Genomic DNA, 105030 nt, shown 5'->3' with positions numbered 1-105030 from the left:
ATCTCACTAAGTTCTTCTTCATGACTAAATAGGAGCTGTGTTCTCACCCTCTCTAATTCATTCAGTTCACTTTCTTGTTTAGCTATTATCATTATAGCTCTCTGAATTTGGTCCCTTAAAAAGTTCAATTGTTCAAAAAGGTCATCACGTTGTCTCTGCAGAGTAGATTTTTCTCCTGAAACTATTCCTAGTTCTTCTTGGAGTTTTTGAGCATTAGTATCTTGTAATTTCATATTCAGTTCATTTGTTGCCACGATCATTAACTTTATTTGATCTTCATTAATTGTAATATTTAAATGTGATTTTAAAACACTCTCAATTTCTTCCTTATGTTGTGCTTTAAGTTCCTCTTCCTTATGTTGTGCTTTAAGTTCCTCTATCTGTGACATGTGTTGCTTTATTAACTCTTGTTTCATCAACTCTTGTTTCATCTGTACTATCTGTTGCCCATACATTTCATCCACCTGTGCTCGGAGTTGTTCTAATCTTTTCTGCATTTCTTCTTCCACCATTCTCTGTACCACATCAGATTCAAACTGGCTATCTTCATCTTGTTTCTTTAGAAAGAAAAGAAAATGAAAATATAAGAATGACATTTTTAGCTTCTGGCAACTTCTTATGGGTATCTCCTTTTTATATAATTCTATAAAAAGCAACTGTTGGGCCGGCCCCCCATTTTTCCCAGTACAAGGAGACCTAGGACTTATCTACCTGACAGTACATATGAGCAAACAATATAACAGTTTTACCCTTCTTGGGAAGAAATTTCTCTTATATTGTGCTGTGATTAAATATTTAAATTTAAAAATGCAATCTAATTTGCCAGGCATGTGTAAGGCCTTGGGTTTGATCTCTAGCACCACCAAAAAAGCAAAACAAAACAAAAACCAGTCTGACTAAAATATCTATATAAACCATCACATTTTCATTTTTCTTATTAACTGGTCAACATTCTAAATATTAAGTATCTCTGATGGCTAGTTATAGTACTACATACTCTCTAGACACTCTCAGAAGACACAAAAAAATAAAAACCGGTCCTCCCCTGGATTCTCAGAAGAAACAAAAAATAAATAAATACCGGTCCTCCCCTGGATTCTAATGATTTGAAGGTATTTCATGGACAAGTGCTATAAAATGAGAAAAACAACAAGAACTAAAGTGGATTCCTTTAAGTCTTCCTTAACTTCATTCCTGGGGTTTTAAGTGAATCAGAAATTTAGGGATATGCAATGCTTAAGTGACTAAACATCAAGTGACACCTAAGACCACTACTGTATATTTACGGCATACCAACTTGGGCTTAGACTCACAGTTCAAACAAATATAAAAGACCATCAGATAATTTTCCCCAGTTCCTATCTGGGGACTCAATTTTGGAACTGGAGATTAGGCTAAGACAAGACATATTAACGCATATTCATTAAACAGTTAAGAGCTGTATTCCCAAAGCCAAGGAAATAAGTGAAATCTATATAACTGATGAAAATATGGGTAAGGAAGTAAAGTTATCTTAAGGAGACACGAGTCCTTGCCAAACAGGACTTCTAGGCGCCTTGAATGAATGTACTAAGAAAATGTAGGCATTGATCAATTGAGTATAGTTCTTGGAAGAAGACCAACGCACTGTCAACCTTTGAGAAGTCTGATCCCTCTCGAAAAGCCATACTTAATGCAGAAAACAATGTTGGGAGTTACAGCAAGGAGCATTTAAGAAGTTTAGTCTACAGACATGAACATTACAACTCTGAGATGGATGTAACAGGTTATCTCAACCTCATGCCACTGAAGATCTGATTCCTCCAACACCCTTTCATCTAATACTTAATAAACAACTTTTTAAATTATTACCTGGCTTTTAAAATTCATCTGTCCATAGAAAGAAAATAAAATCCAATGAGCTTAAAATCTGAAGTTTGTGATAATTATTTCTCATTGTAAATTCACAGTCTTATATTTAGACTTAAACATTAACCTCTTGAACTAATTCACCTCTGATATAGCTCAAGAAAAAAAAAAGACTTCTGAGCCTAACAAATAAAGGCCAAATTTTGCACTACATAAACCAAGGTTATCTTGTGCAGCCTCTTGAGTGAGACTATGAGCTGTTGTCTTAGTGTCACATATTCCTTTTCCAATTACCTTACTTTTATTTTTCGTTTTCTGCCAATTGCTGAGGAGAGGATATTGAAATCTCTAAATGTAATCAATAGGATTCATCATTTTCCTCATAATTCTATCAATTTTTATACTTCATGTATTTTGAAGGTCTAATATTAAAAGTACAAGCATTTAGGCTTATTATACAATCTTGATTGATTCGTTTATCATTAGGAAATAACTTTCTTTAGTCCTGATGATATATTTTGCCCCACAACCTCTTTTGGTTTAATGTAGCTACTCCAGATTTCCTTTGACTAGTGTTTAACATGAGATACCTTTTTCAATCATTTTAATTTTGACTTCTTTGTGTCTTTCTATTTACAGTGTTATTCCCTTAGACATTTATTTGGGTCTTGCTTCTTTAGGCAATATGACAATCTCTGCTGTGCATAGGTGTAAGTTTAATATAATCTTCTATTTGTTCTTTCTGTTCTTTGTTCTTTTTCTTTTCTTTCTGTCTTCTTTTGCAGAAATACCACTATCGGTATTTTTAGTGATTCCTCTATTGGCTTATTAAGCTATAACTCTGTTTTCTAATCTTAGTGCTTCATGGTTTAGAATATACATCTTTAATTTGTCACAATCTACCTTCAGATGATACTATATTACTTCACATATTCAATAAGAACGTTACAACAGTTACTACCCTTCCGAGATTTATACTGTTGTCATGTATTTTACTTTACATGTTTTCTAAGTCCCATACTACACTGATATTTGTCTTTAAACAGTCAATGACTTTTTAAAATGTTCAAATAAGAAAAATCATTTTAAATATTTATGCACACAGTCACCATTTTCAGTGTTCTTTACTCCTTTATTCCATTATTTCCATCTGCTGTCTTGGTGCAAGTGTAGGGTGAATTCTTTCAGCTTGTGTGTCAGTACAAGTCTTCATTTTAGAAAGATATTTCAATGGGCATGATATTATCGGCCAACATTATTACTCTTCAAATATATTAAAGGTATCACTCCACTATATTCTCTTATGCCTAATTTCTGACAAGAAATCTGATGTCATCCTTAGTTCTTCTCTACATAAATGTCTTCTCTAACTGCTAAGATTGCTCTTTATCACTGGTTTTGAGCAATTTATTTATGATATAATATACCTTGATATAGCTTTATTCATGCTTTTTGTACTCTAGTTCCATTTAATATCTTGGATCTGCAGGTGTACAGTTTTCACAAATTTTTGAAAATTTTTGGCCATCATTTCTTAAAATATTTTTCTGAATACCTCTCATCGCTCAACTTGAAACTGTCCCACAGCTCACTGATGCTCTGGTTCACTTTTCTTTAACAGAAGAAATTTTCCCTGTGTTTCATTTGGGGTACTTCTCCTGCTATGTCCTCAAGTTCACTAACAATTTCATCACAATGCTTATTCTGGCATTAATCCCATCCCCTGTGTTTATCATATATTTTCAACTCTAGAAGTCTGATTTTCTTAAAATATAACTTCTATATCTCTTTTTACCTTTTTAACACACGAAATATAGTAGTAATAACTTTTAAAAAAATGCCATTACCTCATTCTAACATCTCCACCAGTTCTCAGTTGGCTTTGATTGGATGATTCTTCTCCTCATCATTGTGGATTATATTTTTCTTCCTTCTTTGCATGCCTGGTAAGCTTTGATTCGATGCCATACATTACGAATTACTATTCTTAATATTTCGTATACAATTAAATTACTGGAAACAATTTGATTCTCTTGGGTCTGAATATTTGTTAGGTATGACATAAATTGTAATAGTCAGTCCGAGGTAACACCCTTCTGATTATTCTACCCAACTTCCTTAGATAGTTTTTTTCCAGGTGCTATTCTGGTCCCTGTGTTAGGACCTGTTCCTTCTAATCACTTAAGATTGTTTCTCTGACTTGCTAAGCAGTTTCATCACACTTATGTGCAGATCAATACCCTGCTGAACACTCAGAGAGCCTTTCACAGATTTCCAGAATTGTCTCTCAATGTAGCAACCTTCTTTTGGTACTCCACCCTGTGAATTCTAGTCACTTTGGTTTTCCTGGAATCTCAGCACCATCTCTCAATTCATGGTATCCTCTGGTTCTGCCTGACTTCCCCTTCTTTGTCATGGCTTGGGAATCTCTTAACATAGTAAAAGCTGGGACAACTAAAGAGCTCACAGCATTTGTTCCTTATGTTTCCAGAATCATTCTTTGTTGCTTGATCTTCAATGTTGCTGGATCTTCAAATTTTATCTGTTTGTGGGGTTTTTTCATATTTATTTTAGTTGTTTCAGTTGGGAAGGTGAAGCCAGTACCTATATAAAGCTATCATGGCTAGATGTAAAAATCATTTGCTTTTCTTTTTCTTTTTATGGTGCTGGGGATTGAACACATGGCCTCATGTATGGTAGGCAAGTGCTCTACCACTGAGCTACATATCCCTTTTCTCATTTGCTTATTTTTTTTAATAGCAGAATACATATATAAAAGAGAGTAACATCAGGGTAGACAGAACTGGGACAAAAGCTAGAGTTCTTTCAAAATCAGGCAGGAGAATCACAAGTTCAAAGCTAGCCTCAGCAACTTAGCAAGTCCCTACGCAACTTAGTGAGAACTATCTCTAAATAAAAAATAAAGAGGCTAGGTATGTGGCTCAGTGGATAGGAGCCCTGGGTTCAATCACCAGTACCAGAAAACAGAAACAACTTATTTTTACAAATTAACTTTGGCTCCTCTAAATATTTAAATAATTGTAAAATAAACAAAAAAATCTTTAAAAAGTAACACCTAAATATTGAAAGCAAAAATGAAACAACCTGTGATATCATGTTGGTGACAAACCACAGAAATGAATTATTTCAAACATACCTTAGTGGGATATAGCTTAAAGACAAGAGAATTTCATTTCATTTCAGGAATACATTCCTGAAAGTATTTTAAATAACATAAATATAGTCGTGTGTTGCTTAATGATGGGAATAAATTCTGAGAAACACATCTTAGGCAATTTTAGTGTGTAAACATCATTGAGTATACTTATACAAACCTAGAAAATATAGCCATTTCCACACGTAGGTATTCATATATGGTATATCATCGCTTTGGGGATAAAAACCTATAAGATATTATTATACTGAATTCTGTAGACAATTGTAACATTGTAAATGTTTATATATCTAAACATATCAAAACACAAAAAAGATATTAAAAATACTAGGTGACAAGAATTTTTTAGCTCCATTATTATGCACTAATGAACAAAATGTCATTAAGTGGCACAAGACTGTAAACAATTATATTGATGTCATTGAAAACTGGAACTCCAACATCAGAGAAAGAAAACACAAATCTAAGATAGATGAAGTGAAGTAAAATCTCTCTAGCATCCTGAATTTTCATGGGAATTATCTAAATGACACGATGAAAAATCCCCATATATTTCTGAGCTTTGTTCACTAAAAAGGCCTACAAATGACAGTCAATTTGAGCAATAAGCAATCTTAGTACTTGGAATGTAGCCTCTAAATATCATTTCCTATTGAAAGGAACCAAAGTTCTTTTAGAGAAATAGTTCCTTCAAGGTCTGGACAGGGAATGTTTAAGATGAACTTGGAACATCTCTCATAGTTCAAAAGCAAGGGAAATAGGTAACAATGACCACTAGGTGGTGGCAAAGGGTCCCAGGAGCCAAGATAAAGAGGCTTCTACAAGGCAAAAGGGGGAGAAATTGAGCATCAGGTAAGAACAATTACTATTCCTAACTAGATTAAACACACCAAATATTTTTAAATGCATGACATCATACTGACTCTTAAATAAAAGTTAAAAAGATTTCAAAAGCCCCTTTGGGTATCATTTGATAATGCTAGAATAATACCTTACTATTCTGAAAAGTGTTTAAATGAAGAAAAGGAATCAAATGTTTATCTCCTGCCTTAACTATACAAACCAAATATCTGTGTAAAGAATAATCAATCATAGCCAGGCGCCGTGGCACACACTTGTAATCCCAGTAGCTTGGGAGGCTGAGGAGGGAAGATAGCAAGTTCAAAGTCAGCCTCAGCAAAAGCGAATTGCTAAGCAACTCAGTGAGACCCTGTATATAAATAAAATACAAAATAGGGCTGGGGATATGGCTCACTAGCCAAGTGCCCCTGAGTTTAATCCCCAGTACCAAAAAAAAAAAAAAAAAGAAAGAGAGAATAATCAATCATAAATTTTTATTTGTATAGGCATCCCAGCCTTTAAATGAAGAAAGAAAAATCCCAGCAACTCAGACCATTGCTATTTTGCAACCTGTAATATATTAGCAAATCTCACCAAGGTCACTGTTGACTAGTAGTCAACATCAAAGGAGAGGACATGCAGATGTCAATGCAATATTTCCTATTAAGTTTTCATAAGAAACAGAATTGAACCTAAACCTGACTACCAATTTCCAAGAAATATAAAGCAACAGAGAGAGGCTGAGGTTGTTAGCTCAGCACTTGCCTAGAATGCATGGAGCCCGAGGTTCAATCCCCAGCACCACCAAAAAAAAAAAAAGGCAATAGAGAAAACAGGTTAAATTGTTATACCAGGGGGATGTCATTTATTCACCCAAACTACAATATAACCTAGAAGTCCCACAAACATTTTTTTCAATTATTGCAAAAAGTTACAACAAAAGGAGAAATCAATAGAGAGTAACTTATATGAGACTTGTTCTCCCACTGAAAGCAACCAGAAAGTTGGAATATATATATATATTTTTTTGGTACCAGGGATTGAACTCAGGAGCACTTGATCACTGAGCCACATCCCCAGTCTCAGCCCCATTTTGTATTTTATTTAGAGACAGGGTCTCACTGAGTTACTTAGCACCTCACTTTTGGCTTTGAACTCGTGATCCTCCTGTCTCAGCCTCCCGAGCCACTAGGATTAAGGCATGTGCCACCATGACAGTCAAAATATATTTTTAAAAAGCTATTTTTCAGATAGAAAGCCACAAGGGACATGCAACTGTCACCCCTAAGAGCAGGAGAACAAATAGGTGAGCATTCTACCTGGAGGCACCCTCTAGACCTCAGTTTGGCGAAGGGGAACCCAAATGGGGCATAACAGTCTCACTGAGGAGAGAGAGACCAGAGTTCCAGGAGATTAAGCAGCCAAAAATATGTAGAGAAAACTACCAGAAAGATGGGAGCCACAAAGAAAAAGAGTTCCAGAAATCTGCATGGAGGTGGTCTTCAGTTTGGGGCTACATTCTAAGCAGGACCTGCGAGGGCCAAGAACAACTATAAGCTAACCAATCCCACAGTTGGCACTGAGCTGGGAGAAGTCTGGATTCCAGCTAGCCAGAGAGAGTTGACATACAAAAACAGTATGGTCAACAAGCTCATTAAGAAGTATTTGATCCAGGCATCATGGCACATGTCTGTAATCCCAGCAACTCAGAAGGTTGAGGCAGGAGGATCCCAAGTTTGAGGCTGGCAACTTATCAAGGGCCTAAGCAAGTTAGTGAGACCCTATGTCAAAAGAAAAAAAAAGTTCACTCAATATCATTAATTATCAGGAAATAAACTCACAAAGACATACCCACTAGAATGGCCCAAGTGCTAGTGAAGATGAAGTCAAGTGGAAGTCTCCTAAATTGCTGGTGGAAGTATAAAATGATTGTGGTCATTTTTTAGCATGGCTTGACAGTATCACATAAGATAAAAACATACATTAAACATAGGAGGCAATTGCACTCCCAGATATGAGTCCACTTATAGTGGCATATATATGAAATAGTACTGTAGGAAAAATGAATCTATAGTCTAAAAAAAAAAAGTTATCAGTGGTTGCCTGGAACAGGTGGTGAAGGAACTCACTGGGAAGGATCCCAAGGAAACCCCTTTTCTAGTGAAAAAACTGTTCTATATCTTGATTATGGTAGTTTTTACATGGGTATCTACATTTGTTAAAACTCAGAGTGTGCTTGCTTTGGCAGCACATATACTAAAATTGGAACAATACAGAAAAATTAGCATGGTACCTGAGCAAGGATGACACCCACATTTGTAAAGCATTCCATAGTTTTGTGGAACCAACCCTTCAGCAGATGAATGGATAAAGAAACTGTGGTACATATATGAAATGGAATATTACTTATAGCATTAAAAGAGAAAAAAATTATGGCATCTGCGGGTGAATGGGAATATCAGGTTAAGGGAAGTAAGCCAATCCCCAAAACCAAAAGCTGTATGTTCTCTCTGAAAGTGGATGCTGACCCATAATGGGGGTGAGGTGGGTGGTAAGGGGCATGGAAAGAATGGAGGAACTTTGACTGGGCAAAGGGGAGGTAGGACAGGTGAGGGGGCATAGGGATAGGAAAGATGGTGGAATGAGATGAACCTCATTACCCGAGGTACATGTAGGACTACACATGTGTTGTGTACAACTAGGAAAGGTTTTGTTCCATTTATATACAATGAATCGAAATGCATTCTGCTATCATGTATAACTAATTAGAACAAATTTAAAAAAAAACTCACTGATATTGGCTATCAAGGAATTACTGTTAAGTTGGGTGATGGCCCATGGGTTCATTATACTATTCTCTATGCTTTTCTTTAAAGCTTTAAAATTTATTTTTTAACTAGTACATAGAAACAAACATTATAATTATTGAAGTAGGTAACATGACATTTTGATGCATGTATACACTATGTAACATTTAAATCAGTTAAATATATCTACCTCCTCAAACATCATTTCTCTATGGTAAAACTTTCACACTCTTTTTTTCTAGTATTCTAAAATATACAGTATGTTATGGTTACCTATAGTCCCCTACTATTCTCTCTGCTCTTATTTGAAAGTTTCCATGATAAAAATACTAAAAATAATTTTTAAATTAAGATATAACTTCAAATATTTAAAGGATTTCTATGTAGAAAAGAATTCAATTTTATAGAGGAAATCATGTGGAGAAAAATTTGGAGTCAATACAAGGATGAACTAGACAACAGAAGAACATATAGTCTTGTAAGAGAGTGACTCATGCTAGGAAATACTGGTGTACAGGCCTCATAACTACTCGTCAGGGCCACAGTAAAGAAAATAACTAGCAATGAGTGAGAAACAGCCTTCCAAGGTTTCTTCTAACACTAAGATTCTACTAAGATTCCATTGATCAATGAATCTGATTGGTGCACATCTCCCAAACACATCAGAGCCTATTACTCTCCAGTCCTATCAGATATCATACTACTTGCTTATAATTTTTGCATATATTTGTTAAGTCCTTTTCTTAAGGCTTTCAAAAATCACAATCATGCCTTACACCTGTTAGACTCTTTTAGTCCTCGAACAATGTCCTGTATATACTGGGCCATCAAAATGCCTTTTTGAAATCTCCTTTCAAATCAGTCTCCTAACATTGTGCCTCCTCTTTGCCACTCACGTCTATGTCTTACCTATCACCGTACAATCACTGACCATACCTGCACCACATTCGTGTCCCCCGACCTAGACCTAGAGGAGGGCTCTGTGCATACCTAAAAATATGAATAAAGAAATCCTTCCCATATCGTGAGGCTGTTAACTTTCCAAGTGATGCTGATTCATTCTGATAATCAAATTATGACTGTGGAAGACTGCTTTAATCACTGGAAATATCATTATTCTAACTGCCTGGCTTGTACATACCCCTTACCCAGGTGGCTGCCACCATCATGAACAAACATGGAGCCAACTGAAAAATGATTTGTTTCTCCCCACCACATCTTTTCCACCCTGGTGGTCTTTCCTCCGCAGGTATTCATTGTCTTTATACCACCTTTTGACTGCCTACATGAGAATTAGGGGGTGCGTGGGGGTAAAACCCTTCAAAATGCCAGACACCTCACCAGACATTTTACCTTGTCAAATCATTTAATTCTTATTATTGGAGTAAGCATTATCTACATTGTTCAGATGAGGAAAACTTTTTTCAAAAGTTTAGTTATTTGCCCAAACTTCTAAATAATAACCTTGGGATTTCAAACCAGATCTACCTGGCTTCAAAATCTATACATTTTACAAGGAAAACAAGAACATCTTTCTTACACAAGCCTTGAAATAACACAACCTACAGACAACAACTTCAGTTGAGGAGGATTACTGTCACAATGGCCCTAGGACCATCTTATCCTACAACCTCTAAAAGCTTTCTCATTACTATAATTAAACTCTAAAAGTCCAATATCAATAAATACCAATGGGGGGGAGGTAAGTCCTAAAATGCTTAGATAAGCTTCTAGACAGATTAAATGTCTTGTTTGGATCATGATTTTCTTTAGAAAGATCAGCCTTAAGGGACTCTTTCTAAGAAACAGATCTAACCTAATTCCTTTCATTCTTAAAACTTTCTAAGGATCCCCACTATTAATGGTCTAATGCTACTTTGGCTCATGACTTCCTTTAAGTTTTGCTGACCTCTCCAACAGGCCCATCCCCCTCCAACTTCACACTTTACAACACCAACTATTCACATTCTCCTGCCCTCCCCAAATATCCTTTTCTTCATGTTTCCATTTCTCTGAACACATTTCTTCTGACTGCCAGCTTCCCCCACCACCCTCCACCCCAGCCTGTCTAATCAACAACAAACCACATGTCAGACTCCTGTTTGCCCTTTGCCTGTGTTTCAAACACATCTCAACTACTTTCTGACCTTATTGATCACCCTTCCAACCATAATAAATGCATTTATGGACAATAATGTTCTACCATCGAATAAATACCTCTCTTTCTGCCATTATCTTACTGTGCTTCAAGTGAATGCTGTTATCTCCCTGCCAGAATGAAAGGTTCTGAGGGGAAGAACCAAGTTTTTACAGGTGTGCAAATGTCCAGCCTTGGTAGACAGCAAATCTTCCTCATGTGCTAAACCAAGTAGCCATTAAAGCCACACCCCTATGGCTTTTGTTTCAGGAGCTATCTACTCAAAGGGTCAGGAGTCATTTTCATAAAGACATTTTAAGTTCTTCACTTCATGACCAGAAGCCACTTAAAAACTAATAAATAATCAACATTCTAATTGAAGAAACTATGTCAAACTTACCATCTTAGACAAATAAAGCAAGAATGAATATAACAAGAAAAGTTTGTTGTCCAAAAGGGTGGCATTTGCTGGCTCTTCCACCTTTATCTCTAGTTGGTTTTCTGTATCAGCATCAACAGGAGTACCTTCTGTTATAAATAGCTCTAAAATTGAAAGGGGAAATGGCTATTTTATTTTATGCTATAGAATAAGAATTGTCTCTCTTCAGTTTCAATATTCATCGAGTGTTTCACTAAATATATGAGTCACAGTGCCTGGAATATGTGGCTCTCCTAAAGACAATTAACACAGAGAAGAAAACTTCAAAATCCTAATTAGAGCTTTCAGACCCTTCAATTATAAAATGAACAATCTCCAGTCTACTCTCCACTACTTCCATGGCCATACAACTGCTACCAGAACAATATTTACTCAAGGAAAAATTTTAAAACCAGAGATATATAAACAGGGTCACATTCAACAAACATGGATTTAGTGCCGGTGAAACTTTGTGTTTAAAATTTTAAAGAGAGGGAGTCTTGGTTTGTAGATTTGCAGGTGGAATGAGCCAAGGCTTAACACAGTATCTGGCACCTGGCAGAGATACTCAACAATTATTTATTGAATGGACAGATGACAGCTATTTAAAAAGAACACAGTAATACCAAGAGAGACTAAAGGGAATTGGGTACAGACCTGCATTGAGGCTCTGTGAATGAGGTAGAATTCCAGTTAGACCTGAGAGCTTGTAGGGGTGGAATTTCAGTATGAGTTACATGAGCCTGGGGTATGTTTGATTAAACAGCAGGAGTCCAACATGCAGTTATTAAGAAGTTGGACCAGTTGCCTCTAAGGTCTTTCTCAACCCTGAGATTCCATTCACTACTATTTTTTTAAGCTTTTGCCTAATTTTTTTTTTTTTTTAGTTTTTGATGGACCTTTATTTTATTTATTTGTATGCAGTGCTGAGAATCAAACCCAGTGCCTCACATGTTAGACAAGCACTCTACCACTGAGCTACAACCCCAGGCCCTCCATTCACTATTGGTCTATGAATTTGACTGCTGGTGAAGTCTGCCCCATTGGCTCAGCATCTCAGCACCTGAGACACATTAAATGACATTTGGGAAGATTTTACCTATAAAGGTCATTGACATCATTTTGTGGTGGAACCTAAAAGGCCAGGGAAATAATTCATTCTTAATTTTGTAAGCCAAGTTTTCCCTAATCTTGAAAGTTTTGGAGCATGAAAATAACAAATCTTAATGGTGCGTGATTCATTTTCAGAACCTTATGGAGTTAAAGACAGTCCAGAAGTCAGTAGTGTTCATATATGGATGCAATGTCTTCTGGAAAATGGGAGAACTGATATGTTATTCCTTCTCAAATTAACTGAATCCCCCCCCCCTTGCTATGAGTTCTCCTACACTCTGTGTGTGCAGATGGTGGGGGGGGGTTCAGATCAGTGCTGCCAAGCCCTTCACTGGTGCAGGATAATGCTATAGCTATGCTTACAGACCAGAACCTTTAAAAACACAAAATACAGTAATTACGGCTTTATAGCACCATACTGGATGGATAAAATAAAACAATTAGTCATCATCTAATTTACTGATAAAATGAGAGTGAGCAACACAAAAGTAGAATGCTGTTGCTGCCATCATTGGGGATTTTTTTGAAAAATTGTTTCTCATCTCCCACTGGATACTGTGCACTATGATGAAGTATCCATAAATGTCAGTCTAAAATGGATTGCAGTTCTGTACTGTTTCCTGTAAGTATATAGTATAAAGATCTGGACCATTGACTGCATTTGAAGAAGTTTAATTACCATGTCCAGGAAACAAGTCAAAACAGGACTTGAGCTATATTACATTCCATTTAGAAGAAAAGGGAAAAAACACAGAATCTATGAGACTATGAACAGTGATTATTCAAGCTAACTTGTACCAGGCCAGACTTTTCTGGAAGGCCTGCTAAACACAGATTGTGGGTCCCACCGCCAGAGTTTCTGGTGCTATTGGTCTGGTTGAAAACTACAGTTTTAGAGCATAAGGCCTTTGAAGAATAATATTTTAGTTGTAAATGGTTTACACAAGCTAGTCATAGCTAAACATTTGCTTTTAGGTGAGTTACAGTCTCTGGCCTATTTTTGATTTCTAGTCATCTTTATTCTTGCTTTTCTCTCACTTAAGAGATTTTTTTTTAACTCACATGTACCTATATCACTCTCTGCTCTATTTCGTACCTTTGACAACAAATATCCTTGAAAGCCTTCATTATGATAATGCCTCTACTTTGTAGAGAAAAATTGGCAAGCTTTACCTGGGTCTACTTTCTCAGTATTTGGGATCTGAGACACTTCTGAGACACCCATGTCCTCAGTCACAGGTTGACTCAAGAGGCTGGGCTCTTCATGAAGATTTCTATTAAGATGATTTGTGTTCTCTTTAGGAAAATCATCTTCATGGGGTGGCTGCATCTCTACAAGGGAGAAGAATGCATTGAGCCAGATGGATGATACTATCTACCCCCACTTAAGCCCAATGATCAGCACTCCCCCTCAGCACACAGCTCCAGATACCTCAACACTGCCCTCCATGTCCTGGCATGCGCCCATGAGAACAACTGGGCAAGGATACGGGAGGGTTAATTGTTTTCATCCCATTTAAAGGATGACTGAACTATACAGTCAAATTTATAAAGAAGCCTTTAATCCAAAGTATTTCATAAACAAATACATTTATGATAGAGGCTTCAATAACTTACCTTCCCTTGGCAAACCAACATACACCCACATGAATAAATGTGCAGAAGAGAATTCTGGTCCAGAACAAAAATGTGAAGTGTCTATTCTGCTCAGAAATAACAGGAACTCTGTCATCTAAAAGTGTGCTGGTCTCAACGAGCCAGTATAAAGAAGGGAATTCCATAAGTCTAGCTTGCTTAATGTGCCTTTCAAATATGTTCAAAGTAACCTAGGAGCCAAATGGTGAACCTATCTCCTTCCTGAGCTCAGGACATAGACCAATAGGATCCAGAGCAAAGATTATCTCTTTACAGCTTAATATTCTACCCTGAACATTCACTTGCACTTTGCATTCTTATCCAAAATATATCTGCTCTGATTAAATGTACAACTGTTTTCTTTCCCCAATTATAAGGTAAAATTAGCAATCTTGGGAAGTAAATTTTCCAAAGGCTTTATGTCCTTCTGGAATTCTTATCATATACTCTCAGTTGAAATATTTCATTTTGAAAAACAATGGATAGAGATGATCAAATATGAAACCAGGAAACAGAAAGCTTTTATCAGGATATTGGCTCATTGTCAGTTTGACAAATATTTAATTGAAAGGCTTCTATGTGTCAAGCACTATGTTACAAGGCTTGTCATCCTGGTTCCATCCTTGATTAATATGAATGCAAGGACCTTAGAACCCAGTGGAGTAAATCCAGAATAAGTGACCTCTCCCCCAAGAGACTGGAAATAGCATGGTATCCACAAAAGATAAATGCTGGGGAGGGGAATTCAGGCAAGCCATCCATTAAAAGTTATTCTAGGGCTAGGGTTGAGTGGTAGAGCACTTGCCTAGTGCAGGTGAGGCACTGGGTTTGATCCTCAGCACCACATAAAAAGAGATTAAATTCTAAAAAAAAAAAAGGTTATGCTAGTCACTCCACACCCACATGATCTAGTACAGGTATTTTATGATTAAGAAATTATGTTTAATAAAGCCCTTTTATAATTTTAACATAAAATGTGTACTGTTAACAGGTCTACTTTTGTGCATTAGTTTCTCATTTATATCTTTCCCAACCCCGCCTCAGACAGTAGAGAAACATAAAATGCTGGCAACAAGTGGGAGTCGAAGCCCCCCGCAACCCGAGCGGGCTGGCCGGGGCTCCGGCAGAGCCGGAGGGGACACACGCAGGGTCCCGAGGCTCTGTCACTCCTGCACCCCACGCGTCATCCTGCGACACCCTAGCCCAGCCCGCGGGGCTGGGGACCAGGGGATAGGAGCCCCATATGGCCCCAAAGAGCCACCGCGGAGACCCCGGGCCGCCCGCCCGCCCGCCTGCGCACTCACTGCTGCATTCGTCGTCTGCACAGAGTTTGTGCTTCCGGTACGGATGGCCCAGCACTCGCCAGGTAGGACAGAGCACGAACAGCCAGAAGAGCAGCCCCCGCGCCGCAGCCATGTTGTGGTCACCTCGGGAGCTGGTGACGCGGTGGAGTAGGCTGGGGTGGAGTAGGCAGGCGGCGCCGGAGGCGGGGCTCAGGGGGCGGGTGGGTAGCAAAGCGCGGAGGGGTGGCGCCCGGGAAGGCTTAAGCCTTTCCAGGGTGACACGTCAGCAGGGATATCTGGGGGTCGATCAACAGACTCTACTGGAGAACGCAAGGAGCCAGAGCTCCATCCTTCTCTAGTGGAGACTTCTCCTCAACTGAAGACCTTCTCCTCTAGTCGCTGCCTTGGCAACTAGGACTCTCCTTCTCGTCCAATCACCTGCCTTTGCTTCTGTGACCTCACAAGCGACCCTCCGTGTGAGTCACCCACCCATCCCCCCCCCCCCCACTCCGCCAACCGGTCCCTTTCTGGCTTTCCTCAACATCTCATTTCTGGTCCATCCTGAACTAGCCCACTCCACCATCACTCCCATCCCCCATTCCTGGTCTGGTACCTCCTTTTCTGAACTACCAAATCCCACCCCTGACTTGTCATAGCTAGTCTATGGTTCCAGGCTCCCTCCCCTTCAAACTCCTAAAGGTTCCTTGAAGCCCCACCCCAAGATCCCTCTGATTAGGAAAGGGGAAGGTGAATGGAACTGTGAGTGAGGGTGTAAACTGGAGACAGTGGCCTGCTTTATTTTTTAAGGCGGGGACAGGTGGGGGCAGAGAGATGGACATTAGTCTTTGGGCTAAGATCTTGAGATTCTTATCTTTATCCATAAGGGAAGAAATCATTTAATTCAACAGCATATTTTTAACTTTCATTTTGTGCTACCATTCATGCCAGACGCTGGACAAAGCCCTAGCATGGTGTGGGAGTGGATGAAAATCAAAAGACAAGATATCTGGTCCTGGTCCGAAAAAGTCCACAACTTAGTGGGAACCAACAGACAAAACCTATTGTCAGAGAAGAAAGCTAGTAGCTAACATTTCTTGAACGCTTTCTTTATGTCCAGTTGTTATTCTGAAGGTTTTATACATATCAATTCATTTAATCTTCAGAACAATAGTACCTTACAGTAGTAGTAGGTCCTATTCCAATCCTTATTTTAGAGTAAATTGAGGCAGTCACAGGTCCAGTGAGTAATGGAGCTAAGTTTCAAGCCCAAGGACTAGACTCCTTTTTATCACAACCTATCAACTAACAAGCAATTGTACTTTCTGACAAGAGGAACAAAATATGATTTAAATCATAGCTGAATTACTGATATGTACAGTTAAGGGTGGGGGGGAAGGCACAAGCTAGCCAACCCAAGGAAGAGTGTCTGCAATGCTCCCATCCTGGGTGGAGCCATTCTCATTTGTCTGTGACCAAGGGCTTGTTACTATAGTCTCTGCTAAGGTTATTCATCAACCTCCAACAATGAACCCATCAGTTGTTTCCCCAAATTAACTGAATCTTTAAAACTTAGAGAAAAGAATGTAATCCATCATGTTCATAATGTTAAATAAAGAAAACGATGGAAAAAAGGTGTGCACAAACATTTGTCTACAGGGGCCATGAGAGGTCCCCGTTGGTCCAGTGTACTTCTGCGCTTTCTGGAGAACCAGTGGATCATACAGAGAAACTGTCTATCTGAGTCACTCTTCATTTCTTTTCTACCATGTATTTATTATGTTATAAAATGTATCTAGTAGGCATCTCTAACAACATGTTGAAAACTGAACTCATTTTTCTCTCAAAATCTGCTCCTTTCAGTCTTCCCTATCTCAGAAATAAGAATGACAATTTAATTCCCATTATCCAGGTGCTCAAAGCCCAAAACTTACAAACCATCTTTGATCTCTTTTCTCTCACATTCCAACTCCAGTCCATTAGACAATATTATGTCTTTATTTTTATAATTTTATTGAGATATAGTTGACCTACAATAAATTGCACGTTTAAGGTGTACGATTTGATAAGTTTTGACATGAATATACCCATGAGACTATCACCAAAATCAAAAGAGTATTTCATCCTTCTTTGTAATCCCTCCCCTCTCCTTTTCTGGGCTGTCTCCAAACATCTCCTGTCATTATACATTGTTTTGCATTTTCTAGAATTTGATATAAATTATACAGCATTTTATTTATTTATTTTTCTGACTTCCTTCTTTCCAAATAAGCATTTGAAACATGCCCAGAATCTGACCACTCCTCTGCATCTGCTAAGCCAATATACAGGCCAAACCCACATCATAAGTCACCTGAATGATTCCCATAGCCTTCTTCTGTCCTTGCTTCTGCCCTCATTTTCCCCAATATCTATTGTCCTGATGGCAACTAGAGTGATATTCTTAAATATAAATTTGATTGTGTCTCTCTGCTCAAAATCTTCCTATAACTTCCCATTTCCAAATAAAAGGCAATGACTTTAGCCAGGCCTGGTGGTACTCATCTGTAATCCCAGCAGCTCAGGAGGCTGTCAGGAGGATCCTGAGTTCAAAGCCAGCCTCAGAAATGTAGTGAGTCCCTAAGCAACTCAGTGAGACCCTATCTCTAAATAAAATATTTTAAAAAGGACTGTGGGTGTTGCTCAGTGTTTAAGTGCCCCTGGGGGTTCAATCTCTGGTATCAGGAAAAAAAGCCATGACTTTATTATGAACTGCCCTGCCTAAGGACTGTTCTTATTCAATGTGACTCCCCTCATCCTTTTCTCCCCATTTCCTAACATTCTTCTCTTGTCTGTTAGTTCCATTTAAATACACCAAGCCCACCCCTGCTTCAGAGCATTTACACTTGCAACTTTGCCTCAACCTTAACTCCCCAAATCATCTGACTCGCTAACTGCCCCCTCACTTTATCATGTCTCTGTAACAGTGGCATTTCATGTGATAAAGGCCTTCCCTGGCCATCCTACATAAAATAGAGCCTCTTGCCATGACTATCAAGCCCATTACCCTGCCTTTCTTTCTCTTCAGACTTGCCTTACCACTTGCCTTACATTTGTTTATCTACTTGACTGCTCTGACCCAACCTCAAACACAATTTCCAACACGAGCAGGAAATTAGTTGTTTTGTTCACTACTGTTACATCAGTGACTAGGGAAATGCCTAGAATGTATGAGAGAGTTAACAAATGATTTGTTGGATAAACTCATGGTTCCAATAATATTATAAATATACTACACTATTAACCTAAACACATATATTAACTATTAAGCCCCCATATATAAATAGTACTGAGAGGAAATAAGCTATGAGAACAAGGCATTTAAGGTCCACCTCTCAGCAGCATGCATCCTCAACTCCAGGAATGTACCCCTGAATGTGTTTGTTGTTGAATGAAAACATACTTGTGTGGAGAGTAGTTGTTTGGTTACATGATACTGGAATATTTAAGTAGATCTTTTAAAACTAGTTTTAATTTTTTCTTATTTTTCTTATTATAGAATATGGTATGTTGTAGAATTTTTCTTATTGTAGAATAAATTAATGATAATTCATTGGTGGAAAAATCAGAATAGCAAAATGATCTAATTGCATATTACCTTCTTGATATTTACTTTGACTCATAATCAGATATACTTTTATATGCATAGTCAGTGCTTCCAGTTACTGAAGAACTAGCTGCTTAGTTTGTAGAGTTTTCAATATTTTGATTTATCAGTATTAGCTTTTAAACTTATTGCCTTAAAGACATATTAACTAGTCTGGTGGATAATGAGAAGAAAATTTCTCAACTGGCCACAATAAGGTAGTGGTAGTTCTTTCTACCAGGATACATACAATTAGTGGATGAATCGGCATTCACTTTTACTCATAGCATTTAAATATGTGGCATTGATGTTTAACATGATGTTTAATATAAGGTTATATTAAAAACCTTCAGAAAAGGAACAGGATAGAATGTGGTGGTGATTGTTGGCCTGGAGATAAATAATCTCAAGTGCATTATTCTTTAATACCTCAAAGGGAATTCTTACGGGGTAAGGGTTGAGTAATTGTTAAAGGTAAATGTGACCAGTTTGGGTGGCAGGGACATAAAATTCTAAGATATGAAGTGTTCCTAATGTCAGAGTACAATCTAAATGAGACAAGAAAAACATATCTGAAACAAATAATTGGCAGCATAACAACATATACCATTGGAAATTTGTGAAGGCACTTGCCTAGGAGCATTCGGTAGGCCTAATGCTGCTGTTACCAGGAAGAACCTCATCTATTGTAAATGATGTGCCAGAGAATAGTGTTAAACATTTATGGAAGACTAAATCTCTCCAAGAGGGGCAACAGATTTACCCTCGCATATGAAACATTGGAAAAAAAGTGGACAAAATACAAACAACAGTTCTCAGATATTAGATAATAAGCAGCATAAGAGTGACCTCTAAGATAAAGTTAAGCATGAGAGATGAGTGCTAGGATTATCCCAATTTACTCCCTGGAAAGAATTTTTCAGGCCACATCCAGAGAAGGGAAACTCAAATAGAAAAACTCAAATAGAAACATAGTCAGTAAAAGGGAAAAATTAGCCCAAGATTGAAGGTAACCCCTGTCTAGCAGAATCTTAAAAAGATAAAAATGTTTCCAAGATAGTTCAGAGAAAAAGCTGTACACAGCTCAAGAATATTTAAAAGAATACAAAATATCCAGTATTCAACAAGGTAAATTCACAATGTTTGGAATCCAATAAAAATGTATGAGGCATGCAAAGAGGTAGGAAAATATAACCCATGTTGAAAAGAAAATTAATAGAAATGATCATTAATTGCACTGTGATAGAGTTATTATACAAGGACATTAATACAGTTGTATACCATATGTTCAAGATGCTATGGAAAAGCATAAGCATGTAAAGGAGAAAAAAGAAGATATAAAAATGTCTGAATTAGATGAAACAGATAAAATTAGATAAAATCAGATAAAACAATGGCTAAGGTGAAAATTACACTGAATGAGATTAACAGCAGATTCGACATTGAAGAAGTCAATATCAGCAAACTGAATATGCAGTGATAAAGACTCCAAAATCAAACGCGGAGAAAGAGACTTAACTGAACAAAGCATCAGTATGCACAGCTTCAACCAGTCCAATATATATGTTATGGTAGTTCCTAAAAGAGGTGGGAAAAACACATTTGAAGAAATAATAAATAAAAATATTCTATATCTGATGAACACTCAGATTCAAAAAGCTCAATAAATAAGAAAAATGATAAAGATGACACAAATATACACTGAATGCTTAAAACCAGTGCTAAGAAAAAAATTGAAAAGCATCTACAGAAAAGAGATACTATTATGTACAAAGGAGTGAAAGTAAAATGTCAAAATTCATTCAAGAACCATGCAAACCAGAAAACAGTACATCAACATTTTCAAGTTCTGAAAGAAAAAAACACTGACATCCTAGAATTGCATTCCAAATGAAAATATATTTCAAAATGATGTAGTCTTTAATGCAAAAGAATTAAGTTAAACCCTACCCCACATAAAAATCACCTCAAAATGGACCACAGACATAAATGTAAGAACTCAAAATGGACAACACATATATATGTAAGAACCAAAACTAAATGTAAGAAAGGTAAATCTTGGAGTAGACAATGACTTTGTAGTTAAGACACCAAAGGCCCAAGCACCAAAAGAAAAAAATAATAAAGTAATGAACTTCATAAAATTTAAAACTTTTAAAGGCTACCATCGAAGAAAGTGAAAACACAATCATAGAAGAAAATATTTACAATTCATGTAGTTAGAATATAACTACCTAGAATATACAAGCAATTCTTATTGTTCAATATGAAAAGACAAATGGCACGAAATTAGAATAGACATTTCTCCAAAGAAAATATGCAAAAGCAAATAAGCAAATGAAAGGATACCCAGCACCATTAGGGAAATGTACAACCTCAGTGAGATACTACTTCACATCTATTAAGATGGTTATAATCAAAAAGATAATAATAAGTTGGCAAGGATGTGGATCAATGGGAGCCCTCACACACTACTGGTAGGAATAGACTACAGACCTAAATGTAGCAGCTAAACCTATACAGCTTCTGGAAGAAAATATAAAAAGCTGCTTGGCAGAGACTTTTAAAACTAACTAGCTCTCTCTGCCTCATGCTCTCTTTTTTCTCTCTCTCATCTCAGAAATAAATCAGACTTAAAAACTTTGTCTCATGCTGGGCGTGGTGGTGCATACCTGTAATACCAGTGGCTCAAGAGGCTGAGGCAGGGGGATGGCAAGTTCAAAGCCAGCCTCAGCAAAAGTGAGGCACTAAGCAACTCAGTGAGACCCAGTCTCTAAATAAAATACTAAATAGGTCTGGGGATGTGGCTCAGTGGTGGTATGACCCTGAGTTCAATCCCCAGTACCAAAAACAACAACAACAACAAACTTTATCTATTCTATATTCATTGTTACGGAAGTGGAAAGGTAAGCTGACAGACTAGGACAAAGTATTGGCAAAACATATATCTCTCAAGAGAATGATATCTAGGATATACAAATGATTCTTACAACTTATTAGTAAGAAAAATCACCCAATTTGAAAAGATGGGCAGAAGATTTTTTTTCTTCACCAAAGTAGATACAAATATGGTGAATGTGCACATGAAAGGATATCCAACGTAAGTTGAAATGTAAATCAAAATTGCAATGTTATTACACATACAGTAGGATGGAAAAAATTTAAGACTCATCATAACAAATGTTGACAAAGATGAAGACTATTGTATCTCTCTTAGAACTGCAGACTATAACATGTAGTATAAACAATGGCACAAACTGTTAGAAAACTGTTTGGCAGTTGCTTTAAAAATTAAATCACATCTGTCGAGATATTTACTCCAGAGAAATAAAAGCATACATCCACACTGAGGCTATTCATGGTGGTTTTATTTGTAATGATCAAAAAATCCCCAATGTTGGACTGTGGGAACATGTCTGTCTTACATGCCTCAGAACCCTTATACTCATATTAACCATATAGTAGGCATTTGATTATTAACTATTACATGAATGTAGAGATTGATTTTTTTACTGTTAATAGAGCTTCTCTTTTATTAAATATAACAGACAAAAGAAAATCACGTATAGCACAATGAATTATCACAAAGTAAACATATCCACTGAACACTAACCCAGGTCAAGAAATTGGACATCAAATGCACCTTCATGAGCCCTTTCTCATTGCTCCCCTAATTATTCCCTCCGCTCCCCCAGAGTTAGGCACTATTTTAACTTCTAATAACAAGGATTAGTTTTGCCTGTTTTGTTACTTTATACAGTGTAATCATACACATGTGTTCTTTGGAATGTGGCTTTTTTTAGCTCCATATGTATTTTTATAAGATTTATCCAAGTTGTTGAATGTGAATGTACTTCTTATTTTCATTGCTTAATAATTTTCCACTGTATAAATATAACCTGGTTTACTTAAAAAAATCCCCAATGTATATCAATAGGAAAATAGATAATAAATTTTGAAAACATACTTAGCAAGAATAAAGAACTATTGATAATAGCAAAAACAGGGAGATTCTGAATGAAATAAACTAGACAAAAAGTAATATGCATTGAAAATTCTTTTTTTTTTTGGTACTCCCTAGTACAAATATCCAGGGGTGCTCTACTGCTGAGCTACATACATCCCCAGCCCTTTTTTATTTTATTTATTCATTTATTATTAATTTTTTTTTGCTATCAGAGATGGAACTCTTGGGAACTCAACCACTGAGCCACATTCCCAGGCCCCTTTTGTATTTTATTTAGAGATAGGTCCCACTGAGTTACTCAGGGCCTCGTTAAGTTGCTAAGGTTGGCTTTGAAATCCCAATTCTCCTGTTTCACCATTCTGAGCCGCTGGGATTACAGGTGTGTGCCAACATGCCCAGTTTAGTTTTTATTTTGAAACAGAGTCTGGCTTAGTTCCCCAAGTTTACCTCAAACTTGCGATCCTCCAGCCTCAGCCTCCTGAATATCTGGGATTACAGATTCTGCCACCACCTTCCAGCAGATTCAGTTATATTTAAAGGTAGAAAGTTATAAACCAGGTGAATCCTAGTAAAGGTCTTAGTAAAAAAATAATAAAAATAAAAGCACTATGCTTGGTCACAATATGGTAAGTCAGAAAATGACAACAAATTGATCAGAACAGTATCATTTCTCAATGGATTTCAAAGGGTCTCCTTCCTTCTTTCCCTTCCTTCCTTCCTTCCTTCCTCCCTCCCTCCCTTCCTGAGTTTTGGCGTGTGTGTATGTGTGTGTGTGTGTATGTGTGTGTGTGTACATCATCTTCTGTGCCAGTGTAAGAGGTTTAGGCAATGGATCAACCTTTACACCTGTGCCGAAGGACCCCAAGCTTAGATCTATCTCCAAGGGTGGAGGTGACTCTAGATCCTCATTATAATCCCGAGAGTGGGAACTCCTAAAAAATAACAGGTCTTTCTTGGTAACACCAGTTTCCTCCTTGGTAAAAGTTAGTGTAGTGGGAGGGTGGCAAGGGCCCTACCCTGCCACAAAATAAATGCTAAAACGTTATTTTGGTACAAATTGTAAACACTAAAGAGTTAAACGTAAGAGATGAGTCTTGGGATTTGAGCTAGACCTGGATAAGTACATAGGATTCAGATTCTAAAAAGAGAATAAAAGGCAAGTGAATTAAACAGCATAAGAAAGACTCAGCAGAAAGAAGTATGTTTAAAGGACAGTAAAGACATCTCATTTTGCTAAGAGGAAAGGATTCTATAAAGGATGACATATTTGTGTGCTTAGGTCAGATTATGAATTTCCTTGAAAATCAAGCATAAGGATTTAGACTTAATAGAATAAAAATGCATAAAATATTGACTTTAAGTAAAGGGATCATATAACTTAAGTGGAATTTAAACAAGTATCTTGTCCTTAAATCCAGGGAAGATGGAGGTTTAGGCTGGGCATGACCAGTAGGGCTGAGGCACTCCCCACAATTAAAAAGTCATATCGAAGTGTACTATACTAATGGAAGTGAGTCATATACAAGGCAAGGTCTTCTGCCAGCATCTACTGTTTGTCTAGCCCTGACAAATATTATTCCACTTTCAACTGTACAAAGAAAGAAACTCAAACATCTGAAATTGCCACTAATATATGGCATGTATATGAGTTCCTGTTTCTGGTTCTGCCTAATTTACCTTGGCATTCTTTTCACGGAGGTCAAACATTTGGTGTGTTGAAATAAACACAGAACAGATATTGGGGACTTGTGGCCTGCACATCTCAATTTCCACAGTGCACTGTTGGGCTTTATCCATTTAGTTTTCAGAAATATAAATTACTTCCTTACCAGAACAACAGCAGAAGTAAGGAATATAGCCAAAAGGATTGTAGTAAGAGTCAGAAGTCTAATTGTGTGACTATAGGCAAATCATTAACTTTTCTGAGTCTCAGATATTTCATCTATACAAATATGGGTCAAAGTTAAAATTGTATAATTCATTTTTAAAGAAGAAATAGAGATAATATATGGAAGATTGCCCATTTATGTGGTTTAAATAATTAAACAGCAAAATCCTGGCGGTTACAGCCAATATAGACAATTGACAAAGCAACAAAAGTCTTGGCAATAAATGCTTTCATCACTAAGGAGACATTTTTAGATAGTTCCTACTCTGGAAACTGTTCTCTTCTCACTGAAACAAAGTAAGGCTGATAACATCCTCCCAAAGTGTGCTTGGAAGATCACAAGCACCTCTTGGAGGAGACACGGAGAGTGGAGGAGAAAATATGTTCTTCGGGATAACATATAGTCTACCAGAGCATACACTGAAGCAAAGCAAACCCTCCTCAATCTTCAGCATTTTAACTGATGCATGCAGTATAAAATTAGAAACAGGACCATAAACACTATTATGAAGACTATACTCAGTAGGGGACACTGAACAAACATAAACGGGAAAGTAAGTTCTCTGCAATTAGTATGAAAGCTCAGTCTTACCCAAATCCACATGAAATTTGAAATGGTTTGGAATACATAAGAGGATCAGTGAATGACATCAAACCCAAATGATGAAATAGAGAATCTGAACATGATCTTTCTCTTATTTCTCACTGATCCCTTAGAACCACCAATAGAAATATAATATTAACTCTACATGTAAATTAAATTTTCTAGAAGTCATATTTTAAAAACTAAGACAGATGAGCTTCATTTAATAATACATTTTACATAATTCAATATATTCAAAATGTCATCCTTTTAACTTGTAATCAAAATAAAAATATAACTGTTATTTTACATTCTTCATAATACGTCTTTGATATCTGACTTATGGCACATCTCAGTTCAAACTGGGCACATTTAAAGACAGTCGCAGCATAAGAAAGTAGGGATTGTAAATTAATACTAGGCCATATCATATACTTGCACTTATTTTAAAGAAAAGCCAAGTTTAATAGTATGTTTTAGGTTTTAAAATATTTTTAGCCAACCTCTCTTGGTACTTACGCAGAAGTGAGAAAAGATGATTGAAGGTATCTCAACATCCCTCTTTTTTTTTACTCAGAGGTTAAGATTTCTGTTGCAATAGCTAGGGATTGCATTGTCATTTCAGATGAATCTCAAGTCTGTAATCAAAAAGTGTAAGTCATCATTAGGTTCCTACACTTGTCATTCTTTTATTATTTTTCATTGTTATCTTAAATATATTTACTTCTTGACAAATAAAGAAATAAAGAATTATATTTAAATGGATAATAAAACAATTTGACTGCATAAAATCCCTTTTCATTTTAGGTAGACCTACTGGTACAAGCAAGTCACCTGGGTGGTCTATTTTTCTTTGGTAACAGGGATTGAACTCAAGGGCTCTAGACCACTGAGTCACATCTCCAGCCCTATTTTGTATTTTATTTAGAGATAAGGTCTCACTGAATTGTTTAGGGCCTTACTTTTGCTGAGGCTGGCTTTGAACTCACGATCCTCCTGCCTCAGCCTCCAGAGCCACTGGGATTACAGGCATGCAGCACTGCACCCAGCACCTGCTCTGTTCTCTTACTTAACTGCAACTGTGTTTTCCTTGGTAGATTACTTCTTTGCACCAGGGTTTCTTGATAGAACTCTATTGGTACTTTGGTTTGGACTATTCCTACTAGCTGAAGGTTATATACTATCTATGGGCCTGGCCAAAAAAAGTTAGTAGTTTCCTCAGTCATGGTGAAACAACAACAAAATGCCCCCAGGCATTTCTAAACTTCTCTTGATAAGACTAGTATCACTCTCCCAGTTTGAGAGTCACTGCTTGAAACGTCAGTTAAACTCTGATAATTTAACAAAGCAACTTTAGTTGTAAGTATCCTATATTTTGTAGTTTGCAAGTATTCTGTATTTTGTAATTTCTCTTATCAGCTAAAAACAAAGGATTATAAAATCAACATTTAAGGCCGGGCTTCATGATGTACACTGTAATCCCAGTGGCTCTGGAGGCTGAGGCAGGAGGATCTTGAGTTCAAAGTCACCCTCAGCAATTTAGCAAGGCCTTAAGTAATTTATGGATTTCCTATCTCAAAAAAAAAATGTTAAAAAAGGGCTGGTGATGTGGATCAGTGGTTAAGCACCTAGATTCAATCCCCTGTGCCCATCCTCCACAAATCAACATTTTAAAAACCAGAATCACTAAAACATCAAACAAACTCAAAGGCCCTTGTAAACACAACTGACTTTGCTTCAAAGGTTTTTTGCTTTTTGTTTTCCACTTCAAGTTAACTTTAAAAAAAATCACATTTTTGAATTTCTTTTTTCTGACCTCTAGGAGGTATCTTACATTTTTCTACTTCCCTTTCCAAGACTATTTCCTCTTTTGCACTGTGTAATCTTAAATTTAAATCAGAATTAGTTGCATTGATTTTCCCTTGTGTTAATAGTCAAATTATGATACAATTTGAATTATTGAAATGCATATGGAGGGGTTTTTTTTCTTATTTTTAATGAAAACTCATGTTTTTAAAATTAGCACCTAGGGGACTATAGGTGGAGACTTAATATGTAGAGTCATCAGCATGATAATTGTAATTAAATAAACACAAATCAGTTCATGATAGCTGATTTCATTTACTATTATAATCAGCTTTCTCCACTATAAAACAGCACAATTAGTCCTAAATTGACATTGACTAATTGTATATTAGAGTTTCAAGGAAAACAATGAAGAGTTAGTGACTATCATAATGATTGAGATGTGTTTTGACATCAGTAATTATTATTATTTTTAAGATGGGGGTCTTGCTATGTTGCCTAACCTGATCTCCAACTCCTGGACTCAAGCAATCCTCCTGGCTTGGCCTTCTGAGTAGTTAGGACTACAAGTCACCAAACCAGCCCAGTAATTATTGTTTAGTAGATCTCTTTTTGGACACTAAAATCACTACTAATATGATTGTATATGTTTGAAATTGGTTTTATGAGCAACATACAGATTTGATGCAATTCCCATCAAAATACCCACAAATTGGTGTGAATATACTTTGTATACAACGAGAGATATGAAAAATTGTGCTCTATATATGTAATATGAATCGTAATGCATTCTGTTGTCATATATAAATTTAAAATAATAATAATAATAAATGTCATTTTTCCAGACCTAGAGAAAACAGTCCTGAAATCCATTTGGAAGAATAAAATATTCAGAATAGCCAAAACAATTCTAAGTCAATAAGCAAGCTGGAGGCATCATCACAATACCTGACTTCAAATTATACTACAAAGCTATTGAAATAACCACTGCATGGCTCTGTCATAAAACCAGATACATAGACCAATGGGAAAGAAGAGAAGACACAGAAAGATGCAACACAATTAACAGTCATCTGATTCTTGACAAAGATGCCAAAAACATATTGGGAGAAAAGACAGGCTTTAAACAAATGGTGCCAGGAAAATTGGTTATCCATATGTAGACAAATAAGACTAGACCCTGTACAAACTTGAAAGAGATCAAAAGCCCAGGAATTAGACCAGAAACTATGCAAATCCTTGGAAGAAAATATAGGTTTGAGACTCCAGCATATAGGTACAGGCAATGACTTTCTTATTAGAACTCCTAAAGCTCAGAAAATAATGACAAAAGTTAATAAACAGAATGGCATCAAATTAAAAAGCTTCTGCACAGCAAAGGAAACAATTAGTAACATGAAGAAAGAACCTACGGAATGGGAGAAAATATATTTGCTAACTACTCTTTTTTTTTTTTAAGAGAGCGAGAGAGAATTTTTTAATATTTATTTTTTAGTTTTCGGCGGACACAACATCTTTGTTTGTATGTGGTGCTGAGGATCGAACCTGGACTGCATGCATGCCAGGCGAGCGTGCTACCGCTTGAGCCACATCCCCAGCCCTGCTAACTACTCTTTGACACAGGATTAATATCCAGACTATATAAGAAACTTTAAAAAACTTAATACCAAAACCTCAAATAACCTAGCTTAACTGGGCAAATGAATTAAACAGATTCTTCTCAAAAGAATAAATAAAAATGGACAACAAATCTATGAAAATGTTCAACATCATGAGCAATTAGGGAAATGCAAATCAAAACTACAGTGAGCTTTCATCTCTCTCTAGTCAGAAGAGCAGCCATCAAGAATATGAACGATACGGGGCTGGGGTTGTGGCTCAACAGCAGATTGCTGGGGCTGGGGATGTGGCTCAGGCGGTAGCACACCTGTCTGGCACGCGCACGGCCCAGGTTCAATCCTCAGCACCACATACAAACAAAGATGTTGTGTCTGCCGAAAACTAAGAAATAAAAAAAAATGTTAAAATTCTCTCTTTCTCTCTCTCCTTCCTCCCTCCCTCCCTCCCTCCCTCCCTCTCTCTCTCTCTCTCCTTAAAAAAAAAAAAAAAAAAAAAAAAAAAAACAGCAGATTGTTTGTCTAGCACGTGCGAGGCCCTGGGTTCAATCCTCAGCACCACATTAAAAATAAATAAATAAAAATAATGGTATTGTGTCCAACTACTTAAAAAAAAGAATATGAACAATAATAAATGCTAGAGAGAATGTGGAGAAGAAGGGACACTTTTTTCTCTGTTTATAGGATTGTAAATGAATATAACAACTATTGAAATCAGTATGGAGGTTCCTCAAAAGACTAGGCAGGAAACCACCATATAACCCAGCTATACAACTACTCAATGCTTATCCTAAAGAATTAAAGTCATAATACTAGAGTAGTACATGCATACCCATGTTTATAGCAGCACAATTCACAGTTGCCAAACTATGGAGCCAAACTAGGTGCTTATCAAGGATGAATAAATAAATAAAATGTGGCATATACGCACAATGGAGCTTTATTCAGCCATAAAGGTGAACTATGTCATTTGCTGGAAAACGGATGAAACTTGAGAACATTCTGTTATACAAAATAAGCTAAACTCATAAGATCAAGGGAGCATATGTTTTCTCTCGGATGTGGAAGCAAGAGAGGAAAAAGGAAAAGAAAGTGAAAATAAAGAGGAGATCAGTAGAGTGTAGGAAAGGGACCAGGAGAGGGAAGAGTGAAGGGAAAATACTGGGGAATGATATTGGCCAAACTGTAGTGTTATATTGTGCATGGGGAAATATGTAACGGCAAATACTGCCATGATTTATGACTATAATGTATCAACCAAAAAAAAAAATGGAAAAAATAAAAGAAAGCAAACAAAAGAACACAATTGCTTTCATGTATGTATGTATACAGCCTAGCCAAACATCTATTGTGAGCATAAACATTAATACTCTGGAACAGTGATGAGCCCGACACTGTTTTTTTTAAATTGTTCCTTCCTTCCTTCCTTCCTTCCTTCCTCCCTCCCTCCCTCCTTCCCTCCCTCCTTCCTTCCTTTCATTCTTACCCCTCTCTCTCTCTCCTCCCTTCCTTCCTCCCTCCCTCCATCCCTCCCTCCCTCCCTTCCTTCCTTCCTTATTTCCCAGGCTGGCCTAAACTCCTAGGCTCAAGTAATCTTCCTACCTCAGCTTTCTGAGTAGTTGTGACTGTTGGGGCACACCACGGTGTCCAACAATAACACTTGCTTTGTAAACAAACTTTTATTAGAACACAGAAACTTATATTTACCCACAGTCTAGTCTGTTTTTGTGCTACACTGGCACTTGAGTGGCAATGAAGACTTGCCTACAAAGTCTAATATATTTATTATCAGTCTCTTTTCAGGAAAAGTTTGTTGATCCCTGATTATAGATTAAAGTCAGCAGAATAAATACATAAACATTTATTTTCTTACAACTAAAACTGGCTGTATGAAATGAGATAAATGATCTATTAATTGCCAAGATAAATGTCTCTTCCCTATAGAAAGTGTGTATTCAGGACTAGAAATCTTGGCACTGTGTCATGTCAAATGGAGGAAAAAACCTGGCAGTTCATTTTGATGAGACTTAAGAAATTTCTTTTCCAGGGCATTTTGAGGTGCATCTAAACTTTGTAGATAATACAGGGAAGAACATTTTAATCTGCAAATAGATTATGTTCATTATTAGTTTGTAATCATTTCACAACTATCATATAATATTAAAGCATCATTAGAGACTGCGTATAATAATAGAAACTTTTATGACTCTAGCCATTAACATGTATTTTTCTAGTTATTGTAGACCCATACTTTTAAGCTAGTGCTATTGGTAAAATATATGATTATTTAAGTCTGATTGCCTTACTAATTTTGACCAGTTTATTTTTCAGATATCCATTTTGGGGTTTACTCTTTCAATTAATTTTGCGTTCCATGGGCAATGAAATTGTTGTTTAGTATATAAGATGTTGCAGTTTCTATGTAAGTTCACCTAAGTGCCTCTACCACTATTGATGGGCAAGGATATAAGTAAGTTAGTATTCTTACTTGAAACTGTTATAGATCTACTGTACTGGATTTGTTTTCCTGACACAAAAGAGTATAAAACTAGAAAAACTAAACATTTTCAGGTATTAATTTCAGACATGACTGTAGGCCTGGTGCACAAAACACAATTAGGGAGATGAAGCTCAAGTAGGATGGTGGTCATACTGAGTTAAGGAGAAAATTATCAAAGTGCAAGATTACCATAGTGGTTGGAATTTTGTGGACAAGAATGTCTGAGCTATTTATGGTGGGTGCAATGTGATTATGTGTGTGTAATGTTAGAGAATACTAAAAGCCTGGAGGAAATTCATTTTTGATATGAATGTACCAGATGAGACTCTTTAAGGCTTAGCAGAGTTTGACTGCTATAAAGGAGACTGAAGATGATGCTAAATGGCAATGTTGGAAGAAATTAGGTTTCCAGCAGTCAGATTTCAGCAGCTTCACTAATATATCAGGTACTTAATTAAGAGTTCAGAAATAAGCCTTAGCAAAAAGAACCACACACAAAAGAGTAAAGGGAAAAATGGTAGACCTAAATTTGAAATCAAAATTGATTCATGCTGAAAATGTATGTGGCAGCCAGAAAGGAAAAAGGAAAAGAAAGGTGTGTGTGTGTGTGTGTGTGTGTGTGTGTGTGTGTGTGTGAAAGGAATCTGACGACAATCAAAGGGAGATCAGTAGAATAGAGGAAAGGGATCAGGGGAGAGAGGAAAGCAGGTAAAAGAGAAATAGTCGAGAATGATATTGGCTAAGTTTTACCACTATATTGTACATATGTATGAAAACATAACAACAAATCCCACCATTATGTACAAGTATAATGCACCATGAAATATGGAAATAAAGAAAAATACCAAACCTAGTGAGGCGCGGTGGAATATGCCTATAATCCCAGTGACTCAGGTGGATGAAGCAAGAGGATCACGAGCTCAAAGCCAGCCTTAGTAAATCGAGGTGCTAAAGCAGCTCAGCAAGACCCTGTCTCTCAATAAAATACAAAACAGGTCTGGGGATGTGGCTCAGTAATTGAGTACCCTGAGTTCAATCTCTGGAACCAAATAATAATAATAATAATAATAATAATAATAATAATAAATACCACCAAATCTAATATGATCAAAACAATTCACCAGTAATTAGCCTGCATGACACATAAAACAGAATATCCTTTACAGGAAGACAACATAATCCAGACTTCCTATGATGTATCATCTATAAATGACGAGAATTTATAAATTTGGTACCAGGGATTGAACCCAGGGGTGCTTAACCATTGAGCCACAACCTAAGCCCTTTTTTGGCATTTTATTTAGATACAGGGTCTCATTGAGTTGCTAAGTGCATCCCTTAGATGTGGAGGCTAGCTTTGAACTTTTTTTAACAATTTCAATTTTTAATAATGGAAACATTTTGCTATTCCAGAAAAAAATTCAGGGAAGAAAAATCTTCCCTATAAAAATAAACTCATCAAAATTATAAATATTATAACTTTTTTACTTCTGCAATTTAAAATGCTCCCCTGCAATACCACCCCTTCATATAACACCTTTCCTGTACCATCACATTTTGAAGAGAAAACAGTATTACAGCAAAGCTCAGTTTTAATTTAGCATCTTTGGCCTTCAGAGCCTTTATTCTTATTTTACCACATTAAAAATGCTGCTGCAGTAACCAGTGTTTGGGAGAGAACATCACTCTTCTAGAACCATGAACAGACAGAATTTTAATACAGTAACTTCCAAATTGTAACTTGTAGTGCACATGACAGGGAGGTTTGGATAAACACAGAGGAGAATATGCCTATTTCAGACAATCTACTTCAAGTAAAAAAAAAAAAAAAAAGAATTCACAGATACCCATCAGCTACTACTTCAGGTTCTAACAGTGTCATGAATCTGAGAAACAAATGCTTCACAAACTATAAGTTTACTGGGATGAGCAATTAAAAGACCAGGTGGTTGATAACAGTATATTCAAACCCAATCCACAGTCTGAATAGGAAAACCAGTATTAAAATCATGAAGGCATTCCCTGAACAACAAAGGCCAAGTGTTGGATGACAATGTCACTAAAACCTCATTGATGCACTAAAAAGAAGTTACATGCAAAATTAAACAATGTGTGCCATGCATAATTTATTAGCTTTGAACTCCTGCCTTAGCCTCCTGAGTCGCTGGGATTATAGGCATGTAGAATATCATTAAATTTTGTCAGAATGCAAAGAAGATAGAAAAATGAGAACCACAAGAGAAAATATCACATATAAAAAAAGTTCCATGAGCTGACCAGATGTTAGGATTAGCAGAAAAAAATTTTAAATAGTTTTTATAACTAATTTCAAGGAGTTAAAGAAAAGCTTAATCATAATGAATAAGTAGATATGGGTGTCAACATATAAATGAAAAATTTCTTTTAAAAGAAATAAAAAGTATAGTATTTGAAATGAAAAATTCATGAAACAAATCTATCATCAGATTGTATAGTGCAAAAACAGCAAAAAGTTAACTTGGAGATAGACTAATAAAAATTATCTGGTCTAAAAATCAGAAAGAAAAAAATAGAGACTTGGTTACTATCAGTACAAAGTGACCTAACATACATATAATTAGATTTCTAGAAGAATAGAGGCATAAATTGTACATAAAAAAATATTTAAGACAATGATGGCTAAAATTATCCCAAATTAACAAAAAAAGATGTTAACAGATTTAGGAAACTCAGTGAATACTAAGGTTAGTTACAAAGCAAATCACATCTATATGCATCAGAGTCAACTGTAAATAATCAATTAGGAGGAAAAGGTCGTGAAGGCAATTAGAAAAATGTGGTGTGTTATGCATTGGTAAAAATGACTAAAATGATAGCTGACTTCTTATCAGAAATGAGAGGTTAAAGTTAATGGAAAGGTTTAAGGTGCTAGAAGACAAAAACTGCTAATCCAGGATAAATACTCTTCAAAACTGAAAGCAGAATAGACATTTTCAAATAAATAAAAAGTAAGAAAATTCAATACCAATAGATCTCTACTATTAACAATGCATCTGATGCGTAAAGCATTGATATTGATGTTCTATAATACATATAGCATCCACATCAAGAGACCGTGTTCTAAAGAAAGGAAATTAAGGCCAACAAATTATAAATTACAAATGATCAAGACAAACCAGAAGAAATCCAAAGATTAAAAAAAATTACTCAACATTCATAACTCTTAACAATGACATCTGCTCAAAAATTATCAACCAAATATCCCTGTAGAATGTGAACATAAATGAGAATTCACATTTACTGCAGAGATGTTGTTGCTTAGCAGACCTTTGGTATCGAGACAAATGGCAGCAATTTTTCTTAACAATGTTTAGGCTGTCATTATCATATCATAGGCATCATACTATAAACTATTCCTGTGGAAAAGTGACCCTTAAACCAAAAGGACATAAAATTGGCCCCAGGAGTTTACAGAAGATGCAGATTCCTACATTTCATCCCCAAACTTCATCTGTTAGAGCAAGTTTGGAAAAGAGACAAGAATTTGCTTTGTTTTAAAAGAATTGTTTTCCAGAAGCGGGCAATCTACCACACCTGAGGAAAAAAAAAGTTCCAGAAGAGAAGTCAGATCTTTTGGGATGCCAAAACACATTAAGTTTTTCATTCATCTAAGATCTCAGTTGTCAGGTTCTTTTATCAGAGATAACCTTTTAAAAATGTAAAAGAAATTCTTAACCAGTGGGCATGCAAATACAAAAACAGGATGTGGATCAGTAAGTGTTAACTATTTAAACTTAGACACAATTAAAATTTAGTCTCTCCTCATACTAGCCACCTTGCAATGCTCAAAAGCCCTGTTTCTTGGTGGCGATCACAGTGAAAAGTGCAAATATAGAATGTTTCCAGCAGTGCAAAAAGTTCTGTTGGACCTGCTCTAGACCCTGACACTAAGACCTGAAGGAAAGTCAGCACCACCAGCATGCTTCTTAGAGGCAGGCTCTCAGGATCCACTAAGACCCACTGAATCAGAATCTCCAAGTTGTCTAAGTGATTTGCATGTACATTAAAGAGCACATACTAGAAAATTCTAGTGCATTCTAGAAAATAAGCAAAACTCAACAAAAAACTTTAAGACCCATTTACAAAAACATTTTTTAAAATTGCTTTATCCAAATAGTTTTTCCTGAACTTCTTTAGCCACTTGAGAACGTCAGAACACATGTCTAAAAACACCCTATTGGAAGAATTTAGAACACAAGAGAACTGAGATTTGTATATCAAAATGCAGTAAATTCTAAAGAAGACATGCTATCCTCCCAATTCTCAAAGAGTACATGGAAGATGAAACACAAAATAAGGTTTTTTGATGATTGATTGGCACTTAAGTCTACACACAAGCTAAATAACTGATGAAGACTGCCTGAAATCATAGCAGCTGTGATGCAAATTCATGTCCCAGTTTGCTGGCCTTTCCAAAGTGAAGATAAAATTTGCTAAATCTTGGAATTCTAAAATCATTTAACACTCAGGATAATTAACCCTAACACAAAAGTATTAGTGGTTTAAAAAGTATTCCTAAGAGTAGAAAGAAAAACGGTTACAAATTTTATATATCAATATGAAGGAAAAAAATGTCACAATAAGGAAACTATGGCTAATATATGCCAAATTGTTTAAAGTTGCCATTTAACAGAAATGATAGGCCAAAGGCTAATAATAACGGCACCTCTTGACCAGTTAAAAAAAGAAGATCTCCCTCCTCCTCTTCACACATATGTATCTGGATCACTGTTCGAATTGCTGCTTCAAGATAATCTCTCTCTGGTTCTGGAGTATAAAAGATCTCAACAGGATGTGTGCGGCCAGGAATAGTTAAGAGAGGACAGTTATCAAAGTAAATCTGGAATTTTCCCGCATCTAGAGTAGCACTCATAACTATAACCTGAAAGAAAACAGTAAATTACTTGAGTCACCTTTAAGTTCTTTCATGGCCTCAAAGAAAAAAAACAGAAAAGTACTGATTTACTGTTCTATATACAGTTATAAAGAAAACTATAAAGATCTTTAAATAAACCACTTTAAAAATGAAATATAGAAAGACTGAGGTACAGTAAAAGCTTTTTATTCAAAGATATTTAGAAATATCTATTTAAGTAAGTAAATTACAATTACCTTGAAACATACCAAATGAAAGTTTGTGAAAGAACTAATGGAGAACCACATTAATGTCATGATTATTGCTACATTTATTCAAACAAACATGTTTCCACATGAAAGAAAAAGAAAAAATGCAATATTAACTAGTGGACCAGGTGTAAATTTTCTCACTTCTTCCAAATAATCTTTAATACACACATCTTTAAAAAAAATCCTAAAATAAGCAAGGATCTTCTATACTTGTACAAAGGCAGAGCAAAAAAAAAGTCTTTTCAGGTACAGAACTTCATGATTATGCGGTCACAGCCCCATACAAATCATATATCATATAAACTAATAAAATTTTACTGTAAGTCTCCCTCATACATCATTCCACTAGAATTCTTAATTCTTATTTTAAATGAGATTTCTCCACTGAAACCCTGACAGCTCATCCATAATTTTTAACAGTGATAGTACTTATATGGTGCTTGTACAGCACACATACTAACAAGGAATGATGAGATGATGAGTTTTAAGTTTCAAAGTATGGTACACGCACACAAGAAAGCAAAAGGGGGAACTTCCTAAACTATGTGTCAAAAATGTAAAAAAAAAAATATATATATAAACTATTCAGACAGTTTTAAGACCTTAATCAACATAATAACACTGGCCAAGGTACAAGTGGTAAAGAAGGGGTTAAAAAAAACCAAAAAAACCCCCAAGAATTCTGAGGAGTTGATCGTCCTGGATGTTTATGTTGGAAGACAGACATAAATCTGAGGGATAAAAACTGATCCTTTAAGGAGATGTCTGCACTTAATGATGAATAGAGTGACTAGTATGATCAAAAAAACAAAACAAAATGTTAGAATATGAAGAATCAGATGGGTTAGAAAAGAGAGATTTGGTTTAAAAATACATTACTAAAAAGTAGGAGAAATATAAGTGAAGTTTAAAATGAAGCCACATCAAAGTAAAAACATAGGCAGTACTTGGACACTACTTTTAGAAGTTGTTTTTTAAAAAAGCTGATTAATGATCAGGATATTTCCCACTTTAATACATGCATACACACAAAATGAACTAAATGGGTAAAGAAAACTACTTCACCTTTGAGTCTGATCTTACAACTTCTTTTAAAACACCCATGAGAATATCTATAGCCAGTGTTCTTTCATGAGCCTCATCAAGAATTATCACACCGTAACGTTCCAGGAGGGGATCGTTCATGGCTTCACCAAGTAACATCCCATCAGTCATATACCTATATTCACAAAGAACATGTTGGTCAAGGTTCATTTTAAAAGAAAACTTGAAAACAGAGAGATGAAACAAAGACATTTGGTAAATGAAAACTAAACTTCTTCAACCAGGTACACTGATGCACACCTATAATCCCAGTGACTTGGGAGTCTGAGGCAGGAAGATCTCAAGTTCAAAACCAGTCTCAGCAACTTAGCAAGAACCTGTCTCAAAAAAACGAAAAAGGTGTAGCTTGGTGATAAAGCATCCCTAGATTCAACCCCCAGCATGGGTATGGACAAGGGAAGACAGGACTTTCCCCCAAAAAATGTTATTTTTTCAAGATTAATTACAAAATTAAGCTTCAAGAGAATGTCTTAAGAGCACACACCAAACAAGCTATACATCATAAAATCTTCTCAAATACTGCAATGTACTGAAAAAAAAAATATTGCTGATTATGGAAGGCAATGACCACACACGCTTCACACAAATGCCAAACTGGACACTTAGATATAAATGAATTTCTTAAAAATAATCTTAGACGTAAATATTCATCCTGCAAAATAAAACCAATAAACCATTTTCAGCTGCTTTAAGACATCACACCACTAAAATGTTACCACATGCAAATGCACATTTCAAAAAAGTAAAGCCCTAACAATTCTTAACAAAGCTCACAGGCTCAGGTTCTTGGTTGAAAGGGGCTCACAGAGAATACGTCTAACATTTTCCCACCTGAAAAAACACCTTAATGAAGCATAAAAAGAAATCATTCATAAAGGTTTTAGGACTGAGGGGCAGCAACAGCACTGTGGAAATGCTGGTACGTAAGTGGAATATAAAAGGCAAACAACATAAGAATGATTAATGAACTAAAGAGAGGGAAACCAGGATTAGGAATGGCTCAAAAGAAGGCAGTTAATATGGAATCTAAGCATCATAGGAAAAGCACCATGTAGATTAAGTATCAGCCATTCATTCCCAGTCCATTCCACTCTGCTAACACTCATACAAAACAATTATATCCTTGGTTTGGCCCATGGACAAAACACAATACGCCTTTAAATGCTGAATTCACTGTTCATTCAGTAAATAAAAGCCCATGATTTTATTTACAGATTTAAAAGCAGGAGAAATTATCTGAAATCATCATTTATGATTTCATCCTCTGGCTCTTTTTTCATGATTAGTCTAACCTAATCTTTCATGAACCAACTTGATATTTTTAGCTAATGCCATCTGCTGGAGCAGTAAGTTCAGCAAACTGGCAGGCAGTGTACAAGAGAAGTGAATCCCTCTCTTTACTTCACTAAAACTTAACTCTAAATTTAACCAATTTTTTGGGCAAACAAGTCCATTTCGTCCCAATTGTATATTTCCTATCTTCTACTTTGGTGGTGTTATTTTTTAAAAACCAACAACCTGGACTAGGTAACATATTACCTACAAGATTATTTTATTAAGATTGTGAAAGAAAAAACACTGCCAATTAAAATATGACTCAATGCCTTAAAGTTAGTCCAACACAGTGCATGAGTCAGCTACACTATGGCCTCTAGATCCTTTGGAATTTCTTTGATCTATTTGAGGACATTTGGCAGTTTGTGCCTTTGGATGTATTACTGACACAAGGCGGGCAATCCTCTTGCACATTATCTCAATGGCAAAACATAATCCATTTGTGGGTAACTTCCTTAGTTTCAACAGAACTAATTTGTGGCTTTAAAGAATAAATGTTTGCATTCGAGCAAATACTATTTTGCCCAAATACTAGAAAATTTATATCCTATCACTGTTTCTCAACTTTCCAGATACTCAATAGCTAGCTATTCATTCAACAGAGACTCCTAGGGTAACATTTTTTGAAGGCATTTTAATTAGCTAATTCAGTATGTGTAGTCCCAATAACTAACAATACTCAAATGAAGCGATAACATATACAGCCAGATCAAGTGCAAGCATTCACAAGCAATGGGAACCACCAAAGTGCCATCAATTATAATGATCCCACATAAGATATGCATCAATTTGGACTTTAAAAATGGGGGAGGGGGAAATCACAAAACTAATAATACAACTTGAACTTGAAAATTTCTTAAAACTCTTTAAAAAACCACTCTGTTTTGATCTTTTTTCCTCTGCCCATTTCTCAAGCGTTAGGCAACCACAACATGGAGATACACAGAAGCATAGCCATTCTTCTGCATTTTTCCTAAGAGGAAATGAATATCACAAATCAGTTAATGGAACTATTATTTGTCATGCTTTAATCAACAACCATGTTTATTATAAGTACTAAATTAAATGGTCAACCACATTCAAACCCTGTCTTTCAGATTCCGGAGAAAATTCCTAATGTTTCCTCAATGTTAATTTGATTAATCACCCAGTGATACAAACCATGAGATGCTGCAGTTAAATATCTCCTACATCACAAAATATGTGAAGTTTACTAACAAGTGAAGCTTGTTGTATGAACAACAGATTTTACAAAAAATGGCAGTTCTAAGGTTGGAAGGTCAAGAGAGTCAAATGTGCTCTTCTTTTCCAATGAAAACACCTGAATAATAGCAGTTAACTTTTCCAGAGTCTCAAAACCAGTTAAATAGCTTATTAAAACTAGTTTATATGTTATATTGATTCCCAATCTTAGGTGTACTATGATAGCACACGCCTACACTAGCACACTTGTCCTAAAAACTACTATAAAAACTACGTAAAGGAACACACCTACATGTATGTATATCAACAAAAAGGTACCTATAGAAAGATATGACCAAGTTCTAACCTCTGGTACCTAGGAATGTGACCTTATTAAAAATCAGAAATTTTGCAGATGTAGTTAAGTTAAAATCTTCCCATGAGATCGCAAACATTTATGGTGCTCTCTAAACCCAATCACCCATATCCTTAATGAAGAAATGAGAGGGAAATTTGAGACACAAAGAGTAGCCAGGTGAAGATGGAGAAAGAGACTGGAGATACATAAGGCAAGGAATAACAAGGACTGCTAATTGTCATCAGAAGCTAGGAAGAATCATGAAATGAAAGGCTCTTCTCTCAGGATCTCCAGAAGGAACCAACTCTGTCAATGCAATGCTTCTGAATCCCTGGTCTCTAGAATTTAAAGAATAAATTTGTTAATTTAAGACTAAAGCAAGAAAAAAAAAGAGTCCTTGATCATTTGCTATACTGCTAAATTTAAGAAACCCTTTGCGAGAGAGAGAGAGAGAGAGATATCGAGATCAATCCACCTGACACATAACACATAAAAGACATAACAAGGAAGATATTGGTGGTCCTAAAAGCCACAGACCATTTCCCTTTACCTTAGTCAAGTTTTACTACCTTTCTTACTAGTAATAAATATTTACCCAGGCTAAAAGATGAGTCATAATTCTAAAGTTTTAAAAATGGATAAGTAAACAAAAATGCTATAAGACAACCAAACTTGAAATGATCTATTCACGTAAAGACATACAAATTATCTGCAACTTATTAGAAACAGAAAACTTGTGCCTCACCAGAATTACTTAATCAAAAATTTTGAAGGTGAGGCATAGCAATCTGTTTTAACAGAACTGTTAAATTCTATACACTAGACTTAAGTCTTAAACTCTTGCTAAAGTTTAAGACTTAGTCTAAATTAATAAAGTTAAACAAGAGGCAGATTAAACAAATAGATACCTAATGTAGCATCAGACTCCCTTGAATTAACTCATAATTCAGATATTCAAGCACTGTTTAATTACCGAAATAAACCCAAAACTCAAAGTGCTGATAGCACCATCCTAGCTTAACAGTATTACAATCACTACATGCAGAAAGAGTAACTACAAGCTAACCAATTCTGATCCAGCCAGATGACATCACCAATTCTGAACAAAGCATAGTAATGCATTATATCCTTCACATATATTATTTATAATTTTGTGCTCATGTATTTTTAAATTTTTGAAACATCCCATTCCTTTGGCTTAAGGAAAAATCACAAACTAAGAAAAACATTCATATTTTTCTAAATGAAAATCAAACAAGGGCTGGGGATATAGCTCAGTTGGTAGAGTGCTTGCTTAGCATGCACAAGACCCTGGGTTCAATCCCCAGCACTACAAAAAAAAAAAAAAAAAAAGAAAAGAAAGAAAGAAAACCAAACAAGTCATTTAAAAATTTAATAATAAACAATATATATAAATTATTCCTCACTTTAGTGTCAATGACTAAATGTTGCAACTATGAGTGGAAAAAAATTAACTACACAGGGAAGTAAGGCCCAATAGCTCAATGTTATGTTATTTGGTATAGGTGGCAAAAGGAATGGTAAGAGAAATTACCCTAAACCTTATGAATTCCTCCCCAACCAAATCCAGATTGGGCAAAGATGCTTAAAATAAAAACACAAAAGTAGAATATAAGAATCAAATAACTTAAAACAAGCTTGGGCAGGTTATGTTGTAAAGCCTGGGACATCATATAAAGCGGTAAGTTCAATACTTGATCAAAATCAAAAGTTTTTTCATTACCTGTAAGAAATAAATGACAACCTGGTCAAAAATTGCAATTTATATCCAAAATGCTATTTTGTTAAGAGCTTCTACAAATCAGTAAGAACCAACCACAGAAAGATAAGTAAAGAAACCAAATACCAAATTTTATCAATTGTGTGATACTGTATATTGTCAATTTTCTGAAATTTGATATGCATTTCAAAATACCACCTTATAAACTGCTGCCAACCAGATAGCAATCCTTCTCAATAAATGAAAAAAGCATCAGTCTCAGATCCCAAAAATATACAAATGGCTAATACATACCTATAAGATGCTCAATTTCATACAAAAGAAATGCAAATTAAAACTATAAGGAGACTACATTTTTCACTTACAAGATTGACTAAAGATAAATTTTACTAAGCTATATCAGGAAAGGCAAAGAAACAGACACTCATCTGCTCATTCCTTACTGGTGGGAGTAGATAAAATCTTCATGAAGGGCAATCTGGCAAAGGCTGATAAAATTCAAGCAAAACCTTTGATCCAACCAATTTCACTGAGGGAATTCATTTCACATATGCCAATGTGTAAAAACTGTGCATACAAAGTTCTAAGAGGGTGCTGAGGACACCAACTGTTTCTAATAGCAAAAATTGCAAAATATTAACCAATCAGATTAGTCAAACTAGAAGACAATAAAAAATGCCAAGCAACCATTAATAAAAAACAGTGAAACAACTTGATATTACTGTTCTAGAAGAATCGAACAGCACAAAAACAAAAAATCTGTTCTGAAAATCCTAGTCAGTGCTATTCCCATACTGTCAAGAGTTTGGTTGCCTTTCAAGTATAGACTATACTCTGGTATAACTAACTATGCAGATAACTCAAAATTGCATCTAAAGATCTAAAACATGCATCCACATCACCCAAAGAAATTCTTGGATGACTTCAAAGGTTGGCCATTTTCTTACTGATTTGTAGGAGCTCTTAACAAAATCAGCACTTTGAATACTAAATGCAATTTTTGACCAGTTTCTCATTTGTTTCTTGGCCATATTGTTTCGGATAATGAAACTTGCATTTCTATCAACTACTGAACTTACCACTTTTATGACAAATTACAAATTATTACATTTGACATGAAATGATAGCCTCTAAGCACAGAAAAGAGAAATTCTACATATGAACCTTAAGTATTGCATACTTTAGAAAAAATGAAAAGATGAGCCTCTCACACACACACACAAACTATCAAATGTGGAAGACAATTCTTAAAGATTGCAAGGGGTCTAGAATTCTAAAATTTCAAAACTGAATTCTCTCTCCTATTCCAGAAAAGCAACACTTATGTATTTTTTTAAATATTCCGAGTTAAAATCCACCTTAAGAACCAGATTTTTTTTTCTTTTTTGAGACAGGATCTCACTAGGTTGCTGAGGGCCTTGCTAAAGGAACTAATTTTTTTTTAGCAAAATTGAATTCTAAACAAAGGGCCCACACTCAACAAAATGATGTTGACCCAATATTAATAAACTGATGTATAGATAAATTTTATATTAAAATAAAAATAAACATTTAAGGTATATATAAATTTTCTATCTGCCACTGAGTTTTTAGATTAACACACTACATTATAGTTAACTTGAATATGTATCATAAGACAGAATGGTTACAGTCAGGCCCCAAGGCCCCAATTTAGGATGGTTTGACTTTATAATAACAGGCTTACTGGAATGTAAATTAATGATATAAAAGATAAACTTTGATCCATGTGAACATAGCAGTTTATGAAAAGAAATTTTGGTTTTGAATATTAAAATCTCCTGATTAATAGCCTAACCAAGGTATAGACATTCAGACAAGGCACATTTATTTTATGTGCATGTGTATATATATCACAACCAATTAAAAAAAATCAAACCACTTCTTTGGATATAAATATGTCAATGAAGACTCAATGTATTTAACACCATATTTCTGGTGAAAAATAAATATTCTCATCATAATGATTTAAATCATAATTCATACCACTGTTTTCCATAATCAACATAAGGACACCATAGTAACTACTAGTTCAAAGTGACTCAGCATTTCAACAGGACCCATACATTCCTATGGATGTTTTACATAGGCTCAAGTTCAATTTGACATTCTCAGCAACAATATTACACTGTAGGAGCAACACCATTCACCATAACCACAAAAGCACCATAATACTGATTACGGTAAAAACTACTGTATGTAAATGATCACAAGGAAGATGTGGTATTTTGAACACCTTGGAATCTCTTGTTTTACTGTTCTAAATACAATAAACTAGACAAAAAGAATATATCAAATACCCTTTGCAACATGTATGGATTCATTCTTAGCTAAAATGTTTAAGACACCAGAACTTAAACCTCTGTTATGGCCAACAGCTAAAATATATTTAGTTATGTTTCAGAGCCAGATACCAAATCAAGCAAAAAAAAAAAAAAAGAAAAAAAGCATAAAAAAAATCAATGATAAAAAGTAAAGCGACTAAATTTTTTCCCAACATTCATTTCCAACTCTTCAAACTTTCACAAGTGTTGAAGGAAATGCCTTCACCTTCTCCACAGCACTTACAGAAAGCTGAGATGAATGTATCAATTCTGTTCAATATTTTCTAAGATGTCACACTGTGCAAAGAAAGCCTTCTAAAATTAATCCCTTACAAGTGTATAAGTTTATACACAAAAGAGTAGAAAATCAAGTTAACATCTGATGAATTAACAAAAGCCAAAAAATTTTTACTTCTAGGGTAATAACTTTCTTGTTTCTGTTTAAGAACTGCTTAAAGTGGTAACCAACCACTTTGATTTTTTACTCCCATAATGTAATTGCTATACTTGAATGAGAACAATGTCTACCCACATAACAGATGTTCAATAAATTAGTTTGTAACTTGTCTTTAAATTACCACACCTGTTTTCACTTCTGACCTCAAGCCCTAGAAGAATATATGGCTTCATTCATTCGACAATGTCAAGTTTGAATTCAATTAACCCTTCTCAATTACAATTCAATTACTGTGTTAAAAGGAACTTCATTAAACTGCTTTTATAAGTTCCTTTCTTGTTTTTATTAGCTAATTAATAAGAACCAATAATTTCTCAAGCTGGAAATCTCCACTACCAGCAGCAATGCTGGGTGAAACACTGCTTGAGTATCAGAAAATTATTCTTAAGGGTTACATACAAATTAACATGAATCTCAGAACAACCCCATAAGGTAGTTATTATAATTTCCATCTTCTGAAAAAGCAGTAAGTACAGGAAGGTTAATTAATAGTCAAAATCATACTGCTAAGTGGCAGAGCTAGGACACAACTTAGGTACTGTGACCCCAGAGGCAGTGTTCTGGGATCTACTTACTTTCAGTTCTCATCTCAAATCATCTATTTTTAAATGAGGGTGCCTGTTGAACAACCACTCTGAAATTCTGTAGTAGTCCTTAAACAGAACTGCTTCAGTTTATTGTTTCCTGGGGCACAAAAAGAATCTGCCAGGAACATGAAAGAATCTGCTATGGCCATGCCTTACAATGACAGTGCCCACCATAAAGGTTAATGCACCCTCCAGCTCCTTACTGTAGTAGTGTTTTTATTAAGCTTGTGTTTGTTAAAATACTCTGGTATTCTCTTTCATCTTATTGCCTACAAAGATTAATTTATTTAGATTAAAAACAAATTCTACATGTTTATGATCCAAATTGTATGGAAACACATTCTTTAGCTGGTCTGTTCAAAATTTATCTCACTCAAGCTTTCCAAAGGACAGTTTATCACACCCTGAAATCCCAGACTGTTCATCTCTCTAGTCATTCAATTACATTTCAACCATATCTTCTTGTCTTTACCTTTTCTTGCCTTTTTAGCAGTTTGCCCTGAAGTTACACACCAGATAAATATCTCAAGGTGGTACACAGTCTTACAGAGCTAACACACATGTTCTCTAAAAGCTGCTCTGGTTCATAAACTTTATCTCAGATGGGGTCCTTGGTGTTGTAAAATTCCAAATTTCAAATGAATCTGACACCCCAAATGGAAAAACTTAGGGAGGGAAAGGCAAATTATATATACTATACCCCATCTTCACAAAAGAAATTTTAACAAAATCAGAGAAAATGTCTTTTCATGAATCATCTATCCATTTGTCATGACTATGCTTAAGTCATCCAAATTCTACAACATAGTGACAAAATTTCAAACTCCTTTTATGACTTTAACTTCCTCAGATTAAAAAGGAACAAAGGTTCTATTTGTTGTGTGTATTGCAAGTACACACAGATACAGACACAAACCCCATTCCCTGTGTTTATGGTTTAATGAAGCAAGAAAGACCAAAAAGGCTATCTTCAATCATTTATACATGGTACACAAACTAGTCCTTTAACATCTTAAAATTGATCTGATATGAAAAGGTTGACTTAGACAAATCAGTTGGATATTTTACGAATATACAGTAGATATAGGACTGTAGGACCTTCTCAAGTAAAAGGTCATGATTTTTTCCATTCAGAAAACAAAGTTTAAAAAACAAAAAAAAACCCCCACTGTTACATCTGATTGGAACGCACTCACCCTGCACCCCAATCCCTGTTCTGGCTGGTACTACTTTTGTTTTAGGCCTTGATTTAAATACACACTTCTCTTTTCCAAATTGAATTGAATCCTCAAAGCACACTTCCATATATTCTATTTTGGACTCTATCTCAATTGAAAATTTTATATTTATACTTGATTTGCTTTATGGGGACAAGAACCAGATTTCTTTTTTGTTACTATACCTAGCACTGCTCAACCTACACAAAGTACTCAATTAAATGACTGAATGACTAAGCATTACATGGTACATAAGTGGATTGCCTTGATATCAAAACACCTCAGTAATTTTGCAGCTTTGGAATAAAACAAAAGGCATATCCCCTAAAATAACAATGAAACTGGCTACCAAATTAACAACCAAATATTGTGTTTCTTCACAGGCACAAGATTATCAAGCCACTGTCTTCCCTAAAAATTAATCGGCTCAGTGGTAGAGCAATGCCTGGCATGCTCAAGGCTCTGGGGTTCAATCTCCAGCACCACAAAAGAACAAACAAAAAACTCATCTGCCTCAAAAAAAGTGATGAATTTCTTAAATCATGTACAACTGCAAATGCTGGGGATATAGCTCAGTAGGTAAGGTGCTTGCCTTGCATACACGAGGCACTGGGTTCAATCCCCAGCACAATAAATAAATAAATAAATAAATAAATAAATAAATAAATAAATCCTGTAGAACTCCAACTACAAAATGCTTCTTAAAATCCACAGCAGAAGTGCTAGATGCCATCGATACCTTCTCCTTTCCATGAGAATGAATTAAGATTTTTACTGACCAGTCACAAACATGGCATGGCATCATTGTGTTTTGCTATCTGGTCTTCTCTTCTTTAGAGCCATCTCGATCGGGCTGCCCCCCCCCCCCAATTTCTAACTAAGACAGCAACAGGAAAATAAATATGTTGCATAAGTTTAAGAAGTAAAGGATGGGAACAAGCAAATACCTAACAGAACACAAAAACCATTTAGCAACTTGTCCACTGGGACTGAGTAGCTACTAGGACTTCAAAACCAGAGTACGCACTAACTTACATGAGATCTGATCCTCTGAAAACAGCACAATATTAGACTCATCATCTATCCATATGTATCTCAAACCATGAAGAAACTACCTTGGACTCTGTGTACAATTAAAAAATACACCAATGTGGCTATTCTCAAAAAAACTCTTAAATTCTGAGTCCTTCAAGCAGAATCTTCAGAGATTATTTTGATGAATGCATTCTTCCTACCCAATTAACTATATAACTGATTTCAGTCAGTTACAACTTTAGATGTTTATAACATGTGGGTTCTTAATGGGTTGATATGTGACTATGAAATACACCAAGGGAATCATAAACCACTGTTCTTAATGAAGTATTCTTATTAGTCAAAACTGACATTAGTCCTCTTCATATTAAATAAGAATTACACTGGAAATTTTAACGTTTCCTTTTAAAGCAATTTAAAATAATATATACCCTTTTACTAATATAGTGTCACTTAAAAACAACACTGGTTACTCCCTACCTTAAGGAGGAACATTAATAAATTTACCCTGTCTGGAATAAATTTTCTTGAAGAGGTTTAGTTATACATAATCTTTGGGAACTGCTCCACAAGAAAACATCACAATGCTAAACATATGTTTTACTTATGTATATTTATATTGTCACTCCCTACTAAAAACTTAAAATCTTGCACAAGCGTACTCCCTAATAGACAGACACACAAACACATACACACCTCTAATACTGGTAACTTTCTCACATTTGATTTCTAAATTCCAATCTTAACTGTACCTTGCCCAAATATGATACAGCGAATCAAATATCAGAAAGGTATGCCTACTAAAGACAAGTAAAATTTTACTCTATTTTTTTTCAAGTCCTAGACATTATCTGTACTTTACAGTAGTATCAAATGAGCTATGATTTCACATAATTATTGTCAATTACAATGTAATTACAAACAACCAATAAATAATGTGATCACTAAGTTTATTTAGTTAAGATTAAGATTTAAACAAAAAAAAATACCCTTATAAATCAAAGTTAAGGAGACCAAAGCATTTTAAAGCTCAATTGCTCTTAAAAATGAAATTGTATATCAAATTCTACTGAAACAAAATATATATTTCAAAAGACTAGAGGAAAACTGGACACAAAACATGAAGTGATTGAATATTTTGTTTGAAGGGATTTTTTAAAGTTGTGACAGTTATATTTTAAGAAAATGAGACACCGAAAATATTTTAAGATGAAATCATGATACCTAAACTCTGTTTCAAAATAATATGAGAGAGGGAAAATACTGGGATATAGGTGAAACAAGGTTGAAGATGCATAATAAACACAGGGAGTTCACTAAACTAGTATACTTCTGCAGACATTTTTTTTTAAATACCTATAAAATATAAAATTTTAAAAAAAGAGACAAGAATCTCATTTATTTCCTAATCCTATAGATGGATACAGATAGATCCATCAACAAAGACTCATGTCACTGACCACGTAACATTTTGTTCCAACATGTCTTTTTTTAAAACTTTGGGAAATTGCATTGTTTTTTTTTTTTTTTTTAGAAAGAGAGGGAGAGAGAGAGAATTTTAATATTTATTTTTTAGTTATCTGCGGACACAACATCTTTGTATGTGGTGCTGAGGATCGAACCCGGGCCGCACGCATGCCAGGCGAGCGCGCTACCGCTTGAGCCACATCCTCAGCCCGGGAAATTGCATTGTGACACAGGTTTTTTGTTATGTTTACAGTACTGGGGATTGAACTCAGGGCCTTGTACATGCTAGACAAGTGCTATACCCCTGAGCTAGATCCCCTAGCCCTGTGAGAAATAGCATTCAAATGACACAGAAGTTAGTATGAAAACTTCCTCCGGAATTTATCCAGACCTTAAGCACTATTTCATGGATGAACTTCACAGTACAGGCAAATACCATGACCATGACAGCCTTGAACTTGCAATCTCAGCCTCCAGAGTAGCTGGGATTACAGGCATTTGCCACTGTGCCCATCAAGAAATAAGCTTTTTAAATAACTTAAATGTCATATAAATGCAGATAAACAAAAGCAATAAGGAAAAAAAATGAGATTTTTAAAGAAATGACTATCCGGAAATATATACCACTTGTGCAGAATGCAACTATATAAAATGAAGAAACATTTTTGTCAAGTTAAAACATTCAAAAAGACCAGTATGACCACATGTACCACAGCTATAAAGAGGAACCAACACACCTTCAGGTGCCCTGAGTACATTACATAACAAGATTTGGCCTTTTAGTTCATTATGTATGCATATCAAGATCTGCAAAATTAACATTAAAAGTCCCTTGCCTACAATTAAATCATATCCCATCTTACTCACACATCATTCTTTCTAACATTAGCTGTCCTTCTACAAAGATAAATCCATTTTTTTTTCTTTTTGGCAAGACTGGGGGTTGAACTTGCGCCCTCATGCAAGCACTCTACCTTTGCTACATCCCCAGACCACTAAGATATATCTTACTTTTCTATTTCTATCATATTTAAATGATATTTCAGAGCATGTCTACTAAAACTACACATTTTATAGGAACATTTTCACTTAAGATACAACCTCAAGCAACTAAAACCTGATCTGCCAACTTCAATTTCTACTAAAAAGCAACATATATTATAACCAAGAAAAAGAATCCACATTAAAATGTCACCTGAAAAGTCAAAGGTGGCCTACTTCGAACTATTCAAATTTTAAATTTTTATAACTTGAGTGTCCACTTGCAAAATTCTTAACAAGTGGCAGAAAAGCTACAATTAGAAAAAGCATCCATTTTTAAAGATAAAGTACTTACTTAAGGATGGTTTTTTGCGCTACTGCAGTCTTCAAATCGAATGGAATAACCAACTTCCTGGCCCAACATCACATCCATCTCATCAGCAACTCTCTGAGCCACGCTCATTGCAGCCACTCTCCTGGGTTGGGTACAGGCAACTCCTCTCTTGGGTCCCGGTAATGATCGCATATACTCCACACACCACTGTGGAATCTATCAAATAATTTCACATTTAAATTAATTCTATTCTGCCACATATCAACTATGTTTAATATAAAGCACTTTTATCTCATTCCAATAATTTAAAATAAAATTCAATTAGGCAAGTGACAGAGAATTATTTATAACAAAAACTTAACATATCATAACTCCTTTAACATATATAATTTAGATAGAAAAATATCCAAAAAGAGGTCATGTGTAACAAGGATGTGATGTGATTACATTCTGTGCGCTAGGTCCACATAAGCTTTGCTTGGTATGCTCACCAGTGTTTAAGTGGTCCCATCATTAACTATTTGTCTACCCAATGAAAAAAATCCTACTTGAAACAAATTCTACTTAATAACAAAAATGTTAATTTCCAATAAGTACAGCATCAAAATTCATACAATGAGTTACAATATGCAGATACAAGTAGAAAATATTCCCTTGTTGCACAAGTATCTTTTAATTCAATTCAAATTCCGTAAGCCAGCAGAAGCCAAATCCTAGCACCTACTAGTACTCCAATCCATCTTTCAGGAATGTTATGCACAGTGGCAACACTTTAGGTACCATCTTTAAAGTAATTACCAGTCTCAAATTCAATATGGCTTACAGCAATAGCGCTTCGCTGAGTAAGGTCAATCAAGGGAAAATGGAAAGAGAAAATCTCAACCACAAGATGGTTGTCAGGATGACAGCATATTTCCTTCCTAATTATCCACACACTCATAGATTCTCTCATTTTATGGTTCTTCTCGACTGACTTAACTGTAAAAGAACCATGGGAAAAAAGCAAATGACCATCCCATAAAACTGGAATCTACTGCTACAAGGACATGATTTGTCTTCACCAAAGCTTCCAAAAGCCTATCAGGTGCTAATGCTATAGAAAAAACAAGGGGTTTTTGGGTACACCATGTGTACAATGACATCTGATAACTAGTATTGATTATTGCATTATTATTACATTTTAGTTAGGTTACTTTTTAATTTGGAAATAACTTGTAACTGGAGAAACAAATGAAAGATGATTATTTTGCTTCTCAGACAACATAATAATATTTCTACATGGTTTTAAATGAACAAAATACTTCACTAAATTAGCAGAGTCTTCCTGGTATTGCAAATCAACAGACCCATGTTAAGTGGTCTTCTTATGAGGTTTTAATTATCTACCCTCATTTTACCAATCCTCAAAAAGTACTGACTTACAAATTAAAAATACTTAAAATTAATTCGTAATTCTTAAGGCAAGATTATTCACATTTTTAAAAATTTCACTCCAGTGAAATTGATAATTTAAAAATATATAGTTTTGGTTAATTTAGCAGTTCTCTTTTAGAACTCCTTATACTGTTAAAATAAATGAGGATACCAAACAATTAATACATTTATTGTATTTGGAAGTTAAAACTGAAAAGCAGCTAAATTGTTTACTAATTACTAGTAACAACCTATCTTCTATTTTTCAAATGTATATTTTTCAAATAAAATAATACTTGGCTAGTAGAGCACATTTTATTATTTTTACATATCTCTCATGTCTAGCTTATTGGAAGAAACCTCAATTCTGTCTCTACATTCAGTATGCTGCAATATTTTGTTTTGTATGAAAAATACTAAGAAATTCTTGGACCCTGGAAAGGGTTTCAGAGATTTTTAAGGGTTCCCAAAACAGCTTATGATAAGGCATCTACTCAAACTTTCTAAGGAAATATAATTTGGAAGGGATGCATATCCTGAAAGATGTGGGCGACTGGTCTGCTCAAAGTAGGCATCTGCTCTGCTCTTCCTTCCTCCACTTGAGGCTATTTTCCCAAAACCTAATCCTTGTTTTATATATTGTCCTGAGTAGCCTTTTCTATTCTCTTAAATTCCAACATTGCCTGCAACAGAACAAAGTCAATCCTATAACTCTAGCTCCTACCCCCAAACCTGGTAGTCACATCTCCTTCTGAATAATGAATATTTTATTGGTATCTCAAATTCATCAAGTTCAAAGCAAAACCATTTCTCACCTTCCTTCAAGTTCTTTTAATTCTTCCCATGTCCCCTATTCAGTGGCAGTAAAAAACAGACTCCATTCTTTGTTCCTCATTCCCACTAACCTTGCACACAAAGTCAAAACTTGTTAGGATCTCCTATATGGTCTTTCATGACTGAACATTTTTAATAAAAATTTGTGTCACTCCCCTCCAATTAAAAACTCTGATGGCTTCCTTACCTATGGCAAGAGGTAGTAAGGCTCAACCTAGGGCTCCAGTCTCACCTACCCCACCAACCCTTCACACTAGTCAAAGTGTGCAGTGTTCCCTTCTCTAAACTTGTACCCTCACTCATGTTTTTCCTGACTGAACTAGCTTTAATTTCTCAAATATAGGCATAGTATGTGCACACCAAGCACAATGCAAAATGTCTTTTCTATGGCTCTTTCAAAAGTTAAAGTCATTATTTCAAATTATGTTTGATTTCATTTTCTGATAGGCAGGGATAACCAAAACAACTGCTAAGTACTCTTTATTAGGTTAGTGTCCAAGTTTGATAACTATACTAAAAAGCATTTGGATGAAATTTACTGATTTAACTTTCTAGTTTCCCTTTCACATCCCCAAAATTCCCTGCAGTCTTCAATATTCACACAAAGTAACCCCTGAAAGCAAGTGTAATCCAAATAATCACAAGCCTCTTGTGCCTTGAATTGATTAAATTATCCACACTAACTACTAATAAAAACTCCTCTGAACCACATCAGACCACAGAACAGCAGTATGAAATAAATATAACTGGTTATTGAAAAGGGACAAAACTGTTAATGCTGAACTTACCTAAATCCAGAAACTATTTAACCCAGAGCAGCCCACTAAACCAGAGTTCTCTCATTAATCTAAGCCACATTCTGGTCCTCCATAAAATGTGATTACTTTCCCTGCAGAGTTGTATATAAACTTAAAATGATATAATACATGTAAAGTACACAATGCCTGATTAATTAACAGGTGTGTTAATATTCTGCAAACCAGTAAAACAGTTGATATAATTATTTAAAATACTCTGACAATGCTCCATTTTGTCCTATTGTATTAGATGTAAAACATCTATAAAAAATATAGTATGTAGCATTTAATTAGTATAGTGATATAATTAATTAGTATTACATTATTTCCAATGTATCTGAATGCACATGTGTCCATTTCATTGAAATATTTGCAAATTTAAAAACATGGGACTTAATGAAATAGATTAGCATAATTAAGAGTTATAGACTTGCACGTTTCTAAAACTTTTTAAATTTTGTTTAATTAAAAAAAGGCTACAGTTTCTTTTCCTAACATCAGCACTAAGTTTTCCTTCACTTGAAAATAGTTCTCACTAAAGTTCAGTCTTCAATAAAAGCTTTTCTATTTTGGTTGCTGTAGTAGTTTTCGAAAAGCCTCCATGAAATACTCAAATTGACTTGCAGTCCATATAACTTAAAAAAAGATAGTTAACCTCACTCAGGGAAACACACACACAAATTAAAAATTACCCCAGGTTTATTTTTTTCACCTATTAGATCTGTAAAAACTCCAATCCAGTGATACTCCCAAACATGCTCACACTTGCTTATGGAAAGGTAAACTGACAGGTTACTTATGAAGGGAAGGCAATTTGGCTACATGTATTTTAACTGCAAATGATATCCAAGTTTCCATTTCTACAAACATACCTGCCCATGTGAAGCCTACATATCTATTAACAGAAGCCCAGTAAATAATGACTCATCCAGGTTTGAAAAATATCCTAGATGTCTTATTAGTTCTGGCATGAGGTAGGGATGACTGCATATGCCTTCTACTTTGTGAAAGAATAGGTAATATTCAGTTCCAAACAACTATAATAAAAAGAAAAAAGAAAAAAGAAAAAGTAACTCACCTGTGTTGTCTTACCAGACCCAGTCTCGCCAACCAGCACAAATGACTGATGTCTAACCAGGATATCTGTAAACCTATCCTTGTATTCCCAAACCGGGAGCTGAAGTCGTTTCTTTAGAATATCATAGTATCGAGGTGTATGGGGTAAATTGGTGAATGGATTAATGCACTGTGGAAGTGATGTGTGTCCTGCATGTCCAGTGTGTGTTGAATGAGCAGAATGTGTTGAATGAGCCGAGTGGGAAGCTTTCAAAGGTGGTAATGCAGCACTGATAAGCATAGCATTGGTTGAAGCTCGCAACTCCTTCTCCTTTTCTTTTTCCCTCTCCCGCTCTCGATCTCCTCTATCACGTTCTCTGTCACGATCTTTAGACCGATCTTCACGATCCCGGTCTCGATCTCGTTCTTTCCTAAGAACAAAAATTTTAGAATTCAGATTCTAAATTTTAAGCATAATGTTCGAGGCAATATTACAGTCATAAGAGCACAAATGTTCACTAACCTAATGAAAAAATTAATGTAAAATTTCAATGAATTACATAACTATTAGAAATAACAATCAAGAATTTTCCACACTCCACCATAAACTTTTTCCTTCCTTGATGATGCCTCAAATTATCTTACTACAAACTTCAACATAAGGTTAAGACATCCTAAGGAAAAAAAAAAACTTCCTATTTCCACAACAGAAGTCAGAGACTGCAGCTGGAGTGGGGAAGACAGAAATAAATTGGGCAAAAGAAGACAGCCCCACAATCTTTCCTAGAGTCTCCTTCAAGCTGCACTTTGCTTTAAGTTCTAATGCTAAATGAAAAGAACACAGTACAATGTTACACACAGTATCACAAGTAATACAAATATGAATTAGAGGATTATCTGCAAGTTTGCTTTCTTAATTATACTTTCCAGTACTTCCTCAATTTTATTCAGTAAGTGTATACTGCTTTACAAGAAAAACGAAAATTCTAAAACACTTTTATTCCTTTGCTTTCAGTGTCTACTCTTGCATTTAGCCTTTGGGGATAGTAAAACACTGGAAGTAAAAGGTAAATCCGCATATACTGGCCAACCATAAATGAAATAAAGCAGAATTAAAACTAGCTTCATCATTTTACCGCTGTTTAAAAAATGCTAAAATTATGCAGGCAGCCACTTTATTAAACTTAGGCCAGTTTTAAGTAGTCAATTATGATATCTACTTCTAGTTACTAGATTGTCCCAATACGATGATAACCTTAACTAATCTAGGTGAGGAAACCTGACAAGCAGCAAGACAAAGGGCTGTATCTGGTGGCCTCTGAGGGCCTGGTGACAGAAATAAAATAATCTTTCCTTGCTCATTTTACTAATCCACTTTATTTCAGACAAACTCCTATAGCAAAGAAGGAGTTTGTAGCAAAGAAACTTGCCACGAGGTGTTGGGACCCAGATTAAAAATAATGAGGACCAACAGGAAGCTAAATGTGTCATTGCTCCTTATTCACAATACACAAATGAGTACAAGTTTCCTGTGCTGTAAGTATCAGTAGCAGAGAAAGAGCAGTCATTCTCCATAATGGTACATCAATGGGGCAATAGTAAATTCTTGACAGACCAAAGATAAAATACTAAACCCAGCACTGAGTCAGAATGGTCCATCTACAGAAATGGTAGGCTGACCAATCAAATCGGATCCTTTCCTTCTAAAAGTATGCCATTCTATTCCATTAAAAAAAAAGACTTAAGGGGGAAAATCCTTGTTTTAAACAGGTGATTTTTTTCCTTCTTCCATTTCAATGTCCACATGCTACAGAATTATAGGGTATACAAGCTAGAAAGTTTTACTCAAAACCAAAAGAAAATGTGAAAAATGACTAACCATAAAATGAAGTCTCACAATTCAAAATTTTAGAGTCCTGACCTATCTTTGAAATATGCTATCAACTACCTGCTTTCTTTCCCTCCTTCTACCTTATCATAGTGCTCAACATATTTAATAAGCATTCATATTAGCCCAAAATGTGGATGGGGAATAGTTTACAATTGGGCAAGCAGAAATATGCTCACCAAGTGAGAAGCACTATAGTCACAAATAATTCAGAGTAGCCATCTGAAAGATAATGGTACACATAACTAGAGTGAACTCTTTAAGAACATCTGGTCTAAATGAAAAGGATTGTTTCTAATACTCATACCATCATGGGGGAGAAAAGAAGGACCGAGAAAAGAAAATGTTTAATAAATTCCTCTTGTACTTCTCACATAATATCAGATACTTAAGATATGGACCAAAAATTCAATAGTTACAAAACTGGGGGGAAGAGGGATTATGGAAGAAATAAACTATGTATTACATACTCTTGTAGTCCTGTGCCAACAAAGATTGGTTTTCAGAGACCAACTTCATCCATAGCTTCATTAAAAAAAAAAAAAAAAACTCTACAACACAGGAAGCAAATATCAAATACATTCTGAAGACACAAGATTAGGAGCTGACCAAGAAATGAAGGCAATCATAGTATAGAAAGAAAAGGAGTATAACCACAGGTAAGGCGTAAGCCTCAATTTATTAATTTGCATAGTGAAAAGTATTAGTAAGATTAAAGTAAGAAAGTAACAGAGAAGACTTTATAGGGTCATGGAAAAAAGGAAAGAGGCAGATGTAGAAAACAATTCAATCACCTAGAAATACTGCCTTATGGTTCAAGCTATCTATCTTCAATAGGATAGGAAGAATAAAAATTAAGTCTGTTAAGTGGGAACTTAAACCCTCTGCTTCATAAATATGTATAGGCTTGTACTTATGCATATTTTCTTCTTTAAATATGTATTTTTGTCAAGCACAAAAATTGTATGATTCTATACACTTTTTCAGCTCAATTCTGGCTCAGCACTTAAGCTATTAATGCCTTGTGAGGTATTGAAAAGATTAAATGAATTAACACGAGAAAGTGTTGTCTAACTCTGAAAATGCCCAGTAAATGTTGGTTATTATTAAAGTTTTTTTTTTTTTTTAAAGTTAGAATTACCATGTTAAAGCCAGGCATGGAGGGACATGCCTGTAATCCCAGTGACTCAGGAGGCTAAGCCAGGAGGATCACAAGTTCAAAGCCAGCCTCTGCAACTTAGCAAAACCCTATCTCAAAATAAAAAATAAAAAGGGCTGGGGAAGTGGCCCAGTGGTTAAGCAGCCCTGGGTTCAATCCCTGGTATGGTGGGGGGTGGGGGGGATTTAAAATTCACGAGGGATAATAGGTATTAAAATGCTGCAAATGAAGATATAAGCTGGTCATCAAAATCAGAATATTTTGAACACACACAGTTTTTCTGGCAATCTTATTTCCACAAGCTTCCAATCCCATGAGTGTGCAAATATGTATACATAAGGATGTTCATGATACTTTTAACCTATAAAATGACAACTGCGAAACCACCTAAACAGCAAGGAACAGGATACTGGGTAAGTTATGATATACCTTTACAAGTGGAGTACTACACAGCCAATGAAAAGGATAGTTACTGACATCTGAGCAAAACTAAAAGCACACAATAGAGATTCTACTGATATTCATATTATACTTCATAGTCATGAGTAAAAATGCCAAGACTGTCCAAAATTGTTCATCACAAAATGTTTTTCGAAGATTTCCAGGAATTTGCCTTTTCTGTTTTGTTTCTGCAACTTTCTTCACCTATCATATAGGACTGTCATAAAAATGTGTTTATACATGTAAAAAGTCTGGAAGTGTCACGTGTACATTATGTGCTCTATTTGTATTATATCAATGTATATAATAAACAACCAATGTATCGATCAGGAAATATCGAAAAGCCAACATCTAGTGTGTTTTCCACACTTCATAGAGGTTTGTTTTGTTGTTAGTAACATTATATTGAAGACTCTATAGGGTCATGGAAAAAAGGAAAGAGGCAGAATACGTAAGAGACCTATAACTTCTCCACCTGCTCCCAAACAAAAACATGCCAGGAGTAAATAAACCCTTATATAGTATACGAGCAAGAACATGGATGGAATCTCCCACTAAATAAATGACCCTCCCTTTTTAGTACTAGAGAAATGGGACAATCATGTTTAACAAAAGAGTTCACAAAAGTGATATGCCTGTGCTCTCAAACAAATATGCCTCCTAACTATCAGCACTAAAACACAACGACAACAACAACAACAACAAAAAAAAAAACACTACAGGTTTGTTGGTCATTCAACAAGTTACTTAAAATTATCAAATGGGGGAAATTTGATATTTCACGCCTTGAGCCATAACAAACTTCAGAAGTCCACTGCTAAAGAAAACTAGCCCTGTGAGAAATAGCACTCAAATGACACAGAAGTTAGTTTGAAAACTTCCTCCAGAATTTATCCAGACCTTAAGCACTATTTCATGGATGAACTCCACAATACAGGCAAATCTCAAATATTATGGGGAATCAGAGACCCAAAAAATCCACTTAGGATATCTGTTTTGGAGCATTCACCTAAGTGTATCATGAGACTATTAATCCCAAGGAAAGCCCTTTTAAATGGTGCACATACACAATAAACCTGATGAGTCAATTCTCCAGTATACTTTGATCCAACCTGACCTCTTACTGGAGATATTAGCTGCATCTTAGCCAACGACAAGCAATTTTATTTTTACTTGAAAGGAAATCAAGAACCAAGTGTTCCCTGCTTTACCAACCTATTATAAATGTCACTAAAACAAGCTGTAATGATTCTAAGTACAGTATCAGACTGTGTGTCAGAGAGTGGAAATTCAAAAAGCAGCATTCCAGATTCCACTATAAAACTGTTAACTTGCACAATCCACTTAACTCCACCCCGTCTGCATTTCTCATTTCTTGAGTCTCCATTTCTCATTTCTTGAATGGAGTTGATTATACTCTTTTGAAAGTTGTTTCCAACTCTAAGGGTCTGTGACAGAGCTTAAACGTGCTCATGTTATTATGTTATTATGTTATTGTATGATTACTATACCTAATATCATAATTTCTAAAAAACCTACAAAAATAAAACAGCATAAATATTTCTGTATTTACAATTAAATATACGTTAGGTATCAAAAAGTACATCCCATTCTGATTTATACTCCACCTTGACAGTAAAGATTACGTGGAAAACTGATGAAATTATGCAAGGTATTTGGACATTCGAACTTTTGTTTGAGGTTTTTCTTTTTGCCTATTACCCAGAGAATTCTGCTCTTCAAGAGTGAAAACACACACTGACTGGACCAGAAAATGACTGTGATACAATTCCTCAAGTTAATTGCTAAATTCCTCGGTACCTTTAGAGAATGGCTAAGGAAAAGGAATCCGGAACCCTAAGAATCTTGTATTTCTCAACCTCCACATGGCGATATTTTGCCATGAGCATGACAACCACTTCTTGAATAAGTCTCCGTATTTCAAAAGCTCCTTCAAATAAAAACTTAGGGGGGAAAAGTATGCCTGCCAACTCCTAGCCCTAGCACCGTCTTCACCAAAGCAGGAAATAAAGGAGATGGCGGGAGAGTGGGCGGCAGACGGAAGTTTGCCTGCCGTCTACTCCGAAGTGTTTGAATGGACGGAGGAACGCGCTCTCCCGCCACGCTGCGCCCCTAGGCTCCGGGACGCGGCCCCCGGCTCACCAGGCAGCCTTCCGGTGCCTTCCTCCCGCAGGCCTCCGCTCCCCCTGCCCCCGGACTCCGCGCTCAACTCCCGCAAGCCCGGCCGCAGCCCACACGAGAACCCACGCGCTCCCCGCCCTCGCGGCCCGGCGCCGTCCCCTTCCCAGGCCCTCTCCCGGCCCTCGGCCCGGAACCCGGTGCCCTTGGGCGCGAACGCTCGCTGCGCCCTCCCCCACCCTCGCCAGGCCTCAGTCGGGAACCGAAGCCACGAGGTCCGCGCTCGCTCCCGCTCCGTCCAAAGTGGCTCTGGCAGGCTGGGCCTGGCGGAGGCGGCGCCCTGGTGGCCGCCACAGGCCTCTCCACCTTCCGACCCGGCCCAGCCAACATCCGTGGCGCCCTTGCCGGCCGAACCGGCGCCGCTCCGCCCGGACCGCCACTGAATGGAGCCCCAAAGAAAACAAAGGCTCGGGCTCTGCGACCTGCTCGGCCACGCCGGTCGTGGCCCGCTCCCCGCCCGGACCCCAACAAAGCCCGAGCCGCTGCCTCGCGCCCCAGGCCTGGCTTACCCATCGGTCCCCGCACGCTTCTTGCCGGAGGGGTAATCCTCCCCCAGGTCCAACCGGTGCCGCTTGGACATCTTCGCACTCTTCGAGCGAGCGGTTAAGAATGAAGAAAGGAGAAAAAAGCTGGCGGCTGTATCGGCACAGTGGAGGACAGCGACTTAACTCTTGGGGACCCCCACCCCTCCCGCTGCAACAGCCCACACCGTGCTGCCGGAACCAGGAGCTAAAATGGCGGCGGCGGCGACGAGGGCTGGGCCTGCGCGCGCGCTTCCGCAGCGTGCGTGCTGAGCGTGCGTGCGTGATGCACGCGCACGCCACCCAGAGGCGGGGAACTGCGGTCCCGCCAGCCACAGGATTGGTCAGAATATGCTCCTCTCCTCCCGCCCTGTCCCTCCTCCCCCAGCTTTGAGCCAGTCGGAGCCGCTGCTAGGGCGGGGATGCGCCTGGTGGCCTTAACACTCCATTTCAACCTCTCATTTGGGAAGTTGAAAAAGTACAGTCCTAGTTAGGAAGGCTTACCCATCTGTATCTCCTAGATTTAGGAAAATCTGAGATCCGAGGAGGCTGAGAAACTGATGGTGACCAAACAGCCAATAAGTGGCAAAGGCAGAATTGGAACATGGCAATGCAAATACCATCCTTCTCTTTCTAGTTCGGCGATGACAGGAATATACTTCACCTACTGAAAACAGCATGTAGAAAAGTCTCAATTGGTACTGGCACTGGAGGATTTATAAAATAACTTGCTGGGGACCAGATCCACCCCAAGGCCTGTAATTCTCTTCTGCAAGCTGGAGGAAAAGATATGGACCTCAAAGGAAGAATTTGTCAACCTGCTAGAAATTTCTCCCTTGGAACACTGCTCAGGGGATTCCCTGGCTTTGAAGATAATTCTGATTTTAGTAATGAGATGAAAGCATAGTGTATTAAGTGTTTGGTCATACTATTAAGTTCAATATAATATTCCCTTTCTCAGGATTTGAAATAATGGCATCTGTTATGCAAACTATTGGGAACAGTCTCTGTAAGGGAAGCACAGAGGAAAACCCTTTGTACTGTATTTTGGTTTTCCTTTTTTATAAAAGCTTTTGTTAGTTTTTTAATTTGTTCTTTTAAGATATACATGACAGTAGAGTATGTTTAATAACTAACAAATTCAGTGTCATATGTAGTAGGAAGTATTATAATTCAGACTAAACCCAATGGATGAGATATGCATCTTCTCTTATCCCCTGCCATTTTTCAGTGGGGGAGGGGGAGCTGAAAATACATATTCCCTACAATTAGGCATTTTCCTTGCTATATTAGCCCTCTTTGCTGAGTTTTCTAGTTTTATTTTGTAAAATATTGCTATTTCTTGAAAGAATTGCTTGAGCAATTATAATTTTCACTGTACCTTTGTTTTTTAAAAAAATCTAGTTTATGAGGTTCCAAGCACATTAAATATTAATTTGTAATGGCAAATAAAATAAACAACACAAGATGAATACATAATACAATAATTTTATCAAAGTTTACAAACAAATGCACAGACAGACACACATCTTCATGGATAAAATGACTAGAAGACATATAGCAATATTCGTGGTGGTCAAGCTGAATGGTTTGGGTTGTAGTGACTTTTTTATTCATTTCTTCATATTTTCCAAATAATCTAAATTAGACATGTATTATTTTTATATTAAAATGCATTTTAGTTTTCAAAAGTAAGTAACTATTAGTAAGAAATCTATATGTATACCTCTAAGTTATGCTATTTTTTAGTTGTTGACTCTACAAATAAATGAGTTTCAAATTTATACTGTATGAATTTCCAAAAAGAATTTATTGTTAAATAGAGCACATGAACATAAAATGTATATAAAATAAACTTGAGGGCTAAAATGGTAAAACAGACATGTTTAAATCCAGCATTAAAATTAACAATAGAACATTCTATCAGTACATTGACTATTGTCTCTGATCTCAATCTTCTTCCAACCTGTCATGACAGTTCTTTATCTGTTTTTTCCATATAAATTTTAGACCTAAATTATCAATTTTCAGAAAAATCTCTGTTGATTGAAATTGAATTATATCTGTAAATCAAATTCATAAAAATGTCAGTTTGTGAAATTGATTTTTCCTATCCAATCACATTTAGGCTTCTTTTATTGCCTTTCAATAAAATTTTATAATTTGTAACATAGATGCTGCACATCTTTGGTTGGATTAATTCCCAGACATTTTATGATATTTTCTAACTACTTTTTACTTGTACTTCTAAAAATTCAGTCTTGTTAGTCTTTACATTATAACATTTAGGACTTTGGTAGTTTATTTTATTTTTTTCGTTTAATCTGTCATTTACTGAAATGTGTTAAACATTTTACTTTATTCCATGGGTTTATCAATGACTGTGGGTAATTCTGCCAAGTTTTGAAAGTTATTTAAGAGATATAAATTTGTAATCATCATGTTCTCTTAGGAAATTGAAACTTTTGTCAGTAAGTAGTCAGTTTTCTCTCTAGCAATATATTTTTGCTGTTGAGTCTAATTTGTCATTATTATAGCCACGACAGTTTGTTGTTCTTTTCTGTGGGCAGGGGAAAGGTAGAGAGATAGTAAGTATTTGCTGTATATGCTTCTTGCTATCATCTTTGGACTTTCCCGTGTCCTTAAGTTTAAGGTGCAGATCTTAAAAATAGCACAGCACTGTATTAATTTACTTACTTTTCATAAATCTAGCAATCTTTCTCTTATACTTGTTAAGTATATTTCACTTTTATCTTTTGTGATATTTTATATGTATTCCCATAACTTTGGGCCTTATTTTGGTTTGTTCCTTTCCCCCATTCTAATATTTTCTCTCCACTGTTTTGATAATTGTATTTGTACAGCTCATTTTTAGTAATTCTATAGCTTTTACCTTTATACTTAATGAAGTATGCAGCATATCAATGAATCTACAATCTTCCTGAGTAATAGAGATGCTTTAGGTCTGATTGCATCACACAATTTTTATGACAATTTTGTCTAATATTTTATTTCTACTTATTCTTAACCTCATAACTTAGATATTGATTGATTGATTGATTGATTATCTGGACTTCCTGTGTGGGATGGATATTTTTCAACAATTTTTGAAGCTGCCAAATATTATCTCATCAAATATTGCCATATCCCCTTTTCTCTATTATTTCCTTCCTAAAGTCTAGACAAACATGTTAGACATTTTTACTTTATTCTTAGTTTTAATTCACATCACAATTTACACTCATTTTTTTCTGTGCTAAGTTTTGGATCCTTGGTTTACTACTTCAGCTCTCCAAACTTTCTTGAACTAATCTTTTCAATCTGCTCCTTAACTTATCCATTGAGTTTTAAATTTCAATTATCATTTTTTACTTCTAGAGTTTCACTGATTCTTTTTCAAGTCTTCTGGTCTTCTATAAATCTTTATTTATGATCTATAGTTTCTCTTTTATTTCTCTTAACTTATTATACATGGTTGATATTTTGTGCCAATAATTGTAGACGTGTGTCTTTCTGGGTCTGAGTTTGCTGTCTTTATTCTTGATTCTGTTTACACTCATGAGAAGCTTCTGAATTTATATTTTGTGTCTATGAATTTCCATTAGGGTCTGTAAACAAGTCAAGATGGCGCCTGGCATTTTGCCAGGGGGAGTGGTTTGTGAAGTAATGCCAGCGAACCAATAAGTGTGGAGATTCCTTATTGGTTGACTGCTGTATCTAGTTTATGTTAATTAAGATATGCTGTGTGGAATGTATATATACCCCTCCTGTCGTACAATAAATGGCTCCCACTCCTGTTGTATCAATGTACACAAGTTGTTTGTCACCCCCCGGGTTATTTTGCTACAGCCGGACTGCGGCAAATTTCAACTGTCAATTTATGTTTCTTACACCTTTAATTTGAAGTTTTGAGAACCCTTGGTTGAATGAATGTTTTTTAAAAGAGGATGAATATTAGTACCTATGGAGTGTTATGGACTAAATGGTGTCCTCCCCGCCCAAAATTTGTATGTTGAAACCCTAGTCCAATGAGAAATTTGGAAAAAGGGCCCACAGGGAAGTCAAGTTAAATGAGGTTGTAAGGGCAGATTCCTAATCCAATAAGAAGAGGAATAGTGTACATTTTATAGCTTGCAAAAGTGGTCAGAATACTTGTTAAAGTACAAATAATTTAAGTAGGTTTAATTCTTTGTTAAATTAACCTATTGTGAACCGATATGTAAAAAGTCATATTACTTTCAGTCAATCGAGACCTAATAATAAAAATACTAATGCATACACACACAAATATTTGATATTTCTTAATTAGATTCTAGATAAAATTTCTTTAAAACATTCAATATCTTTAGAAAACTTTAAACAATGTATTAACCACCATTTCTTTCTTTAGTGACTGAGAGTTTAAGAAATGTAAATGTTTTAATTTGATTTTTCTTAATTTTATTTTAAATTTTTAATTATATGCTATTATCAATTGTAAACCAGTGTTTTATAGCATATAATAGCATGCATATGCTATCTTTTTAACATATTTTTCCTTTGGTATATATGTTATTAATATACTCAACATATAATTCTTAAGGATCTCTCCTCTTTACTATAATAATATTTTAAATAATAATTTACAGCCATTAACAATAATTTAAAATAGCTGTCTCTAATTGTCTATCTATATGTTAAGCAGAGAGAATTCTAGGGATAATAAGAAGATATATAAAACATAATTGTAGCCTATTTTCTGTGATGAAATATATTTGACTTCCATTTCACTTCATTTAAGAAAGAAACCAAGTACAATTATTTCATGTGTTACTAGAACATTCCTCATACACAGTCAGAAAGAGTGACTTGTAATCCTCTCAGATACCCCATGACTGAGGAACTGTTATTTTCATCTCACAGGTGAAGATCTAAACATCAGAGTAGTTCATCAGCTTAGGAAGGTGACACAGCCATTCAGTGACAATATGGGGATTCACCCCCAAGTCCGTGGGACTCCGAAAACCTCGATTTACCACTCCCTTGTTATTATAAAAACACTGCACTCAACACCATTGGTGATAGAGTTAGCAGTACTCAAGCAAATTCATGGCTAGTCATTATGTAGACAGAAGAAATTACAGAGTCCTTGAGACCAAGCTGGTCCAGTTGACTTGGAAAATACAGGGTAGTGGAAAACATTCCTGCTGCTGAAGTCAAACTATAAAGCCTTTGCAGAGACTTGCTTTAAGAGAGTCACTAAAAGAATTGCTAGCCAGCACAGTGGCACAAACCTGTAATCCCACCAGCTGGGAAGGCTGAGGAAGGAGAACCAAAGCCAGTCTCAGCAACTTAGCCAGGCTCTAAGCTCCAAAGTGAAATCCTGTCTCTAAATAAAAAGGGCTGGGGATGTAGCTCAGTGGTTAAGCATTATTGGGTTTAATCCCTGTTTAAAAAAATAAAAAGTTGGCTACATTGGGTAAATAGAGCAATGGTTAAAAAAACAAAACACATCTTTCTTTATTACACACAAGAGGACACCCAACAGGCATAAAAGAAGTGCACAGAAGAGCCAGGAGAATCTTAGAAAAATGTGAAGAATGCCCCCAAAAGACGGTGAATAATATGTAAAGCTGGGGAATAAGACTCTATTTATGATTGGGCTTGGGTTGTGGCTCAGCAGTAGTGTGCTCGCGTAGCACATGAGAGGCACTGTGTTCCAGCCTCAGCACCACATGAAAATAAATAAATAAAGTTATTGTGTCCAACCACAACTAAAAAAAAAAAAAATTTAAAAGAAGACTCTATTGATGGCTAAGAGCATCTATGTAGCAAAATCACTCCTTAAAAGAAGTCCAGATACATCAGGTGTGGTGGCATCTGCCTTTAATTCCAGTGGCTCCTGAAGCTGAGGCAGGAGGATCACAAGTTCAAAGCCAGCCTCAGGAACTTAGTGAGGCTCTAAACAACTTAGTGACACCCTGTCTCAAAGTAAAAACGGCTGGGGATGTGGCTCAGTGGTTAAGCAATCCTGGGTTCAACCTCTGGTACCAAAAAAAGAAAAAAACAAAAACAAAAAAATGAAAGCCAGGAAAAATAAGAAACTGAGGCTCTTAAGAGAAAGGAAACAGTAACACTTTCCTGGAACAAGTGAGCAAAAAGTAAAGAAGGAGGAGGCTTGCAAAATAGGTTCTGAACATTATTTAAGCCTCTGGTTCAGAGTTTTAAAATACAACAAATTGTATTTTAAATGCCTTTAAGAAATTTATCTTATGCCTGCTAATCTTTAAAATATATATATAAGTTTTTCAGCTAGGTGCAGTGGTACATTCCTATAATCCTAATGGCTCTGGAGGCTGAGGCAGGAGGATTGCAAGTTCAAAGCTAGCCTAGGCAACTTAAGAAAGCCCTAAGTAACTTGGTAAGGACCTATCTCAAAATTTAAAATAAATAAATAAATAAAAAGGGCTGGGATGTGGCTTAGTGGTTAAGCACTTCTGGGTTCAATCCTAGTATAAAAAAAACCCAGGATTCTCATGAAAGAGATAGAAAAATATATGTTAAGGAGCAAGGGTATTGTGAAAAATTCTACAATAATTATAATACGAGAGGCAGAAACTGTCTCAGCTTGACTGACACCTCTTCCAGGTAGCAGACATGTCCCAGAGCACTAGGTAAGTAAAAGTGCATTCAAATTTTCTAGTGAAAGAACTCCATGTTCCCCTTTGGAGGGAAAAGTAAATATCTGCTTTTTAAAAAACCAATGCCCATCATTTACTCTGGTCCTCTTAGATTATCTCTTTGGGCCCGTTAGCTCAGTTATGAAGAGTGCCATTAATAATAAGGTAGCACCACAGATAATGAGGACAAAGGAGCAAGTTCCCGTGAGTCTACCCTGGAAAGATAATCTACAAATGAATTTGGCATTACTGACAGCTCCAACCTCACTCAGCAGTTGAAACAAAGCATACAATGATTGGGTGGCAATGAAGGGAAACAAAGAGGAGATAAAATGATGATGTACTAGCTAGAGAGATATCATATAATAGAGAGAGATGAATAAGAGGTATGGGGGGCAGAGAAAGACAACCATGTTTGACAATGGGGGAGGCACAGCAATCATGAAAAGGGGTGTATCACAGAATGGCTATCAGGAAGCTCATTAGGAAAAAGAGAGTGAGACAGAAAAAAAAATAAAGACAATTGCTATCACTTAGGTTTTACAGCACAGAGAATAGCAGAGCACAAGGGAGCACGCTGTGAAGGCTGGATCGTACCACATAACCCATCGGTGCCCAGCTCTGGCCAGGCCCTTTCCCAGATGGAGTCTTACCTACCACTTGGTCCATAGCCTTTTGCTACAATAGAGGGGCCTGAAAACAGAGAAGTTCCAGAAAACTCAAGGGTCCCTCTGGTACTAGATAAAAATAAGGCAACAATCAGAGAGAGAAGAGAGGAGAGAGGAGAGGGAAGAGGGGAGAGGAGAGAGAAGAGAGGAGAGAGAGAGGAGAATGGAGAGAGAGAGAGAGGAGAGAGGAGAGAGAGAGAGATGGTGCTGAACTGTTTCCCCAAGAAGACACACTAAACACGTGATCCTCAATACTTTCAATGTGACCTTATTTGGACACAAAGTCTTAGCAGATGTTAAGATGTGGTCACAATAGATTTTGGTGGACCCTATATCTAATGATGGGTGTCTTTCTAAGAGAAAGAAGGAAAAGATTTGGATACAGAGACACATGTGTAAGAAGGACACGTGATGACCTGGAGTCTTACAGCTGAAAGGAAGGAAGGTCGAGGACTGCCATGGGCCACCAGAAACCAGGAGGGAGGCTTTGCTGGAGCCCTCATGGAAACATGGTTTCTGTCCTCCAAAATGTTCAGAGATACCCTCATGTTATTTAAGCCAACTGGGTCCATGGTGCTTTGTTACAGCAGCTCTATGGAACTGATGCACAGGGAGAGGTAGAGAGCTTAGTGAAGACTTAGGCAATAAGCATAAGAATGCAAATCCATTTTCCTTCCCTCACAATTAACTTCTCCTGCAAGCGAGGTCATAAACTGTCTCAGGGTCACCTTCAGAACAGTTAGTAGCAACTCTGTCAACAAGCTGCTTTTGAACACTTTTGGTTTTTCACACTGATGAACATAAAGTTGTTTGAGTATAGACCTGCCATCCTTGTATATTTATCTACAGGTAGAATAGATAATGTACTAATAATCTAACAATTATTAATCAGTATAATGAAACCAAAATGGTAATTAATAATGAGTGGATGAGTAAAGGAACAGTTTAACTACCACCCCTATATTTATTAGTGATAATTTTTCTCACAAAGTTGATACTATGTGTTGTTAGTACAGGTTGAGCATCCCTAACATGAAAATTCAAAGTCAGAAATGTTCCAGAATCTGAACATTGATATAATGCTACAAGTGGAAAATTCCACACTTAACATGCAATGGGTAATACTCCAAATGCAGGTACACTACTCATTCATGGCTGATGGGAGGAAAGACCAAGGTCTTACCTCTTTTTTTTTTAATATTTATTTTTTAGGTGTAGATGAACACAACACAATGTCTTTATTTTTTATGTGGTGCTGAGGATCGAACCCGGGTCCCACCCGTGCTAGGCGAGCACTCTACCGCTGAGCCACAATCCCAGCCCACAAAAGTAATTTTATATACAGAGAAATATAAAGGATGACATTTATTACTTTATCATTTATTTAGTGCCTTTTCAAAGGCCTAAGGTTTACACTTAATGTCTTGAACTTCTCTTTTCTTTGGTACAAAATCTGATTGGCTTAAGCAGCACTAAAGAGTCCAAGGCTAACTAATTTATGAGTTGCTTTATTCTACACAAATACTAATATTTTTTTTATAGAGTGAGAGAGAGAGAGAGACAGAGAGAGAGAGAGAGAGAGAGAGAATTTTTTAATATTTATTTTTTAGTTATCGGCGGACACAACATCTTTCTTTGTATGTGGTGCTGAGGATCGAACCCGGGCCGCACGCATGCCAGGCAAGCGCGCCACCGCTTGAGCCACATCTCCAGCCCCACAAATACTAATATTATAAAGTGCTTACTCTAATGTGGTTTTTTCCTAGCCTTTCCTAGAGTCTGTCAGTTTTGGGATTCACTGGGACAACAACATGGTGTACAGTATCTGGAACAGAATCTTCTCCTTTTAAATCAACCCATGTGGGAAAATGCATTATTTTCTCAGAGAGTTTCTTTACATCAAAAGAATGCAAAGTAGCAGAGCAAACAATCACCTAAGAATAAGAAAATACAAATTCCTCAAGGACTTAGAAAAACTAAGTAATATAAAAAGTTTTTAAAAATCAAGAATCACAGGTTACTATTTATCCTACTCCCCCAAGAGCCTCTCCCTCTCAAATGCTCCTAAAGGGAACAAGATGAGAAAAATAAGAGCAATATTTTCTGAAATAATTTCTAAGGAGGCAATTGTTTTTCAATAGCTGAAGTTATTTCTCCTTAAAACAAGAAGCAGTACTAATAATCTGGAAAATAAACCCAAAATGCTCTGTAAGGTTTTTTGAACTTGTAGTCTTCTGTAACATCTAAGAAATTTCCTCAAATTTCTAAAAGCAGCTTTTAAGACTGTTACCTTTGTGTATACTATTTAGTCCAATAACAAAGAAAATGTTTTATAAATAGTTAATCAGAAAATATTAAAACAAAAAAATTTTTGATTTTTCATTAACAGTTGACTACATGTATTTAAAAACTGTATTAGTCATTTCATACCTGAAGTCTTTTTCCATCTGAGGTAATCTGAGGAATTTGACTGTGAATTCTATTTATAAAATCAGAATAACCTTGAGAAAGAAGTCCATCCTGCAGGACAAGCAAAGAAAAACAAGTTTTAATCCACACTGAAACCTTTCTTTTCTAAATCAAATTTAAAGGCAATAAAACCATATACATACATATCCCTTTATTTTTCAAGTGATTGTTTTTATTGTCTGCAGTACTGGCAATTGAATCCAGGGGTGCTCTACCACTGAGCTACACCCCCAGCACTATATATTCTGTCACAAGGTCTAAGTTGCTGGGGCTGGCTTCAAATGTGAAGTCCTTCTGCCTTAGCCTCTTGAGTCTCTAGAATGACAGGCATGCATCATTGCACCTGGCTTATCTTTATTGGATATTTACAGACAATTCATACATTCAACTTCAAGTTCTTTGTTACTTACACATGAAAATCTACAATAAACAATCCAAAACCATAGTCTAGTATTTTAGAATGACTACAAGAGTTAATACCTCCTAACACATGTCCTTAAGACTATGACTTTTATATAAAAAATTAAAAAGCCAGGGCTAGGGGTATCGCTTAGTGGTAGGAGCACTTGCCTGGCATGCTCAGGGCACTGAGTTCAATTTCCAGCACTGCAAAAATAAAAATAAAAAGCAAAGCCCCAGTGTTAGAAAACTAGTTCAAGCTATCCTAAAAATAATTTGGAAGAATGCCTCAAAAGCCTCAAATACACTTATGTTCTTCCAGATGGTCCACATTTTGTAACTATGACAAAGAAATAGTTGAAGTAAATAATAAATCTACCTACATAATTAGTAATGAAAGTGGTTTAATAAACCATGAAGTAGTTTCTTTTTTTTAATATTTATTTTAGTTGTAGGTGTACACAATGACCTTTATCTTATTTTTATGTGGTGCTGAGGATCAAAACCAGAGCCTCATGTGTGCTAGGTGAGTGCTTTACCACAATCCCAGCCCCATGAAGTATTTTCATAATAGATCATTACATAGCCTTCAATTTTTTTATAAATAATGACATGAAATATGACATGAAATATTCATACAATTAAAAATTCCCAAATTCCTTAAATTTTGATTTCAACTATTGAAAATAATACAGTCATCACTCAGTATCCACAGGTGTTTGGCTAGGACCCCCATCAGATAGCAAAATTCATGGATATGCTAATCCCTTATATAAAATGGCATAGCATTTGCATAGAACCTATGCAATTCTCCCTGTACTTTAAACATTTCTAGATTACTTACAACAAACGTAACGTAAATACCATGTACATAGTTATTATACCATACTACTTAGGGATATTGACAAGAAAAAAGTCTATACCTATTCAGTATTTTCAAATATTTTTCACACAAAATTAGTTGAATTAATGGACACAGGATGTACAAATATGAAGTGTCAACTGTATTTTTTTCTAATAGAATATTCTGAATTTTCTTTTTCTACATTATTTTATTGGTACATTACAGTTGTACATAATGATGGAATTGTTACTTATCGTACATGCACCCAATATAAAAATATAATTGGGCCAATATCGTTCCCCAACACTTCCCCCTTTCCTCCCCACTTCTCACCCCTTGGTCTCTTTCCTCTACTGATCTCCCTTTGATTTTCATGAGATCCACCCCTACCTTTCTTTTTCTTTTACCTCTCTAGCTTCCATATATGAGAGAAAATATACAACCCTTGACTTCCTGAATTTAGTTTATTTCCCTTATCATAATGGTCTCTAGTTCTATCCATTTTCCTGCAAATGACATACTTTCATTCTTCTTTATGGCTGAATAAAACTCCATTGTGTTTATATACTATTTCATTTATGCATTCATCTGTTAATGGACACCTAGATGGGTTCCATGGTTTGGCTATTATGAATTGTGCTGCTATAAACATGGGTATGCATATATCACTGTAGTATGTTCACTTTAACTCTTTAGGACAAATACCACGGAGTGGTATAGCTGGGTTGCAAGGTGGTTTCATGACTAGTCTTTTGAGGAGCTTCCATACTGACTTACATAAGTAGTTATACAAATTTACATTCCCACCAACAGTATAAAAGTGTTCCTTTTTCTCCACAATCTCTCCAGCATTTATTATTGCTTGTATTCTAGATGACTACCATGCTGAATGGTGAGATAAAATCTCAGTGTAGTTTTGATTTGCATTTCCCTAACTGCTAATGATGTTGAACATTTTTTCATATATTTGCAAGCCATTTGTATTTCTTCTTTTGAGACGTATCTATTCTATTTACTAATTGAGTTATTTGATTTTTTGGTGTAAAGGTTTTTGAGTTCTTTACATATTCTGGACATTAATAATCTGTCAGCAAAGTAGCTAGCAAAGATTATCTCCCATTCTGTAACTTTTTCCTCATATAACTAATTGTTTTGTTTGCTATGTGGAAGCTATGCCATCCTACTTATTAACTCTTGGCATTATTTCCTAAGCTTTAGGCATCCTAACAAGAAAGTTGCCTGTGCCTATATGCTGGAGTGTTGAAGGTATCAATTGTATTTATATCAATATAAAGAATGGATGAAAATAGGCCAAACTGTTAACAATTATTATTATCTTTAGTTAGTGAGCTCATGACTGAATTGTGTTTTTTCACTTTACATATTTTATCTAAAAAAGCATAAGCAAAGTTCTTTTGAAAGCATGACTACATTTCAACATACAGCTTCATCCAGGACCAGGAATCTAACTTGAGATAAGTTCAGCTTTCCAGTTGACACCAAATCATCTAGTCTTCCTGGGGTGCCTACAACAATATCAACCTGCAAAATAGCAAAAGAAGCACCTAATGAGAACTGAAGAACTATTAGAATAACTTTAAAATGGCAACCAATAATTGTCTACTTACAACAAAAACATGTATATTGAAGTAGTCACAGTCAATTTATAAAAAAGGAGCTATAGATAATGCTGTATAATAAAATTATATTTGGAAATTAATGTGAAGATTTTGTCAACTGATTGTGGACAACCTTAACTATAAAAGCCTGATATATAAAATTTGTATTTTCTAAGCATTAAAAAAATCAGATAAATTAACATATATTCTGAAATGAAACCAGTATTCAAGGGTCTGGGAGATAGTCCTTACCTAGCATACACAAGGCCCAGGATTCAATCCCTAGTACTACCAAAACCACTACTAAAACAAAACAAAACAAAACAAAAAATCAGGAGTCAAGTCCCAGTTCTAACATACTCAGCTGTTTGACCTTAACTTCCCTGGTATCTTTTAGTATCAACTTTCGTATTTAAAAAAAAAAAATTTTAGTTGTAGATGAACACACAGTATCTTTATTTATTTTTAGGTGGTGCTGAGGATCAAATCCAGTGCCTCACACATGCGAGGCAAGCACTTTAACACTAAGCCCCAGCCCCAGCCCCTCAATTTTCTTAGTTTTTAGTGGGGCGAATACCATCTGTTTTTGCAAGATGGTTGTGATAATTGAGAAGACACATAAAGCACTCGATGCTTAGTTTGCCAAGTGCTCAATAAACTTGGATATAATTAACAGTAATGGTGATCAGACTGTCCAAGAAAACACTAATAATTACTAATTCTCACTTGCTTATAATGAATAGGCACTATACATTTAATGTCTTACAAGTTTCATTTCATGTGACCATTACATAAAATTAATTAATATTAATTTATATTTATTAAATATTAACATTTATTCTTTGCGGCACAGGAGATTGAGCATAGGAATGTCCTACAACTGAGCTACATCATTGGCCCTTTTTATATATTATTTTGAGACAGTTTTGTTATATTACTGAGGCTGGCCTTGAACTTAGAATCCTCCTGCCTTAGCCTCCCAGTCACTGGGATTATAGGCATGCATCACTGCACCCAGCTATTATTCCTATTTTTAAATAAGGACACTGAAGTTTAGAATGCTAAAGTCAGACACATTTAGATTTCACAGCTAGTAAGTACTCATGCTGGGATTCAAACCTAAAGTTCAAAATTCAAATGACAGCCATTTTGAATTTATCATAAAGATTTCCAAACATACACAAAAGAGAATAATACAGGGAACCTCCAGGCCAGTACAAAAAATACTCTGCATTCTCCGACACTTGTCTTAGAGTCAAATACAAAGGGACAGTGATGAGGATCATGGCTTCAGAGTGAAGCTCTATCTGTGAATTGTTCATTTTGGGGCATGTTACTTAATATTTGGTATTAGCCCTCTTTCAAATAGGTAAAAATTGGGAAGAGTACCATCTCAGAGTGCTATTGTGAGAACTAAATAAGAAAATGTTAGGCACTTAGCACAGTGCCTGGCTCATTTCTAAAAAAACAGCCAATAAAGGTTAGTTGTTTTTTTTTAAATTTTTTTTAGTTGTAAACAGACACGATACTTTTACTTTTATGTGGTGCTGAGGATCAAACCCAGTGTCTGTACCTCACACATGCTAAGCAAGCACACTACCACTAAGCTACAACCCCAGCCCCATAGTTAGGTATTTTTAAATGTGTATGTGGATCTACTTGTGTGAACCAACAAATAAGGTTATCACATAAAATAATTTAATTTATTAGACAACTCAAAACTTATTTATCGATAGACATGAGAAATCATAAATACTTCTATTCTTTTTATTATTTTCTCCAACCTAGAATAAAAACATAGCTTTCTCCTAACCAAGTTATTCCTCCAGTCCCATTGCTTCAATATCTCACCCCTTGACAAACAGAGCACCATCCTGAAGGGACTTCAGCGATCTAGTATGAGGAACTTATATTCTCATGAAAAATGAAATGGATATTTATGAACCATTGTTTCATTTATAATGATAATGAGAAGCCAGTTCAACTTTGAGAATGTTATCTGAAAATGTGAAAATAAAATCTGTTCAATGTATTAACAATATACTATGTACCAAGCATAACGAGAGATCTGTACGTATCAGTGAACAAAACAGCATTCGGGCACTGTGCGTAACATCTCCTTAGTACAGGACTGAACCATTCAGTTTCCACCCTCCTTGATTTCAGCAGGTAAAGTGGACCAGAAACAGATACAAACAACCACAGGTTTAAAAAAAAAAGTCTGAAAGAAATATTTGACTTGTACAATAGCACTAATCACTCCATGTGGCCTCACCTGCACATGGTACACAATATATCAACTTTAAAAGTTACAAACTAAAATAATTCTACTCTGTAACTCCAAAACTGACTTGTACCCCAACATAGGACCCAAAAGAGGGATGGGGAAAAATAACAGAAAAAATGTATAATGGAAGAAGAGCAGAAGGTGAACATATCAGATTTCCTAAGAAGTAGAATAAAATCAAATTCTGCCAAGAAAGCCAGGGGATAACTCTGCTTTTACTTTGCTATTGGCTTCAGTTAGTATCTAATTTTGAAATAAGTCTAATGAAAGCAGATCTAATTCCCTCAAAGTTCTGCAGCTAGAAAATAGGAGATGAGAAATTTAGTTATCTTGTGAAAAAATTAGGTTTGGGTTAAAAGAAATTAAAACTAGGAATAAGCCTATTAAATCTGTATTACAAACCTCTAAAGGAAAATATAACACTAAATAAAAATATATCAAAGCAATATTATTCAGAATAGTACTAATGAGTATAAGAATATGTCTCCTTGCTCTTAATATACCAGACCAGGTCAAATCTAAGTCTACTCAGTATCAAATTTAGTTTGACAGGGGCACCAGTGGAATTGGAGGGTAACATACCTGTCATGAAATAGTATCAGATGGTTTAAGTTACATTATTAAATATTTGGAAAGGAAAATTAGTAAGAAAAAAAGTTGTTTCAATATTATATGTGGGTGTATATATAAAATACTAACCTTCATAAAACTGACCAGCAGTTAAGAATTTTCCAAACTTCTTCCACACTACTAGGGATCATCACACAATCTTAGTTTTGTACTTCAAAATGACATGCCTGAGCACAGCCTTCCATATAGATGAACTCATTTCTCTCCTCAATGGAACCACTATAGACTGTCTTAACATTATTTATCCTTCCCAAGGGTCACTGCAAAACCTTCTACTCTACTCTGCATCTACCTTATTAGCATTTTTATCTTCAACACCAGTTCTTTCTCCCCATTATCCCAAAAAAGAGTGACTCTTAATTAATTGCCCTATATTGCCAAATGACAACACATAATGCTACTTTTTAAAAATTAGGATGGTTCAAGCTTCTGTAACCTGATTTCTATTGACCTTTTTCTCTCTATACATACATATGCACAACTCACCCCATTATCCAAAACAGAGAGCTGATCCCGTGCTGCAACACCTCCAATTATCAGAAGCTCCCTGAAATAAATATCAAATGATAATGTAGAAAGAACATTAAAGTCTGCTTTACACTGATTTGTACATGTTTCTTTTTGGTGGGAATAAGTCATTAAAAAAAGAATCTACCATAAAGTAAGTACAGATAAGGTCAGAAGCAAAGCACTTCCTTTCTGGTAGCCATACACAATGCTAAGGCACAGTAAAGCAACTGAAGAGTATGCGTGAAAGCTCAGAACACAGAAAAACTGGTCCCCATCTCCATATCCTTCTACATTGGAATGACTCAAGCTTCTCTAACGTGGTTTCTATGACTTTTTTCTATATATACACACGTGCACTTCTTACATATGGAAAATGTTTCTGAAAGAAGAGATAAAAACCCATTTTAAAAGCTTGCCGCTAGTAAGGATCAAGCATGAAGTGAAAGACGACTAACTTTTATAAAATAGTATTTGTGGGCTGCGGTTGTAGCTCAGTGGTAAAGCTCTTGCCTAGCAGGTGTGAGGCACTGGGTTCAATCCTCAGCACCACATAAAAATAAAAAATACATATATATATATTCTTTTGTGCTGTTTAAATTTTTCTCATTTCAACAAAAGGGCACATGCAAAAGACTAAATAATCATAAATCCCTCCTTCATATCATACACAAAAATTATCTCAGAATGGATCAGAGATCAAAAGTAGAACCTAAAATTATAAGATTCATAGAAAACACAAGAGCAAATTTTCATGACCTTGGTTTAGACAAACACTATCTTACATATAAACACCAAAACAGTGACAAAAAGAAAATAAATTAGACTTCAGAGAAATTAATAACTTCAAAGGATACTATCAAGAGAGGAAAACGATAATTCACAGAAAGGGAGACAATATTTGCAAATCATGTATCTAACATACTGAATAAAATACCAAACTATATAAAGAACTCCTACAACACAACAATATAAAGATAACCCAATTTAAAAATGGATAAGATTTAAAAATATATTTCTCTCAAAATATTCAAATGGGCAATAAACACATGAATAATGTGCAATATTATTAATTATAATGATAGAGCAAGTAAAAACCAAAGGAAGATAACATTTTTGCTCACTAGGATAAATACACTCAAAAACATAGACCCCATATGTTGCTGAAGATGTAGAGAAATTAGAACCCTCATTTATTGCTATTAGAACAAAAGTGGGACAGCCACTTTAGAATGCTGATTCCTAACCACATGACCTAGCAATTCCACTCCTGACTATATATTCAGGGGAAATGAGAACATGTCCACACAAAAACTTGTGCATGAATGCTTATAGCGTAGTAGCCCAAACCCAACAGTCACGAACAGTCCAAATGCCTACCAACTGTAGGATAAACCAAAGTATGGATCTTCCACACCTTTGGAATAGATACTTTGATAGTATTTTCCGCAATAAAATGATGTACTGATACATGCTGCCACAGGGATGACCCCTGAAATATTATACTAAGTGAAAAAAGCCAGTCACAAAAGAACAGACAATTCCATGTATACAAAATGTCTACAACAGGCGAGTCTACAAAGAGAGAAAATTGTCTTTGTCGTTGTCTAGGGATGGGAGGGTTAGGGGAAAATGGGACTGACTGCCAATGGGCACAGAGTGTCTCTTGGGAATGATGAAAATGGCCTAAAATTAGTTACAGGGGAGTGATTACAGTCAAGTCTGTGAATATAGTCAAAACTAAAAACAAACTTACATTGTAAAGGGTGAATTATAAATGTGAATTGTATCTCAAAATAGCTAGTTAAAAAAAATTATCATTTAATAAAGAGCAGACAAAATTACTTCCTGAGGCAGCCACGTAAGTTTCTTTTTCTTTACCACTGAATATCAAAATATATAAAGAAGTCCTACTAATCAACAATATAAAGACAACCCAATTTAAAAATGGACAAGATTTGAACATATATTTCTTCAAAAAATACAAATGGCCAATAAGCACATTCTGCACCTAATTTATTTATTTATTTGGTACCAGGGATTAAACCCAGAGGACTTAACCACTGAGCCTCACCTCCAACCTTTTTTTTTTTTTTAATTTTCAGACAGGGTCTCACTAAGCTGCTTAGGGCCTAAGTAGCTGAGGCTGGCTATGAACTTGTGATCTTCCTGCCTCAGCCTCTAGAGCCACTGGATTACAGGCATGTGCCACCACACCCAGCTTCATTTGTGATTTTGAGACAGTGCCTTGCTGAGGGCCCCACTAAGATTCTTAGGCTGGCCTCAAACTTGTAATCCTCCTGCCTCAGCCTCCTAAGTTGCTGGTATTATTATAGGGGTGTACTACCACGCGCAGCTAACTATATAACTTTCAATCAGAAGTATATTCTTTTATTAATTTTATTGTTTTGATTACTCATTTTTAAAACACTGGAAAACACTAAGAAAACGAATGTTTCAGCAATGAGTTTAATGATCATATGACTAATTAAAATTAATCAGCTTTGTGTGGGCTAGGGGTATAGCTCAGTGGGACAGTGCTTGCTTAGTACACATGAGGTACTTGGTTCAATCCTCAGCACCACAAAAAACAAATAAAATAAAAGTATTGTGTCCATCTACAACTAAAAAGAATTGTTTTTTAAAATCAGCTTTATGGATGCCTACCTTTATTTTAAGCAACATAGATCACAAAATCTACCATAAAGCAGAACAAGGGCTGGGGTTGTAGCTCAGTGGTAGAGCACTTGGCTAGCATATGTGAGGCCCTGGGTTCAATCCTCAGCAGCACGTAAAAATAAATAAATAAATAAAAGAAAAATGAAAAAAAAGCATTACAAAATAAATAATTCCTAATCCGTCTTGCCACATTCCTTAAACACCATCACACCAGAGCCATTATGCTTCCTAAACCCAGCAATGCCCAAAAGCAGACTGGCTACCTAAAAATCACCTGGAAGCACCTTTTTTCTTAAAAAAAAAACAGTTCTAATTCCTAGTCCCTAGAAATTCTGATTCATTACTGCCAGGGGATGGAACCAATAGATTTGTATGTGAGCCCCCAAGTTCCTGTTTTCAACTATTATCCTAAAGCTATCCTTTCTTGCCCCACAATACGTAAGTCCTCCTTCTTAATCTGATATATTTATCTTATAAACTTCACAGAAGTTAAATACACACATACACAACAATGTATGCTCTTATGTACAGAACTGCAGACTTGAAGAATATAAAAGGACCACTGCCTTTTCCTTTTCCTGAGGAACAGGAAAGTTTTTTACATTTAAAACAAGGAACACCGACACATGACACCACATAGGAGGAAAGCGAGGCAGATGTTGCCTGTCACACAGGAGCAGGGAGAGAGGACTGGGCTGGGACAACCAGGAGGGCTTCCTGGAAATATCAGGATCTCTGCTGGGTTTTAAAAGAAGGAAAAGGTTCATTTGTATAATACCAAATGGGTAACCCACAATTTTATCAACTTCACCAGTGAATTGTTTTTATTCTTCTTCCCTCCCAGCCTTTGTTCACAGGCATAATATCTTATACATAACAGCATAAGATCAAGTCAATTGGCATTTTATAATCTTACAAAAATACTCGCAGGAAGAGGTCTCTGAGTCTCATAGTGAGCAGTCGCCCTGGCCGTGCATGTGCTCCTGGGGTGGCTTTCCCTCACACACGCTCAAGCATTTACCAAACTCATTTTTTGTTTCCCTCCACACTACCCCACAGCTCCACACTTAGTTCTCTGAAAGCACAGATTAATTCTCCTTGTTGTATCCTTAGTCCCTAGCCTAAGACTTCACACAAAGTAGATATCTGAATATTTCCCAAATAAGTAATAATCCTCAAACTAAAATTAGGAATTATTATTACAGATGTAATTTATCCCAATCAATCTGCTTAACTCATCAATAAGTACACTATTAAATCCCAACGGCTCGGGAGGCTGAGCAGGAGGATCTCAAGTTCAAAGCCAGCCCCAGCAATGGCAAGGCACTAAAATACTCATTGAGACCCAGTCTCTAAAAAAAATACAAAATAGGGCTGGAGATGTGGTTCAATGAGCAAGTGCCCCTGAGTTCAATCCCTGGTAACGCCCTCCACCCATTAAAAAAAAAAAAATCCACTATTAAAAAGTCAGAACCTTGTGATGTCAAAAAATTCAGTTTCTGGACTTCAGATAGTGGTGATGGTTGTACAATCCTGTGAACATACTAAAAACTGTTAAATTGTACAATTTTAAATGGTGAATTTTATGGTGTGGATTGTTTCAAGAAAAAATTAATTAAAAGAAAAATTAACAAAAAGTAAGTGTCAAATTAACAGAGAGTAGTCTACTTACATGCTATGCCTTTCTTAAGATTAACAAAAAGCAAGTTTCAAATTAACAGAGAGTAGTCTACTTATATGCTATGCCGTTCTTAAGAGTAAAGGGATTGTTACTGAGCGAGAAATTCCACGAGATCACTTAGCTTATGGCCTTCTTCCAATGGCAGAAAGAGCTCTGTGTCTGAATGCCCAACAGAAATAAGTCACCATCATGGGAAAGAAGTTCAAAACCATGCTAGAAACCAGAGCAGTAACTTTCCATGCAGATGAAGGGATAAAATTAATCTAACACTGAATGAAATGCTCCCTTTAAAAAAGTTAGTTTTCACTCTAACATTGATTAACCACGAAAAATCAAATCCATTACTTACCAAATGTATGAAGTTTTATATGCAAACATTGTTACTGTATGTCAAAGTATACTTATATACCTCACATGTATACTATATATATATATATATATATATATATATATATATATATATATACCTCTTTTTATTCTACTTTACTCTTCTTCCAAAACACTTCCAATCTAAAGATAACAGGCAGTTGGGTATAAAAGGAAAACTTACCTTAATTTAGGATTATCAACATATTTCTTAAACTGCTTGACATTATTCAAAGTTTGTTCAGCTAATTCACGAGAGGGTTCAACGATGAGAGCTTTTGGAGCATTGGGAAGAAACTTTGTTTGTGTCACCTGCGCATTACCTTAGGAGAATAAAAAGTATTAGAACACTTTTAAATCATGCCTAAAAATACCATTATTTGTAAAACATGAGGATGAGCATTCCAGCATCAAAATTTTTAATAAAAATTATCAAAAAGTATAGGTGAAAGTAAAACAAGATACGATAAGGCTAAAATTCCTAAAATGAAATAAGGCTTCTTTAAATTAAACCTACTTGCAATGATTGTAATTGATATGTCTGTGAAATGACTTATTTGTTTTGTGATAAACTAGCTAGGGAATGTTCTTAATTTAAATAAATAAAACATATTACAATACAATGGGTAAAAGCATAAGCTTTGAAGCCAGATTGCTTGGATTTGAATTTAGTTCTACCACTTATTTGCCCTGGCACCTTGGGCAAGTTACTTCAAGTCCCTATTCCTCAGGCTCTTTGTCCGTAAAATGGAAAGACTTCAACATTATAGAGTTGTTGTGAAGATCAAATAGCCCATGTAAAGCACTTAACATTCTACCATGGCACAAGCCACACATGTTAGCTGTCATTTACCACCATGACTGAGATGCCCTAAATGCCTAAACTGAAACTAGGGTTTATGAATTAGGTTTTAAAATTCAATTTTACAGAGTAAATAGAAAAGAAAGAGTAAACAGAAAGAAAGGGATATGTGACTCACTATGAGAAACCCTACTTACTAGAGTTTTCACTAATGCCCCAATCTAGAAAATCTTACCCGCACAGATGCAATACCTGTGTGCTGTGATTTGACAACGTAACTATCTGGTGCCTTGGAAAGAGCAACAAAACCATCTTTTGGTGGAAACTGAAATTCTTCTTCACCAAAGTTAAATTTTAGTTCAGCATTCTAGCATTGAATAAAGGACAAAATTTTAAAAATTAACTTAATACAAAATAATGAATATCAAGCAGATTATAATTATACCAAAATTTTCCTAAATAATTACCTTCAAAACACAAGCAGGAAAGAGGGCTTGGTTTTTCATATGTGGTGGTACTTCAAATGCCAGACCAAGATCTTTCCCTTAAGAAAAAAAAATTAAAAAACAAGAAAACAAAAAATGAAACAATGAGAAAAGAACTTCCACATATTCACACCATCGAATCTACAAATGTGTCCGCATTAATGCTTCCCCCCTGGAACCCCTGGATAAATTGTGCTGCCTCAGGCCAACCTCTTCGCTTTTCTCCTTTACTCCTAAACTGTCCCTCCCCTACCCCTACATCAGACCACTGCCACTAGACATTCCTTAGCATACAAACATACTCAACATTAGAACACAAGCAACTCTCCCTCGAGCCCATTTCCACTTTACTTATCTTCCTTTTTCCTTCACTTTTTAGAAGTAAAACTTTTGGGTTTCCATTTTTTTTTTTTAGTATATCCACTTCCTTCTCTTCCATTTTCTATTGATCTGACTCCCAATCAGCTCAACCACTCCATCACCCATTTTCTTGCTCATCTAAAACAACTGTCAAGAGCATTGATGTGCCCCACCAAATCCAGCAGTTAATTCTCACTCCTCATATCTTTCTAGACAAGACCCCTGAGCAGCACTGGACCCAACCCTGACTGCTCCCTCCTCCTTAAAACACTTTCTTCACCTGGACCCTAAGACCTTCGTTTCCCTGGTTCTGCTCCTCCTGGTTTTCCTCTCCTCACTCTCTGCTGGATTCTCCTCAGTATGCATACTTCTAGCCACAGGAACCCAGGCCTTAGATCTCTTCTGTTCTTTATCTCCCCTTATTCCCTAGGTGATCTCAACCCACTCCTCATCCCCCAGTCTGTTTTCAACACAGAAGCAAATACTGTTAAACTAAAGAAAGATAATGCCATTCCTATGCCTAAAACCATAGTAAAGTTCTCACTCAAAATAAAAAGCAAAGTTTGTATTATAGCCTCCCTCACTATTCTACCACCTCCTGCAAGCTCAGACACATGGGTCTACTCACTCTTAGGTCCCTAGAGCACACTCCATCTCAAGGCCTTTCAGGTCTGCTTCCTCTACCTAAAATGCTCTTATAAGATTATCTGAAGAATGGCAGCTATTATAAATACAAACAACAAGTGTTGGCAAGGATGTGGGGAAAAAGGCACACTTGTACATTGCGGGTGGAACTGCAAATTGGTGCAGCCAATATAAAAAGCAGCATGGAGAATCCTTAGAAAACTGGGAATAGAACCACTATTTGACCCAGCTATCCCACTCCTCAGTTTATACCCAAAGGACTTAAAAACAGCATACTACAGTGACACAGCCACGTCAATGTTTATAGTAGCACAATTCACAATAGCTAAACTGTGGAACCAACCTAGAGGCCCTATAGTAGATGAACAGATAAAGAAAATGTGGTATATATACCAATGGAATATTATTCAGCATTAAAAGAAATAAAATCATGGCATCTGAAGGTAATGGATGGAACTGGAGAGTATAATTCTAAGTGAAGTCAGCCAATCCCAAAAAACCAAATACCAAATGTTTTCTCTGATTTAAGGATGCTGATACATAATGTCATGGTGGTGGAAGGATGACTTGAAGGATTAGATGAACTCTAGATAGGGCAAAGGGGAAAAGGGAAAAGGGAAGGGAGAGGAAGAGGTTATGGGCGTAGGAAAGATGGTGGAATGAGATGGACATCATTACCCTAAGTACGTGTATAAAGACACAAATGCTGTGACTTTACTTTGTGTACAACCACAGATATGAAAAATTGTGCTCTATGTGTGTAATATAAATTGTAATGCATTCTGCTGTCATATATAACAAATTAAAACCTAAACAATATGGGAAAAAAAGAAGAATGAAATTATGCATTTTCAAGAAAATGAAAAAAAAAAAGATTATCTGCAGAGCCCACCACCCAACTCTGGCTTCTACTTATGTCACATCATCAGCAAAACCTTCTCTGTCAACCCTGTAGAAAAGCACACATCTTCAGACTGCTACCACTGTCTACTTCTTTCCCCTATTTTATAGTCTCCCTCGTAGAATTGTTACCACCTAACACTCACATCTTTGCCTCTTCTCACTAACATGCAAGTTCTACTGACATAACCTTGTCTGTCTATTCCATTTTCTGCAGTTATCTCCAGTTCTTACCAGGGGTCCTGACACATAGCCTATGTTCAATAAATATTTGTTCAAATTAAAGACAGGGTGGAAGAGACAGAGAATTGAAATACAGGGTAAGAAGATTAAGGCAAAAAAAAAAAACCCTCACAATATTGAATTATACCTTTTTGCTAATAAAATCCACAGAGAGCTTACCATTTTTGGAGAATTTGACATGTCCTTTATCTATATCTAGGTAACATCCAATGGTGTCATGCATAGTGAATTCCTAGAAACCCAGAAAGTGAAGTGTTATTAATAGAAAGCAATATCTTAAATGACATTAAAAGTTCAAATATAGCTGCATCAAAAGCATGTTGGTGTTTCAAAATAACGTCTACATGGTATTAAAAATGTCTATTAAAGAATTACACATATATAATGGCAGACTCACCTGACAGCCTTTTAAAATCAACATATTTAGGCTCACTAACATTAAGATCACCAGAACAACTATATTTAGAATCACCGTAACTAAAACTAAGAAACGGGAACAATATAAGAGCCAAAGCCAAAACCAGAATGGGTAAAAAGAGGAAATTATGTAATATATTTTGGAGGGGTTAATAAATGGCATGAAAGAAAAGTTATAATTACTACATATTTATCTAGTTTTATAATATATCTTCATTGAAATCCACATCTGAAATTTCTGTGGAAAATACATAGAAAATATACTTGAGTTTGAGAATAATTTCTATACCCTCAGTTATAACTAATCAAGCATGCAACAAAACTCACTAATGCTATGCTTAAATCAATAACAGCATAGCTTACTTACCTCTCCATAATTATCAAACTGTTTGTTATGGGATTTCTTTCCTGTTCCACCAAAGCCAAATCCAAACTTGTCTGTACCTAGATTTAAAAGTAGCTTAAGTATGTAGTAAGAGTAAGTAGGAAATTAAAAGCCCTGTTCAAGAAGTAATCTTATATCTTCATTTCAACAAACCACAGGAAATTCTTCACTCAAATTTCTGAATTTGGGGAACAACTGAAGCACTCTTAGCCTGTAGAGACCACTGGACATAACAGACATATGCACCACTCCATCCCACTTCGCTCTGGCCACTAAGAAATTCAGACACAATTTAACAAGAATGTGGAGCATCTAAGCAGTACGTGTGGATGTATTCATGCATATTAACTTCACCCTGACTCCAATCATATTCTTAATCTTACTTCCCCTAATTTTCTACTGTTATATGAATTGCTTAGTTCAAATCTTTCTTGCAACAGAGTGAAGTACACATAAATTCTATTTCTAGGACTTTAAAATATAAACCTTTTATAGTTAAGTCTATTATTTTGTTTCCCCAAAATAATAAAATGTTAACAATCCATGAATAACTCAACCAATTCATTTACTTTAGGGACACTTACCTAGATCTAGGGAGGCCTGCATGGTAGACCACCCAACTCTGCACAACCCCTGGTCATGACAGGAGACTTCATAGTAATGTTTCCCTATAAGGGCAAAACATTTTAGATTTATGTAAATCACATATATGACTCATTTACTACATAACAACAATGTGTATGTACCAAATGAAGAATTCAAAGTCATTTTTTACAATTAAAAATCTCAGATCCTTGATTTAAAGTAACTTTAGGGAAATTCATGCATTGATAGAGTTTCAAAGGGTTATACAAGTAAAAATGCCATTCGCATACCTTTCATTAATCCTTTAGTAGTTCTGCATCCATGCCATTCCTTCACTTCTCTACTTTGACAACAAAGACCATCTGACCCAATTGCTGGATTTGAGAAAAAACTCGTCAGTACAAGCTTTATAAATCATGCATTGTGAAATAAATATCTTAAGTTTGACTAATAATTCTTTCACTTGTATTACAACATTCCAGAAAATTGAGACTTGTTGAGTCCTGGGTGATAGCCAGGACTTTCCCTAAAACTAACTGCCCTTACTCATCACCCAGATATCTTTGGCAATGTTGAGGGCTAGATTCTACACTGTCATCTGTTACAAAGGGGAAAAGATTTCAGAGCAACACATCTAGAAAGGCCCTAACCTGACTTGCATCACCAGCAGATGTGTTTAGGCAACCATTCTCTACAGTCCTTTAAAGAAACTGGCACTCAAGCATAATGCAGTACCCATCCATCATTTCTAGCCCTGATTTTATGCTGACATTAAACCTGAGTGGTCACTATATTAAAAGATAACGGACCCAGAAATCATAGTGGGAAAGTAGGAAATAGCATATAAACATGTATGTTACGCTAAAATATCTAATAAAAGATAAGGTTCTATATTATATACCACAGTTGGTCACTGTGATGTCCACATAGTAAATGCTTACTGAAGTCAAGCAAAAATTTAGTTTTTGTCTATACTAGAAAGAAAATATAGCTGCTACTCTGGTTCTTGTCAGCAACTCATATTTAGTACCTGAATGTAGAACAAATATATTTTTTGCTTCTTCATTTTTTTTTTTTGTATTAGAGATTGAACTCAGGGCACTTAACCACTCACTGAGCCACAACCCCAAACCTTCTTATTTTTCTTTTTTAAATTTTGAGACAGGGCCTTGCTAAGTTTCTGAGGCTGGCTTTGAACTTGCAATCCTCCTGCCTCAGCCTCCCAAGCTGATTGGATTACAGGCATGCGCCACCATGCCCAGCTGCTGGAGAACAAATTTTTTAAGAAACCACTTCATCACATATCTTACTTCCCTTTTCAAAAGATTAAATTATTCAAAGTACAAATGCTTATTCATGATACGATAACGAGTTATACAAAACTCTGAACTTTTAAAAAAGTCCTCTAGCAATGATATATATCTCCTTAAAATTTTTATATTTAAAACTATATTTTTAGTTGTCAATGGACCTTTATTTATTTTTATGTGATGCTGAGACTCGAACCCAGTGCCTCACACATGCTAGGCAAGTGCTCTACCACTGAGCCACAACCCCATCCCTTAAAATTCTTTATGTAACATACAGATAAAAAATTTCATATAAATGGTGTGTGATAAAAATTAGCAGTTTTTGGTTTTGGGGGTGGGCTGTTTTGGCATGATTCCTCATCATGTCCATCTTACATTTCTTGCATCCTACTTTTCATGGTCAGCAACAGCAGATGAACACTCCCCAACTCGAGATTCTGACTCATTCTTTGTAATGGTTGCACAATAGTCCTAGGATATACACTAATGTTTGATAACTGCTCTCCTAGCAATAGCATTTACTTTGTTGACAGGTTTTCAGTTTTCTTCCCATTACAAATAGTGGTTCAACAAATAGCTTTATACAATTATGTTTGCATAACAGTACTTTTATTCTAATAAGAATAATATATATATATATCTTTAATTTTTGTAGGTAAGGCCATACTGCTTTCCAGACACAATAATTCATAGGTTAGTCATCCTTTTGAATTTTATTTCCATTTCTCTACTACCTGTACGTCTGATAATTTGAATATTTATTGAACATTTGAATGTTTTGCTTTGCTGTCTATTAATATCTTCTGCAGATTTCTTTTTTAACTTTTTATGGTTTTAGTTATGACAGTAGAATGTATTTTGACATATTATACATTTGTGAACTATAACTTCCCATTCTTTCGGTTGTATGGGATGTGGAGTTACACTGGTAGTGTATTCATGTTATGAACATAGGAAAGTAATGTCACATTCATTCTACTCTTTCCTATTCCCATTCCATCCATCCCCATTCCTTCCCTTTATTCACATTTTCTTTATCCATCCATCTGTTGAAGGGTACCTAGATTGGTTCCATAACTTAGCTATTGTGAATTGAGCTAGTACAAATATTGATGTGGCCGTGTCACTGATGTGCTGATTATAAGTCCTTTGGGTATAAACCAAGAAGTGGGATAACTGGGTCAAATGGTGGTTCCATTCCAAGTTTTCCGAGGAATCGCCATACTGCTTTCCAGAGTGGTGATACCAATTTGCAGCCCCACCAGCAATGTATGAGTGCACCTTTTCCCCCACATCCTTGCCAACATTGTTACTTAAATTCTTGATAATTACCATTCCGACTGGAGATGAAATCTCAGTGCTTAGTTTTAATTTGCATTCCTCTAATTGCTAGAGATGTTGAACATTTTTTCATATATTAATTGATTGACTGTATTTCTTCTTCTGTGTCTTTTCAGTTCCTTTGCCCACTTATTGATTGGTTTATTTATTGTTTTGGTGTTAAGTTTTTTGAGTTCTTTATATATCCTGCAAATTAATGCTCTACGTACAGGTGTCAAAGATTTTCTCCCATTCTATAGGCTCTCTCTTCACGTTCTTTTTTTTTTTTTATTGTTTGGAACAAGTTTTTTTTTTAATTTTTTTTTATTGGTTGTTCAAAACATTACAAAGCTCTTGACATATCATATTTCATACATTAGATTCAAGTGGGTTATGAACTCCCATTTTTACCCCAATCTTCATGTTCTTAATTGTTTCCTTTACAGTGAAAAAGCTTTGTAGTTTGATACCACCCCATCTATTGATTCTTGATTTTACTTCTTGTACTTTAGGAGTCTTATTGAAGAATTCAGTTCCTCATGCGACATGATAAGAGATTTGGACTCACTTTTTCTTATAGTGCAGGTCTAATGTGTAGGTCCTTGATCCATTTTGAGTTGAGTTTTATGTAGCGTGAGAGATAGGGGTTTAATTTCATTTTGCTACACATGGATTTCCAGTTTTCCTAGCACCATTTGTTGAAGAGGCTATCTTTTCTCCAATGTATGTTTACGGCACCTTTGTCTAGTATGAGATACTGTATTTATGTGGGTTTGTCTCTACATTTTCTATTCTGAAGCACTGATCTTCATGTCTGTTTTGGTGCCAATATCATGCCGTTTTTCTTACTGTAGCTCTGGTATTGTGATGCCTCCTGTTTCACTTTTCTTGCTGAGGATTGCTTTGGTTATTCTGGGCCTATTTTTCCAATTAATTTCATAACTGCTTTTTCTATGTCTATGAAGAACGTCATTGGAATTTTAATAGAAATTGCATTAAATCTGTAGAGTGCTTTTGGTAGTATGGGCATTTTAACAATATTAAATCTGCCTACCCAAGAACATGGGAGATCCTTCCATCTTCTAAAGTCTTCTTCAATTTCCTTCTTGAGTATTCTATAGTTTTCATTGTAGAGGTCTTTCACCTCTTTTGTTAGACAGATTCCCAAATATTTTATTCAGTTTCAGACTATTATGAATGGGATAGTTTTCCTAATTTCTCTTTCAGTTGATTCATTACTGATGTATAGGAACGTAATTGATTTATGGGTGTTAATTTTATATCCCTCTGCAGATTTTTCTTATTGCTTGTGTCTTTCTTACGAAAATTGATAAAACTTTATCTGCTAGCTACACAATGAACCTTTATTAATTTATAATGATTCCTCATCTTTCATCAACATTCCATGTATTCTGTATCTATTACTTGTCTACTACCTTTTTATGATATCTTCTTCACATTAAAAAAAAAACTATACAACTACACCTATGTTTTCTTTTATAATTTCTGAGATTCCTATTTGGGTTAATAATGTTTCACCAGTAAATTATGTATGTGATTTTCTACACTTATATATGATTACACACACACACACACACACAATTTAAATCTTAAACACATATAGAATTTATTTCTAATTCTGATATGAAACAGAAGTCAATTTTATCTTGTTCCAGATGGATCATCAATTGTGCCAGCAGGCTTCACTGAATAAATCCTTTTTTCTCACTGAAATGAAACACTATTTTTTTCCTTGCGTATTAACTGAGATTTATTTCCATTACATTCTGCTGTCTAGTCCTATTTCAGTATTATACTGCTTAATTGTAGTAACTGTTTTCCAATATCTGGTAAATTAGATCATTTATTAGACTTTTTCATAATTTTCTTAATAGTCTCACATATTTTTCAAAAGAAAGTTTCTGAATTACAGAGGAGCAGGTAAAATCTGTCTACTTACCAAAAGCAGATCCTCTGTCATATGGATTCATTTGCCATTTGTTGAGCACTAAACCAATTACAATAAGAAAAGTTACCCAGAAATGTATGACATTAAAAATTCTCTATAAAAAAAACAAAGCACATATGCTATATTTTACATGATATCTTAATTCCTCTAGATTCAATATGGTCACACACATTATTTAGAATATATATATAAAGCTAGAGCTTTTTTGTTGAAAATCAAAACATGTCAAAAATAGTAATCACTGGCTTATCTAGGATTAAATTCTTATTTTCTTACTTGATTAAGTGCACTTTTTATTAGGTGACTTTGATCTTTGTCCTCACTCCTACTTAGATGGTTGGTAAAATGAAATTTAGGTAAATAAGCATGCTGACTTCAATCATAATATCAATAACTGGCCTGTATTTCAGAGTCTAATAATTATACTTCTATTATTATTAAAGGAAAAGCAAGACCTTTATCTTAATTCAGTCATATTAAAAAGTCACACATTTTTGTTTTTTGGGGATTGAAATTTTCCTTTTCTAAAATATTTTAATAGTCTATGAATAAAGAATTATAATAGCTAAGGAGAACCTTATTTTCTAGTCCAACTTCCTGCCCAAGGTAGAAATCCTTTCTAGATCATTTCTGATCAAAAGATATCCATCATGGGGCTGGGGTTGTAGTTCGGTGGTAGAGTGCTTGCCTTGCATGCATGAGGCACTTGGTTTATACTCAGCACCACATCAAAATAAATAAAAATAAAGATATTGTGTCCATCAAGAGCTTAAAAAAAAAAAGATTTCCATCATTGGTTTAAATACTTGGACTAATGGAGAACTATCTTTCTGGAGGTTCTCTCCTCCATTGTTGGCTCAATCTAGGTATTGGGAAGTACTTAAGTTAAACAGAAATCATGCAGATTATTTTGAACTGGTCCTGGTCCTACTTTCTAGAATTATTTTCTCTGCAGATCTCCTCCACAAGTTGACAATTACCCTATCTCCTTTTGTACTTCTCCATATTTCTATATCTTTTTTATTTCTCAGAGGACATGATTTTTTTCAAAACATCACCATTCTAATTGTCCTGCTTTAGAAGAATTCTCTTTTATAATCATCTCAAATAAAAGATGACATACAGTTATGACAAATTCTGAAACTATTTTATAATAAACCAATAGTCTAAATAGTTATACCCATTTTCTATTTCACAATTCAATTATAAATGAATTCTATGAACTATATAACATTGTTATTTTCAAACAAGCAAAAAGAAAATGTGATATGCCCATTCACTCTACTTAAGCTTGCTATTTTGTCACAATCCTATTTTGTAATATGACACAAGTGACTTTGAAATATAAGTTTTGTTAAATTATAACAAAACCACAGATTAACTAAAATAAAACAGAGTTTAAAAAGTGTTTAACAAAAGCAACATAATGTAAAATAAAAGTAGGATTGTTCATGGCACAGAAAGAATCATAAACTTAATAAAAGAACCAACTGAAACAGAACTGAAAAAAAATTGACTATAAAATTTATACTTTACATTTTAACTCTCTGGGTTCCTTCCTTCCAACCTCAAAAAAAAAAAGCACACTTCTTTTCCCACCATCATGGGTTTCTACTCTATAAATTATCTGTAAAATCCTTCTTCAATATTTCCTTTGCAAAATGTTGTACCAATTTATCTTTAATATTAGACATAAAAAATTAAAAGGTTAAAAAAGACACAAAGATAACTAAATGTAATTTCCAAACTTCCAGTGTTTTCACAAAGAAAACACTGTTCTTATTTTACAAGGGACAATATTTCACTACGTGGGTTCTAAATGGCACTTAGCATCCCTGTTTTCCAGGACACCAAATTCCAATATTACACTGCAGGTATTGGTAATAAAAAGGCATACCAAACCTCGAACTTCTAAATGTCAGAATGAGAATTAATGATTTACACAAAAGAAAACATCCATCTATAATAATTACCCGAAGCACCAGTTTTAATTGTTGTTTTTCCTTTTTTCCCTTCTTGTTGGTCTTTCAGAGTTTCATAAACTATCTGTATAACTGGAATACTGAAAGCCTATCAAAGAAACAAAGTTTTTTTATCAGTGTCAGGTATTAATAAGTTAATTATCAATATGAATGACAAAGGTTATACATACACATTGAATAATTACATGCGTTCCAGATTGCTGCTCTAATTTCATTTGCCCAAACCCAAAACACCAGTAAGATAACAGGGAGTTATTGAATGAACAAAGCAGAAGGCAGCTGATAACCCAAAACATAAACAGTAAGGCCCTTCAGAACAAACCTAAACTAAAAAGTATCATCTAGTCTGACAAATGGTTTCTCTAGACGAGGCCAACTGTAAAACATTTCTTTATCACTAAACCACTGCATTAAAATTCTGAAATGAGTGTAAACACTAAAGATACCACAATTCCCAAGACAAGCTTAAATCTATATTCTTAAAGCCATACTCTTGTAGATGTTCAGTTTGTTGACAACAAAGACATTACTCAACGGAAAGCCATCAATTGCTTACAGTTTGAAAATGGTTGTTTGGGGGTTTGTTTAATATTTTTTCAGTTGCTGATGGACCTTTATTTTACTTATTTATCTGAGAATCAAACCCAGTGCATCACACATGCTAGGCAAGCAGTCTACCACTAAGCCACAATCCCAGCCTTGGAGGTGGTTGTTTTAGTAAATATTTCAAAATAACACTATGGTTCAAAGACACTTTAAAATTCAGCTCTTAATTAAATTGAAATGTTAATTTAAATGTATTACTTACACCAGTTTTTCCACTTCCTGTTTCTGCAGCCTGAATTGGGGGAAAAATTGATTTACATAAAACTGTCAATTACATAGATGAAATTAAAATGAAACCATGTAGAACTCTTTAACACTTAACTAGCTGCCTTTATTTTCACAGTACTTCAAGATTACCCAGACTTCCCCCAGACAACTTTAACTATTGCTAATTCAATTCCTTAAGAATCTGTTCTTTCTTTCCTTTGCATTGCCACCAATCCAACTGAAGCCTTCATCATTCTAATCTGATTATTATGACAATGTCCTAATAGTATCTAACCCCACAGAGCAATATTACAATCTGCGTCCAAAGCAGGCTTCTCAGAAACCTAATTCTGACAATGTACCACACCTATTTAACACACTTTCCACTTTCAAAAAATGTCCAAATTCTTTAACAATACACTAGAGCAAAAGTCCAAAAAATTCAACCCACAATATTATTTCCTATTTTACCAAGCTACATCTCCCACCCAGGAATATGTATTTTATGCTCCCATCTACCTGAACTACTCCAGGATCACATCCCCCTTCTCCCACCTCCTGGTTTTCTTGGAGCTTTTCTCTTCAATCTTCCCTTTCTCCAAACAGTCCCTTGTGATCCCTCAAGCCAAAGGACAAATTGACTTCCACTTGAACCCTGTAGTACTATGCATCTCCTAAGTAGGTGTCCCACTCTCTCATATGACATTTACTTCTGCACGTCTTCCTACCCCTACTTGGTTTAAACTTTTCAAGAACCAAGATTGTATCTTTCTTCCCTTGTGCCCCCATAGCTTCTACTCAATACTTGGATGGCATATGTATCATAAGTGTTGGTAAATGAATAAAATTAATTTGGTAAAAATATCATTCTTAAGCCTACGGAATTCTTAAATCGGGCTACACAAACAATACAAATACACCCCTTTACAATCATATTTAAACATACCATAAGTACATCCCCTCCTCCTAGGATCAATGGGATGGATTCAGCTTGGATATCAGTTGGGAGGCTAAAAGAATAACAAGTGAAGAAATTTAGTTAAAAAAAAGAAAATCACCTACCTAAGCTAACTAAATCATTTTATTGGTAAATGCTACCATTTTTTTCAGCTAGAATTATGCCCAAGTTAAAAAAGGAAACATAATTGAAAGAATCACCAGAAAAACCATGTGTAACTTTACAACTAGAATAAAAAAATATTTGATAAAGTCACTAAATGTTTAAATGATAAAACACTCTTGTTACCATGCATTTAGATTCTATGTACTTACAGCCAATCCATCTCTTCCACAGCTTGTGCAATCTCAGGCATAACACCCATCTCTGAAAATAAAAAGTAATTTTAAAATCCATACAACTAAACTTATGATAAATCATATTGCTCTTAAGATTCCTTTCACAGAACTGGGTAGACTTTAAAGCATGGCTCATTGATATCAGACCCACTAAGTATAGCAACTGCTGAGAAATGTCCAATGTCCAAGTTTTGGAGACACACTTGAGTTCAAATTCAAGCTTTTAGTTACCAGTAAGTGACCTTGAGCAAAGCCATAATCTGTTTTCTTCACAGAAAATGAGGCTTATATGACTTACCTTGTAGGTATGAATATAGGAAGATTAGTGATAATAATGTAATGCACCTGGCACATAGTACTCACAGTGCTGTTTACCTCCGAGAAGACTAGTGAAAAATCTGCCAGTTAGGGTTCTAAACCAGCATCTCAGTTGCTTCATTAAGTGATATGGCAGTTAGGTACCTTGCCTATTCCAGTACCATTTGAATACCCTCAAGGATCTGAGAAAAATGAACAGCCCACATGTATTGGCAGCCATAATCAAAATTCTGGTTAACTGAAGAGGGAGCTGACAATGGTGGCAACTTTTGGGCAACTGGAAATGATCAGTTCTGTTCTTAACTCTGCAAATATTTAAATAATTCTATACCAAGGCAAGTCCAAAATGAATAGATTAAGCTATTCCCAATTAAGTTTTCTCATTTCATCATTTCTTTAGTAAACTTTCTCAAGTTTAAAAGGAGTAGTCTGGGCTGGGGATGTGGCTCAAGCGGTAGCGCACTCGCCTGGCATGCGTGTGGCCCGGGTTCGATCCTCAGCACCACATACAAAACAAAGATGTTGTGTCTGCCAATAACTAAAAAATAAATATGAAAATTCTCTCTCTCTCTCACTCTCTCTCTCTCTCCCCCTCCCTCCCTCCCTCCCTCTCTCTTAAAAAAGAAAATGTTTAAAAATAAATAAATAAAAGGAGTAGTCAGCTGGATTACTTCAATTTTCCTTCCAGATGGAGAAGGGATTTTTAAGTCTGAATTTATAAAAAGCACTTTTGTTGCTGTTATTACAAAAGTATACACCACTATAAAAATGAATAAAAGTTAAACTTTACCAAGCCCCAGAAATTACAAAATTTTAAAATGTTGTAATTCTTGTCAGTTTTTGAAAAAGCATACAGCTAATCTTAAAATATATATCTTTATAAAAGCAACTTTTATTTTGTATCAGGTGAACAGATTCATCATTTTCAAAAAGAAGGCTGTCACAACTTTAAATCTCCCCAGGAAAATCCAGATAGAGAAGCTAATTAAGCTCTAAAGGGATGATCTTTCTAAGCATTACCCACTTTAGAGTTCAGTTATATTCTTGCTCTTAAAATACAAACTGCTTCAAAAAAGGAAGTGATGGTCTTAAATATGCCGTATACACAAGCTTAAGCTGCTTGCAAAACAATAATACTGGAAAAAGCAACCACACACTGCTTTCAGCAAATCCCAGACAATTTCTTGTCCCATTCTGGTCATAGCTCTGCATGTTTTCTTTGAGCACTTTTAACAGTTACAGGAAAAACAAGAATATTCATGTTATTTAATCCTACTTTTGCCTTTATTTCATCATTTCAGTCTCTTCTCCCAGTTCTCTGCCCCAACATTACTGAAATCTGTGCATAACTTACAAAGACATGCATTTTATAAACAAAAAACTAGAACTTCTCTACAGACAGATCTTGGCTCCAAAACTATGTTAGGTTGAGAATTAGGAAAAGAAAAACAGCAATCACCCTAAGTAGATTTCCCCAGGACTCTAATTAGGTGTAATTTTGGTGATCTGAAATTTCTCACATGACTAGAGATTTGGAATTCCTAATATTCTCACAGGAGAAAACTGAAAATTATACAATATGTGACATCTGATGTCATTTTAATGGGTTAAAACATTAAAAGTAGGCCTAACAATTTATTACTATATAAATTTATCATATTTAGTATGCTTAAGGCTAATTATAGCTTTATAAAACTGTAGTTGCAAAAAAGGAGAATGATAAAGGAAGGGAGAAGCCCAGCCCAGTGCGTACAGGCCTGTCTGTAATCCCAACTACTCAGAAGGCCAAGAAAGGAGAATGTCAAATTTAAGGCCAGTCTGGGCAACTAAGCGAGCAGCTCTAAAAATAAAAAAATAAGGGGTTGGGGTTGTGGCTCAGCAGTAGAGCGCTTGCTTAGCCAGTGCAAGGCCCTGGGTTTGATCCTCAGCACCACATATAAATAAATAAATAAAATAAAGGTATTGCGTCCAATTACAACTAAAAAATAAATCTTTTTTTTAAATAAAATAAGTACAAATAAAAAAGACTGAGTATGTGGCTCCGAAGTGGGGCACCCCTGGGTTCAATTTCCATTAACCCTCCACCCCAACTACTGGGTTCAATAAGCCAAATCAAATCCTGTTTGGAATAATGGCGTATCATGGGCGAATAAATTAACAATTAATTTTCAAATTTTACGTTGGGCTAACTTAAACATGAGTGAAAATGCTTTCCCTCTGGCTTCGACATTTAATGTTAATATTGATACAGTGTCCTTAACAACAAATAGAAGTGCAGGTTTATCCTTGTGTGGGTTTTTTTTTTTTTTTAACTTCGAAAGGCCTGAAAACAATTGAATGGAAGCAAGATCGTCACTTGTCCCAATGACCCCTCCCCACGCCCAGTTGCTTCTAGGCCCGGCCAAAACCTGAAACGATGCGGGCAAAACCTGAGTCGCAAAGCGCCAGGGCCACGTCAAAGGGGCAGGAACCTGGCCATCAGCTAGCAGCTGGCACAACGCCGCCGCCTGGTTGCCGCCGCCCCGCGCGGACTGGCAGGAAAGCCGAGGTGACCAGAGAAAGAAGCTTGAGAAGGAGCAGGGGCAGTGCCGTCCCCGGCAGCACCTGGCGAGAAATGCCCTCCCCGAAGCTGGGCCGCGCGGACCGGCCTCTCGGCGGCCGCCACTGACCCCGCAGCGCAGGGCCCCTAAAGCTCCTCCCCAGCCGCCGCGGGGCCGAGGCGTGCAGCGAGCCGCCCACACCACCCCCAGCTCCCACCAACGCACGGGAGAAGGCCGCCATCTTCGCCTGTCCTCCGTGGCTCGGCTCACTCGCTCCCTCCCTCCCTACTGACACCGCGGGCGCGGCAGCGCGTGCTTCCGGCCCTTGGCCTTCGCGTTCCGAGTCCGGGCAGGGACTCGGCCGGGAGAACGGTTCCGACCGAGGAAAAGACACCCGGCTTGCCACTCTCGACCCTGAGCCCCAGCGCAGACCCAGCTCAACTGGACGGTGCCTTCCCGAAGTAGCCAGGACCGGTCACTAGCCGTCCTGGTGGTTACCAATTCTTTAGAGCAGGCCACGTGTCATCAGGATCACTTTTCCTCATTCAAGGAAGCAGATGTTTGAGGATTAGGGTCAAACCATGGACCCGGGCTGATCTAACAGCAAAACTGCCCTACTGGCTGCCTCCCTCAGACCCCTCTCCCCCCACCCCCACCCCTACCCCCGTCTCCAGCTCACATCAAGACTAGTGGCACACACTAGATATTTGTTACGTATTTTTGACGGAAATAAGTAGAGATTTAGGTCTCCTTTCTTTTCTTTCAAACATGTTTGATGTAGTTTTGATAATTTCAGGCTTGACTTCTAGGCAATTTTGACTCCTTTCTCTTTGCAGAAAGATGGTACAGGTAAAGGAATATTAATGCATCCCACCACCCACTCTGCCAGGTAGTAATAGAATCTTTAGATGCACACACTGAGATTCAGGAAAGTTAGTAACTTGTCTAATACCACAGAGCTACTAGATGGCAACCTGGGATCTGGGCCACCTCTGCTGACTCCAGGGCCCATTCTGTACTCTGCATAATCTGTCCCAGAATGTCATGGAGAAAAGTGAAACCCTAAGTCCAGATATGATTAGAAACACAAGTTTGAGAGTCATACCCTCTGGATTTGAATGCTAGCTGTGCCAATTGCTAGCTGTGTAGTCTTGAACAAGTTGTGAAATTTCTCTGGGCTTCTGGTTGCTCAACTCTAAAATAGGGATGAGCAATAATAGCATCTATCTCTTAGGATTGTTAGGAGGATTAAATAAAATATATAAAGCATCTAGAAGAGTGCATAGTACATGAAAACAATATAAAGTATTATTCCTATTATTATTATTATTATTATTATTATTATTAAGAATTTACTTGAAGCTCCAAAAGCCAATGACAATACATTCAGGTCTGCAGTTTCACACTTCCAAGAGAGCACCACTCGCATTATATTCTATATTCTTGTTATGTTTTATATAAATGATACTGAGCATTATACAACAGCAATTTCAAAAGGAAATCTGGTGTTTGTGTCTTTAACATTCACCCTAAACATATGAACGTATCGAAGATGCAAACAAATAGAAAAAGTTTCTCTAAAGAAAGTTTTGAAGTGCTGTTGTGCTTTTCCTTTCTCAAGGGAGAAAGCAATTTCCAGGGTCTACTCAGAGAGTTTCGATCGCAAAAAGTTGAGATCTGAGATGGGAGGAGAGGAAAACACACAGAGAGAGAAAGCTGGCAGGAGGGATTGGCAAACTACATTTCCTACAGTAGTTTGAAGGATACCTGTGATTTTTTCTTTTTCCTCCCAAGGGCTAAACAAACCTGTCGGAAATGAACTTGAAGCTTCCCTCAAAGGGAATGTACATAAGAGAGCTGCCTAGAGAAGCTGAATTGTTCAGCAGACAGACCCTCAAAGGACCCTGTTGTTTCTGTACCATCCAGCTGGAGGAGAGATACTACCTGCCTTGTGTGGAGCCACTTGGAGGACACCAGCAGGAGAATCCCCAAGGCAAACACAAAATATGCCCTTTGGGGGAAAGAATCAGCCTTGAATGTGACTGAACCAAGGAGGAGCAGAATCAAATCACATGGCACCAGCCAATGAAGATGGGAACCCCACTCTCTAGACTATCCCTCCCCAGGAATCAGAGACAACAGCTGATAGGAGAGGGGAGAGCAGAGAAGACTGACCTCCACGAAAACACAGCTCTCAGACTTGGGATAGGCCAAGGTGGGGAGGAAGAAACTGTGCCTTGGTTAAAGTTGTGAATCTAGATCACTATACTGGACTCGAGACTGTAATTGTATTGAAAGCAGTCATAGCTTTTCATTAGTTGAGAGTGACTGAAAAAGTTCTAGATGATGCCAGACACTTCATTTAGGTGAGCAGAAAAGGTAACTTACAGAAACTATTTCGATATAATCAATGGTATTTTCTGTTTGTGCCCTATGAAGTTCAGCCCATTTAATATATTGCTATAATAATTATAAATATGTGTGTGTGTGTTTTATAGTATCGTCAAGAATGGGAATTGGAATGTAACTGGGATTACCTTCTCTTTTGGCAGGTAGGTAAGGCCAGGTAGAGAAATACCAGGCAATCCCTTCATGAAACCAAAAAATAAAGGTTGTGTGCGCCCTGCCCCAACACACACACACCAGTAACATGGTTAGTGGGGTCTGTGTCCCCAGAGCAGGCTGATTAAATGGGGACCTACTACCACAGATTTCTTTAATTCCTGCCCTGGATCTTGAATACTGTCATGATGGAGTCTTTCATCAATAAGCTCATTCATCTCTGCTGCAGCTCTTGGTTGGTGAGTATCCTGCACCCACCCTCCTTAGAATAGCAGAATCCTAATCCTCCATGTCCAGAGGAGAACTCACAGTTAGGTAGGAACGTGGCTGCTAGAAGGTGGTGCCTAATGGCAGCTGGATAGGAAGAGATTGGACTGACTTTTAAAATTCCTAATTTGGGTTTGCCTCCAACATTTATTTCTTTAACCTCATGATAACCCCACATTTCATGTAATTGCATGTTTTGGATCCCACTAATCATGTTGTAGTACAATTTTACCATAATAAGTATGCATCAGAGAGACTGTGTTATATATTACAAGTAAGCTGTGATATTCCCCACTGCAGAACAGATGGTTTTGCAAAGACAGGCTTAAAAAAATAAGGCCTTCAGATACCCATGACAGTGCACATAAGATGGGCCTTGTGAAAGACTGTAGATTGGTCACTCAAAAGCTACACACAGCCTACATCTTAATCTATTTTTACTGCTATCACAGAATACCTGAGACTGGATACTTTATAAAGAACAAAAAAAGAAGTTAGGAAGGAGCAAGATGAGGAGAAAACAATCATCTTTTTAGACTTCTTCGTAGTGAAAGATAGCCTTGAAAACTATTTCTTCCTAGAGGGATATAAATGTTGATCCCAGGTTGGTACTTCTAGGAACCCTCTGTACAAATGCAATGAGGCATAAAAGTCAAAGCTGCAGGCTAATGTTACTGAAGCAAAACAGACGGAAACTGGCTCCTTAATGAAGATGGCAAACTAAATGACCAGCCCATGTCTCTCTCTCCGCAGATCTCTTATGGATCACCAATGCCTTTCTTGGTTAAGTTTCCTTAAATTTCCTCTTACCTGCAGCCCAACACACTCCTGAGAAGTACAGAAAAGAAATAAGATGAAGCATTCCTCATTATGGATGTTGTATAATGAATCTTTCAGAAAAAAAAATCAAACAGTCTATAATAGAGCAGTGTCTTTCACTGCTTTGCATTTTCTTATGGTATACTGCTCCCTGGAATAGCTTTCCCTCCAGTTTTGGTAATGTCTTGCTGTGTTACAGCTACCCAAAATTTTGTGAATTAATACAACCACCAATGTATTTGCTTAAGACTCTGTGGGTCAGCCATTTTGGTGGGATTAGCTGGACGGTTCATCTGTTCCACGTGGCGTTCCAGGAGTTATTCACTCAGTTGTGTTCAGCTGGTGTCTCAGCTGGGTTGGAAAATCTGGGAAGACTCGCTTCCATGGGTGGTGCCCTAGCATTTCCCCACAGGGCCTTGCTTCCTCTGTGTGGTCAGCCTGGACCTCCTCACAGAGGATTGGTACCAGGGAAGACAGACCTCCTATATGGCATCTGGGTTCTAGCAGGATGAGTTCCAAAAATAAGAAGCAGATGTGCACATCTCTTGTCAGTCTTGAAAGGGACTACAGTGTCACTTCTGTCTAATTCTCTTGGTCACAGCCCAAACTCATAGGGAGAAGAAATACACTCTACCTCTCAACATAATCAATGACAAAGAGTTTACAGCCATTTATTATAAACTTACCTTCTATAACACATTAGGTATATTTATAACATATCACCCACAACACCTATCTCCTTGAAGAACTCCTAATTATCATTTGGATTCGGCTGAATGAGCACCTTACCACAAATCCTGCTATCTGAATGTTTATTTCTCCTTTTCCTTAAAATCTGGAATCTTTGCTGGACATATGGCTGCCCAGAATAAAGACTCCCTCCTTCTTGGCCTCCTGGTAGCTAGATATAGCCTGTGTTCTGGCCAGTGGGGTGTGTGTGTGTGTGTGTGTGTGTGTGTGTGTGTGTGTGTGTGTATAAGTAAACAGAAGTGTCAAAAGAGACTTCTGGGGATGTAGCTCAGTGGTAGAGTGCTTGCCTAGCATGTGTGTGGCACTGGGTTCGATTCTCAGCATCACATATAAATAAAATAAAATAAAGGCCTATCAACGACTAAAAATCTATTTTAAAGAGAGAGAGAGAGAGAGAGAGAGAGAGAGAGAGAGAGAGAGAGGGAGGGAGGGAGGGAGAGATTTCCAGGAAATGTCCCTAAGGGAGGTAGTACCTGTGATTTTAGATTTCTTTCTTTTTTTGGTACTGGGGATTTAACCCAGGAGGATTTAACCACTGAGATGTATCCCTCAGTCCTGTTCTATTTTTGATTTTGAGACAAGGCCTCAGTAAGTTGCATAGGGCCTTGCTAAATTGCTGAAGCTGCCTTTGAACTTGCTATCCTCCTGCCTCAGCCTCCTGAGTCGTTGGGATCATAAGTATGTACCACCACACCTGGCATGACTTCAAATTTTTATATGAGATAATAAAGACTCTCTTCCTTTGGGGGTTTCTGAACCATACAGCCAAAGTGAATCCTATTTTAAATACCCCTGCTAGTTATCTGTTTCTATAAAACAAATTGTTCCAAAATCCAGTGACTTTAAAAATAAACGTTATCAGTCACAGCTTCTGTGGAACAGAATTCAGGAGCAGTGTGGCTGAGCAGGTCCACTGAGAGACCCTCTTACAGTGGCAGTCAAACTTCTGGTGGGGAATGCAACCGTGCAAAGATATGGCTCAGCCTGGAGGATCAGCTTTAAAAGGTAGGGCACTCACAAGACTGTGATGAAGTGAGTGGAAACCTGTTTTCCACATGTCACATGCCACATCTTAGACTACTTCAGTGTTGTCAGGACTCATCTGCTGGCTCCTCACCCTCACTTCCCCGCCAAAGCAAGGCAATCCTAGCCTCCAAAGCAGAATGAGTGACATCTTTTATGGCATGGTACAGCCATCAAAGGCACACACTGTCACTTCTTCAGTCTCTTATTGATCACATAGGCCCATTCAACGGTGGAGGGGACTATACCCATAGCAGTGTGGATACCAGTTGATGAGAATCCTGGGGAACCATCTTGGAGGCAGGCTACCAGAGGCCCCTGCTTCCCTAACAGACCCCAGATTCTGTTCACGTAGCAAGCTGTAATGCAGGAACAAGTACGTTCATAAGCATCCCCTGGGATAAATCTTGCTGCTTCTAGACTGGTCACTGTCATCACTACACTTGTTGGCTTCGCTTTCCCTGTTTTTCATAATTTCCCTGACTTAGTGTTGAACATGGAGAGGCTCCCTTTTAAATATCCTCCTTTCCCATCTATATTTCCTGCAGCTTCTGAGCAGAGCAACAATCATTGAATTTTATGCTTTTGTCAAAATAAGTTGTCAGAAACGGGTCCAGATCTATTAGAATGCAACAGCCTTCCCGCTGCCCTGGCATTCACCTTATGGTGCAGGGACAGAGGGGGCCTGGCAAAGAGACATAAATCCAGAGATCTATAACTCTGTATCCCCCGAAGAAGTGGCCATAAAGTCCTTCACTCCAGATATATGGAGGGAGGGCGACAAAGGGCGGCCTGGAGGAGTTTCAGAGGGACTGTAAAACAGAAAAAAGACATCTTACTAACTGTCAGTCTCATTATAAGCAAGCCAGGCAGGAACATGATTTATGGTTGGGTGCTGACTGGCCAGCAGGCATGACTGTGGCTCTCTCCCCCATCCCCGCCATCTTGAGGGCTCATCAGCCCCTGTGAGTGACGCTGATGGCTCCCGGGGAAACAGTACTGCACTGGGAGTCTACTGCCTGGAGGTGGGAGGGTTCGAGAACAGTCTCTGTGCCTGGCACATGTTCTGAATACAGCAGCCCAGAATCTCTGAGGACCCCCAACTTCCTCTCTGTGGTAGAAAGCCACGTTGCCCCAGCTCACAGAGTTCAGGCTTGCTTTCTCTGCTTCCTACCAGCGACCTCAGTCACTGTACCTTCTGCGGGTGACACTGATCATAGGGTTTCGTGTTAACAAGGCTTGGGAGTGTTTTACCAGCCGAAACAGGATAACTTGCTATATTTAAAAGGGAGGAGATCATTTTTCAAAAGGTCAAGAATTCTTCAAAATGCCTGGAGACAATAATTCTGGATCTATGAATTGATACAGCCTGGTACCAGTGACATTACAATCATAAGGATGGGAATTTGCAAAGGCTGCTTCAAGTACAGCTCGGAACAGTGATGTTCCAGTTACGATACTTGCGTTATGAATTACCCCCAAAATGTTTCGACTTATGACATCCATTTATTTTTCTCACCAATCTGTGGGTGAGGGACCTGGGACAGGAGGTAGCAGGAATGGCTTCTCGCTGTTCTAA

At 36.3% G+C, this 105030-nt stretch overlaps 1 protein-coding gene and 1 pseudogene across 2 annotated transcripts; both read right to left on the bottom strand.

The window, feature by feature from the left end:
* Nucleotides 1-35871: 35871 nt before the first annotated feature.
* On the bottom strand, nt 35872-61075 carry LOC308640322 (ATP-dependent RNA helicase DHX15-like; annotated as a pseudogene). The gene is made up of 5 exons (XR_014024284.1): nt 60841-61075; nt 54667-55075; nt 50566-50760; nt 37470-37623; nt 35872-36159 (listed from the first exon to the last, which is right to left on the bottom strand). The product of XR_014024284.1 is annotated as an ATP-dependent RNA helicase DHX15-like (transcript).
* Nucleotides 61076-61375: 300 nt separating this feature from the next.
* Nucleotides 61376-98359, bottom strand: LOC308640321 (ATP-dependent RNA helicase DDX1-like; the record flags this gene model as incomplete). Its single annotated transcript, XM_081312280.1, is given in 19 exon segments — nt 61376-61516; nt 69925-69951; nt 69955-70113; nt 70610-70699; nt 73335-73433; nt 76914-76974; nt 81845-81983; nt 82715-82829; nt 82930-83006; nt 85255-85327; nt 85880-85956; nt 86482-86565; nt 86773-86856; nt 91073-91120; nt 93055-93151; nt 93872-93901; nt 94823-94886; nt 95149-95200; nt 98256-98359. Coding segments are annotated over 19 exon segments (1533 nt in total). The 5' UTR covers nt 98272-98359.
* Between the last annotated feature and the right edge of the window lie 6671 nt (nt 98360-105030).

This window comes from Spermophilus citellus (genome assembly GCF_964194105.1).
Source record: "Spermophilus citellus genome assembly, contig: SCAFFOLD_175, whole genome shotgun sequence".
NCBI classification, from domain to species: domain Eukaryota; kingdom Metazoa; phylum Chordata; class Mammalia; order Rodentia; family Sciuridae; genus Spermophilus; species Spermophilus citellus.
Note: the sequence above shows the minus strand (reverse complement) of the source record. Positions and strands in the feature narration are given on the sequence as shown.